At 47.1% G+C, this 144,179-nt stretch overlaps 1 protein-coding gene across 1 annotated transcript; it reads left to right on the top strand.

The window, feature by feature from the left end:
• Positions 1-30,151: 30,151 nt before the first annotated feature.
• On the top strand, positions 30,152-107,392 carry LOC144107151 (sodium- and chloride-dependent glycine transporter 2-like). Its single transcript, XM_077640145.1, has 14 exons — positions 30,152-30,287; positions 39,928-40,059; positions 47,815-47,984; positions 49,808-49,989; positions 51,016-51,148; positions 55,591-55,725; positions 66,949-67,052; positions 67,554-67,678; positions 74,236-74,348; positions 77,486-77,614; positions 80,727-80,826; positions 96,202-96,302; positions 104,174-104,329; positions 107,030-107,392. Exons 1-14 carry the CDS (start codon positions 30,152-30,154, stop codon positions 107,336-107,338), a joined length of 2,025 nt encoding a protein of 674 aa, XP_077496271.1. The 3' UTR covers positions 107,339-107,392.
• Positions 107,393-144,179: the final 36,787 nt, after the last annotated feature.

The raw sequence follows: 144,179 nt of genomic DNA, 5'->3' as shown, positions 1-144,179 counted from the left end.
CGTGCTCTACACTGGCCGAGGTTGAGCACTTTCGCGTGGCTCCTGGAGAGCCGTGCTGCGCATGCGCGAGGAGTAGTGACGTCTTACGGCGCACAACTGGCGTGCCGGAGCCGCCACCGCGCGCGCTCGCCTCGCCTTTCATTAAAGAGTGCGTCATAGCCGCGGCAGACGCACTGGCTGGCGCCGGCGCGTGCCCAGCTGCGTGCCTCCGTTGCACAGTTGCCAAGTCTGATGCTGCATCGGAGCCGCTTGATAGCGCCTCTAATTTTGTGCGCATGCGCAGAGGTATCAGTGGTTGTATACATATAGCGGGGCGTTTTCCAGTGTGGTATAGCCATGGAGAAGGAGAACGAAATTGCTGCTCTGCTCACGCTACGTTTATCCTCGTATAGCCGAGTAAAGCCACTGCACATCCTTCTTCCACGACCAGTAGAAGGCAAAAACAAAAACATAACATGAGCCTGATATCTTTCGGAAGTATTTGCGAACGTAAGCAGGACACAAATTTTGTTGTGCATAGAGCTATTGCTGTGTGAGACATGGTGACAGCCGTACTGGCGGAAACACATGCGGACGGCCCCAATGAACTAGAAGTGAACTTGATCACAGTAGCTGCTCCGGCGAGTTGGTGTAATGACAAAAGCTTTATCGCTTGCAAACGAGGACGAATATGAAGACAACAGGTTCGCTAACTTTTAACTGGCGTTTATACAATGCACGAAGGGCTTTTTATACACGGTGGGTGCTATAAAAACACAAATATACCACACCGGTTATCGATCCGCAAGTCATAACCAAAACATGAACTTAACGTTGATTATCGCCCTCAAGAAAAGCGAGCTCTTCCCCCAAGAGCGATATAGAAGGAACACTAACACAATACCATTTTTTGGCCGAGTTGGTGTTCACGATGATCCATAACAGCGCGCCAGACACAACACAGAGATAAGAGAGGACACAACACAGCGGTCTGTGTTGTGTCCTCTCTTCTCTGTCCTGTCTGCCACGCTGTTAAGGATTATCGACTAACACAATTTTCTTATGTTTTTTGCTTCGACAGTTTCAGGTGTAAGTTGCTCTTTGTTGCGGCTTATGACCTCGCATTTCTTAAACACGGGTTGACACCCATCCGGCTCCCACTGGCGTGATCGGCAAGGTTTCCTTTACGGTTTTACAGGTTTTTCTCATGTTCGCTGAGTCTCTCATTTACACACCAGCCGGTTTGGCCTGCATAGCATTTACCGCATGACGGATGTACGGAATACATGACCCCTTCAGCGCAGTCCACATTTTTTCGTTGGTGCTTTCTCGTGCAGGTTTCTTTTTTTTCAGCATAGTGATTATTCATCTTGCACATCTTGGCGAGTTGGTCGGGCGCTGAAAAAAGTACTTTAAAACCGGCTTGCTGCATAATTTTTTTTCTGGTTATGCGAAATGTTATGAAGATATAGAACCACTGCTACTCGTTTGCACTTCTTGGTTGGGCTTTGACTGGCAGATCATTTTTTGCTGGTCAACTTTTGCCTACCGCTACTAATGCATTGCGATAGCCTGTTTCTCGTAATCTTTAAACCTGTTCTTTAAAACTGCTTTTCGTCTTTTGGTCGCATGGCTTATCTAGCGCCTTATTAAGGCAGCTTTTAACAACGCTTCTTTTGACTACTTCATAATTTGCTTATTTAAAAGGAAGTAATTGTTTTTTAGTCTTAGGCTAAGCTTAGCTCCAGCATGTGTGGCCTTCTCTGAAGCTCAGACAGATGTCTAGAAGCCGAATTTCCTTGTCAGCTGGCATTTCATGTTACCTGTAGTGGATTTGGGCACTCTTTAAAATGTTCTATAGTTTCGGAACACACTTTCTCAAGGTCTTCCGCGGCTCTGTTACAAACAATAAATAAAAGTTATCCACATACCCAAAAACTCTTTTCGCTTTTTTACCTACTAGGCACTTGTTGAGTGTCCTGTCAAGGTGAGACAGGTACAAATTGCATTGTATTCGTCCTTAACACCCACCGACACGTACGCCCTCTTTCTGAAGGCAGGGTTTTGTCATCACCATCGTCATCATCATTAGCCTGACTACACCCACTGCACGGTAAATGCCTCTCCATGTTTATGTAGGTGGAGTCGACATAATGGAATAAATCTAGAAAGCCTTGCACAGACACACCTTTAGAGTTCTGCAATTCCACAACAAAGAAATCGTCAATGCTCTCCTCAATGCACTTTACTAAGCCTGTCTGGGGTGGTGGGCAGCACAGATATCTGATGTCTACTGAGAACGCTTGGACGCTCTTGTGAAGTTGCGACTTGAAAAAAATAAAAAAATTCTTCCGAGTTCATTTAAAGGAAAGGGTTCTTGAGTGTTGAAAGATTGTTTTTTTCTTTAACAATGAACCGACTGACTCCTGCCATGTGAAATTTTATGATATAATTACCCTGAGAAGGACGTCTGGTTTTTGCGTTTTATTGCTGAGAAAACAGTCAAAATGATTCCTTTCGCTACTTTCCGTGCGTTTCACAACACCATCAAGGTTTAGCTGCCTACGCAATTTATATGCTCGAGTTTTTTGTCTCGACATTGATTCTTTAGCGTTACACTTGAAGATCGTCAGAGCATTTCAGAAAAAACTTTTCGGAAGGAGTTTGCGGAAACTGGCTTTATAGCAAACCAGAAGTTTTTCTAAAGTGTTAAATAACTCAAGCATAGGGAATTGACGTCACAAATATGATATATTTTTTCGCGAATGACTCCTGCAACCACACCACTCAAATAAAAATATCATGCCATGTGTCCATAGAACTAATGCTGTTTCATCTATCAAAGGACTGCTAAAAGCTTCTTCACCAAGCATTATAGTCAAGCCGTTACTTCGCTGTTGTCCTTCAAGAGAGAGTGATTGGCCCATTTCAGTGATCAGCGGTGCAAATTAACAGTCCACAGGGCATCAGTTCTCAGATCATGAGCCAAACTGTGGAGTACTTTGAGAGTTAATACGCCGATGTCACTGGTTGCTTCATTCTTACGCACCTAACAACTTCTACAAAAGATAAAGCGATGGACGAAGGCAATCCATGGACCGTACCCACCACTCGAAATCTTGAGTGGTCTCATGACCACACCGGCGCTTCTTCCCGAGTGCATGACACAAGCCATGGACTTCGTTGGCGGGGGGTACCTTTGAGCAGTAACGGTTCCAAGAAAAGTAGCTCCTATTGAATCCTGAATATTCAAGCAGTGTCCTGAGGAAAACCGACAGTTGATCTGCATCGCTTAGCCTTGCCAGGTATTCACGAGCACTTCCGGCACCTTAAGAGAGAGAGACATTGATTGACGACGCAAATGGCAATACGTGTAATACTGGGAAGCCCCTTAAATGAGCTCCCAGGTGCTTTGGAAGAACTGAGTTGTCGGGGGCGACGATGAACTGGAACCGCGCAAGGTGTACATGACAGTCCCAAAAACGTGGCGCACTGCTTTTCACCGGAGGATCGAAGAAGGCGGGCTTGAATAACAGAAGTAATCCTGTTGAACATACCGCACTGAAGTCTTCAATGAAGTCTCCGAGCCGAGACTTCACGCAGTCGAACACAAGAAGCGGAGGTGCTGCAGGTCGAGGATGTGTTGGAGGTGCATTACGAGCTCCAACCCGGTGGGAGGTTATCGGCGTCGCTGCTCTAGGCCGTTGTCTAGTTCAAACGTCTCTATGTCCCGGCGCACAGACGGGCAAAGGGTGAACTCACAGAGCCCCCAGAGCTGGACGACCGTCTGGCGCCGTAGCAGGTCCGTATCATTCCCGTCGTTGCCGAAGAAAACAGCTGCTGAAATCTCTCCGGGGCAAATCCTGCGTTCGGCGACTGTGAAGACCAGGACGAGCGTCATGTCGGCATCATAACAGTCGTTTCTGCGTCCGCACTTACGCCATAGAAGAGCGTTCCGCCTGCGACGCAAAGGTATTTGAACAAGGCCACCGAGATTAAGGAAACCGCCAGGACCACGACGTAAGTTTCGAGGAGGCGTCGGACCCCGATACGGCACCTACGACGGAAGTTCTCGCATTAGACTGCATTGTGGTTTAGCTCAAACGGGAGTGGACCGAGGAGGTACATTGGAGTGACTACGGGTAGCCGGAGTCGGAACGCTGGTAGCATGGTTGCAGTACCTGTTGACTGGACGCAAGACGTGACCGCAACGATAGCTCAAATACGCAAAACGCCAGTGTCAACGCTTTTAAACGCACTATCTTCTCGTCAAAAAGCCACCATGAGTGTGGTCGCCTGCCGGTGACCGAAAACCAAATCTAACCCACAATATAAGCGTCTAAGGGGTTGACATTCTATCGAAGGGCATGCGCAGTTATATGATAAAGGAAATGCAAACTGCCGCGTGAAAAATTGGAGGGGAGGACAGAAAAACAGCGCACAAGCATCATACCACTCTTTCTATTGCTGTGCCTCAAAACATCAAATTTTTCTTCATTTCGCGAGTGCTCTTATCATGCAAATTGGCTGGGAAGGAAAGTAGGACAACAACATGAAGCATCAAAATCGCCACACCTTTGCTTGAGTATCTGATATGCGTGATTCACCATGCAGCAAGACGACATACAAACGGCACGAGTAGGCAGTATACCAATGGGTTGCGTCTTTCTTTCTAGCCCGTTTTGTTGATAAAGAATGCGACCAAACTTGCTACGCAGCGCCGTGTCATTCAAGCAGCAAATTCGCGATGAATTCTGATCGTTTTGCGGACCTAATAATTTCTACAAATGAACCTTAGAGATAACAAAGATCCTATTTTTGATTTCCTTCCAGGAACTGTGCAAGTTTTTTTAGGAAAATGGAAGTCCAAACCAAAAGGATACTAGCAATGATGACTAGATTTGCCACGCTACTCTCTAGAGAACAAGCTGCATCGAAATCCGATCCCGAGGAAAGCGATTTCTCAGTTTTTATGTGCTATAACAAATGTGTCTAGTGTATTTCTTGAACTTTAGTGGTCGAAAGAATGACCGCCAGTGCGGTTTCTCATGTAAAATATCTGATCGGTGGGCAGGGGCTGTTAGGCGAACTTTATAGGCTTGTCAACACTTCGTCCTTCTTCGTCTTGTTCTGCATATGCAAATGCGCTGCAGATATCTATCGGGAGTGGACAGCAACCATAGTTCTCTTCACGGAAAATCATAAAATCTCAGTAGGGAAGAGTGTCTAGTAGGGAGGCACAATGTGTGAACTACTAATCAAAGCGTGTCTACAGAAGGAATTCAAGAGAACATGATTGGGAATGAATGAATGAATGAATGAATGTAAAACCTTTATTGAGTATGGAGAAATTTCAGTAATATTAATTGTAGTGAATACATTTGTAGTGCCATATTAGGTATCGCATTCTCCTCTTTGTCACAAAGGAAAAAAATACAATATGATTTGGGGCCTAAACAAAGATGAAAGGTGGATCCAAAGGAATAAATCTGCTCAACATATTCAGAAGGGAACAACAGTGTACAGCTGACGTCGAAGCATTGCAAAGGCCACGAGCAAACATATAAGTGGGGCCGATATTGACTACATATACGGATGACAGGCGCGAAATAGCTAGAAAAATAAGAGTATGGTGATGTGAATTTGACATTTTGGGAGTGTATAGTACGGCATGTAAGGTTTAACATGCGAAATAACATATGGACTAAGGCGCCGCAATGGACGACTCAAGATTATTTTGAACACTTGCAGCTCTTTAACGTGCGATCTTATAGTAGAGCTCAAATTTGAATTTCTTCTGCAGCGGTTGGGTTTTGATGTCGCGATCTCGGGATCAGTAGTCGAATCCTGAAGCGTCGGAACTACGACGGTGGACCGTAAATTTAAGAAACAAAAAGAGAGCAGAGTATGTAAGAGAACAAATGCAAGCTCCAGGTATTCTAGATAAAACCAAGAATATGGGTTCGATTTTGTGAGATGGTTCTGATTGGTTTAAAGGGATTATGCATTGAATAAAAAGTCGCTTGTAAATGTTTTCAATGCATTTAAATGACGCTAAGAAGCATTCACACCAAGTATGAGGGTTCGGAACTTAGCAGTTAATTTATTATGAATTTTTAAAAAGCGTGCTTTTTAAAATTCTCTGGCGGATTGGTGTGCTCGTAGTGACTCATTATGAAACTAAAATCGTGAAAAAAAGACGTCACTGTACCCATGACGTCACCAGGCCACCACACGCTGTCATTCGCTGGAGCGACGGCAGCCACGACGTCACGGACACACTTCTTGTAGCCGTGAAATTCGTCTGCTCGTGCCGCCGCGCGACCCTCTTGGGCAAGCGCTAGCCAGGGCATTGCCTTCGCGTATATGGTTTCAATTTTCCTCTGCCACCTCCTTCTGTCGCGAGTTCCGGAGCCACTCACAGTGGCTCGCCGAGTCGCTACTGTCGTAGCTGGCGTTCAGCCGGTACGGCGTCAACGCATAGGGCTCGATGCCCATCGCGGCCGTAAGAGCGAGCAGTCGCGCCTCGAGGTCCAGTTCCATTACTGCTAACTACAACAGACGACAAGCCAAGAAACCGGACGCGCGCCGCAATCAGGCCGCCGATGCGGCTGCTGGGGTGCTAGGAGCGACAACCGAAAGTTGCAAAAGGAACGTCAGCGAATGACGTTTTCATGGGCGGGGCCCAGTCCCCGAGCTGTTTTCTTTATTTTTGTCTGGTGCCCCCCCCCCCCCCCCCCCCCGCGTACGAGTTGAGGTGGGAGAGGAAGAACTTTACTTTAAATCTTCTATATCTTCGTTGTTATTGATGCTAGCTTAAAAATTCTTGCGTTGGGGTGACGACTTATAGAATGCCTATCTCACGTCTGCGTGACACAATCTCAATTATATTATTGCATAGTCCCTTTAATATCGTGGACTGACTGGTAAACGCAGAAAGTAGAGAACAAAGCGGTTTTTTAAGTGCGAAAGTCCTGCCACACTCCTCGGGTTTCAGCAGTGTGTGTTTTGTGCCTGTGAGTGAATCCTCTGAAAAGAAAGTGCAAATCACTCGCGCCATGACTGAATCCTAATCACAGCATGAATAACTCGATCATGATGAACTAAACCTCAATCGCGCAGTGAGTAGGTGGTGGCTTCCACCTACGAATTGCGGCAGTTATGAGGCTGTAGTGATCGCCCAGGAAGACGACCGCGGACACATTTATTGAGGTCTGCCGGAGAGGAGTATTAGGAATTGCCGCCAGCTGGTAGTAGGATTGGCGCCAGCATGTCTAGAGGATTGCCACCAAGACAGAATGTCTCGCCAGGTGTCTGCGGGGTGCATTTACCGCGCTCGCCCGGTCGTTGCTGCGTGAGACAAGTCGGCAGCAGTTTCTGCGAAATTCCCTTTAAGGAGTCGCTGTCACCGGCCGCGAAGTGATTCCGGCTGTCTTCCGATTTTCCCCGACGTCTCCACCGACCCGACTACCCCTGGCCTCACGGGCACAGCACCAGCGTGGGAACGGATCGCCACAGTGTCTTGTGTGCAGGCTTTGCCGGCCATAGCTAATGGCAGAACCACTGGGGATTATTTCCCGACGGGGCTGCGCCTCGGTTCCTTCGAAGTTCACCGACCGGCGGAGAGCGGGCCGACCACCTGACGTCTCCTGCCAGCCCGACGGGGTCCTGGCCGCATACCCATTTCCTTCGGGCTCAACTTATGCCAGGGGCGTGTCCACGTGTGCGGAGGTGTCTGTTTGTGTGTGATAGTGAAAGTTTTGGCCACACCCACCGCGGCGGGGGCGTCCCCTACCTGGGAAAGTTAGGGAAGACGCAGTGCATAAAACAGGACTGCAGATGCAGTTGAAGAGCTCACTTCTGAACTCAAAAGCTTGTAAATATGTAAAATAAACCAAGTCTTCTTTCTCCACTAACGAACCCTTCACTCAGCGGCACTCCTGTCCGGGACGGAGTGGGCGTCATCTTGACCGAGGTTGTGTCGAGAAGCGACACCGATCCCCACCTTTTAACAACTGGTTGGCAGCGCTTGGGATGGACCAGGTGACATGGTTCTGCATATACGGGTGAGCGCTTTGTCTTTGTTCTATGATTCACCAGGCTTTAAACTCTGGGTAAAAAGTTTGAACTGCTGGTAATCGGCTGTCTGTAGCACAGTGTAGTTTGCTCAGAACCATAGAACATTAGCGAGTGGGCAAAGCCACCATTTGGGGCAGTGTCGTGCGCGGCTGGCTTGAGCACATCTGGAGCCCCAAGTAAACACGTACGGAACGCCGCCTGTGTGTGTACAAGAGTGCGTACGCTGTGATTCATTTTCTTTTTTTGACTCCACATGGAAATAATGAGTCAAGCGGATGGCGCCGGAGGGGAGTGCGGGGTGCGGTGGCGACCCAGCTTGGCCGGGCCCCATTGTTCGCAGCCCCGCTCCCAGAAGCAGCAACGAAGACGCGCGACGCCTTTCATCACTACCGCGGCGACGCTGCCCAAGGCCATGACCCGGGCGAGGGTCGTTCAGTGTGTAACCAGGAGGCAATCCGCCTATCTCATTTTCCTGTGCTGCCACCTCGCGTACAACGCTGGAGGCTCACTGGTAGGGTACTGCGCGCCCAACCCGGCCGGACTGAGTGCCGCTGCGGAGCACGTTTTGTTGGAATCTGTCAACGATGGCGTGTCCTAGGCAGCACCTGGTACCTGGAGGATTTCTAGGGTTGACTGATGGCTGGGTGCGAAGTCCGAGGCAGGCTGTAGTGCCCACCGAAGAGTAAATTCTTCAGTTTTTCCGATCATCCGGCATGCGATGCGAACACCAGCTAGTAAGGGCCGCCGCTTCAGAGATGAAGGCTACATTCGGAACATAATGTTCAATAAAATATCCCCGATCAGTGAGGTTGGCGTTTTCCGCTCTATATGTCTGCCATCCATGAAAGGTGGATTCTACATCGTGCACGCCGTAGTACAGAAAACGACTGGGGACAACGGTTTTCACAAGCAATCTTTGTGCTCAGGCGCTGCAGAATAGCGACACGAGCTATAAAAGCACAAGCGTACTTGCAACAAAGCAGCTCTGCTAGCATTTCACTGTATTTTCCCACAACACACCGCTGCATAGGTTAAACAAGAATGCGCGTCAATAAAGACGAGCGCGAGAGGCGCACATTAATCCATTCCGGCGATACCACGCAGAGCCCTTCATCATGGATAGGTTTCGAACAAACGCATAACGCGCCTTCTTCTTCTTCTGCCTCTTAATACATGGCACATACCCACACGGGGGGATTGGCCAGGGTGTAGTGGCATAAACAAGGACATTTCCATAGGAGATTATGACAAAATTTCAGCACCATGCGTAAATGCTCTCGTAGCTTCTTTTTCGTTGCCAGCTCCATCGCGCGTTGAAAGCGGCTCACAGCACTTGCCCATTTGGCCTTCTTGCATGAGAAAGCATAAAGCGTCAGAACGAAGTCTGGGTGCCGCGGTGACATTCGAGGCCTTCATGCCCATGAATAAAACACTTCGTGATAGACTGCACACGCATTTAAACACAGTACCTCGTCCGTACCTGTCACAAAGTGATTCCCGCACAGTCTTGACGTGCTTGACGGTGCCCAAGGGCGGCACGATCGTCGAGCCGGCGAACTGCTTTTATCCACGCTTCGCGTCAAGGCTGTCCCAGGAAGCGCTCGGAAAGCGAAAAAATCCGAGTTTACTTCCCTTTACATATTGGGTATTGCTGCCGTATGCAACACAATTCGTAGGTATCGCCAAATGCATCGCGCTGAACGCCCGACGGCTGCAGCAACGCACCCCGCGTAGGAAGCCGGTTTGTTTACACTTCCACGACCGGTCTCGAGTGGAGCGAGCGATCCTTCCAATATGATTCGTGACACCGCCGCCAGGGGATGGGCGCATGCGCAGTCGCGTCGTGAAAAAAGCCGGATTTTGGAGACGCGTTCCTCATGCTCACTATGAGCGCTTATCAGCTCCATATGACTGCCAGGCACTTCCTGTGCACGTGGGGGCGTCAAGAAGAATTGGGGAGCGGTGTCGCCTTAAGTGGCCCCTCGGGGACGGCTTTCAACAATCTGTGAAGTCTTCGCATGCTCTTTAAGCGAGTAAACATGCCACCCCGCGGGGGAGGATGGAGTGATCCGACAGGAGAATTACTGTTAGTATTCGTGACAATGACCGGTACCCTCTCGATTGGGCGTGTTTTACTCTCCTCTGTCTCCTTTTCAAGGTGTTTTCTTTGCCTTCCTATGTGTTGTATTGGATGTGTTTTCCTTTCCCCGGTCCTTGATTGGATGAGTGCTTGTGCTTTGACCTAATTGGTTGGTGTCCCCACTGAGGGCGGGGACATAGGAATTAAAAGAAGACGTTTTGGTGGGACCGGGGGTTGATTTCGTCTGGTCACTCTGCGGATCAATCAGTATGTACATTTGTTCTCCTTGTTGTGCCTTCCTTTGTGTCTTAACTATTTTATATATGATTAAACAGTTTACTTCCTGAAGTTCCTCGAGTAATGTGACTGAAAAAGTTTAGAACCTCAAGACGTCGGCATGCAACACCTTCTTCTACCTTTCCCCTTCGGGCTGACATCAAAGAAGAGAAAGGGGTAAAAGGAACGAAACTGGCAGCGATCATGGACTTCAGGAAGGTTGATAAGGAAGAGCTGTTGCTGATGTGTGAGGAGTTGCATGTGGAAGTGGAGGAAGGAATGAGGAAAGGGGCAATCCAATCATAAAAGCAATCATTAATAGCGATGCGGACGAAGAAGAGATGCAAATTGCGTGGAAAATGGCAAAAAAGAGAGCTAGAACGGCCAAAAAGGAAAGCAGGGGATGAAAAAAAGAAAGCAGAAGATTAAAGAAAAGAAGAACAAGCCGCAGAACAGATACAACTGAAAATGATGGAGCTCCAACTCGAAAGCCAGCGACTGGCAGCCCAAAACGGGGGAGCAAGCATAAGTGATAGATTGAACAGGGTAGAGTCTCACCGTACAGACAATTGAATGTATCCCTACAAGATGGGCGAAGACATCGGTCTGTATCTGTTTAACTATGAAAGGGCGTGCCAAAGGAGCAAAATTGCAGAAAATTTGTGGTCACAACGCCTGCTAGGTCTTTTACCGTGCGAAGCTGATAATGTGATCGCCAGGCTTGGCGAACAGGATGCGGAAAATTATGAAAAGTTGAAATCTGCTCTACTGAAGAAATACCGCCTTTCAGATGAGGCATTTAGGCATCGTTTTAGGGAGGCAAGAAAAAAAAGCAGTGAGGATTATGCGGAGTTTGCGTACACATTGAAAAGCAACCTTGTAGAGTGGCTTAAGGGGACAGGCGTGTGCGAAAGCAAGGACAAGGTACTTGAGTGCGTCTGTCTGGAGCAGTTTTTCCACAGCATTCCACCGTCCGTAAAACTCTGGGTGCAGGACAAAGAAAGGGTAGAGACAGTCGAGCGAGAAGCTCAACTCGCAGACGAATTCTCGACGCGGAGAAAGGCGAATGCGGAGGAAGGCTAGTCAGAAAGAGGAACTACCTCAAGAAAGTTTTTTCTACTGGTATTTATCTAAGCATTTATAAAGTATTTATCTACCGGAAGACGTCAAGCAGCATTTTTCGCCTAGGTCCCATGTACGCTGTCGACCCAAATTGAGATGCAGCGGGGCCTGCGTCCGGAAGGTGGCCAGGCGAGCACCGGCGAAAGAAAAGTACGCGCGTGTGTTGCAGGCAGTAAGCATGCTTGAGCGGTGTAGACTGGAAAGCCTCAAAGTTCGTTTTCAGCGCTTGGTGACTATTCTTCAGGAACACTCCCCTTAATTTTGTGCTCCCTGCAGATAAGGACGGGGAGGGGGGGGAGGGTTGCTGTGCTTGGGCATGATTTCTTTCGTTTAAAGGCATCTGAAGCCGTCCAATCCGTGTTTAAGCTGTGGACAAGTGTTTCGCTAGCGAAATCCATGTCGCGGCCGAGATCGTTATGTGAACAGCTTAACCGAAATGAAAGTCAAGAGTAGCAACAAGGATTCTTTGGAGATGTTTTTTTGTTCTGCTAAAACACACAGAACTGAATGCCCGTTTCGTGTCATCATCTCTGAGTCTAGCTCGTGGCAAAATTGTGTGGCGCACTATCTGCAGACGAACTTCAAACTGCTGGTTTGTTGATCCTTCCCTAACGAAAGAGTCCGCAGCCAATATTGATTTCTTGAAATCCAACGATAGCAGAAAAATTACTGCTTTTACATTGGATATTGGAGACTTGTTCTAATCTTTTCCCAATAAGGGCTTGCTGTCTTGGATTGAGGCTGCCATCGAACAAAGCGAGGCCGTCCACTTGACATCCAATTACTTTACTGTTGACAATAAAATTTTTGTGCAAAAGCAGGGTGTTTACATCTACTCCTACATCGCGCCCATATTAAGTGATTTGTTTTGGCTCATTGTGACAAGGCTCTACATGCGCGGCTAGCTGATCTGGAAATTTTAAGCATTCTTCGCTAGTGGATGGTCTTTTATTCTAATTGACAGGTTTGTTTTTACCGACCCTTTTGTCGGAGGGGGTAACTCCCTTCATTCTAATGACCCCTATGGCACGCGAATTTTAAACTCTCTTGGTGTTCGTCACGGTTCACGTGTGAAATCCCTCAAACGACAGTATAAGCTTTTTTAGGTTTGCGGCTGCGATTTATGTGTGATCATACTTGTTGGCTCCACGAACACAGAGCCAATCAGCCTCCACTGCCGTATTGTTCAGCACATTAAAAGTTTTATAAAATAAATGTTTACCGTCTTTTCTGTCCAAGGCTCTTGTCAAGTCATGCCGGCATGTACAGATGAAAGTATTGTCATGGAAGTGGCACGGTTTGAGGCGGCGGGTTTCCTAGACGAGCGATAGATTTAGTAGCTGAAAGCTTGGCATAGAAAAATAGGAAGAAAGCGCCACGTTTAATTCACGAAGACAGAGCAGTGACAGGAAAATGAAAAAACGAAAGAAGGATAAATAAAAGTTAGCTATGACACCTTACATACATAAAGGTTCTCACAATCTAAAGAAGGTAAGTCTGCGGTCACATGCGTCGGTAGTGCTTACGGCCCTGGATAGATTTCGGAGCTTGTGCAAGATGATTTGCATTGTTAAGAAGCGTAAAATCCCAGCTGGACTATCAGGCACAGGAAAACCTTTTTCTCTTGTCGGCAGGGGGTGGTTGCATTGGCTTGCATTTTTCTAGCAGGTTTCAGACCGAAAATTTTAAGCTTGGCTCATCGGAGTGATGCGCACGCCGCGGCTTTATTGCCGTCATTACCAATTTCACGGCTGCTTGAAAAAGAAGAATTTTATTTTCTAGTTTTTCCTTAACTTTATCAACTACTGCAGAAGCGAGTCTGGCCAAGGGTTCGGCTTAAAATTTTGGGGTGATTGCTGGTGCCAACAGATTTTATTAAGTGGCGGAAAGATATGGTATTCTCTTGATGACTCATCTCCACTAATCCCTCGAATGTATTCAAGCAATGCTTCAGATGCCCGTGCTGAATCAATATTCAGCACTGTAAAGAGCGATGAGAAATAATGTATTCATTCCATGGCTAAGTGAGTCTCACGGAAACGATTTATGCTATTATGAACTATGGAGCTACAAAATCTTATAATATTTTGAAAACACCTATCAGTGTAGTTAACATAACAATTTCGTATGCGACAATTCAAAGCTCGCTCTAAAAAGCAACTTTTCTGTGACTCGCTCCTCAGGTGACATAAGATCTCGGAATCGCGGTAGAATTGCGTGCAGCCGCGACTGTGGAATGAGCGCCTTAATCTCTCTAACGATTTTACCCTATAATCCCTCAGACAGACGATGGTATAACACGATTAAAGCTACCATGCTAGAGCTCTGGGGCGCACGGGAGAGAGACTGCCATACACATTACGAAAATCAATATGTTTTCTATTTCGCACAATGTCAGGAGCACGCATACTGACTATGAACATCGACGATGCAAACGTTTTTCGCGGAAATCCATGCTTAAATTCTGAAATTAAAGTGGCTATAATAGGTGTAACCCTCACGCCAACAGACGCGAATAGAACACACAGAGCCATGCCATCAAGTAGAAAGATTAGCATGTGAAACGACGCACAATGATCAGCGAATTAAGCAAGCTTATCAGCTTCCTGATGATCTCGCAAGGACTTTTAAGGATGCGCACTAGTTTAGGTACCAGGAAATGCACGTACTACGCGGAGAACGGTGTGCGTTGTCAGAACTAATTCTTTATGGGCGATGTTGTGGATCCACTTTTTCTTCGGATGATGTCATTTTCTCCTCGAGAAATCGCGAAAACCGCGACGCCAGTTTCACTGCGGCTAGTGCACTGAAATTCACCGCAATCGGACATAACGCGGCACTAAATGTCGAGTTCGAATTGTCAGCGCGTAAGTCAACGGAGGTGGACCCGCAGCAGAGGCAGACGGCCTGCACATGGCGCCGACGAAAGGAGAAAACACAAGAAAACGATCCTTTCCCGCGCTTTGCCTGGGCGACGGCCGGAGGGGCCAATCATCGTTCCTAAAAGCGCCGAGCAGAGAGTCGGGCGAGGAGGATGTGCGAGAGTGCGCGGCGCGGCGGCAAAGTTCACCGCTACTTTCAATATCATGGGGATTAAGTAATGCGCAAAAGAAATGTTGCGGAAACGTACTTCGCTACTCGTTTAACTGCGACTTCTGTTTTTTAAATGCTCATAATTAACGATATACAACGCAGTATAACTTTCTACGGCACGTTTCTGAGACAACACCGCATTCACTAGAGACGCTTTTGTTCACTCCAAACCAACGTCTTCCCTGTGCCATTATATCGATCTGTGTATTGTGGACGCCAAGGAGGAAATGTTTTTAAAGGGTGGTGGCAACGGGTGTGAAGACGTTTTTCTTCAAGTTGTACACTGGTATGTTGCCGGTTAAAACATAGATGGAGGAGAGTGGATTGTTTTTACCATGGGGTGCTGAATGCTTGCTATGTCCCAAACCAGAGTCAACAGAGCACGTCTTTATTGATTGGTGGGGTGCGCTGCTCTTTTCTGACGTGCTGCAGCGTACAATAAAGAAAGACTTACCCTTGACGCCGTATGGGACACGATTCCTGGACGTTGAGCTGGATCTTTATAAATACGATCTAATTTTCCTTCTTGCCCTGCACAGCATTTGGTGAAGCAGGATGGCGCTGTACGACAGTGCTATGAAGATGCGCGGCCTGTCTGAGATTACTTCAAAGAAAACATATTTAAGTTGTGTGAAGTGTACACGGAGCTACGTTTTGGATATGAAGTTATCGAGGTGATGGGAGAGTTGCGTTATTTGAAACAGTATTTATTTTCTCACGTGAGTAAAACGCATGTCTTCTATTGATGTTTGAGAGTGTAGCGCAGAACATGTCTGTGATCTGATGTAAACTGTCGAAACAGGCAATAAAGACAAAACGAGCTGGCGCGGCCGATTGGTTAGCGCGCTCGTCTCGCACTCCGGAGGCCCTAGCTCGATTCCCCAGCGATCAATTTCCTACTCGGTTTTATTTAGTAATGCTTCTGGGATTTCTTGCTCACGCCTGTGCTTCTTGGATTTTTCGCTCACGGCCGACGCCGACAACACCGGGTTTTCTGCGATACGGGGCCCTTGACGCTATCGCGTTAAAACCGGACTTATACCCCTGTCGCAAGGCTTTCCTCTGAGGCCTTTCCAGAAAAGGCGCCATCTTTTGCTAAAGGAGCGGAAGCTTAAAGGAGCAGCGACGCAGCTACACTGTGCAGCCCAAAGGTAAAACTGTCGTTCCGGCTTAGCACCCGCTGCTATGCTCGAGGCGGCTGAAGTGAATGTTTTAAATTTAAAGTAATGTGTTATGTTCATTCGTTGAGCTCAGAGAGAGAGAGAGAAAAAAACTTTATTTGGTCCATTAAGGGTTTAGCGTCCGGTATTCGTCTTCATCGCTGCAGACTCTTGACCTTCAAAGTAGGGTTGGGCCCCTAGTCCAGGGCTCCACTGAGTCGCGCTGCTTCGCTTGCGTGCTTCACCATTGCCCTTTGGGCGGCGATCTCGCAGCTGGTTGGTTGAGCTCAGACAATTTTCTTCTTCTTCTTCTTCTCCTCAAGTAATATGGCACATACCCACGTGGGGGGGATTAAATTTTGTCATTCTAACTTCTTCCTTAACAGAACTGCAGCAGCTACTCTCATCACCAGCAGCAGGTTTTGTGTATTGCCTTGGCCACCAGGGGCAGTCTGTGTTGCTGCAACACTTTTACTGTCTTGAAATCTTGGCATAAAATATAAACACCCGTACAAAAAGCAAAGCCAGAAAAACCTTTGGTATTTAAAAAAAAAGATGTTTTCAAACATTGTTGCGTCTTTATTTTTTGTTTACGGTGGAAAAACACTAAAGCCCCAACTCGATGGACGCATCCTACGCGTACCGGCTGAGCGCCTACGCGCACGGGCGTACGCTGGATCCTGTCTACGCATGCGCAAAGCGAGACGCGCGCGCAGGCGCGCGCGTTGCTAGATATCTGTTCATACCAGACATTTTCGGCCCTGGCGGCGCGCTGGCGCACGCGCCGGAAGTGGCTCGCTGGTTTGTGGCCAATGAGAGGGCACAGTTCCCGCTATATCCGGAATGAGCCTCCGTGGCGCGCCGACTGATTTTTTTTTTGTCAACGAGCTGCGACAGCCCCCTGCGCAAACATGTCGTACCTAATAAGCAATGAAAAATTAATCGCTGCTGTTGAGAGGCGCCGCTCGCTGTGGCTTGCCAGCCACAAACACCACAAAAATAAGCTCGATGATGCTGTTGGTTAAAATAAAGACCTGAGAAAACTGCACTGAAATACGTGCCAGTTTGAATGAAAAGCTACTATTAAAACTGCAGTTCAGTTTATATATTACATAACTTGCCTTGCTACTTTCAAAATCTAAAGATTTGAAGTGGCAGTCTAACTGTTTTGGCCAGTTCCAATCTATGAGGTCTAGCAACAACGTGCTAGTGCGCGCACGAGCGCGAGTCAGCGACAGGCTATGGAGGTGCACACCACTTGCGACGCCCGTCGCGACGCGGCGCTGGGCGCACAGGCGCTCTGCGCGTACGCGTAGGATGTGCCCATCGAGTTGGGGCTTAAGGCGCCCGTGTGCTGTGTGATGTCAGTGCATGTTAAGGATCCCCAGGTGGTCGAAATTATTCCGGAGCCCTCCACTACGGCGCCTGTTTCTTCCTTTTTTTTCACTCCCTCCTTTATCCCTTTCCTTACGGCGCGGTTCACGCGACCGCAGATACTTCGGCATTTCATTTCCCCAAAAACCGATTACTATTACAGTTTTATTGCTTTTACTTTTTGACGTTGGGTGGTACTGCGAGAACCTGAAGGCAGCACCTTTGGGCTCCAAAGGTGTCTGACCGGCGCCTTCGCCTCCAAGGCCCTTAGCGGCAAAGGCGCAACATTTGTGCCGTGTAGCTGCACTCCTTACACCTTTGGATATAACGACCTGATTCTCAAAGGCCTTTGCGGTGCCCGCATGACAGAGGTATTAAAGGCTCCGGGGCCGGAAGTGTGGGCAGCTACTCCCGCGGGAACGAGTCCCGTTCCGGACAGGGGTTGTTTGGATCAGTAATTGTGTCAGCCCTCAGAAGGAACGAGACAGCTGACGCGGATCTAGGTCAGAATAGAACCGCGAGCCGTGGCTTCACGTGCCACAGCATGGCGCAGTCTTTATTTTCTTCCTTGCGCGGGTGCGCGTTCGCCGAGTTCTATGCGCTACCAAAGGAAGGCGCCGGAGATTTATTGGCAAGCATGAAGGAGGATAGGCGAAAATGATGGAATTCTCCCCCCTGGCAGTGAATACTTTAGAAGACGATGTAGTTATCCTCAAATGCACAAAATAATAAACATAGGTAAGCCAAAGGGTCCAGCGAGACACCAACTACGATGATAATGTCCTCGGGCTTAACAAATTTGGATTTCATCGATGTCACCTTCCTTCTCTTCTTTACAATTATGACGGAGGTCAACTGTCAGCGAAAGCATAGGGCATAGGGGATGCCTTTTGAATTTCTGGTTTTCATCAATGGGAGAATAACAGAAGCAGAAGAAAAAAAAGTTCCACTCGACTGTTCTATGCGTTTGGCTTCGCTGGCTGTTGGCTTTGTCTTGTACATGACATAACGAGCACTACTTTCCATTGCTTTTTCTGCTGAATAATTTAACGATGGCTTTAAATCTGGCTGTCTTGATGCCATCCCACAAGAGGGTTCTAGCACAGCTTCCACCTTCATGGTTCGATCACTTTCCTACATGGCACTCGTGCTGGGTTAAAAATTAACATTCAGAAAACCAAAGTAATGTTCAACAGTCTAGCAATGGAATAGAAGCTTACAATTGGCAGTGAGGGCGTGCAAATGGTAAAAGAATACGTCTACTTAGGGCAGGTAGTGACAGCTGATCCGGATCATGAGAGGGAAATAACTAGAAGGATAAGAATGGGGTGGAGCGCATATGGCAGGTTCTCTCAGATCATGAATGACAGTTTACCAATTTCCCTCAAGAAAAAAGTGTACAAGTGCTGTACCTTACCGGTACTCACCTACGTGGCAGTAACGTGGAGGCTAACGAAAAGAATTCAGCTTAGGGTAAGGACAACGCCGCGAGCCATGGAAAGAAAAATTGATAGGTGTAACGTTAAGAGACCGGAAGCGGGCAGAGTGGGTGAGGGAACAAACGCGGGTTAATGATATCCTAGTCGAAATCAAGAAAAAGAAATGGGCTTGGGCAGGGCATGTAATGCGAAGGCAAGATAACCCCTGGTCCTTAAGGGCAACGGAGTGGATTTTAAGAGAAGGCAAGAGTAGCAGGGGGCGGCAGAAAGTTAGGTGGGCGGATGAGATTAAGTAGTTTGCAGGCAAAGGGTGGATGATGCTGGCAAAGGACAGGGTTTATTGGAGAGACATGGGAGAGGCCTTTGCACTGCAGTGGGCGTAGTAAGGCTGGTGATGACGATGATGAAGATGATGACTCGGGGAAATACAGGACGTACTATGTAATCCGCTATGAATAAGGGTGGTGCTGGTGAACAGTCGCTTGGTTCGCTTACGCTGTACATAATACCCACGAATATAGAAGAATGGATAGCCGTCACCTTATCTCATTTGGTAGCGTACCGGGCGCTAAATTTATAGGATGAGTGTTCGGATCCTGCCGGCGGCATGTGGTTGTTATTTCTCCTGCTTTTATTAGTGTGCCATAGATTAAAACCACAAATTAAAAATAAAAGGCGTCCCCTATGCTGATTGGTTTCGCTGACTTTTGCCATCGGTCATCTATGTCATAAAGAGCAGCTTTCTTCATTACATTGTATTCACAGTTACCCAGCTTGAATGTGGCAGTCTACCGCATGTAACTACAAAATTTATACTTTACACCCCTGTTCGAGAAAGTTAGGAGAGTCGACAATAACTTGATGTTATTTTCAGAAATCAGGGCGCTCTGCTTAGCATGAAACATGAAATGGCACAGCAATTTGCGGCGAGGGAACAAGGGAAAGGCCAAATAAAAAAGAAAGGCAAGAACTGCTATAAATCTCCCACGAGAGCTTGCGCCACCTTCAATAGAGAAAGAAGAAGCAAGAACGCCCAACAAGCCGCATCTTCCAGAGTGTGGTAAGCACTTTTTATCCCTTAGTAGACGGAGAGCTGTAAGGTTGAAATGAAATTGTGGCCTCTGGTTTTCTCCCTTATTCATGCAGCATGCTTGTGGAGGCACAGAAATGCGGGAAACGTTGCCATTCAATCGAAAACTGTCTTCGGTAGGCACAGCGTAGTCGACGTGGTTATCCATTGGGAAGGCAACTGTGAAGACAATAACCTAGTCCACAGAACAACTTGCAATGTTTACACTGCCAACGTTTCATGTTCCTCTTAGTTCTTGCCTTTTTTTTTCGCGCTGGCCCTTTTATCGGTTCTTTCAAGAAAAATATAACCACAAACCCGCGGCCGCTGTTCTAGCGTGTGCTTCGAGAGCGCCCCAGTGGGAAAACCTGCATACAGCAGGCCGTATTTGGCGTGTTGTTCAACAACATAATTACCAATGGTAGGCAGGCTTCTAGTTGTCGTTAGTGCCCGACTTCTGCCAGCGGAAGCTGGCCCGCCCCGATCCTCTGGTATCCCTCCGGAATCCGATTGCTCAGTCGGGCCTTATCACTTGGGAAGTTCGGTCTCGGGACCGTATCTGCGCATGCTACTAGCCTTCGTCGAGGAATCTGGAGGTGACGCTTACATTTTATATTTACATATGACGTAAGACAGGCTATCGCAATTACAGAGAAAGAAAACTGTCCGGTAACCTTCTGCACAAAGATACGCGGTCCGGAGACGCTTGAGCCGCACGGGAGATGGGTACCGTGAACTGCGTGCGGCCTGAACTGCTTTACTTATGATCATCTGCAGGTGATCGGGATTCACGAAAAACATGATTCGGAAACGAAAGAACTATTTTCACTTCGTCGGCGAAGCAGGGCTAAAAGCATGCGAGGTTTTCCTTGCTCGGCTATAGAGGCTGTATTGGCGCTCGATGCTCAGTCAGGGAATCAGTACCGCTATGGGCAAAATAGACCAGGCTAATTAGTGTGGAAGTGAAGCTAAGCGTATTAATTGGTGACTTTCATATTCGCCAGGCTGCCAGCCAGCGAGCACGCTAAATAAATACATGCCAGAAATAAATGAAAGGCGCATGCGAGTTTTTCTTGGTAGCGCTCAATGCAGTATTAATCTCCGTTACTCTTGCTTTAAGGGCGTGTTACGTTTCGCCTACGACGCGCGGTATAGCCGGCGCGGATGCAACGGACGCCGGGGCTTCGTTCAAAGTGGCGGTCATTTTGGGCCCGTTCAGTGCTGCCGTAACGCCTCCCGCCAAGCGCGTCCAGGCAGGTTTCAATGCCACGTGTCGCCGTGTGTGCGTGTGTGTGTGTGTGTGCATGTTGGTGCCCACGCTTGTCAAAGCGCGGCAGCCAGGGAGAGGAGCTCCCCAACTGGGAGGCGAGGAGGTCTGACCGGCGCCAGCCCGGCGGACGCGTCACTTCACGTCTCAACATGTCCGTGCGTCGCCGTCTCGTGCGACTCATCCCGAGCCGTTCCTTCTTGCCCTCGACTCCGAGGGTATAAAAGCCGCTGCCCCGGACGCCAAAGAGAGACTTCGATTTCTTCCTTCGAGTAACGTGGTCGCCCTGACCGGCTGCTCTTTTGCGATGCCAGAATAAACAAGTTGTTCTGTTGCCAGTCGACTCATCCTTTGCCAGGACCTTCGGATGTTTCCAGCTGTGCCCCAGGCCGCCAGGCCAACACTACTCTTGGGGCTTGCAACCCATTTGCAACATCTGGTTGCCAGCGGTAAGATCGCGACAACGGAGGCCAGCAGCGAAGATATGCAGTCAACTGTATGCTGAGCAGCACAACGACCATCCGGGAGCAGTGCAATGAGCCCTGTGTGATGACTGGTTGCCTGCAGCGGAACGACTGCGCTGAATTCTTGGCTGCGAGGTTTGGTGAGTGCGGGACTTTCTTCTTCTGAGTTTTGCCAGGCTTTTGTTAGTGTCAGAAACAGAGCTGGTAATTGTGTGGTCGTTGCTGCCGGGTTAGTTTGCGTCAAGACAATAGTAGGTAGTAGAGAAAGCAGCATTCGGAGCAGCCATGAATTTGAAGTCGTTGCGCAAACTGAAATTGCTGGAGCTTGCAAGAGAGTTGGGTCTGGATGTCTCAGACAAACTCAGAAAACCAGAACTGCTAAGGGCTATTCTTGAGTTGGAGGCTGAGGATGACGAGCTGTCGGAATGCCTTGAGACCATTGAGGAGAGGGAGCAAAAAGAGAAAGACGAGCGTGAACGTAAAGAGCAAAAAGAGAAAGACGAGCGCGAACGTAAAGAAGAGCGCGACCGTCAACACGCTTTGGAAATGAAGCGTCTCGAGGTAGAGATGGAACGCGTTCGTAATGGAAGTCAGGCACACGGTGCAGGAGAACGAGTATCGTTCAAAATGACAGACCTGACGCGGCCGTTTAAGCTTGGAGAGGACATTGGTTTGTTCCTGGTTAACTTTGAGCGAACGTGCGAGAAGCAGGGGTTCTCTCGGGAAACGTGGCCACAGCGCTTGCTCACTTTGTTACCCGGCGAGGCGGCCGACGTAGTCGCTCGCTTGAAGAGAGAGGAGGCAGAGGATTTCGACCAAGTGAAATCGAGTCTGCTAAAAAAGTACAGGCTGTCAGCGGAGGCGTTCCGTCGGAAGTTCCAGGAAAATGAAAAAGGCAGTAGTGAGTCATATACAGAGTTTGCCTACAGGCTTATGTCAAACATGCAGGAGTGGCTCAAAGAAGAGAAAGCGTTTGGTGACCACGAGAAAATTCTGAAGTGTTTCGGGCTGGAACAGTTTTATAGTCGGTTACCTGAGAATGTGCGGCACTGGGTCTTGGATAGGCCAGACGTTAGTACAGTGGCTAAAGCCGCTGAGCTAGCCGAGGAGTTTGTGACGCGTCGGGCTCGCGGAGCTAAGGACGGTCAAAAGGGTGAATTGGGCTCCAAGTCTGAGAGGCCGAAGTTCACACCCATGAGAGCAAGGGGGGACACACGTAGTGCGGATGCGAGTGAAAGCAGTCCGACCGAACCTAAGGAGACGGCGGCAGCCGAAGCCGAACGCAGAAAGCGGTTCGAGACGAGGCAAGCGCGCGTGTGTTATACGTGCCAGAAGCCGGGTCACTTTTTGGCGAAGTGTCCAGAAACAAAAAGAAAAGTCGTGTGTTTGTCATTATGTAGCACTGACGAGAACATGAAGCTTCTCGAGCCTTACATGCGAGACTTCCTCGTGAACGGGAAAGAGTGCCGAGTGCTTCGTGATTCCGCAGCTACAATAGATGTAGTTCACCCCTCTTACGTAGAACCCGATATGTTCACGGGCGAGTGCGCACGGATCAAGCAAGCCGTGGAAGCCCATAGCGTGTGTCTGCCCGTAGCAAAAGTGCTTATTGAAGGACCTTTCGGAGCACTTGAGACGGAGGCCGTAGTGTCATCTATGCTGCCCCCCCCCCCCCCCCCCCAGTACCCGTACCTATTTTCGAACAGGTCCGATCACCTCCTGCGCGAGAAGGGGCTTTTGTTTGGTGAGGTTAGCGTTCAGGCCTTAACCAGATCGAGAGTTCGGGAGCTCGCTTCAAAGGCGGTAGTTGCGGGGCCGACGTTGTCGAACAATGAGAACGGGTCGGAGGCGCAGCAAGCTGATATTCAGAGCACGTCCGAACTGAATAAAATTGAGCCTGTAGCGTTGAAGGCACCAGGTACTGGAGAGGAAATGCCTGACACGGGAAAGTTAGAAGAGCTTCCGGTCGAGCTTCCGGGACTAAGCTCAGTGACGAACAGGGAAGACACCGATCAGGTCATTAGTGACTTACTCAGTAAAGCACCGCTGTCGCCTGAGCAGAAAACCGAACTACACCAACTCTTACAAGAGTTTCAAGGTCAGTTCTCTGAGAGGCCTGGTAGGACTTCTGTCCTTACTCATGATATAGAACTTACCTCCCCGGAGCCAGTACGATCCAAGGCGTACCGGGTGTCAACCCCGCCAGCGCGATATTATGGAGGCTGAGGTAAAGAAAATGCTACAGCTCGGTGTTATTGAGGCGGGTGAGAGTGATTATACCTCCCCTTTGATTTTAGTTGAGGTACCGGGCAAGGAACCTCGTCCTTGCGTCGACTACCGCAGGCTTAATTCCATCACCAAGGATAAAATTTATCCGATCCCTAACATCGAGGAGCGCATTGAGAAAGTTAGTAGCGCTCAGTTTTATTTCCACCCTAGATCTTGTCAGGGGTTATTGGCAGGTTCCACTTACAGAAGAGGCTAGTAGGTATGCGGCGTTCATTTCACCAATGGGAACATTCCGTCCTAAAGTTTTGAGTTTTGGTTTGAAGAACGCGCCATACTGCTTTTCAAGCCTCATGGACAAAGTGTTGCGGGGACAGGAAGAATTCGCTTTACCGTATTTAGACGACGTAGCGATATTCTCCGCATCCTGGTCTGAGCATATGGCACACTTGCGGGCAGTGCTAACCCGCCTGCGCGAAGCGGGCTTGACAGTCAAGGCTCCCAAGTGCCAATTAGCACAGGCCGAGGTTGTCTACCTCGGTCACGTGATTGGACAGGGTCGTCGCCGCCCCTCTGAAATAAAGGTGGCCGCTGTGCGAGACTTCCCGCAACCGCGCATGAAGACCGATATTCGGTCGTTCTTAGGTGTCGCCGGCTACTATCAGAGGTACATCCCCAGGTACTCCGATATCGCGGCTCCCCTGACGGATGCTCTAAGAAAAACAGAGCCCCAAACAGTCGTCTGGGGAGAGACAATGGAAAGAGCTTTTAGCGCCCTAAAGAGCGCCCTAACAAGCCAGCCTGTGCTACGATCGCCAGACTACGCAAAAGGGTTCGTTGTTCAGTGCGATGCTAGTGAGCGAGGCATGGGCATTGTACTGTGCCAAAGGGACAATGGAGAAGTGGAACACCCCGTCCTGTATGCTAGTCGTAAGCTGACCTGTCGTGAGCAGGCGTACAGCGCCACGGAGAAAGAGTGTGCGTGTCTCGTGTGGGCCGTTCAGAAATTGTCATGCTACCTAGCCGGCTCGAGGTTTATCATTGAGACGGATCACTGCCCTCTCCAATGGCTGCAGACCATCTCTCCCAAAAATGGCCGCCTCCTGCGCTGGAGCCTCGCTTTGCAACAATATTCCTTTGAGGTGCGTTACAAAAAGGGGAGTCTCAACGGTAACGTCGATGGCTTAAGTCGAGGCCCCTAACGTGGGAATCCGCCTCAAAGTTGTTTGTTACTGATGTTTTCTTCCTGAGGCAGGATTTTTAACATATTGCTTTTGTTTAGTGTTTCAAAGTGATGACGTGCTTTCTTGTGCAATTTTCCCATTTGTGGACGCGTTCTGAGTGCTGCTTGACTACTGTAAGGAACTAGGCAGTAGTATAAAGGGGGAAAGAGCCTGGCAGAGCTTAGTGAGGGTTGTCTCGTGCTTGCTGACTGAGCAGTTGCGTTTCGGCGTAGTTCTAACGCTTGCTGGGAACGAGAAGAAAAATGGCAACTCTCCCGAAGTCACTTTGCAGTGTCCTGTGTGAACCTGAACCTGAGAACGAGGCCTTCTCTGTGCGCTGCGCTCATGCAACGCCGAGGGACGACCGATTTCGATTACGAGCGTCATCGAGCAACATCCCTCTGGACAGCGGATGCAGTCCCCTGACCATCGGGATCTCCTTCTCCCGGCGGGGCGGTCTGTTACGTTTCGCCTACGACGCGCGGTATAGCCGGCGCGGATGCAACGGACGCCGGGGCTTCGTTCAAAGTGGCGGTCATTTTGGGCCCGTTCAGTGCTGCCGTAACGCCTCCCGCCAAGCGCGTCCAGGCAGGTTTCAATGCCACGTGTCGTCGTGTGTGCGTGTGTGTGTGTGTGCATGTTGGTGCCCACGCTTGTCAAAGCGCGGCAGCCGGGGAGAGGAGCTCCCCAACTGGGAGGCGAGGAGGTCTGACCGGCGCCGGCCCGGCGGACGCGTCACTTCACGTCTCAACATGTCCGTGCGTCGCCATCTCGTGCGACTCATCCCGAGCCGTTCCTTCTTGCCTTCGACTCCGAGGTTATAAAAGCCGCTGCCCCGGACGCCAGAGTGACTTCGATTTCTTCCTTCGAGTAACGTGGTCGCCCTGAGCGGCTGCTCTTTTGCGATGCCAGAATAAACAAGTTGTTCTGTTGCCAGTCGACTCATCCTTTGCCAGGACCTTCGGATGTTTCCAGCTCTGCCCCAGGCCGCCAGGCCAACGCTACCCTTGGGGCTTGCAACCCATTTGCAACAGGCGTGAAAAATTCTTTCCACAAAGTGGTTTCACGCCTTTACCCTGAGTACTACGTTAGGATTTGTTTCGTTGTACTCTGAAGCGAGCAGCCGGGGTTGGAAGCGCATATTATATGACCGCTATGACATTCGTGTTTTGTCGATATGACGTTAAATGACAAGTTTATTGCAGAACTTTGCGTTGTTTTCAGCGGCGGCGGTGCCTTGAGGAAAAAGGTAACACACAAGCAACTTATGTGGTAGGTGGGCCAGCCAACTCCGTCGCGTGACCTTGTGACGTCATCACAGCATGCCCTCCGGATTTTGTGACACCTGTCCACCGTGGTGTGGTAGATGACAGTTATGATTTGTCGCGAGAGTCTCAAATGTCCCACCCGTGCTTTTGCTTCAAACAGCCACCTGCCGGGGCAGTGGCGCATCGCTTAGCCGCTGCACCACTGTGCTAGGAGGGGTAGAAAGAATATCTAGTAATGTAATGTAGAGAACGACCAATTGTGCATATTTGTGCATTAACCCATCGGCTCTATGGAACAATACATACCTTAAGGTGGAGTTTAAGGACCCCTCAAGTTTTTCAAAGCATCTCGCTTGCAGTAAGCACGCTCCATCAGCAGGAACCAGTGGCGTAATGGAGAATACTTCCTGATATTGCAAAACTCTAGCAGTGTAAACACTGTCAGATAAATGCTGATACTAAATGAACAGAAAATTATCACTAACATCACAAATCGCTTCAGCGACAACACCGGTAGCGTGTCGCCCGTTTCCGGAAGCTCCGACAAGGCTAATGTGGGTTCATTCTTGCGACTTAGATGAAATTCTTCGATAGTGGTACGTGCTAGAGGATCTTTAGAAGTCAATTGTTGGACGAAATCACTATAGTGCTCAAGCTAATGGCCTCGGGCCATTGTGTCTTAAGTGCGTACGCTGGCTCCTCTAAGATACATCTATCATTTCATCTCATCTACGCTACCTTTCACTTAAGTGAGACACAACGGTACATACTGGACCCTCTTTTAGCAAAAATGGTTTTCTGCATTAAGATTTTTCTGCTGGACATTTCTCTCTCGCCACACACACACACACACACACACACACACACACACACACACACACACACACACACACACACACACACACACACACACACACACACACACACACACACACACACACACACACACACACACACACACACACACACACACACACACACACACACACACACACGCGCAGGTTTTGCGTCTGCAGATTGCAAAAACTCGCAACCGGTGCACCCGCCAATGGATTACTGGTTGCTTGTCGGCACTGGGCAGAGTAACGAGCTTTTAACGATACAAAGGTGCATCGAATAGACGGTGCCCTCCTTGAATGCCAACTTACTAAGGCTTGTCATTTTCGTTAAACCCGCAACTGGCTCCCTCTAAATGACGGGCTATTTCCCACTTTTCTTGCTCAGGTAGGAACTGAGTGGCCCAGGTAATCCTAAGTGCGGCAGTGATGACATTACTGCGTATATCATGGCGACAGCATTGTACTTCCCATCATGCGACTTCGCTTTCTCTGTTAGTCTCAAAAGTCCCTGATTAATCAAAAGGTCGTGCGTTAAAGTGATTTGAGAATGGTAAGGTGTCTACGGCATCAAAATTTGGAACTGTAAAACAAAAGGGGGAGAGCGCAACTCTAAAGCGGCCAGACAAGCTGCTTATGTAGTGCCGGGCTCCCAAATGCAGCCTGTGAGCATTATATATCATGCGACGTCGTCTCCAGGCGTAGCTACGGCGTCGACCGCGACTCCAAGTCTTCTCTGGAAGCAGCCAGCCCACCTTTGCCAGTGCACGATATCTACTTGTGGACGTTTGCTCCCAAGGCTTGCCGTAATAGACCTCCCGCAGAGTGGCCGGATGTCATCTGGGTCTATTTAAGATGTTTCGCCACGTCACACTGCAGCCGTCTGCATCTCCTAGGAACGTCCCGGCAAACGTTGAACACAAAAGATCTCGTTTTTGGTGTCTTATTTGCGTGCCGTTCATGGCAGTAACGAGCGGGCGTGCCTCATCCCTCATCCGTCGCGACCGTGTCTGCAGACAAAGTAGGAATTTCCGGTGGTTCACCTCCCGCGTGCTTGCCTTGGCATTTCGGGTGTTATGAAGAACACGTGTCGGCCACACGTGTGAACCGCCAGTCGACGCTTCTTCTGCAGCATCCTCTTCTGTTCCAGCCCCAACACGTGATTGGTGGTGTCCAGAAGCTCGGGGGTGCGAGGTTTTGCGCAAAACATGAACGTCACAGGCCGCTTCTTCCTCGGCTGGCCCGGGCTCCATCTAGGAATTTCAGGGAATGACTCTGATAAAACTCTGAAATGAGTGTGGCCGAGAAAATGTTATCTGTTCTTTAGGTAATACAAAATATACATAAACTTGTACAGTTTTCTTCGGTTACCCTCCGGCTTCCGCTACTCCTGTGGCCGCGTCGTTCCTGTCCCGAAGCCGTGTACAGACATGAGGTGAAACAATTGGAACCGGTTCTCGGCGGCTGCGGCAGCCGTCGTGTCAGCGTGCCGCTGCTCTTCGTTGAATTCGGACGCGCATCGGACAGCTCCAGTCGGCATGTATCCACCACCACGGCCGGTCTCGAGGGAAGCGCGCGCGCTCTTTCATACTGCCTGCGCATTCGCCGCGGAAGCAGTACGGTTTCTCTCCGGGAGTTACGCTGCCGCCGCCTCTAGAGGCGCGACGACCCTACCGCTGGCTCCGCGCCTGCATCTACGGCAGCGGGAGGCTTTTGCCTTGTTTCGCGCTGTAGCCCGCTTGCTCACGGTGAGCGAGCACCGAAATCAAAGAAAACAAAATGCGGGTACTTAAGCTGCGTATCTCCAACATGGTCCACTTGTGCGCATATTCTTCGCCACAAAATTTACTCAATGAAAACTTTTGAAATGAGGAGTAAGTCGCACATTCTTGAGTGCTATGACGAGAATTTGTTTTTTAAATCCAGAAGGAAATACTCTGATCAGTTCTTCGCTTATGTCTCATGGCCTGTGATTAAATGACTAGTTAACCTGAGCGGAAAAGAATGAAATCTTGCAGAATGAAAGTGTTGCGCTCGTCCCATAAAAATGTACTATATCGAGGAAAATATTTTCTACCACGCTGGAGCCGTAAATCCGATAGCACCGTAGCGGGGGCTTGAAACGATACTTGTAACGTTGTAAGTCAGACTCATGTACACCAACGTTGAAGAGTCAAACAAACTTATTGCTGGGAGGTGTATATAGTACTTAATTATGCCAATATCGCTTTTCGAACTTCCTGAATATACTTATTTTCACCATCATATACATCACAAATTCATTAAACGCGAGACATGATGCGTTTTCCAGTGCAGTACCATGAATTCTTGCTAACTCAGCTGTTGTGCAAAATTAAAGCAGCTGCGCTGGAAATTTCAGGAGCTGTATGTACGCTGCCAAGTATTTTACTCTTTGAAACTTGCCATCCAAAGGTTACATGCCCCATACCATTCTACACACTCACAAAGAACCTTTCGGAAGACGAAGTATGTAAGCTGATAAGCAAGCCATATTTAAGGGTAGACCGTGTTTACGTCTGGGCTCGAAGCAATACGTTCGACCATACACAGTCGGGCTAAAGGAGAGAGCGTGCAATCGTCAATCCATCGTTTCAGATTTCTCCCATTGCAAAGGGGCTGTCTAGGCGGTCTTTGCGTAAATCTTAAGAGGTAACATATAAAGGCTTGATGGTTACCACTGACGCGGGCCGAACTGGGAGCGAGCGCGCATTCTCCTTCTGCGTGGACGGCGGTCGCAGGGGCGGAGCGGTTGGAGCGGTGGGGCAGTGGCGACCCCACCGAGGTTCGGCGGGAGGTCGTTGCGAAGGCCGTAAGAAGAGAAGCGCGCTCTCCCGTCGAGACCGGCCATTCCTGAACTCACTAAGTTTCTTGACAGCCGCAGGGAGCATAGTACTTTACGGCACCTTATTTTTACGGTTCCGATGCAGTCTCATTCTAGTCTTAGCCTCTTAAGCCTCTCGATAATTCTTTTATGTCCCTACTACCAGCCACGGACGGATCATTACAAAAAGTGAACAGCGCGCTGGGCAACGGCACCCGCTGAGGTGCACTTTACATAGGTACGCTTAGTGAGGCGAGTACAGGGCGAGTGATGATCAGGCCATGCATTACATGGCCGCCTGTCGATTTCTGCGAATGTGTGTAGAGAGCGCGTCTTTGTTTGTTCGCAGGAAGCATGGAGAACTCTGAGCAGCGACCTGAGCGTGATAAGTGGGCCAACAAGGTCGAGTTCGTCCTCTCGTGCATCGGTCTGTCCATAGGACTCGGGAACATCTGGAGGTTCCCGTACCTCACCTACGAAAATGGAGGCGGTATACGCAGCCAGTCCATTTGCGTTCTTCTGCACTTAATACCGAGAATTCGGGACAAGTGCTTTTATTTCGGTTGGCTGCTGCCACGTGGCGTATGAGTTAACTAACAAGAATGCCGCTTCGGTATTATCCCTGACGTCAGACACTAAGAGAATGACCGAGTAGCTTTAGAACAGAACGCGATAGGCTTATCGGCTCTGGCTAGAAGAGGTCTCGAATTCCTGGTGATGGCACGGAGTGGTCACTCACACGCTTGTGCTGGGGCTTAAGACATGTGCTGTATTCCTTACTGAAGTAACCGATATGGAAGCCATTTACCCTTTAAAGGGACTATGCAACGAATAGCAAGTCTCTTGAAAATGTTTTAAATGCTTAGAAATGGCGCTAAGAAGCATTCACACCAAGTATAATTCTTCAACACTGAGCCGGAAATTTATTATGAATTTTTAAAAACCGCGTTTCTTAAAAATCGCGGGCCGATTGGAGTGCTCGTAGTGACCGATTTCGAAACTAAAATTCGTGAAAATAGACGTCACTAGTTCCGTGACGTCTGCAGGCCACCACACGCTGTCATTCGCTGGAGCCACGGCAGCCACGACGCCACGGGCACACCTCCGGTAGCCGTGAAAATCGTCTGTTCGCGCCGCCACGCGACATTCTCGGGCAAGCGCGAGCCTGGGCATTCATTGCCTTCGCGCATATGGTTTCAAATTTCCTCAGGACGGCCGCACATCGGCCTTTTCTTACGCAGGCAGGGAAAACTCGGAGTTGGACAAGCCTTTCCAGCTTCACGATCTGCGGGCCAGTCTGGCCATAATGAAGAGGGGCACCGCGCCGGGCCGGGACAAGGTTACCGTCAAACTTTTGGCGAACCTTCCTGATTCAGCGTACCAGTGCCTTCTAGAATACATTAATGCGATCTGGACGGGGGAAACCCCACTCCCCATTGACTGGAAGACGGCCCTTGTCACCTTCATCCCGAAGTCCGGGAAACCAATCGACACGGACAACCTCCGCCCCATCTCTCTCACCTCGTGTGTGGGCAAATTGATGGAGACGATGGTACGGGATCGGCTGTCCGAATACCTCGAACAACACAACACCTTCGCGGACACCATGTTTGGATTTCGCCCACACAGATCCGCACAGGATGTCCTGCTTCAACTCGACCGCGAAATCTTGAACCCCATCACATACCCCCAAAACGACAAAATTGTCCTCGCGCTCGACCTGAAAGGAGATTTCGACAATGTAACTCACGAGGTCATACTCACACACTTGAGTCAAACTCACTGCGGCATCAATACCTTCAATTACGTGAAGCAATTTCTCACGGACAGACTATCATACATCAAAGTACAGGACCAAGAGCGTGGACCTTTCCTGCTCGGCACGAGGGGGACTCCACAAGGCGCGGTGCTGTCCCCTCTGCTATTCAACATAGCCATGATGCGCCTACCTGCCCTGCTGGGTGCCGTCAAAGGGGTCCAGCACGCGCTGTACGCCGACGACATCACCCTCTGGGCTATGCAAGGATCCCTAGGGGACATGGAGACCAGCCTGCAAACGGCCGCCAGCATAGTGGACCGCTATGCCCGGGACTGTGGTCTGCAATGCTCCCCGCAGAAATCGGAATTCGTGCATCTGCGCCTCTCGCGCACAGGCTCGACACAAATCAATCTCTCCCTGCAAAGCGGCCCCATTAACGAATCCAAGGAAATCAGAGTCCTCGGACTCTTCATACTGAACCAGCGACGTTGCGACACAACACTCGCCAAGCTCCGGCAGGTGGGGGACCAGGTGGGCCGCATGGTCCGCCGGGTTTCCAACAAGCGCGGTGGGTTACGATGCAAAGACGCCTTAGGGCTGGCGAAGGCATTCGTGACCAGTCGAATCTTGTATTCGACTCCCTACCTCCACCTGCGGAAACAGGAAGAGGATGCTCTCGAGGTCATCCTCCGTAAAATCATGAAACGCGCGCTGGACATCCCGGGCTCTACCTCTACCAGCCACCTCATGGGACTGGGGATGGTGAACACTTTTAGGGAGCTTCGGGAGGCCCAGCTCACCAACCAATACACTCGTCTCACAAAGACAGGGTCGGGTCGCCGCCTTCTAGCCCGACTTCACATCCAGCACACCCAATTCACAGAGGAGAGATGCCGCCTTCCCGTACACTGGAGACGCGCCCTCCACGTGCGGCCTCTCCCCAACAACATGTCCAAAGTGGACCATAATGGCAGGCGCCAGGCGCGGGCGGAAGCCTTGGACCGCCATTTTGGGAATAAACCAAAAGTCTTCTACGTGGACGCCTCCGGCCCGGACCCCAAGGGATGGTACACGGCCGCGGTCGTCCACGAGGGCAAAGCAGTAGACGCCCTTACTTTCAAGGCCCAGTCAGCAATTCACGCAGAAGAGGTCGCCATCGCCCTGGCAGCCTCCGACTCCTCCTCCAAATACATAATCACCGACTCGCGAGGGGCTTGTCGAAACGTCGAGCAAGGGTGGGCTACTCCCCTGGCTTGTCGCATCTATCAAAATTGTAGCCGAGACTCCGATCCTGCGCACCGATCTATTATTTGGGCTCCAGGTCACCAAGGCCTCCACGGAAACGAAGCAGCCGACGCCGCCGCCCGCGCGCTCTCTCTCCGGGCGTTTCCCTCGGGACCCGACGATGACCAGGACTCCGATTTCAATCCGGTTTATACTTTTAGGGAAATATGCGATTACTACAAATCCACCCACCAAACTCTTCCCACTCCTTGCAATGGGCTGGGGAAGGCCAACGAGCGGGTACTCCTGCGCCTGCTCACTAACACGATGCTGTGCCCGGCAACTCTAAAGCATTTCAATCCTCAATTCGACGGGCGGTGCTCTCACTGTGGGGAGGTGCCGGACACCTACCACATGGTGTGGGCCTGCCAGCAGAACCCATCCCTACCCCCTATCCCAAACCCCACCCGAGAGGACTGGGAGGCGACCCTGTCCGGCTGCGGCACCCTCCAGGCCCAAAGGGCCTTAACGCAGCGTGCCCGGGCTGCGGCAACCGCCAATGGGGTGCCTGACTAGGCATCCCCACCTAGTGGTTGTAAGGGCGTGACCCTTCAGGTCACGGACCCCAACACCTCTCTCTATAATTAATAAATGTTTTTACCACCACCACCACCACCCCCTTCTCTCGGCAGTTCCAGAGCCACTCGCACGGCTCTTCGTGCGCACGCATAGGGCTCGATGCCCATTGCGGCCGTAAAAGCGAGCAGTCGCACCTCGAGGTCCGGGTTCATTACTGCTAACTACAACAGACGACAAGCAAAGAAACCCGACGCGCGCCGCAATCCAGGAAGGCGAAGATAGACCGGAGAGATGCCGGCACGCCACCGACGCTGCTGCTGGGGTGCTAGGAGCGACAATTGGAAGTTGCAAAAGGAACGTCAGCGGTTGACGTATTCATGGGAGGGTGTTACCACTTATTTATTTATTTATTCAAGGTACCTACAGCGCCTTGAGAGGCATTATTGTAGGGGGGGGTAAGTACATTAACAGTAAAATTCAATACAGCACAAGAGAACAAAACAGAAATAAAAGTTACAGAAAAATGATAAGAACTTCCAAAAAGATAAAAGCATTCTGATTGCACCCGAGACACAGAACCAACACTGACAGCAGCATAATCAGAATATTGCAAGGTCAATTGCTGCCTGCAAATTCTCGCTCTCAAACACTTCATTAGGCAGCAGCTTCCAGTCACTTATTGTGTTGGGAAAAAATGAATATTTAAATGTATTGATCCGGCAGTTATACCCTCTAATTTTCATGGTATTGTCCCTTCTACTCGAAACGTAGTGAGGTTGCCTTAAATAGAGGCTTTTATTAATTCCTGTTTTATTATTGTAAATGTCGTACAAAAACTTTATTCTTCTGCTTTATACTTCTGTGTGCGCTCCCAGACACCCTTAGAGCGTGTGGGGGTGGCAAGCGTGGCAAGCTCAGCCAGAGACCAGCTACCATGTGACAAGGGGGTTGGTCATTTGGTGCCCAGCTTTCGCCGGTCGCAAGCCAGAGAATGGGTCGGAGCCAAAGGTTCAAAAAACAAAACAAAGTTTGTACAGCTGAGACAAAATACAAAGGTTTTCACAATCACTCGTACGAGCACATACAAAGAGATTCACAAATACAATGCAACTCATGCAAAGTCACAATAGAGAGAGATACAATTCAACTAAATCTTTGCACATAAAGTGCACTAACACAGAGAGAGATAAATAATGAAAACACAATTTGATCAGCGGGCACTGCGACAGTCCGATGACTTGAGGAGCACGATGGGGCTGATCCACAGGCTGGCGCACGTTGCCTCGCTGGTCCTTGGCTGGTCGAGTGTTGACCTCCCGGGAGTCGAGCGGGCGCGCTTCTCGGAAGCTTGACCGGCGGCACGGTCTAACAGACAGCCGTTGCAGCCCCTCATTTATAGGCGCAGACCACGTCTGTTTGTTCTTCGCGCCAAGGCTGGCGCGCACATACACGCAGCTTCAACCGCACAAACTCCTCCTCCTTGCGCCGGGCGCGCGACCTCATTGGTCGAGCGCGGAAACCACCTTCTAGAACAATCTAGGTCATTCTCGGCACGCTGAGTGATCGGCGCCGGAGCGAAAGGGGGAGGGTATCACTTTGGTGCGCACAAAGTTACCCCCTTTCCGTCGACACAAGCGAGCTGAGTGGAAAGTCAGGCAACCACCGGGGTTCCTTCCCCGCTGTTTTTTTTTTCTTTTATTTCACCGCGCGCGGGCGCGGTTGCTTACGCGCAGCGCCGGTTTTTCGAAGATGCGCCGAATTTTCTGACAGAGGGGTGGAGTCCCAGAGCTGTTTTCTTAATTTTTGTCTGGGGCCCGCGTGTATGCGTTGAGGGGGAAAGGAGGAGCGTAATTTTTAATCTTCTATATCTCGTTGTTATTGATGCTAGCTCAAAAATTCTTGCGTTGTGATGACGAGTGGAAAAATGCCTATCTCTCGTCTGCTTTACGTAATCTCAATTAATTTCTTGCATAGTCCCTTTAACTGGACCTCTATCCGTATCGTGGCTATATTACAAACACATCTTGAGTGGTGTCCGAATTAAGGCAAGAAAATTATTTGCGCGTAATGTATAGCTAGAGTGAAGGTTTTAGGACGGAATGAATATGATTATTTCACAGTTTACCGTACTACAGTGGAGAATGCCCTGACAGGAGTATCATTTCTGAAAAAAAAAATTCTCTCTGCATTGAGGTGCGACTGTCGTTGTCTTGCATCTTGTAACCAACGCCAACTTACTGAATTTGTTAGACAAAACTTAGAAATGCAGTGTTTAAAACAGCGGTGCAAGCTGCTGTTACTTTTTTGCTATCTGCACCTCAATCAGCCTAAAACCTTGCTAGGCTTTTTTCGTCGATGAAACAGCGATGCATGCTATACTGAAAACTTTTCTTACTAAAAGGTGTAGTGCGCGGAACGATCCAGTACTGCGTTTGTATTGGATCATAGACACTTGTTCAGTATGCCTCGGGTGCTATTTCCATCATGCGAAAGTAGTGTATACACATGAAAGGAAACGTGTGTTCCACATATAAAATCGCAGTTCTATATGTTGAAGCTTTCAGTTGTTATTAGAATTGTGCTCACTTTCGCGGTAATCAGTAACAGGGTACCCGAAGAAAAATAAAACTCTTTTATTGTCTTTGTCTCTATAGTTTATCTAGGCATTGCGTACGTCGTTTTTCTGGGTTTAAGATGCGAGGGATTGAAATGATACAGTTGACGCGTAAATAATTCTCCTAAGCACTCCTTGCTCCTAAACATGCGATGCAAGAGGTCCCCTTAAAAACGACCGCCGGCTATGAATTTTCGTTGTGTGTACTCTCCATGCACGTAATGATGCTCTAGACAGAAGTAAATATCAGCCGCCACAACAAACTCGCCATCGGCCTATAAAAAACTTACTACTGAATTTCATGCCTTGCTTTCTTTCAGCTTCGGTATCAAGAGCCAAACGAACTGTGGCAGTTCCAATGACAAGTGCTGAGGTCCCATGAGGCTTACAATTACTCTCGTACAATCGTTTCTTCGTAATTTTGACTCAGTCTAATTCTTCATCTATCCGGTCCCAAGAAATGTAGTGCCAACAAATGTACAGGCAGCTTTTATATCGCAGTGTTTGTGCTGCCCAGGTGACAGGACTTATCTTGTACGTCATAGCTACTGTTCAAGTGCTGCGGCCGAAACAACGTAATAAAAACGTCAAATATTTACCGCTAGTAGATGAGTGCTACGTTGCGATCCATCCATAATCAACTACGTACAACAGAGAAAGAAAAAAATTGTGGCTCCAATCCACGCTGTGAAGGTGGTTCGACAGCGAAACTATGCTGTTTGCATTCAAAATTTAGCCTGTCGTTTTTTGCTTATGACGACCCGAAAACGCTACCGTAATTTTTATCGGGAAACACACGCGGAAAGAAGGAACGAGCTTCCCATTGTTTGCAGGCGCCGTTATCATATATATGCGGTTTGCACTTCACACGAGGGCTTCGAATGAAGTCCACCCCCTTTCGAAGCAGCTGGAAACCTAATGCTTACCGGAACACGTAGTTGTAATTGTCGGCACCATGCGTGGGAAATATTCATTCCCTTACAGCGCGGTTCGGGTGTCCACCAAGATATGTGAGACAGGATTGAGTTCCTTTCCTTAAAATCAATTTTCATTTCATTTTTTTTGCCTTACGGCGCGGTTGGAGTGTCGAACAAGACATGTGCGCCAGGCGTCATTTACATTGCTTAAATTGTCCAACGCGCAAGGCGTCGCGCCAAACGGATGATGGCGTACTGTCGACCCCTTGGAAACGCAGCGCACGCGGTCGCGTCCCGCTGTTAACGACGAAGCTGCAGCGTTGCTTTTCTTTTTAATAATTAGTTTTTTTTAATTTTGTAGTTTTTCTTTCCATTTTTAAGACTGCTTTATGATCAGTACGATGTAAGATTTCTATGCTGTAGTAATTTTTTATTCTTTTCTAGTTTTTCCTTAATTGTTTATATTACGACTGCGTTATGATCCTAATGATGTACGTTTTTGTGCAGTATTTTTATTCTTTGCTTTTTATTTATTTTTACATACTTGTGCTCATATTTTATACTACGCCTCCTTTATGATCAGTTTTATTTGCGATTTCTATGCTCTTGGGCACTTTTCCACTCCTGGGGTTTTTTCCTGAAGACACCGACGACACGAAAATTTCCTCGGATGGTAGAGGTATACAGCTTCGCTCTAAATGGAACCCGCATAAAATTTGTTGTCCCTGCCGATTTATTCATCTGCGCTATGAAAAGGCACTTCGTTCAAGCGGCGGCTGCTTTTTTCCCTTTCTTAATGCACGCTTTGTAATTATTGGCTGTTGTTTCGTAAACTTCAAAGACCCACTCTATCTTACACTTTCCATATGCAAGTTCTCGCGAACTTTCGCGCTATATTCGTGAAGCAGCAATCACTTTTTTCGCACTTCTGTAATATAAAGCTAAATTGCCTCCTGAGTTGGTAGAGAGATTGCGAACATGTTCAGCCGCCCTCTCATTGAAACATTGCCCAGTTTGGCCGATGGGCATGTTCCCACGCACATCGGCCAAACTGGACATCGGCGAAACTGGCATCTTCCCACACTATTCGCGGCGGTGGCTCAGTGGTTAGGGCACTCGGCTACTGATCCGGAGTTCCCGGGTTCGAACCCGACCATGGCGGCTGGGTTATAATAAAACGGCCGTGGCTTAGCTTGGTTAAGCCTGGTGATTGCGAAGCAATCTCGAGCCGCTGCTGCCGCTGTTCCGGGGTTTCTTGGACACGCCTCTGCCGTTTAGTCGCGTTCCAGCTTTCTGAACTAGTAAAAGGAGACTCACTATCGGGCAAACTCAATAATTTCTTCCTTTGCTTCAGCTGTTTCCACAGAGGAGGTTGCACGTTGTCGCCGAGCTGCATACTGGGCACGCTGCTTAGAAAGTCGTTCTTCTCGTTCTTCCGTCTCCGTAGCTCGCTGATCCTTCCTCTTTGCCGAGCTGCCTTGTTCGTAGGCACCATCGTAACATCTGGCTGTATGACTGCCTTGGCGAGAGGAGCGGAGCTGTTTTATACAGCTGGTGTGACGTCACTCTGACCGTAGCGCCTCTGGTGAGAGGAGCGGGAGTTAGGCCGCCGTTGGCGGCTATCACCTCGCCTCGCGACGGCGTGAGATGGGGCCCCGTTTTTACACAGCTGGTGTGACGTCACACCGACCGTAGCGCCCCTGGTGAGAGGAGCGAGAATTAGGCCGCCGTTGGTGGCTACCGCCTCGCCTCGCGATGGCGTGAGATGGGGCCCCGTTTTTACACAGCTGGTGTGACGTCACTCTAGGTCACGTGGTGTGACGTCACGCAGCGAGGTCACGCTAAAGGTCAATGGTGCCTACCACCGCCTCGCCACGGAACGGGCTGAAGTGCGACCTAAAGTAGTATTGCTTGGCAATAATAATAATAATTGGTTTTTTGGGGAAAGGAAATGGCGCAGTATCTGTCTCATATATCTTTGGACACCTGAACCGCGCCTTAAGGGAAGGAATAAAGGAGGGAGTGAAAGAAGAAAGGAAGAATAGGTGCCGTAGTGGAGGGCTCCGGAATAATTTCGACCACCTGGGGATCTTTAACGTGCACTGACATCGCACAGCACACGGGCGCCTTAGCGTTTTTCCTCCGTAAAAACGCAGCCGCCGCGGTTGGGTTCGAACCCGGGAATTCCGGATCAGTAGTCGAGCTCCCTAACCACAGAGCCACCGCGGCAGGGCGCGGCTGGGTTTCGATGGCGGCGAAACGATGGCGGCGAAACGCGAAGGCACCCGTGTGCTGTGCGATGGCAGTGAACGTTAAAGATCCCCAGGTGGTCGATATTATTCCGGAGCCCTCCAATACGGCATCTTTCTTCCTTCTTTCACTCCCTCCTTTATCCCTTTCCTTACGGCGCGGTTCAGGTGTCCGCCGATATGTAAGGCAGATACTGCGCCATTTTCTTTCCTTAAAAACCAAGTTTCATTTTATTTTTCAATCCTAATGAAGCTTTAAATATTACAATTTTATATTTCCGGAAGTTTTTTGCATGGCTCATTTATAAGGCATATGACGAATACGGAATCCATTCACTCTATGTGAGCATACGGTAAAGAGGACGTTCATACTGTGGACACTGTGGACACTGTGTAGGAATCATGTAGAAATCATTGAGAAACTGAATGGAAACCATAAGGAAACTATAAGCGAAGCATATTGACTTGCACATGAAGTGGCATACATTTTCTCATTTCATACGAACTTCGTTTCACAATTTCATATTCGCCAATAATAATCACCTCATCAATAAGACAGGTTGCCCTAGTGCTTTCACTGTCACTTGGTCTCGCAGGGACTTGTATTGTGTCAGCCTCCCTTCAACGAATGTAAACGTAACTAAGATGTCCACTGCGCAGAGATGATAAATATTTTAACATAACTTCAAGGGGCACCTAAACAGTTCTTATGACACGTTTTAGTTATGCTGCAACCAATAAATCCCCATTGTGTGAAAACTTCATTCTTTGCGTTTTGGGCTTCGCAGCTGCATTCCTGGTGCCATACATCTTCCTCATTGCGGTGCTTGGGCGGCCAATCTACTTGATGGAGCTCATTCTTGGGCAGTTCTGCAGCTTCGCCAGCGTCAAGTCCTTCGCCTGCGTTCCCTTCGCCCAGGGTAGGCCACTGCGGATTTCTGCAGAAACGGTTGGGAGTGGGATGCGGATAAGTTGTAGCCTGGCGCAAATGCACCAAACCAACGAGAGTGAAGATGCCATTGCGTTTTGTTTTTCCATAAATGCAGTGACCAGCGCAGCTGCTCGTGCTTGTGCTATTTGCTGTCAATTGAATACTCCACCAGCATTTGTGGGTAGCGCGCTCGAAGGAATCCTCAATGCCGGTGACATCACCGACCATGTGATGACATGTGAGCGGTCACGCACCGGTGACGCTACGGTCACGGGGCGTTTGATGATAAAGATGTTTTTACGTTATGTGTTACGCCACCTACGACATCACTGACGTCACAAGAGAGCCACTAACATATATCGCTGGGAGACGGCGATGGACGCGGCACTGCTCGGACGTGCGTCCGTTTGCTCCGTAGAAATCCGCTGCGTATGAAAACTAGGAGCACCAGCGATAGAAAATATCGCTGGATTTGGCTCCGGATGCACAAGCGCTGCCTACGGATACCATTATTTCGAAGGTAGGCCGAATTTTTGAGGTTTTACGACCATTTTAAGTTCGACCACGTGTTGAGGCAGAAGGGCAGCCTTTGCTGCCTAGCCATGCACGCCGGGTCTTCGCCGGCCCCGGCAGCGGAAGTGGTCGCTACGAGCTTCAACATGGTTGCCGTAGATGGACGAACAGCTACGGAAGAATTACGGGAAGGAAATTGGTTCGAGAGGAAGAAAAAGCGGGATGTGCCAGTGCTGGCCAGCGTCGGCGGTGGAGAGGAGCCCGCGAGGATGAAGGGATACCGGCCGCTACGCGGCAGAAGACTAGCGGAGAGGTCGGTTGAAAAACTACCGATCAGACTGCCAAGCGAAGCTTTGAAGATAGTGCTGAGACCAAGCGGAGGAGTGGGAAGCATCCTCCATAAGATTGGAAGCCTGAACTTAGCCTGCGTGATCGCCCAGGCAGCTGGAGTCGACCTGGTAGAAGCGGCGAAGGACACGGTTATCCCGAACCTAAAGCAGCAGTCCATCTTGATCGCTACCACGAATGAAGATAGGGCACGTAAATACTTGAGGATCAAGGGCCTGGCCACGAGCATGGACTCCGTCGTAGACGTCACGGCCTACGAGGTCGCCCCAGAAAACTGCGGGAAAGGCGTTATCCATGGGATAGACACCGCACGCACCAGTGAACAGCTGAAAGAAATCATCAGAATGGATGAACGCAACCCGCCCATCCTGGGGGTGAGAAGATTCGGCTAGGGACAGACCATCATTGTCCTTTTTGAGGACTGGCGAGTTCCCATGCGGATTTTTATGTTGGGAATGAGTATGAGGTGCTACTTGTACCGAAAGAAATATGAGGTCTGTTACGAGTGTGGCAAACTGGGACACAGGGCAGATGTATGCCCAAACCAAAATGAGAGGACCTGCCGTGGATGCGGCCAAGAAAACCCAGAGAAAGAGCCCGATTGTTATCCTGAGTGCCAACTTTGCAGAAAACCACATCTGTTGGGAGACAACAGGTGCAAGAACATCTATAGGATCCCTTACCTCACGAAGAAAAGGATATGGGAGAAAACAGAAATACAACAACAACAGCACCAAAAAGAAGAGGAAGCAACTGGCAGCTTCGACAGGAGCTGCCCCAAGTCTAGAACAAAACCAGGCCACAGGGAGAGATCCAACTCGGAGTCCAGGTCGAGTTCGAGGCCAGGATCCAGGACCGCATCATGATCCCGGTCCAAATCTGCAACCAGGGACAACGCTGCGGCGGATGCAGAGGTGACCACCACAGGAAGTGGGCAGAGCCTGGCGGCGACACGGAAAGGTCCTGGGCTGCCGTCCAGGGACCCGACAAACCCCTGGGGCCAGCAGAATGGAGCAGAAGCCAAACGGGTGAGCTTTGCTAGCAGCGCCTCCTAGGCTATTAATCAAGAACTAGAGGAGCTAAAGAAAGCAAATGCAACACAGAGGGAGCTCATAACATCCTTAACTCAGGAAATTAAGGTGCTTAAAGCTCAGATCTCAAACGGCCAGGCTCTCCAGGATGCCGCGGCGACAGCTAAGAGACCAGCAGTGGAGGAAAACACTACGACAGGCCTGGTACAAACAGAGTCAGCTGATTGCATGGAACAAGACGAGGCCAGACCCCCATCGCCAAAAAGGAAAAGTGGAGACTTGGACCCATTAGAAAAACAAGTCAGAGATCAGGAAAACAAAAATAAGGAATACGAGGGATATTTTAAGATTTTTCAGGAACAGATAAAAGGCATAACCGAAACAATGCAAGCATTCTCGGCTGCGCTCAACAGTATCGGGACAAGCCTCGGGGCCAAAATTGTCCCAATAGAGGAATTTTTAAACGAACAAAATGGCAGGGAAACCCAATCACAGTAATCCCGAGGAAAGCCCGGAGCTTAAAGCTCTGTGGCAGTGGAACTGCAGAGGCTTTTCCAGAAAACGAGCGCTACTGCAACAGTACATAACGATGTGCGGTGTCGAACCCATAGTCGTGGCCCTGCAGGAAACATCGAAAACAGGGGCGACAATAGCCGGCTATAAGTTTTACGGGAACGGGAAGACGGACTCCAGGGTGGCAACTTTGGTTAAAAAGAATCTGGCCGTCATAAATCATGACATAGAGTCCGAAGGACCAGACTCCGTCTTTGTTGAAATAATCACCGGAAGGAGGGAATCTAACAGTATTTTTCTTCTTAACGTTTACAGCAACCCAAGGCAGAAATTCAACTTAGAAGCCACCTTTAAGGAGGCAATCAAAATCGCAGGCAGATGTCCCTTAGTTATTATGGGTGATTTCAACGCGGCCTATCCGGAATGGGGCTACAAGCAGGCAAATTCCAAGGGTCGGCAATTGCTAGAATGCATTCAAGACCTAGGAATCACACTGCATAACGATCCCTGCACGCCAACGAGAGAAGGATCAAGAGGAAAGGTGGATACGTCTCCGGACCTCACCCTCAGCAGAAGCATTACTAAGGCAACCTGGGCCACCACAGGGCAGAACCTAGGTAGCGACCACATCATCATATCTCTCACTTTAGGAAAGGGCATCGCGGTGAGAAAATATAAGAAGCCAACCATCACGGAGTGGGATAAATTTAGGGCCATAAGAGAAGCAGAACACATAGGCAGCTTAACCGACATATGCGAGTGGACCACCCTGCTGAAAAAACACGTAGAGGACACTACAGTTGAGGTAGAGGACAAGGACGCCCCACAAAACGTGGACAGCAGGCTTCTCAGTCTTTTTCGGCAGAAAACGACCCTCGTGGAAAGGAAAAAGAAAAATAAGAACGGCAGGCGGATAACGAGGGACCTAAGCAAACTCAACAGGGAAATAGAAAAGCATGCCTCTCAGGTATGCGAGCAATATTGGCTAAGCGCTTGCGACCAGATGGAAAAGGGAATCAGTCTGACAAAGACGTGGAATATAATCAGACACTTATTGGACCCAGATAAAACCAAATCAGAGGCAAGAGTTAGACAAACGAAAGTCAGGCACAGTTTCAACGGCACAGATGAACAACTATGCGAGCGTCTGGCAGAAGTATATATCAACCAGGAACTGGCTGGGCCTCTACCAGAATATGGTGGTGAGGACAACCCGGAGCTGGATGCATCAATCACGGAAGCGGAGGTGCGCGCTGCGTTATGCAATCTAAAAACTAAGTCGGCACCCGGCTCAGATGGCATTGGCAACAAGGTACTTAAAAACCTTGATGATGTATCCGTCACCAACCTCACAGCCTACGTTGGGAAAGTATGGGAAACCGGAGAGATTCCCAAAGCCTGGAAACAGGCAGAAGTAGTATTTATACCAAAACCGGGGAAACCCGAGGAACTCAATAGTTTGCGGCCAATCTCACTTACATCCTGTGTAGGAAAGGTAACGGAGCATGTAGTGCTCAACAGACTTTCCAGGCATATGGAGGACAATAACAAATGGCCGCACGAGATGATTGGCTTCAGACCAGGGTTAAGCACTCAGGATATAATGCTCAGACTAGAGCAGGATATAATCAGGAACCGTTCACATGAGTTAAAAGTCATATTAGGCCTAGACCTAACTAAGGCATTTGATAATGTTAGGCATGAAGCTATACATAGAGGCATACAGGAAGCAAACCTGGGCCTAAGAACATACAACTACATAAAGGACTTTCTCGCAAACAGAGAAGCGATACTGAGGTTTCAGGATGCAAAGTCGGAGCCAATTAAGATAGGGGGGTCCGGCACGCCACAAGGGGCAGTACTATCCTCATTTCTTTTCAATATAGCAATGAGAGGACTCCCACCTCTGCTCAACAGAATTAGAAACCTCAAATTCAGCTTGTACGCCGATGATATAAATTTTTGTATCAGCGAACCTGGTACGTTCGAAGCCAGGGATAGGCTACAACAGGCTGCGGACATCGTTGTTAAATATGCCGAAGAGAGAGGGCTGGCCTGCTCTCCTCAAAAATCAGAGGTTCTAGTGTACGCCAAAGGAATATACGGACCTAAGCCAGACATCAACATCATAGTTGAGGGCCGCAAGGTTCCCAGAGTTGAGGAAATCAGAATCCTTGGTTTCTTCATCAATTCCAAAGGCAAGAACGCTAGCACAATAAAGAAACTAGAACAGTATACAGATAAGATAGCAGGGTTAATTAGAAGAATAGCTACCAAAGGAAGGGGGTTGAAGGAGCGGAACCTGCTCAGGCTCACGCAGGCTTTCATCACAAGCAGGATCTGCTACGCCACCCCCTTCATGGAACTTAACAAAGGGGAGGTAGACAGACTGAATATAATCATTAGGAAAAGTGTAAAAAGAGCCCTAAGTTTACCTCTAAATACATCCAATGAAGAACTAGAAAAAATGGGGGTTCATAACACATGGACGGAGCTTAAGGAAGCAGTTAGAATTTCACAGCTTGAACGACTTAGCAATACCCGGACAGGCAGGAAAATTATGGAATGGGTGGGGGTACAGCTGGACAGCAAAATAAAAGGCAAGGTAGATATACCTCTCGACATCAGGTCCAAAATGAAAATTCCTCCCATACCGAAAAACATGCACCCTCAGTTCAACAAAGATAGACGAATACATAGGGCCAAGGCTATGGCAAAAAAGTTCAGAGAGCTGCCTGCTGAGGAGGTAGCATACGTAGACGCTGCTGGGGGTCTGGAGGGGGCTGCGGTTTCGGCCGTTGTAGACGGTCAGGGAAAACCCCTGATCACAGCCTCAGTCAGAACCCAGAACACGGAAACTGCTAAGAAGTGGCGGTGGCACTCGCCCTGGCAGGATCTAATGCAGGGAACATTCTTTGCGACAGTAAATCCACTGTCAGAAATTTTAGTAAGGGCTTGGTCTCTTGGGAAGCCAAACGCATTCTGGAAAGCATGCCAAAACATAGGTCTGCTGCACTATTCTGGATACCAGCACATGAAGAAATAGCTGGTAACGAGGCCGCTCGCCTGCTAGCCCGAGTAACCTACATCCGGGCAGCAGCGGAGCAACCGGTCTGCACAAATCTTAAGGATGCCCCAATCACGTACAAGGAAATTATGGATGGTTACAAATTAGGAAGAAGAATATACCCTCCTCCAGACGTATCCCTTACTCACAAAGAGGCATATATCTGGAGGAGGATCCAAGCAGGGGTATACATATCGCCAGTCAAAATTGCTCAGAACCCAGGTGACGAAAAATGTATCGACTGTGGGGAAAGGGGTACACTAAACCACATTACTTGGGAATGTCTTAGCTCACCAGGGGCTAAGGAAGAAATAAATAGTTTTGAAGCCTGGGAGGCGCTGCTGCGGAGCGAGAACCCCAACGCGCAGCGCAAAGCCACCCGCGTGGCGGCTGAGGCCACGAAGCATCAGCTACACCGTCCTCAGCCGACGGCCTCTTCTCCTAATCGGGCTTAGGCTTCGGCCGAGCCTGAGAGGGGGTAGGGAGACCACCATATGCCGGAAATAGTTTTTCTGAACTGAACTGAACAGAACATATATCGCTGTAGAATGGAAACAGACAAAACGCCAAAGAAAAAAAAATTATTCCAGGCTTATACTGAAGACAATTCACTGACCCCTGACTTGATAATTAACAGTCCAGTCATTGTTCCTGCCGCCTTCAGTACCGACATCGAAGTCTTCAGCGTAATTCTCCAGACGTTTGCCGACTACGATAATTTCTTTTTGCTTCCAGCACCATATTGTAATGCGATTAAAATCTTGGCAAACGTAGGATCATTGTTTTGGTCTGTGCTTGCTTGGTTTGCTTTGGTTTACAGGGTTTTAACGTCCCAAAGCGACTCAGGCTATGAGAGATGCCGTAGTAAAAGTCTCCGGAAATTTCTGCCACCTGGGGTTCTTTAACGTGCACTGACATCGCACAGCACACGGGCCTCTAGAAGTTCGCCTCCATCGAAATTCGACCACCGCGGCCGGGATCAAACCCGCTTCTTTCGGGCCAGCAGCCGAGCGTCATAACCATTCAGCCATCCCGCTGGTCTGTGCTTGCGGCTGTACCACGTGCACTGCAATTGCTACATGCCAGTCTTTCGCACTTATCTTGGTGAATATGCATGCATTGAAATGGCATCAAGGTAGTCCTCTCCTTTACGCCACACGTCAATATGGCGTAGGACTGGCTCTGCAGCCTTAGGCATTCATTCTCCTCTTTGCAAAGTCAGCCTTTCTCACCAACATTTTTTCACGCGGTCAGGGGCTGTCTGCCGAGCAGAAAATCTTTTCCCTGGCCAGTGAGCCCTGCATCAATCCAAATTTACATTCCGAGGCTTCCTTCTTTAACCCAAGCGCAGTTTTTTTTACATGATTCTTCCGCTTGGTTCCTGGTGCGGTAGAGTTATCGTTCACGCGCTTCTTTGCTGCCAGCTGAACAACAGGGCGTCGAACGTCTTCATCACAGTTTGTGGAAAAACCCTGCTCTTGCCTCGGTCGAAATTAAAAAGGTTTAACACTTGAAATCCGTCGACCCCAGAAAAGCTCAGGGTGCGAAGCATCGCTTTTGGGTTGGCCTTTCACTTCTTATGCTAGCAGGAACAGCACAAAATATTTCCTTGAAACACTCCGGCTCCTTCGATGCGTTCCCCGTCAGACACAGTGGTTCTGGCCCCCTAAGCCCTTTCATGGTTTATACCACGCCGTCTAAGCTGTTAAGGCTAGGATTCGTGGTTCTTTGTGGCGCCATGTCACGTATGTCGTCATTGCAAAACACCCTACTGAGTAGCCCAACCACGACCCTGGTGACATTACGGCAGACTGTAAAATAGCGTCACAAGCGCTCTCCTGAAACAGCTGTCACCTGATCTCACGCTGCATAGTGGTAACCGTCGCGTGTTTTTTTTTATTATAAAGAGCTGCACCCTACTGACATATCCATGTGAGAAAATATCAAGCGAGGAATCCATGAAAGCACGCTTTGACCGTCCTGCCCAGTGTGCAGTGGCGCATGCAAATAAATCCTGATATTAAGAACGAATCGGCCCCGAAACTTTGGGTCGCTTCTACTGTACTGCTAGGTTACTCTCCGTCATGTTTCCCTCGACTACATTGCATAGCAGCCGGCTTCAACACAAATACAGCACAAAAGACGGCGCACCATACTGCGAGCCTATATATTGAGTGTTTTTATTCAGTGTGCATTACCAAATCGACTAGTTCGCTTTGTTGCAGTGGTCTGGCCCCCGGCCGTGCAAGAAAAGGGCGGTGAATCTGCGCAGGAGTTCCGCTGGTCATGATGTACGCCGTGTTCTTCCTCGGCATCTACTACAACGTGATCCTTGGCTACTCTCTCACCTACCTCTACTACTCCTTTTGGAAAATACTACCGTGGACGGAATGCAACCCGGATTGGACCAACGAGTACTGTTTCGTGCAGGGCTCGGAATTTGTAAGCGATACGACCGAACCTTGAGAGCCAGCCTTCCACGAAAGCCGCATTCACTCAGTGACGTAAAGTACCGGCCGTAGAAGTCCTTCACGCAACTTTGGAAGCTTGTGCAACATGATTCCAATAGCGTCGAAAACGTAAACCTGCTTGATGAGGTATTCTCGTACTTATAGCCGAGAGTAGAGAAGGGCGAAGTTGAAACAACGAACGCATGTGCTACCCGATGTTTCTCTCAGCTTTGGCAATCATCTTGGTAGCATGTTATCCGTTCTCCTACTGTTAGCATTGCCTTCTTTGGTCTATAAACGTGATTATATTACAAGGATTAACTCTTTCTTTCGTACGGTTGGCAGGAATCTGTCACGCAGTGGGTTGGGCTTATGTTTCGGTTAAGGCAATTTAGGTGCCTTTAAAGTAGGAGAGTGCGAATATTCGGTCGAATGGTATTTGACTTTCGATTTAATGTATTTGAGATTCAATTTGATTCGAATGTTTGCTCCCCAAAATCCCGAAATATTCGTCTAGAGCGAATAACAATGCCCAAACGCTTTCCTCGCGTTGTTTTGGTTTAGCCCAAACCCCTAATTCCATGGATACTTCTTACTGTACGCGCCTCGTGCCTGCGCGTCCCCGAGTATGCCGGAGTCGGTCTTCGCATGCGCGCGGCTGCAGATGCGAGCAGGAGCAAACATGGCGCCAAGATCTCTACTTGGCTGATTTCTGTGCCCGTGCTACGGCGAGACGAATCTGAACTGACTGCAGCTAGCGGAGCCGCTCCGAGGGACATTCGCTAATCAAGCGCGACGGCGCAAATACGAAGGGGCGCATGCAGTAGACAGGTGTAGATGGGTGCCCCTTACCGGCGCCTGACGCGGTGCGGCACTGGTCGCTGGGTGTAAGTGTGCCGGACACGAGGACGGAGAAAGAAAAAAAACCTAAATGTAAGGCTGAAAACGCGGAAGCTGAAAGTTGGATAAATTTAATAGGAAAGAACCATTGTGTAGAACTATATCGGTACTGGAAAGAGCAGACCAGGAGGGAAGTGTTCTATATTATCTCAAGAAGCAGTGCCCTACACATTGGAGCTAGGTCAAGGTGTCTTAGAAAGTGCAGCTACGAAAAGAAATTTAACGAAGAAGGTGACACATATGCTGCGCGTGGTAAATCTGTAGAAGCAATTTTACACCTCATACTCAAATGTGGTGGTATGCATCCGGATGTCGGTGCAGGCACTGTTCCTGAGGCCGTGGGTTTAGAAATAACAATGGTCATGTAAATAAACCTGCGGTGGAAATTAGCAAATCAACTGGAGGATTGGTGGCTCAAAAAAAAAGAGGTGACATAAGATTAGAGGTGTAGGAGCACGTGTTTAAATAAAATGGCAAATATTAATAACAATTTACAGCACTGTAAAAAAAAGCCGAGCATTGTATATATATATATGAAATGAGGGGATCGTTTGACAAACATATTTAGGAAGCCAACAGTCACCGAAACCATGGTGCCTAGGGGAATTTTTCTAATTTTTTGAATTTGTAGTGCCAATCAATTAGTTTAAAGAAAAGTACTTATAAAGCAGCAGAAAAAACAACCATGCCGCCGGTGAGTTCCGAACCCACCACCTCTGAATATTGCGTCCAGTGTATATTCCCCCCCCCCCCCCCCAAAAAAAAAAATGTCATTTTTACACAGGCAAATAAAACGCTCATGGAGCCATATAGCCAATAAGACTATTATCAATTTCCTTTTCTAATCGCAGGTGTTGTATGTTTGTTGCTCGCGGTGGGGTATGTCTCACCATAAACAAATGCCTGAAAATGCAGGTGACCTGCAAAGAAGCCAACCACTCGCTCCTGGTGCTTTTCCGGCACCAAAACTCCACCGATAGGGATGCGGTCGCCATGTACGACGGCCCGACAGTCATCATGGTGCCGCACAAGGAGTTCTTGCGACTACACGAAGGATGCAAGAACGTAAACCAGACTTCGACTGAACAGTTCTTCTAGTGAGTGTGTTTGATGCGTAAAACAAGTGCATCTCAAAAAACGATTCCATTTCGGCAATAGCCTTGATTTTGGATTCAATTCCGTGCCTTCGTGAAACTTTCGGTTAGTGATACGCATAATTATTTGTTTTCCGCAAAGCTCATTGTAAAACGAGTTACTATGCAGTCTATATGTACTTTGCGCACAGAGCATGCGAAAAGTCGAAATTCATACCACCTCAATGTGATGCTATCGATATCAAGCGGATATCACGTGGGAATTTTAATTATATGGTATGAACATGGAAACCACGCACAGAACATGGCAAGCAAAATGAGGTAACGGTTGGCAGCATCAACTAAGCCACCTCTGATGACCTACTCACGCGGTGCTGTTTAGGTGGTAATCCTGTGAGGAGTGTTTGATGATGCCAAACATAAAGCATGAATCTAAAATCGAGTTAACGTTGTGCAAGATAAACGCAACTCACTGTTTTTCGGTGCGTCTGCTGCCACCGAAACTGTTTTAGTGAAGTCTCCGAATGCAACGGTTGTAAGCGGATATAACCTAAACGAGTTCTTTTAGAATATGTGAACTTACCATAATGATCGAAAACATTGACAAAGAGAGGAAAATCAACCACGACGAAATGAGCAGGGAGCAAATTATTTTTTTTCTTTTATTCTTCACATTAGTGCCACGCGTAGCAACCTACTAAAAATCACGGAATCGTAAAACACAGAGCAGTTTACTAGGCTTCTGCTCGTACCATGAGTTTAAGATGTGGTGATTTGGAATACTAAAATGAGCTGTTGGTCAGCGCCAGCCTCATCGTTTCTTTGTGGGTTTGCGTGCTTTTTCTCGCACTGCTATTCTTATTATTAAAGAACATATTCTGTTTTTTTTTGCATTTCAAGAATGCTTGATTCTTTCACATGTCTTCAATATGGATGACAGCCTCAAGGAAGGGAACACCTGTGTTAGAGCTCTGCCGAGAAATATTAGCCAATCATCCGCGCTGCTTTTTTTTTATTTTGTCCTTGCAGCAAGAGATTCCTTGCCTTGACATCTGGTGTCGAGGAGATGGGTGCCATACAACCCGAAATATTCGTCTCCCTGATCGTAGCGTGGGTCATCGTGTTCCTTACTATCTGCAAAGGAATACAGTCCTCCGGAAAGGTGCGTAAGTTCTTAGACTTTTTGCCACACCTGCTAGGTGTTAGGCATCGCTTACGGGAGCAATGCACGCTGAGTGCTAAGAGAGAAAGGAAAAAAATGAAAGTTATGCACCAGCAACTGCAAAGAAAAGTGCCTTTACTCTTTCTCAGAAAAAGCCTCTGCATTAGGTTAACGAAATATTTAGGGACATAAATCTCGTAAACTGCAAGAAACCTTTGTTTCTGAACTTTTAAAAAAGAAAGTAAGACACCAGGAAGACTGAGAGGGAAGTAAAGATATAATGAAATAAAAATGAAGAAAACTTGTGAAAAATAATAGAAATATTAAATGCTAGCTGCAAAGGTTCCAAAATGGCATGAAACGCTGCTGTTGGGAAGAAAGGACCTAGAAAAACATGTGTGTAAATTTTTCCGGAATCTGTCCGCAAACAGAGCTGCAATCGCTTCTTAAAAATCCGCCGCCGGCACGCCCTCGTCGCTTCCGGAAGCGCCGGGTCGGGGGCGGCCGAGACAGAGAATTGGCGGAAGTAACGCCATTCACGGAGAGTCGGCCGGCCGTCATGCTGCGCTTGCTCGCTGCGGCGCGCGCTTTGGCGAACCACAGATCAACGTAATCTTCAGCCAGTGCCGTTTACTTTCTCTCGTTCGGGCGTTCCGTGTAATGCTTGAAGCCTGTACATAAACCAGTTTTGGCATGGTACTTCTTTCCAACAGCGCTCAGCACATGCTTGGTAGAATCCGTCGGTTGTTCTCCCCCAGCCTCTTTTACGTTAACCAGAAAATCTGGTGGTGCGAAGCATGCCGCAACTGCCTGCATAAAATATGTGCATCAATATTTCTCTTTTAGTTGTATCATTTTCGTACCTCTTTTTAAACTCTGCCTTTTCCAGCTGGTTCACATCCATGCTGAGCTAAGGCCACTTCCAGCACTGCCTTACTGAGGCACACAGCCTTGGACTCTTTTGAGCTCGTTACGAACTGTGTGCCTTTGTGCTTTTTCCTGATTTCTTGCACCTCAAGGCAGCACAAGCAATTCTCCTAATCGTTCACCAGCGCGCAGCAAACGCAGCTGCACCTAACTGAACAAAAACGTGATTATATTAGCCTAGTACACTTAAGCAAAAGAAACATTTGCATTCATGAGCGCTTGGTCATGGCTGACGATCGACAATGGCGCCAGAATTCATGCTAATTTGTCCTTGAGTCAGAACGGCAAACTTGTCGAGCCGCGTTACTCATACATGTATGTCATCCACAAGTAATTCTGCTGGTTATCTCGATACACAACAGCAGCAACTATACCTCGCAGCACACTCGTTTTGATGAGCAGCACTGTGAGCTCTGAAACGCAGCCATAATTATTCTTCAAAAGCTTGTTCAGCATGCAAAAAAAAACAACGCACGGGGGTAAGTGCAGAATTTTCATTGTTGAACAGTAGCCCGAACATGCGAAAGAAGGACAGGGCACACGGGAGCTTCCTCCCGGTCACCTCGTCTCTTCGCGCTGCAGTACAGGAGGGAACCCACTCCAAATCATTCAGTTTGGCATTCTTTTGTAGTTCTAAAAAGCCTTGGTTAGTAATTAGGCAAGTAATTATAAGTAATTGAAGAAACAAATGTTTTACGTCGCGCGACTCGTGTGCCGGTGATCTGATTTAGATCATATTTACAGTCGTTATAAGAAGTTTTTCAAGAGAAAAAAACCAGCGCAAAAAGACGCAAAGCCACGAGTAGACACACTGACTGTCGTAGGAAAGAAGTTGGCGGCCAGGCTTTTATGCAGCAGTGGTACACAACAACGCTTCGGCGCTATATTCTTTTTTTTTTCATTGCCACTTGCACATGCACCTATACAAAAGATATGCAAGCGCTTGCACCTACGCAAAACATACGTATAAATCGAGATTTGGTTTTCGTTTTACCCTGGTATGACGTGAAACGCCCATACTGGGCTAAAGAAATTCCTGGCTTGCAGGCGCCACCATGCGGTTGCTTTTCTATTACTTAGCTTCTTATTCAGCGGTGGCACCAGTTTTATATTTAGTCTGCAGTTCTCAACGATTTCGGAATAGGTTTGAGCGCGCTCGTCCAGGTTCCGACAGTCCGGCGGTTTCACGGTTATCCCGAAGCAGTGAAAATGAGAATGGGCTCACTACCCCGGAGTCAACGAAGATATTGTTAGCAGAGAAAGCTGACAACCTCTGCTGCGCAGCTAAGAACTCGCTCGGCCCAAACAAGCAAATCCGCCTGGCGGCTAAGGCCGCGGAGAGATAAAATCTATTTGTTAGCCTTTAGTCAGGGAGGCTCCGGACTCCGCCTTCCAGGCCTGCGTGCCGGGGGTGGTGAGTAGTAAGGCATCTCCATTTCCGGTGGAAATAAAAGCTGCCATCCATCCATCCATCCATCCATCCATCCATCCATCCATCCATCCATCCATCCATCCATCCATCCATCCATCCATCCATCCATCCATCCATCCATCCATCCATCCATCCATCCATCCATCCATCCATCCATCCATCCATCCATCCATCCATCCATCCATCCATCCATCCATCCATCCATCCATCCATCCATCCATCCATCCATCCATCCATCCATCCATCCATCCATCCATCCATCCATCCATCCATCCATCCATCCTTCCTTCCTTCCTTCCTTCCTTCCTTCCTTCCTTCCTTCCTTCCTTCCTTCCTTCCTTCCTGTCTCGTGTCTTCCTTTACTGTGTGCTCTGGTGTTGTGCGCTTCATCTACTCAAGCACGTGAAAATGTCGCGACTTGGCTTGCGCTGCCGGCGCACTCCGCGACGTCGTTGGTTCCGCCGTTTTCTGAAGCTGCTGATGGCTCGAACATGCGTGGTGAAATTGAAAACTCTTCAACACTGCTTGAATTATTCATAATTTCAAAAACGTAGTCCTTAAAAGCCAGCTGAAGCAACGCGCTACACTGCAAAGCCGCCGGTGCCTGCCGGAGATCCCCGTGGATGACGTCACGACAGTCCCGGCCAATCTCTTGTAAGAGCGGCGTTCGCTGGACGTCCTGAGGCAATGGGGCGCGTTTGCTTCTATAAAACAACTTTTTGCGTTTATTTTCGCTTTTTAATGAGATATTCTTTTTCAGCGGACTAAAAGCTATAAACTGACGTAGTGAACTCATTTTTTTCCGAAAAGCGCTTCAGCTTCCCTTTTAGTATAGGTTTTTTCAACACTAAGTAGAAAAAAAACTTTGCTGCCGTCTGTGCGAGATTCTTAAAAAGTACTTCGTCCACTGCGAAAATACTGGTAAACAAGCTTTCTGTGTTTGGCTTGCGCAGTGTTTGTGTAAGACATGGATTCTCCTTTTAAAATGGTAGCGCATTCGCAATGCTCTCCTCTGGGCGCAGATTAAATTATTTCAGTAGTGCGCTTATCATTTCTTCAGTAAATCAGACGAAAATGAAAGTTCGGTGCCAGGCTGGTATGGAAACTTTCAGAGCACTTCTTGGAGATGTCCGTTGAGAACATCCGCAATTCTACGGCTGGATGCATATCGTATGCCCCACTATAGCTGAGCCAATTATGAAACCAGCTTTCATGTTGAGAAACTCCGTGATACGAGATGCCCTGAATTCAACAACCTACATGTACCTTCCACATATTAATCGGTTCCGGACGTTAAGGCTGTGCTACACGATGAAAGCTTTGCAGTTTTGTCTCAATCAACGAAAAATTGGTCTTGGTCTGGGACCACGGCCTCTCTGGGGCGTTCTCTATCCTAATTGAGCTGACCTTGACTGCTAGTAAATAGTAGGGCGGGGTTGAATCGATCAACAATTCCGATGGTGGGAACGTTGTTAGTCTGTTGTATTGAGGGAAAACCCCGAAGGTGAAGATTTCTGCAAAAGGAGTAATTCTAATTATCATCCAATTGGCAGCATGCTTTAAAGCTACAAAGCTAACAACTTACGTATTTCTTATAAAATTGTAGAGCTGTAAATAAAAGGAGTTTTACTGCTTTTTTTTCGTAGTCTATATGACGCACTTAATCAAATGATAAAAACTATGTACCCCCTTGAATGAGACGCAGTCCATCATAACGGATTCCTTAAGCCACATCAGACTGCTTGACACAGTGCATCTGAGTGCCCCAGAACAATTTCGAGCACTTGTGTGGATGGGTACTCATTACATACGTGTGCCGACATTTTAGGACGGGGCCGTTCCGCCTCTTTCGAAATGCGGTAGTTTCTTCTTCAGTATGCACCTACACAACGGACATGAATAGCCCGCGCTTAGTTTAAAAGCCTAACTGTGTTTTGGTCGAAAGGACTGTTGCCAGTGCTGCTTTCAACGCAAAAGACTAGTGACGCTCCATGCTGCGCATGCCGCTGTTTTCTTCGCGCATGCGTTCAGTATGCAGTAGAAATAGTGGTGCACAACAGGCTCTACTCTTTCCCGGACGCAGGTGGCGTTCTTCACAGCCGTGGTGCCCATCCTCATACTGGGCGTCCTTCTCACCCGTGGTGTCACCCTCCAGGGTGCCAACTGGGGCCTTGCCTACTACCTGCTTCCCGACTGGAAGAAAATACTCGACTACGCTGTGAGTGTCAGCCTGAAAGTTCATTTGAATAGTTGCAGGACATGTTCCTCATCATGCCATGAACGTTTCATAAATAAGATGTCAAAGGTACGGTCACATGGATTTGGCGCAATGCGCATACGCAGTCATATACCGCAGACAAGCACACCGGTGCCAAGCACAAACTCTGTCCGGTGAACTTGTCTCCTCATCAGAAACCATCCGCATAGCGTAGACTACCGATCTAGCTTGCAGGTTATCGTGTATTTTTTCCCGTTTCGAAGTGATTATTTATTGGTGACTGGGAGGTTTCCCGATGAGGTGCGTCAAACACCGAGTACTATCACGAGCACCGTAGTGGCTGCCAGCTGTGGTCATTATCATTCCAGATCATATGACCGCGTCTCGTGTAGGAATCAATGTTACAGTCTCGGCTGTGATAAACTTCATTGTAGATACTGGAAACGTAAATTTCATCGCACAATATGGCATATAGCGCCACTTTCAGTTTGATCAGTTGCTTTCGGATGGAGGAATAGGCATTGGAGAAACGCGCAGTAGGTTGACAAGCTCCCGAGTCTCAATATTGGTAATTGTAAGAGAAGACAAAACAAAATTAGCCGGAACAAATTTCACCAAAAAGTATGTGTTTTAGAAAACACGTTTGAAAAAATACATACATGCATGTTTTATTTCCCACAAAAAAGTGGAAGGAGGCGGAGGGAAAAGCCGTACATTTGCGGCTTGAGAAATCCTCTGCCCCCTTACAGTCTACAAAGCAGGAGAGTGGGGCAATAGACAGAGATACGATGCCATTTTTTTTTTGCAAAAGATGAAATAAGGGCACTATATCATATCGAACCGTAAAATAAGCATTAATAGTAGTTTAAATAGAGCACCGTTTTTAGACTCCCGTAAAACGTTTTTCAATATTAAAACAATGTAATGTAATTGAGCATGAAGATAGACCTTAGTGTTCATTCCCAAAAGCATTCAATAATCGAGGAAGATTATACCGGAGTGTTTGTTGTCCATAAACAGTGTGACATTTTAATACTTTCCATAGTTCTCAAGTTAGGGTGCTGTAGGTGGGATAATTAGGTTTTAGTTCTGCCATTTCCGTATAAACTGGAGTCTCTCGTTGGAGACTTAAACGGCACGGCCTGCGTAATTTGTATTCGTATATTGCCACCTGGTGTTCTCAGGTGGCGCTGAAGTGTCTTCGAAGACGTTGAAGTGTCTCACGCTGGCTGGCTGGCTGCTTGCTGTTTTCTGCTGGTTAGCGACCTGTCTCCCTGTTTTCCGTTACATATTTTGGTGTAGGCGCTGGGTAAAGATCCCTGTATATGTCTCATACTCCTCCGGATACCCTGGGCTCCAGTCCTTCGCTAGTGGACACCCCCGTGCACCGTGCTAGCCGGAGAAATCAAGGCCTACCTCCCGAACACGGGCTTTTGGAGTCTGCCAGAGCACCCACCCATCGACCTGTCATGCCAGCTGCTGCCTACTACACCTTGCAGAATCCGCGACTGCCCAAACCATTCCACGGCAGTCAGCTCGAAGACGTAGAGGACTGGCTTCTCGAGTTTGAACGCGTGGCCTCATTCAACCAGTGGGACGACGCCGCTAAACTTCGAAACGTCTTCTTTAGTCTCGAGGATGGTGCACGTACCTGGTACGAAAACCGAGAAGACGCCCTAACATCATGGCACGAGTTCCGCCGACGCCTGCTGGAGACCTACACCAGCACGGATCGTCGAGAACGGGCTGAACGGGCTTTGCAGTCTCGCATTCAGATGCCGAATGAGACTGTAAGCATGTACGTGGAGGATATGACTCGGCTCTTCCGGCGAGCTGACCCGGCCATGCCCGAAGATAAAAAGGTGCGCCATCTCATGCGCGGCGTTAAAGAGCAACTTTTCGCTGGCCTCGTGCGCAGTCCACCTGGGACTGTTGCTGAGTTTCTCTCGGAGGCGGTCACGATGGAGAAGATGCTCTTGCGGCGGTCTACCACCTACGACCGGCCGGTACTCGCCGCTTCACTTACAGAGCCGCTTCCTGCCTTCGGGGCTAACCCTGGTCTTCTCCGCGACCTGATCCGCTCCGTTGTGCGCGAAGAGCTCCAGGCGCTTTTCGGTGCTCCCCTGCCGACGGCCGGCTCTCTCGCTAGCCTGGTCCGCGAAGAGGTTCAAGCCTTGAGACCTTCGTTCCCGTCCGTTGACCCGCCGCCTTTACCAACGGAGTGCCGTCGTCCAACGTACGCTGAAGCCTTGCAACGTCCTGCGCCCTCTTCGGCGCAGTTTCCTCCGTCCAATCAAGGCTCGCTGTTTTCCGCACACCCCGACACGTACTACATCGACAATCGACGATCACCCCAGCGGAAGACGGACCTGTGGCGTGCTCCGGATCGGCGGCGTCTCTGCTTTCACTGCGGGGAACCCGGTCATCTGTATCGCCAGTGCCCGTATCGACAGCTTGGGCTGCAGGGGTTCCCTATCGACATGCCCCGTCCACCAAGAGGTCAACGACCCCGGGAGATCGAGGACTACGTAGCCCAGCAGCGCATGGCGACAATTCCCCAGCGGCAGTCTCGGTCTCCATCACCACGCCGACCTTCGCCACAGCCCCAAAGCTCCTCCTGGATGGCGCAGAGACGGTCGCCAAGTCCCCGCCGGGAAAACTAAAGAGAGCGACCTCAGGGGGCGAGGCCGCTGGCAATCGATACGAACAAGACCCCCCGACAACGCGAACAGCGACCGACCGCGATTTAAAGGCAACGACTGCAGTACCTGAACTCGGAGATCGATTCTCGTTGGATATACCCGTGCTTCTCGATGGCTATAAGGTTAGTGCTTTGGTGGACACTGGCGCTGATTTCTCGATTTTAAGCGGAAAGCTAGCGGCGCTCCTTAAAAAAGTTTTGACACCATGGTCCGGCACGCAGATTCGCACGGCTGGCGGACATGTCGTAACTCCGCTTGGCCTATGCACAGCAAGAGTCCAAATTCGCAGCTCCACATTTGTTGTCAGCTGCCTAGTTCTACCGAACTGCTCCCGTGACTGTATCCTTGGCGTTGATTTTCTCCGAGAGTATGGAGCTATTATTGTCCTCCGAAAGCGCACTGTCACATTTTCTACCGAGAAAGCTGATGTTTACTCCGAGGACTGTCCACGCCGCGCCGCCCTTAGAATATCCGCCGAGAGCGTTTGGATTCCGCCACGCGCCAGCGTTTTTGTGAGTGTTCACTGCGACGGACTACGTGAAGGGACAGCGGTCGCAGAAGGCAACCTGTCCCTTTTGCTCACCCACGGCATCTGCTCAGCGCGAGGTCTCATCCATCTCCGCGACGGCTGCTCTGAGCTCCTGGTGACTAACTTCTCTAACGAGCCCCGGCACCTTTTTCGTGCTACTGCCATCGCATTCGCCGACCCCTTAGCGGAGGTTTCTGAATGTTTCGCGTTCGAAGCTGTTAGACCTGTGCGCCCATCCCTTGACATCAGCCCGGACCTTTCGGTGACTCAACAGCGAGAACTACGTGCCCTCCTACTTGAATACTCCTCCTGTTTCGCTTCTTCGTCGAAAGTCCGGCAAACGGCTCTTCTCAAGCACCGCATCATTACGCCCGACGATGCCCGCCCCATCCATCAGCAGCCGTACCGTATCTCACCGAAGGAGCGTGAGGCGATCCAAACGCAGGTGAAGGAGATGCTTTCAGATGGAATCATTCAACCTTCCAGCAGCCCCTGGTCTTCACCTGTCGTGCTGGTGAAGAAAAAGGATGGGACACTCCGCTTCTGCGTGGATTATCGGAAACTGAACAACATCACCAAAAAAGACGTCTACCCGCTGCCTCGTATCGACGACTCGCTCGACAGACTTCGTCGCGCCCAGTACTTCTCCTCCATTGATTTAAAGAGTGGGTACTGGCAGATAGAGGTCGACGAGCGGGACCGCGAAAAAACGGCGTTCGTGACACCCGACGGACTGTACGAATTTAAAGTGCTACCTTTTGGGCTATGTTCAGCGCCGGCAACTTTCCAGCGGATGATGGATACCGTTCTCGCTGGACTAAAATGGCAAACTTGTTTGGTTTATCTCGATGATGTCGTCGTATTTTCCGAAACCTTTGCCGAACACCTTGAACGCCTGAGGACAGTATTAGATGCCCTCCGATCGGCCGACTTAACGCTAAAGCCCGAGAAGTGCCACTTTGGGTACAAAGAGTTGAAGTTTCTCGGTCACCTCGTGAGTGCCGATGGCGTTAAGCCCGACCCCGAGAAAACTGCTGCCGTCGCCAACTTTCCTGTTCCTGCAACAAAGAAAAGTGTGCAACGTTTTTTGGGTCTGTGCGCATATTACCGCCGCTTCATCGCCGACTTTTCAAAGATCGCCGCACCCCTGTACCACCTCACGCGCAATGATACACAGTTCGTGTGGGCTGCCGAGCAGCAGGAGGCTTTTGCCGAGCTGCGCAGACGACTGCTAACATCCCCTGTTCTTGCGCACTTTGATGAAGAGGCTGAAACCGAAGTCCACACCGACGCGAGCAACGTCGGCCTCGGCGCCGTACTCGTCCAACACCAAGGTGGCGTGGAAAGGGTCATCGCGTATGCAAGCCGCACGCTTTCTCGCGCTGAAACAAACTATTCGACCACAGAAAAAGAATGCCTTGCGGTTATGTGGGCAACCATGAAATTTCGTCCGTACCTCTACGGCCGCCCGTTCAAAGTAGTTACCGACCACCATTCGTTGTGCTGGCTTGCAAATCTTCGCGACCCATCGGGGCGCCTAGCCCGATGGAGCCTCCGCCTCCAAGAATTCGATTACACCATTGTGCACAAATCTGGCCAGACGCACGAAGACGCTGACGCACTCTCTCGCGCGCCCGTCGGGTTAGCGGATGATAGCATAGAGGACGAGAGTGGTTTTATTGGAGTTGTCAGCGCCTTAGACCTAATGACCCGCCAGCGAGCTGACCCAGACCTGCGACCTATCATTGATTATCTGGAGGGCCGAGCTTCTGTCGTACCCCGACAATTTTCTAGAAACCTGCCGGCCTTCTGTCTCCGGAACGGCATTTTGTTTAAGAAAAACTCCAGCACTGTTGACCGAGCGCACCTCCTCGTCGTTCCGGCAGATCTCCGCGCCGATATCCTTCTTGCTTGTCACGATGAGCCGACCTCCGGCCACTTGGGCTTTGCCCGCACACTTGCACGCGTGCGCCAGGCGTATTATTGGCCCAAACTTTCTCACGCCGTCCAGCGTTACGTCAGAGGCTGCCGCGATTGCCAACGTCGTAAGGCGCCTCCTCTCAAGCCAGCGGGCTTGCTCCAACCTATTGAACCCCCTCGGACGCCTTTTGATCAAGTCGGCATCGATCTTCTGGGCCCATTCCCTGTGTCATCGGCCGGTCATAAATGGATCATAGTCGCGACCGACTATTTAACAAGGTATGCGGAAACTAAAGCGGTGCAGCGCGGTACGTCATCTGAGATCGCCCAGCTTTTTATGCAACAAATCGTGCTGCGTCATGGCGCACCGTCCCACGTAATCACTGATCGAGGTACGGCGTTTACGGCACAGCTCATGCGCGACGTGTTCGAGCTCAGTCACACGAACCATCGCAAAACTACTGCCTATCACCCACAGACGAACGGGCTCACAGAGAGACTCAACAGAACGATCGCCGACATGATCGCAATGTACATAGACACGCAGCACAAAACCTGGGACGAGATTCTCCCGTACGTCACATACGCTTACAACACGGCCACCCAGGAGACGACCCGATTTACACCATTTCGTCTGGTCTACGGACGTGACGTTCAGACGATGCTGGATGCAATGCTTCCATGCAGCACTGATGACCACCCGCTCACGCCAGACGCCGAGCAGTTCGCTCAGCGCGCCGAGGAAGCACGTCAACTTGCCCGTCTTCACATTCAGCGGCAGCAGGGCACGGATGCACGCCGCTACAACCTCCGTCATCGGCACGTCGAATACCATCCGGGAGACCAAGTTTGGGTGTGGACCCCGGTACGCCGCCCAGGCTTGTCTGAAAAACTGATGTGCGGTTACTTTGGACCGTACCGAGTTTTGCGCCGCGTCACCGAAGTGACCTACGAAGTTCTTCCTGACGGGACTGTGCAGCCTCAGCGTCGTCCACCCCGCTCTGAGGTTGTGCACGTTGTCCGCATGAAACCCTACTTCACGCGGTAATGGATAGTACGCTCAGTGTTCTGCTAGTTTTCGCGTGGGACACCTTCGCCCACCTCCCTTGTACATTTTTGTGTGCTTGTGCTGTTTTTTTTTCTCTTTCCACTGCCCATACTGCAACCCCGCTTTTGTTTTTCTTTTTTTTTGGAGGGGGAGTAATGCCACCTGGTGTTCTCAGGTGGCGCTGAAGTGTCTTCGAAGACGTTGAAGTGTCTCGCGCTGGCTGGCTGGCTGCTTGCTGTTTTCTGCTGGTTAGCGACCTGTCTCCCTGTTTTCCGTTACAATATATTTCTTACTTTCAATAAATTAAGCGAAGCAAAAATATGCGAAGACGGTGCTGTGTACTCAACATTTTCAATAATTCGTACTATTTTTTTCTGTAGCCTTTCAAGCTTCAACAGATTTGTTTCTATTGTTGTTCTCCAGACTATATGATAGTTTAGGTAGGAGGCAAAGAGAGAGTTGTAGACCATTAGTTTAACTTTTTTTGGAAGAGCATAGTGGTTGCGATTTAAAATTCCAGTTATGCAACTCAGTTTGCTTATTAGGCTGTTTACATGATCGTTCCATTGTAATGTTGAAGTAAAATATACCCTTAACACCTTCACACCATCTGCCACAACATCAATGGCTGCGCATATAAACATTACGGTTCCTTGTAAAGGAATTTGTTTACCTTTTCGTGGAAAAGCTACTACCTTTGTATTGTTTGAGTAAATTTTTAATTGACTGCTGGAAGCCCACGAGTTTAATTTGCGCAGAAAAATATTTGGTTTAGTAACTCCCTCAGCTTCAGGATGTGATGACACCAAAGCACTCGTGCCGTCGGCATATATATAATGATCTTGGTATCTGAGCAGATGTGTACAATATCGTTAATGCACAAATGAAAGAGAACAGGGCCTAAAATGCTACACTGTGGACTCTTGACGTTATTTGTTTTTGTGAGAACTGACACCATTTATGTCGACATATTGAAATCTTTTTGATAGGTAACTTTTGCGCAGAGCCAAAACATGTCCCCGTATACTATAATGATGCCGTTTTTCAAGAGGAATAGTATGACTGATATAATAAAAAGCCTGACTAAAATAAACAAAAATACCTATAACAATACGTTTTTCTTCAAAATGTTTTAGAATATATTCTTTATGGTCCAACAGCGCCAGCTCTGTAGACCTGTCCCTTCTGAAGCCATACTGCGAAGTAGTTATTATATTAGGCTTGCTGCAGAAGCGCGATATTCGATCAAGGATGATTTTCTCGAGACCTTTGGAAAAGGCAGGAAGAACTGACACCGGTCTGTAGTTAGATACATCATTTTTATCACCTTTTTATATAAGGCTATCACACGGGTGACTTGCATTTCTGTACAAAAACAGTTGTAGAAATGCAAAGATTAAAAATATGTGCTCGAATGGGGCTAGTTATACCTATCACATACTTCACGGGTCTTATTTGTGTGCCATCAGCATCAACGCTATGGGAATTATTTAAACTAAAAAAAGAGAACACACTTCATTTGCATCTGTTGGTTCAAAAAATATTGTGCTAGATTTTTCCTGGAATGAAGTTTTATATTATGTTCGGTTTTTAGTGAAATCTCTGTTAACAAAGTAGCCATAAAAAATATTTACCATTTCTTCTCTTTTTAATTTCTGTCCTTGGTGCAAAATTTCTTCAATTGTTTTTTCTCGCTCTGACCCATCAGTGCATTTAAGTTATTCTACATTTAATAGGTGCGCTTTGCGTTGGAACCGAACATATTCCGATAGTACAGTTCTCTTGATTCTCCTATGTGCTTAGCCATGTCATTATAAACTTTTTTAACGTAGCTAGATCAGATGCTGTATGAGTTCGCATAAATATTTTAAACAAACGTTCTTTCTTTTCAAGCTTCTTCAATAGGTACTTTGTCACCCACGGTTTTCGACATCTCTTGTTGCCAGTATGGCGATCGAAAACGGAGCGACGTTGGTATGCCGAAAGAAACAAACTCGAGGAGGCATCATAAGCTACGTTCGCATTTTTTGTCTGAAGAACACATTGCCAAAAAACTGCGTCCAACTCCTGATAAAAAGCTTCTAAGAGGGCAGTTGTAACAGTTTGATAAAAATGAAACACTTTATGGTGGAGGTTTGGCCGAGTAATAAATTTTATGCAACAAAATACAGGCAAGTGATCACTAATAGGATAAGTGAGAACACCGGTGCTGACAAGGTTAGCATCATAATTCGTTAATATTAAATCTAGAATTGTTTGCGTTGACGTAGTTAGTCGTGTGGGAGAAAAAATATGGTTTATACAGCCATTAGATAGCAATACATTTTCAAAATCTGTTTTCTTCTTACTATTGCTACTCATATTAACATTAAAATCACCGGCAAGTAACAAATTGTACCTATTTTGGTTAAAGAATGACAATAAATCATCTAATAACGCAAAAAAAATCAAGGAGAACCACCCGGAGCGCGATAGCAAGTTACAAATAGAGCGTCTTTCATTTGCAGACAAATAATCTCAAAATTTTCTGTGACAAGAAAATTCTGAAAGCAAGGCAGGCTGCAGGAGAGAGCTTACTAGCACAGAAACACCACCACCGTGGAGAGTGGTTCTGTTAACAGAAAGAGTTGTCATATTAGGAAGCTGAAACGTGTCACAACTGCTTGATTGCCATGTTTCTGTTATCATCAGGACATTAAAAGAATTCTGAAGCTTTTTTTAACAAAGATTCTACTTCAGCAAAGTTGTTGAAAACAGACTTTGCATTTAAGTGAAAACAGCGAAGATAGCTGTGCGTCTCACCACCAAGCTCTCTTAAGAGTTCTTCTAAGGTGACGTGCCCTAGGTGCGTCATTTCAACATAAGGGTCACCGGTTCCCGACTACACCACAAGGCATTTAGCTACCAAGTGTGGAGAGGTCACTCACTCTCTTGATAACCTTAGCACCTCACCACTCTTTCTATGCACCAAAATTTTCCCATCGACATGAAACACATACGCAAAGCCAGCCTGTTTAGCCCACTCTTTGGGGCTTGCAACAACCCTCTAGAATAGATAGTAATATTTGCTGTGATGTACACTGATTCGCCTCTTTCCTTAAGAACCATCCTTTTCTGCAGCCAAGCGTCTTGTAGATCCCGCCTTACAAAACGCCGCAATCACACGTTTGTCTTTCCTGGTTTCGGCGAGATCATATGAAGTACGAGGGTGTCCGCCTCACTGAGATGGTTCATGCCAATCTTGTCCGCCACTTCGTTGACTTTTGACAAGAGGTCCTCTCCTTCCGCCTCAGGAATATTATACCATAAATCTCAGCGTTAAAATGCCTGCTGCGCCATTACAAGTCATGGACACTGAGTTTACACTGAGTTATATCTTTAGAGTTTGCATCTCTTTCAAGCTTGTCGATTCTGCTTTTAATTCCTTTGATTTCCTTATCCTGCGTATCAAGGCGCTCTTTTATAGTGGCAAACTCTTCGTGCAGCTTCTGAATTGAGCTCTCTGCTGCATCTAGCTTTTCAGTAAGAGGCAGGAGGGAAGTCAATTTCGTGTTCATTTCCACAATAAGGACTTTCAGGTCGGCATCCGCATTCCAGTCGCCGTTTGAGGCGTCACCCTAGCCTCCACTCGAACGTCTACACGCTTCACACTTCCAAGCCTTCTTAGTCGACCCTCGTTTTGAAGCAAACGTCGTTTCACTCATGCCTGAACATATCGCGCCATGAAAACAAAATTCACACTCACTGCATGGGACGACGTTATTGTCATTCTTTAGTTTTTCGCGGCATTTGCATCACCGAGTCATGGTGACCGATATCAACTAGCAGGTTGGCAGCAGCGGCAGATAGCTAAGCACCATGCACGAACTTAATATGAAAAGGTTTGACCAACCTGTAAAACACGGCGAAGAACGGATTATTCGACGTCCGCCCCGCACCGCCGCTGCTGCCAAAGTGTCTGACGAAGTACGCCCGCCCGTTGCAAAAGTTTCCGCAGCTTTCGTCACGGCCGTCGCCTACCGTTGATTGGCTCTGTCTTGCTGATATAGAAACGATGCTTGAAAACCATGTTTGAGTACTCAGTCTTCCGAAGGAAAACAGGCCACGGTGAGGATTCATGCCCGAAGCACCGCGGAACACTGCAGCATCTGCGGCTGTAAAACCAAGCGAGGAACGGATTATTCGACGTCCGGCCCGCCGCTGCTGCCAAAAGTGCAGCCAATAATTATTAAAGACCGTTTTGCTCTAGGAAATGAGAACCATAAGCTCAGGCTTTGAAGTAATCGCACAGCACAGCGTTACTGTGATTAAATTTGCTGACTCTTGAATTCGTTTAGTTATTTTACATGCCTTCAGTTTCGCTAAGCCCGCGAATTCTTCGAAATCCGGGTCATGATTTATTTTGCTTTCTTCAGGCTTTCTTGTGCCTGTGTCTCTAAGTTCTCCAACTATAAATTGTGTTATTGTGACGTAAGATTAAGTGTGGTGTTGATACGCATAGCCTTTTATGTATTTGATATTAACATTTAGTCGAAAAAGTTGCGGACAGCTCTATGCCCAAAAGAGTTCTTATTTGCTGTCTGTAACTTTTTTTCACTGCCTAGGAACAAACATAACGACGCAAACATTCAAAAGCGGCACGTTTGTGCTTTCGAATGGGAAATTTAGCGTCACTTGATGTAGTTGTTCTCAAAAGCTGAACATTTTCCAATTTTCGGTCGTCACAGCCTAGATAATATGTCATAGTGTGCCGACCTGTATACTGGCCTAGGTATAGGTGTCGTGAGCAACAGGAAGCCGAAGCGCATAATCTTCCGCCCGAGAAAACTGCTGCAGCAAATCTAGTGTTGTTGCGGAAGGACACGGCACATAATCCTGATAAGCATTTTTATGGAACACCAGGCGGCTCTATAAACAATTTCCATGTTTGCACTGGAGACTACGATTATTATGCGATCACTTTTTATTGGTCTGTTGGAGATGCGACACTACATGCGATTATGCGATCTCAAATTATGCCGCAGGTGTGGCAGAAGGCGGCGGAGCAGGTCTTCTTCTCCCTCGGAGTGGCACAAGGAATGACCATCACGATGGGCAGCTACAACGATTTCAGTAACAACCTGTACAAGTGAGCCGGAACTAAAGGACGATAATTTATCTATACGCTCCCACTCTAAGCACAAACGCGCCAATATGGGAGTACAATGGCTGTCCTCCAGCGCACTGCCTTTTATGAAACAGAGTGGCTAGAGGACAACTTAGCACATTTTTGCACCATTCTTTTTAGATTGCATATTTTACCTTAGGGCCTGGAGGCGCACACTACTTTAAGGAAAGGGGTTCACTCGGACTACGCCAAATATTTAATGCGCATCGACGTCTCAGTACAAAGGCACTTTCGCATTACGGCTCAACCGAAGAGCAGCAGCAGGTTGGAATCAGGCGCGATCAAATTTCGGAAACTTTCGGTAAGCAGGCGTTGTCAGCAACAAAGAAAATGTTGAGCATTCCCACTTGCCTATGGTCGAACCTAGTTCTTTTTCGAAGTCCGTGGATGGACCGCTTATTCGCATGTACCGCCAAGTTGAGGCAGAAGCTCTTTTAACCCACTGCCGCGCATTGATCGCAGGGACGTGTACATCATCGTGTTTGCCGACTTGCTGGTTAGCTTCGTCGGCGGCATCGTAGTGTTCTCGGTGCTGGGCAACATGGCCTACAATCTGCGCCTTGCCGTGCCAGACGTCGTTAACTCAGGTGCGCCTCTCTTGCAAAATTTCTTAAACTATACGACCTCATGCCACTCGTGAAAAGCGGCATGAATTGATAACGTCATGCTTCTCTGCGGGGCTGTTAATTGTCTTCGCTTAGGTGTCTACGTTCTAAAATAGATAAAGGTGTTCTAAACTGTCCTGGATAACGAAGACGATAAAATACTATTTCCTGTTCTCCGCGGGAGAAAGAGCACTATACCTGTTGAAGTCTTCCCTTATCCGACCCCCCTCCCTTTTACTTTGAGCCCACATACACGGTCGTTGTCATCATCATAATTATCGTCACGTTTATTCACTTCTTCACACTCAAAAAAGCAGAAAAGTCTTTCCGGAGCAAAAGCCAAAAACTAGTGACAGGTCCGACCAAAGAATTGATTATACACAAAATTTCAACATGAGCAAAATTGAAAGAAAACGATTGGTGTGGTTTTTACACCACCAAAAGAAAGGCTAAAAAATGCGTACCAGCAAGAATAGACGTCTGTTTCGCTAAAACTAATATGAAACAGCAATATGACAATAAATTCTCTTTCACGTAGAAGCAAAAATTCTGCAGGCAAGGTGCATCCAATTGCAGGACGGCTCGCAGGTGTTGGTAGCTGCACTCGAGTCTTGGGAAATTTCGCTCATCTGGCGGTTTTACATTCCGTAGCTTTGGTTCTCAAGTGACTGCATGCTTCGCTTTCTTTGCGGCTTTTAATATATGGCGATTTGATGGCCACTAATCGCCACGCGCCGAAATAATGAGGATGATGCCAGTGCGTGCTACACAGAACTCGGGAATTTCGCCTTTTCATTCCGGCCGGATGCTGCCGTCGCTGCCGCCTCCGTTCCGTCGCTCACCACTAAAGATAACAAATTAGAGCTGCCTGCAGTCTGTGCTGTTGGACGGCGGCATGTCGCATGTGCTGTAGGCGCTGTAAATACGGCCACTCACGTCGCACTTGCGCCTTGCTCAATAGTTTAACATTGGGTATATTTAGCATACCGTGTAGCGTGTTACCGATACCGTCACCGTTCCCGGAGTAACGAAAGCCCGCAGGCCGGCACTGCGCATTCACAGATGGCCTTGAGGCCGCCAGAATGCTTCTATATACAAACGTTAGCGCAAAATACGAGACATTCACAAGACAGGTCTTGTATTTTGAGCTAACGTTTGTACATAGAACTATGCTCCGACTAGCCCAGAAACAAGTGTTACTTGAGTACCGCCAGATTGCGCCAGGTACCGGGCAGCCGCGCGCAAGCCTGCTGCATCAGGACCAATCAGCGCACGCGCATTGGCGGTCGGTGGGCTCCAAATTCTCCGGTAACGGTAACACGGTATGATAGAGGTTCTTTCAGCTCAACAGGTGCTCCAGGACTGCTCATGCACCTCTCGGGTTGCAGGACAGAACTTGGGCTCCTTCGCGCAGTGCGCTGGCTTCGCCCATCACTGGACTACGAAGACGCTGTTGCTGACGAATGCGCTGCTCCGGTGGCGGTGCTGCACGTAGGCTCTTCGGGGTGAAGGAAATTGTCGCCAATGTGCGGCTAGGTCCGCGTCTGTGTTCCCCTTTCTGGCTCCAAGGTCACCTACATGCCTGACAACGGGATCTAAAAGCATTTCATGCTTAAAACATTTAATGCGATGTCATGATGCAGCCCGGCGTTGTGGCTCAGTGGTTAGGCGCTCGACTACTGATCCGGAGTTCCCGGGTTCGAACCCGACCGCGGCGGCTGCGTTTTTATGGAGGAAAAACGCTAAGGCGCCCGTGTGCTGTGCGATGTCAGTGCACGTTAAAGATCCCCAGGTGGTCGAAATTATTACCGGAGCCCTCCACTACGGCACCTCTTCTTCCTTTCTTCTTTCACTCCCTTCTTTATACCTTCCCTTACGGCGCGGTTCAGGTGTCCATTGATATATGAGACAGATACTGCGCCATTTCCTTTCCCCCAAAAAACCCATTAATATTATTATGCCATGATGCACCCAAAGAAACGATAGAAGTGTAAAAGCCGTCTTGATTCAAAAGGGAATAAAACAGCAAAACAAAATTCTGCATTGCGTTGAAAGCAAATTGTCGAAGAGTGGCAATTCGGGCTGTTTCGTTCATTAGTCTGTCTGTCTGTCTGTCTGTCTGTCTGTCTGTCTGTCTGTCTGTCTGTCTGTCTGTCTGTCTGTCTGTCTGTCTGTCTGTCTGTCTGTCTGTCTGTCTGTCTGTCTGTCTGTCTGTCTGTCTGTCTGTCTGTCTGTCTGTCTGTCTGTCTGTCTGTCTGTCTGTCTGTCTGTTGTTACCAGGAAGAAAGAAAAGGAAAGTGCACAGGCCTGCTCACTGGCTCTAGCCGAGCCACAATCGCTACCACGTGCAGATAGTAGGAGAGTTGTAAGATGGGATAGTAAGACAGGATAGTAAAGACGTGCTAAAGACAAGGCCGATCCCGGAAGTGGTGCAATACCGGGCCAACCAATGGCGGGAGTGAAGCATCCCTCAAACTCTCTCCCACATTTCCAAAAATAAGTCCAATTGGACCCGTAACAGATACTCTACGGGGTCCGTACATTCGCCTCGTTCATTAGGAAGAAGCACTGCAACGCAAAGTACACGGACGGCTGAAGAAAGACAACGAAAGGAAATAAAGTATACGAAATTTATCTGTAACGCGTGAATGTCATATGAGGGGAGTAGCTTCGAATAACGTCCCTCATCTTCCTAAGAAAATTTTCAACCGCTTTTTGTCGATAGCATTTTGTCCTGTACATTTAAAGCAGCAAATCCTAATACCCGTCGACCGTACGTATTAACGTGACAGCGTAAGCGAGCTCTTGTCGCAGAAAAGCCGGCGTCATCGGCGCCGGCCGTGAGCGAGAAATCCTGGCCGTGAGCGAAAAAATCCTCTTCCTCCTCCTCCTCCTCCTCCTCCTCCTCCTCCTCCTCCTCCTCCTCCTCCTCCTCGCAAAGTGTTTTCCTTCCTTTACGGCCAGGTTCGGGTGTCCACCGAGATATGTGAGACAGGCGTACTTTCCCTAAATTATCCAACGGACCACACGTCGCACCTAATGAGCGATGGCGTTCCGTGGACTCCCTGGCAGTGCTGCAACACGCTGCCGCGTTCCACTCTTAAAGGCGATGCTTAAGCGGCCTCCGAATTTAGCTACCCGGAGGAAGATTAAAATTATATAATGTAGCATTTGTAGCGATGCGAAATAAGGCATAAAACATAGCAGAGGGAGAGCGACTTCTAAGCATGACTGCATTGTGCACACACTGTGCCATACTTAGGTCACGTAACAATATGAAATGATGAAGTTTTGAGCGTGGAAAATACGTATGAGTAGAATCAGTTCTTTCCTAACCACGCGTTTCTGTAAAGCTCGGATAAATTCAATATATGTTTATGTTTTCTGTGCACATCTCTATGCTTTAAACGAAAACATCTTCGACGGAAATCCGCCTGGTTTCTTGAGATAGGTGAGAGAAAGCTGACGCTATCCAATAGTTTTAACTTTACCCAACGTTTCAGGACCAACTCGGTCTCTTTTTCAGGTGTGACTACAGTGTGGCAGCAGCAGCAACAGCAGCAGCGGATTGCTACCTTCGCTCTCCCTTTGTTAGCACGTGGCGCAGTCCACTAACGTACGCAGAGGGGAACGTTCCTGGAGTCCTATTCATCGCCGCCTTTGTGAGCCGGATGCGCCATGACTCTATATGTCGCCTTTTGAACAGGTTTGGTTCCACGGCCAAGACACTCACCTCCTCGAAGGCTATCCGGTGGTCGGCGCGCTCGCAGTGTTCGGTGAATGGGTTGGATTCTGAATTCATTAGCCGCATGTCACTTTTGTGTTGCTTTATTCTTTGGTGGAGGTTTTTGTTTCGCCGATATATGAAGCCGGGCACTTTAAGCACTAGATTTTGTAGACGACACCCGGTTGTTTTCCGTCGTGGTAAGAAGCGGCTTAATGTCAAAACAGGTTTGTGAGCCACGTGGATTCCATGTTTTCCGAGAATGCCTGCGAGTGGCTAACTGGTTCCCCTCACATATAAAAGCACAGCGCGTGCGCGTTTCTTTGTGCCATTGTTGGCTGGTCCCTCTGTCCTCCGAGTTTGACGGCGACCAACGTGTAGAATAAAGCCACGTGTGGAACCATTCTTCTGAAGATCGGCGAGAACGGCGGCTTTTTCTGCTTTTTTCTCCGCATGAGAGGGGCAGATTGACTTCTTCTTATAAAGAAAAGGGCCAGATCTAAAGTTCGGTGTCTATAGGGAGCCAACCCATACCGGCCGCTACCTAAATTTTAATTCCAACCATCGTACTAGCCACAAGAGACCGTCGTCTCCTCTCTCTTGAGAAGAGCAAAGTTAATCTGTTCCTCCGAAGCGGAAAAAAAAAGCAGAAGCAGCCGCCGTTCTCGCCGACTTTCAGAAGAATGGTTACACAAGTGGCGTTATTCTATGCGTTGGTCGCCGTCAAGCTCGGAGAACAGGGGGACCAGCCAACAATGAAACAAAGTAACGTGCCCATTGTGCTTCCACATGTGAGGGGAACCAGTGAGGCACCCGCACGCATTCTCGGAAAACATGGAATTCACGTGGATCACAAACCTGTTTTCACAATAAGCCGCTTCTTAACACGACCGAAAGTCCACGTCCCTAGACAAAAACAACCGGGAGTCGTCCACAAAATCTTGTGCTCAAAGTGCCCGGCTTCATACATCGGCCAAACAGAAAATATCCACCAAAGAATAAGGCAGCACACAAATAACATCCGGCTAATGAATTCAGAATCCAACCCCCTCGCCGACCACTGCGAGCGCGCCGCCCACCTGATAGCCTTCGAGAAGGTGAGCGTCTTGGCCGTGGAACGAAACCTGTTCAAGAGTCGACATGTGGAGTTATGGCACATCCGGCTCACAAATGAGGTGATGAATATGACTCCAGGGATGCTCCCCTCCACATACGTTAGTGGACTGCGCCACGTGCTAACGAAGGGAGAGCGAAGGCAGCGACCCGCTGCTGCTGCTGACAAACTTTATTCACCCCTGAAGAAGGGAAAGACTTAGGCCCGAAACATTGAGTAAAGTTAAAAATATTGGTTGGCGTCAGATTTCTCTCAACATCTCTAGGCTTTACAACAATACGACAAACGAGTGTGAATTTATACAAAATAAAAATTCCGCAGAGCATAATTTCAACATCTATTTTTGTAGCAAGGCGCAGGAACCGGATGCTAGTTTGGCACTAAAATGCTGACTCCCTTATGCATATTTTCATCAAATTGTACTCCAATGTATACAAATGAATTTTTGCTCCATGAAGTAGGCTTGTTGTGACCAGTATATTTGTTGATGGGTACAGATGTTTTCTGACGGAGAAGTGGATACAACATATTGTTTTTCTACCACTGACAATGAGTCTATGCGCTGAAAACCAGCCAGCAATCTTATCGTGCTCTGTGATAGCTTCTGCTTCATATTCTGTCCAGATTTCGGCGGTCGCTATAATGCACGTATCATCAGCATGCGTGATAACATGTGCAGATTTCAAGATTATTCACATATTATGAAAAAATAATGTACCTAATACACATCCTTGCAGCACTCCTGCTATTAATGTCATTTTCGAAAACAAGAACTTCCAATCAGTACCATCTGCTCGCGTGCCTACATGTACTCTGAAAATACCTTAAAGCCTTACCACTAACGCAATATGGCCGCCGCGGTGATTCAATGGTTTTGGTGCTTGGCTGCTGATCCGAAAGACGCCGGTTCGATCCTGGCCGCGGCTGTCCAATTTCGATGGAGGGAAAATTCCAGAGGTTCGTGTACTGTGCGATGTTAGCACACGTTAAACAACCCCTGGTGGTGGAAATTTCCGGAGCCCTTTACAACGGCGTCCCCACAGCCTGAGTCGCTTCAGGACGTTAAACCCCCATGAACCAGAAACAATAAGCTAACGCAATATGTCCAATTTAGTCCTCAGTATGATATGCTCAACGATATCGAAGAATTTGTAAGTGTACAAACATACAAATACAAGGATATTATTGTGTAATGCGCGGTTAATTATCTTAGAAAACGATTAAACTATCTTTGAAACGGAATTTTTCTTTCTTAATCCTTATTGCTGTGGGCGTAACAAGTTTTGACTGCCTACGTAAGTGTACATCATTTAACATCTAATTCTCAAATATTTTATTTATTGCACTTAGCACAGAGAAATGTCAATATACAGATGAATGCGTACGTAGCAATCGCCCGCGAACTGGATGAGAGAAAGGGCAGATGCTCTAGCTCTTCGTCCCACCCAATTAACATTCTCACAGGTCGGCAGCTGAAGGCTGTAGTTTCTTGTTACAGCGTCGTTCAGCGCATTCAACGCAAAAGCAAGCCTTCTTAACAGTGATCGCTTATATTACTACAATGCACATTGAACAATCAACACACGCGAAACCTGAAATCAGCGACAGGCTTGTCCACAAGGCGCTTTTTTACCAGGATGCCCACTTTGGGGCGCCGTGGCTGGCGCATAGAAAATCACTGCTATGGGTTTTGCATCTCAGGTTTCGGGCTGGCGTTCATCACCTACCCGCAAGCAGTGTCGGCGCTAATGTTCCCCAACCTGTGGGCGGCCGCCTTTTTCACCATGCTCTTCTTCCTGGCGCTGGGATCAGAGGCGAGTGCCGCAGCTCATTTTTATTCCCTCTCAGTTAGGTCCAAATGGGCATTAGAGCATTAAACAACGATTTTTTTTATTCATTCGCGTTATCTTATTGCAAACATAACAATAAAGGATGCGTGACGTAAGACTGTTTTCTGGTTGAGTTGGCTGTTTTAGATAGGCTGTTCGAGCGATCTCATCGAAATAGCTTTTTTAATTTATCGTGTATATGGGAATATACTAACACGTCTTAACGACCGGGCTGTTTGAGTAGTATCTAATAGTTACCTTTTCAAATGTTAAGTTAGATTTCTCATACATGACACATTCGTAGCCCATCTTAATATCCATATAGGCTTCTAGATCCAATGCAATAAATTTTGGGGCCTCACTCTGGCGAAGCCGAAACCGCACGGCTTTAGAGCGCTCCAGTCAGCCTACCACCCCGTGCCATACAGCGGCACCCGGGTGTTTGCATCGAGCGAGTAGAGAGCACGCTATTAAGCGACGCTGTATAAAACACGTTACTAGGAATGGTTTGCGCTATCTCCGGCCGCGCGGTTTGGACTTTGCCCGTGTGTGGCCCTCAAATTCCTTGTTTTGCACGGCGACAGCGATGCCATGTTCTAAAATCTTGAAGCCGATAGAGATAATACACACAGTTTAAATCAGATACTTCATAAAGGATGAGTCTAACTGAGGCAGTTAAAATGTTATTAAATATTATTTAACCAGCCAGACAGTTAACACGTGTTATTTGTGTTGCCACGAACCATGAAGAGGATAGCCGCAGTAGTAGACGGGACCTAAGAGGGGCCGAGTTTGATCTCAAAACCCTACCCCAACTCGAGCGCTCCTCAGGCGAATGTGTCCGCTTCGTCTTACTCGCGTCTCGGCGCAGAGGTAGCGCGGGTCAGGCGTGCAGCATTGGTCTCCCCGTGAAAAGAAAAACATCATCCCCATGTAGAAAACTGTCTGTACGAAAGAAGAAGAAAGGTAAAAAAGAGAGAGGAAAAGTAGACAAGAAACTTAGGAAAGCTGGTACACACAGCCGATAAGGACGGGAATTCGTCCTCTGTCGTCCTCAGGCTCAGCGCGGAAGTGGCGCTGGTCAGGAAAGTGGCAGTACTCTGATTCCCACCACTACTGAACCTGCTATGCCAAAAAGGCGCTCTTGTAACACATATTTTTAAATATTGCTAACAGCCTGCCGTGAAACGCCCTGTATTACGTATATTATATTACGTGGTTCAACGAAATACTGAGAAGAATTAGTCATTATTGCACCGCAAGCCGAGGCTTTGAGCAGCTCGTCTGCTAGAGACCCAAAGGATAGCTAGTGCCGAGGCTGGTCTGAAGTTAGGCGTGCCTACTCCGTAAGTTACAAGGCTAGCGGTAATGTGTATATTCAACAGCGACGGGGAAAGAGAACAGAAAACACTCCAGATGAGCGCTGTACTGAAGGCCGCAATAATTATATTATAATGAGTCATTTTTCCGCACAATTTCAATGCAAATGCTACCAAACGAAAAACATTGTGCGTGTGAGTTGGCGGTAGACCAGTGTAGATGGAATGTGCAGAACAATTAATCTCAAGTAAAGAAAGGAAAAAGTCGAAATAATGAAACTCGCACACGAAAATAGTACACAAAAAATACATAAGTCAATGAGTTTTTTTTCCAGGTTCAACTGGAGGGTTTGCTGGTTAAAAGCTGCCTGAGCAGATTGACTGGATTGACAAGCAACAGCACACGAGCGGTACAGGAAATTTTCAAAACCAGTCACACATACAGTAGTAGAATAAATAAAGCAAACACTCGACACATATATAGGCTGACTTGAATAATGTTAAAAAAATTAAAACACTGATATTGTCATGCATATGTTGAAAAAAAGATACATTAACGCTCAAGCAAACTTTGAAGAATACACAAGTGAACACATAGAATAACAGTTGAAGAAAATAATTCCGCAGATCAGGTTTTGTATATCCCATTGTATGTTAATTTGTGTTTAAAACATGCGGCAGATTAAAAGACAACATATGTAATTTATAATCGGTGCGAAAACGGGGGTAGGTTTCATTAGTAAGAAAGCTTATTTTATGCAGTGGTTGAATACGTATTTCTAGCACGTTACTAAAGACGAAAAATACTGTCAATAACATCTTGTTGGACGAGATTCAAATTTCCTTAACACTAGATAAAATATTGTCAGCATGCATTCACGTCAATGTCTCCCGTTTACTAGTATCTCCTCAAGTGTGCTCGAGACACTCGGCGTGAGTTCCGCGTGGCGCTCCCAAAGTACAGGAAAAGGGCTTTGAATTTAATTGCTTTCACGCTCTCACCAACGGACATGATAAGGATTGGTATCGGCCCGAAGTCTGTAAAAACATTTCCCCGTGTTACATAAAATCTTCAGTAAATATTGCGCACACTCCACGGAATGTGGTGTTCATAGCGCAATTTTTTACAGAGAAACTATGAGTAAGCTTTCGTTTTATTCTTCCTCTTATCATATCTCCGTGCTTAAAAATGCCCAGTTGTGGGCTCATCTTTCTTTAACTTTTAAAAAGTATGTATCTTTCTTTATAATATGTCCGCCTCATGTAATGTATGTACCCCTCATGTAATGTCCCGAAAGGGACCTTTGAGGAAAAAATAAATAAATAAATAAATAACATCCTCTGCCTGATATCAAGAAATCGGATTTAGCGAGATTCCTTATGTTACGAACGCAATATAAAAATTTCAGCCGTCGAATGTAATGTTATCCTGCCATATCACCAATGCATGTGGCCTTCAGGATATCATCTTTGGTTTTTAGGCCTGCAGTTAGGTGGCTGAGGCACGGCCGATTTGCAAAATATCTGTAAGCGAAACCAAAAACTTCTCTCTCCTCCATGTATGATACAAAAGTTTTACAGGTGCCTAACTTCCAGAATATACGAATCGCAAGTGAACGTGATGTGTTTAAGAGTTTCAATGAATCGTGTGCTTGCAAATTCTTCTGGCCAGATGAGAAGGCTTTGAAGTAGTTAATTGACATAGATAGGAGCACTACGTAGTTCTGAAATGAGAACTGTCGCTGTCTTTTCATTGCTGCGATTCGGATGCCTATAGTTGATTGGAGCGTATTCTCCTCTCAGATCGCCTTCGTAGAGAGCCTGCTGACTCCGCTCAAGGACAGTTTCGACTACCTCCAGCAGCATCGCACAATGCTGGCAGCCGCGGCCTGCTTCTTAGGGTTCGTGCTTGGCATTCCGCTCACAACGCAGGTATGCACACTTTGTACTAAAAAGAATTATACTAGCAGCGTAATGGAGACGCACGAGGGTAGATATGTGCCGGTGTAGGCGGGCATCTGCTACAAGTGCGCAGTGGCATAGTGTGCGTCCCCTCTGGACCACTGCACATGCACAGCACGAGCCCGACTGCTTCGGTAGATGTTTAAGCTGTGCTGAAGCCTGTGGGGACTTGCCCTGCAGCCCCCTGTTTGCTTTTTCGCGAGGCACCGCGCAGCGGCAGTCTCACCTCGAGGATGAACGCATTCCCTTGTCAGTTACATTAACTGGCAAGAGAGGGCGCCAGCATCGCTGCGCGGGAGACTGCCAAAGCCAGCGCGCGGGAGAAGGGGCATGGGGGCTTCGGCTGGGATCGTCGGCGCGTGCGGACGTGTCGCTCGCGGCTCCGCTCTTCGCCGGCGGGGCGAGGAAGCGACGGGGAGACAGGCTCCCGTACTCGTCCCGTCCGGCCTTCGGAGTATTCCTTGCCCTAGCGTGGGCGAACATTCGCTCGGAACCTTGCTGGTGAGTCGGACGACTTCGATTCATTAGCGTACCTTGTTGCTAGCTGGCGTTATTGTTGCTGTAGCAATAAATGCCTGCTTGTGTCAGCCAATGTGTCGTTCCTTTGTTCCCTCACAGCAAGGCCCGCCGTGGTTGGCGTGCGCTCGGTACCGTACGCGATCACGGGGTGGGGTCCGGGCGGCTTTGAACCGTGTCAGCCGCGATTGAGTGGGGAGAACGTATTTATATCTCTCCAATTCAACCCCACAAGCCACGTATTAATATCATACAGCCTACCTTGAACTATAATTGGTATTACGAAGGAAGCTACCTATTTGCAACCTGCAATGAAGCGTAGGACCTGGGCAGGGCATGTAAGAGGAAAGGAGGTGACTGCAGTTGCCCCAGGCTAAAAGAGTGGGAACCAAAGGACAGGAAGCGCACCAGATCGATGGGATCAGAAAGCTTTGTGGCAAGGATACAGGGCAAATTGGAGCTTTGTGGCAGGAACTTTAATCCTGCAATGATGTTTACCTGCCCGTTGATGGAAATGAAGAAGGCACAGAATTCAGAAACACTCGTTCAAACAACTCAAGGTGTTCTGTTAGCCCCTAGAATTTACTGTGTATAGCTGGATAAAATAACAATTACCAGTACACTATTCCTGCGTGACGTATAGCGGGCATCTTATGCGTTCATCGTCATAATCATCGTAAGCCTGACTACACTCAGAGCAGGGAAAAGGCAGCTCCCATGTCTCTCCAATTAACCGTGTCCTTTGCCAGCGTTGGAGCCTTGAATATTAGGTTCCTGATCTCGAGGTTCCAGCAGCCGCCGCAGCGACTGAGTGGTCATGGCGCTCGGCTGCTAGCCCGAAATACGCGGGTTCGATCCCGGCCGCGGCGGCCGAATTTCGATGCCGGTGGTCGAAATTTCCGGAGCCCTTCACTTCGGCGTCTCTCATAACCTGATTTGCTCTGAGACGTTAAACCCTCATAAACCATAAACGAAGGTTCCAGCTTCAGCCTGTGTAAAACAGCTCTCTGTTCGGCAAAGGGCAGGTGCAGAGGAATAATGTCACAAATTCAGAAAATGTATTTTGTAGGATCACCTCTGGAAACATATTCCAGGGCGAAGTGCTTGGAGCGATAGTAGAGGTGCATATAATACGATTGATCAAGAAGATTCATTCATTTCTTGGTGCGATTGAATGAAATAAACAAAATCCTCTTCGACATTTTTAACTGCGCTGATAGTGGGTGTGAGACTTCACTGTCTCGCAGTACGAGACTCACTGCTATAAACCGTGCTCCGGGTTTCTTGGACTGTGATATTTTGGCACAGATTCTGCAAAGGCAGAAAAGCAACAATCAATATCTGTTTCCTTCGTCCGGCGCCATCCGCTCTTAATATTCCTTAAAACTGTCAAAGAATTGAGTTGGGTCAGCGGGAGTGTGTCGTAATGCGCAGTGTGACGGCTTTAGAGGGAATATGTGCCACGAATCTGTTTTACAACACAGAGTAAAGGTTCGTTAAGTTAGGCATAATAAAGCGGAGTTACCGCATATCTATGTGGGGGGTAGGACATTATATTATGTTATATCCAAACGCAGTATTATACGCTACATAACTCACAGTAATACTGGCCAACGCGTTATGTTCAAATATGCACCGCTATGTACAACAGTAGCCCAACGTTATGTGCTATGTACTTGATGTTGATACATACATACATGCTTTATTTCCAACAAAGAAGTGGAAGGAGGCGGAGGGAAAAGCCGTGCATTTGCGGCTTGAGAAGTCCTCCGCCCCCTTACAGTCTACACAGCAGCATAGTGGGGCAATAGACGTCGTCACATTTTTTTTGTGGTAAAGCGTAAAGAAAGAGAGCAGTATTTCGCATCAGACAATAAAATAAGCATAAATAAAAGTTTCAATAGAGCTAATGATGCATAATGGCTGCAACAATGCTATTTCTATAATGAATTCTATGTATTATAGGTTCGAGCGCTGTTTAATACATAATGTTTGCGAGCGTTGTGCTCAGCGTTCGACCTTAGTTAGCACTTGACCTAGAATGACACTTGAGCGCTTTATGATGTTGGCCTATCTGTCTACTCTGTGGCCTCCGCACCATCGCCCAAATAAACGGGTCGAACGCTGCTGGAAGTTCTCCATTTTCAACCATCCAATTGCCATGACAATGCGTAAATATTTAAATCAGTACTGCCTGTTGCCAATACTTCAATGGCGGCTGCAGTAAAGCTACTACAAAGCCTGCCTTGAGGTTACCCGTAGAGTAAAACGTCGAAATAGAGTGCCACGTTTTTTGCGTGGCCACTTTTACTGCCAGTGTAGAGTATTCAGAATGCTGCGCATTTAGTACAACATATACTATAAATTGACAAGGAGACCTCAGAAGTCCTGGGTCAAAAAGCAATTTGACGCCAAGAAACTGAAGCGTCCTCTTTGATGTTGAGAGTATAAATATCAGCCCATAAGATTGATAAGGAAATAAAGTAGCAAACATGTGAATTCTTTATTTCTGAAAAAAAGGGAAAAGGCTCACAAAATAATGAACTTTCATTCTCAAAACGTGCAGGGAGGCCTTTACTTACTCAACGTCATTGACACCGAGGTGGGAGGAGAGCTGCTTCGATGGATCGCAGTCTTCGAGACTGTCTACATAGCCATCGGATACGGTACGATTGGAATTGTATTGGCAAAATATTAATCCAAAGCTTTGCATTATTGGGCTTGACTCATTTCTAAGTATTTATATTTGCGCGGCGCGATAAACACGTCGCACAGTTAAACTGCGCGAGTTGAGGTTTTTTAAGGAACTGAAACCGCAGAACGCAAATCATCTTCAAAGAGCTGAACTCTTTATTCAGAATGCTTTTAAAGGCTGATCTTTAGGGTTTTGTCTCCACAGAAATTTCGCGAAATTTTAAAATGTATTTGAAACTTCTCTCAAAACAAGTAGTGAAAATGACGGACAAAACGCAAGAACGCAGCTGTAAATGACGTTCCTCTCAAAGAAGGCACCCAAGTCAATGGAGCGGACCACTTCTCAGGTTGTCGCGGTTTCACCGTCATCACCATGCTCTTAGCTCAGGGTTCGATGAAAACCGGTCTAGCGAGCGAAATTCTGCGTCTGAAGTATAAATCACTCGCCAACGTCAATTATGAAGAAAAACGTAATAAGACTAACGTTTCGATACAGCTACGGGTGCCTTGTTCACAATGAGAGAGAAACATGAACCATTGCTTATGACGGAAGAACGTGGCGTACAGAGCGTATGTATATTTTGGTTGCATTGCCCCACATCCTGTTTTTTTCTTTTGCTTGTAATTTAAATGTGAAGATATTCCTTGAGCAAGCGCGCAAGTAGCGATAATTGTGTTTTAAGCGTGCAAGCGGAATTCCTTTCAAACCAGTTGCTAGTGCTTTGGTGTTCTGCGAAGGCGCTGGAAGCCACTTTTCCGTCCTCAACGTGAAGCTGATATTCACTGAACCGGCTTCTGAAATCCTTGTCTTGCGTTCACAAAAACCGTTTGTGAAGTGTTCAACAGGCGTGATTTATGCCATACCCCTCACGTGTGGAGTGCTTTATGTAGGTAAAACCGGCTCTTGCATCAACGAACGATTGGGGGAACATGCCCGAAATTCAAGCCGCTTAAAAGATAAATATGCACATTTGGTTGCGCCCGTAAGTGCAGAGGATGCGTAGCTCGTTTGGGTGAGACTACAATTCCAGGTAAGAGTGCCGAAAAGACTGCGCGTGTTAGTCTGGAAGCTAGCTATATTAAGAGATACGGCGACACTTTCATCCGCACTCTCTCATTATCATTCTTTGCAGCAGTGGTCAACTTTTTAGAAGCTAACGTTCGAGCTCTTATGTAGTCGAGGGTTTGACGGCATACCGTCTGGTCAGGAATCATGTTGATGAGGAGTACTGGTCATTGGCCAAAGTCAATAAAGACGGAAAGACGTTTCGGGAGCACTACGGCTCCCTTGTTCACTATCCGTTGTTCACTATCTTTTCGCTCTTCTCATCTTCAGCTCAGTTCCTTGCTTTTTTAAGGTGTGCCTTCCTTCAAGAAAATTCAGTTGATAGTGAAAAGAGAGCCGTAGTGCTCCCGAAACATCTTTCCATATTTATTGACTGAATTTTTAAGAGTTATTCTTTGCTTGTGCTTGCTGTCATCGTTCACGATTGTTTGCGCTCCTCCTATTGACCTCTATTTCTCGCCTTATTTAAGGTGTGCCTTCATTAAATAAAATTCAGTTGATAGTCAGCGCTTGTGTCTTGTCCTTTCTTCGTATGTGGTTACATGCTTTGGCGCTGCTCCTTTTCTTAGGTTCAGAATGCACCCACTAGCGCAAAAAGAAGTTTTATTGTTTTACCGCCTAAATAGGTTGCGTTCTATTCTTTGCGAGGAATTTTCTAGTCACCACCAGAGTAGCCTATCTTCCCTAGCGAGTCCCGCAACATACATGATGCTTTTTGACAATGCTCGAATAAATAGTGAAACCAACAAGAACAAAAACAAACAAATGTCATGAACACCACAAGTTACCCCGTGAATCCCAATGATTTGGTTAGGAACAGATACTCCCTATCAGAGAAGCGAACGAAAGTCTGACTAATGCACTTATCGCCACTGATGCGCATATGATAGGCTTCCATGAGCTCACGCGTGAGTTGCTCCCTGTGCCTGAATAGGATGGTCGTTTTTTCAAAAAGCGGTTTACACTGGATTTTCTTTTAATTGTCGTTTGTAATGCACGTGCGGCAGTGTTTAGGGAGGTTATCAAGAGAATCTTCCCCGAGCAATCTTCGGTGTTCTCCTAATCTCTCGTTGACGCATCGTCCAGTTTGGCCGATGTATAGTGCGCCACACGACAACGGCAATCTGTACACAACCCCCCTGGCACAGATAATGAACGGGCTTTGTGTTTGATGCTGCATTCATTTCTTGTTTTTCTTGTTTTTCGTACCGTTCTGTCGCCTCCTTCTTCCATCCGGTTGTGCATCTGTGAACAGATTGCTCCCAACTTCCGAGGGGCGGAAAACACAATCGGAATTTTATAACGCCCGGCAACATTTTTCAGTCCATGCGCCAATCTGTGCACATATGGTATGACTGCAAAATTTTGACGCTCTGTTTCCCGGAGCTTAGGTCGCGCCCCATCCTTGACAAACCTTACCAATCTTCCACAAGCTTCCACAATTATATGCTGAGGGTACCCGCTTTCTTTCAGCCTCTTCACCTGAGACTCGACGCTTTCCTTGATAGCATGAGAGCAAGACTTGGTGATGGCCGCTTTTAGACAGGAAGTGACTATCCCGTTCTTTATGATATTGGAGTGACCGGATGAATAATCAAGCAACGCTTTTTTGGCCCTAGGGTGGTATGCCCAACAAACATGTTTGGGGCAAAAATGCAAAGACACATCTAGGAACTGGAGCCTTCCATCTCTTGATACTTCTACTATGAAATTGAGACCAGGGCCGCACTCCTTAAAAGTTTTAACACATTGACGACGGTGCGTTGCAGGTTGGGTTCAGAAGACAACACTAAGTAGTCATCAACATATCTACATGCCTTCCAAATTATCCCTCCTGATGTTTTTGAGTTTGCTAGAAGAAATGAGGGCCGCTTGCCACGTTGTAGTCACCTAATTTCCTAGGTAGATAGATAGATAAAGAGGAGGAGGGAAAGGCTGGGATGTTAACCAGAAAGGGGTTCCGGTTGGCTACCCTGCACTGGGGAAGAGGGATTAGGGGACTAAAAGGAGGAAGACAGAAGGGAAGAAGGTATAACACACACACGCACAACGCTCTCACAATTTGTCACTCGATCCAGTCGCTCTCAAGTAGGCAAAGAGTGCCTTGTATGCCTTGAGGGCAGTCGACTGCTGTGGCCACGGACCGAGGATCTTTTGCTCTGTTAATGGGCGAGGATCGAGGCGGTCCAAGGCACAACACAGTGTATGTCTTGCACTCGCAAAGGCAGGGCACTCACAGAGAAGATAAGCGATGGTCTCCTTACAACCACAGCTTTCACAGGCAGGGCTGTCGGCCATCCCCATCCGGAAAGCATAGTAATTGGTAAATGCAACACCGATTCATAAACGGCATAACAGTGTTGCGTCGCGACGTTCTAAGTTACGTAGAAGACGAAGGCACAGTTCAGGGTCCAGTGCCTTGAGGCGGAGGTTGCAAAACTCTCTCGTGTTCCACGCTGAAAGTGTGAGCTCCAGCGCCAAAGGGCGAAGCCCACACGCTGCGTCAGGTCTCGATATTGGGATCCTGACTGGAAGTCCGTCGTTGTGAGCAGAACGCGCAGCCGTATCGGCCTAGTGATTACCGTTAATACCATAGTGTCCTGGCAGCCATTGAAAAATGATGTCATGACCTTTGAAAACGGTGCGGTGGTACAGTAGACGGATCTCAGCAACAAGTTGCTCGTGCGACCCACGGCGTAGCGCAGCTTGCAGGGCTTGAAGGGCTGCTTTAGAGTCAGTGAAAACCGTCCAGTCATGTGGAGGTTCTTGACTGATGCACTCTACCGCAGCCCGTAAGGCTGCGAGTTCCGCACCAGTTGAAGATGATGGATGGGTGGTCTTCACTTTCATTAAGATGGATCTGGCCGGTATCACCACCGACCCCGCAGAACTGGTCGCGTGAACTGATCCATCTGTGATATGTATGCGGGCGGTGAATGTGGTAAGAAGGCAGGTGATTCAATGTCAGTTGTTTGAGAGCGGGCAGTGAAACACCAGCTTTCTTTGTAATGCCAGGAATATAGAGGTGAACCCGAGGTTCATGAAGACTCCATAAGGGTGAGCTCGGTCTTGGCGCAGGGGTGAACTGCGATGGAAGATATGCGCGATGGGCTTCAATGGCTTTGTCGAATGCAGTACGCGGCCTAATTATTGGGAGCGTTCCGAGGTGAAGACAGGGAACCCGTGTGAGGTGCCGAATATGTGTTCTCATGGTGTCAACAGCAATGTATGTAGTAACAGGATGTTCCCGGGCAACAAGAACAGTTGCTGCTGTTGACGCACATTTAGGCAGTCCAAGACAGATACGAAGAGTTTGCGCTTGCACACTTTGAAGAGCCTTGATATTTATTTTTCTAATGGAACTGAATATCAGAAGACTGTACTGCATGTAGCCCAGAAATTGGGAACGGTACAGTTGTAGCATCTAGCGCACTGATGCGCCCCAGGACTTTCCACCGAGCAAGGAGAGGACGTGGACAATCGAAATTAGTCGCTTTCTCATGTCGTAGATATGTGGACTTCACGAGAGGTTCCTGTCGATGACAACACCAAGGAATCTGTGGCTTCTCTCATAGTCAATGGCTTCGCCATTGATGTGAATGGTGTAACGTGACATTAATTTGCGTGTGAACGCCACAAGTGAACACTTTTCGGTCGAAATGTTCAGGCCCTGCAAGCGAAGATAAGATGTCAATATCGATGCCGCTTTTTGAATTCTTGCACGAACTTGAGGACGGGTCACCCCTGATGCCCAAATACAGATGTCGTCTGCTTATACTGAGATCTGAGCAGATTGTGGCAATACGTCGACCAGGCCGATAAGAGCAAGGTTGAAGAGAACTGGGCTCAGCACTCCACCCTGAGGGACTCCGCTCGAACTTCGGTGTAAGGACGTTGGTCCGTCCGCAGTCAGGAGAAAAAACGACCTCTCTGATAAATAGCTGCGTATCCAGCTGAACGTGCGGCCTCCAATCTCAGCAGCTTCCATTGCGTCCAAAATGGCCTGATGCGTTACGTTGTCGTACGCGCCCATGATATCCAAAAACAATGCCACGGTCAATCTTTTCAAACTTTTGCTGTGGTGCACCGACGTTACAAGGTCAACCACGTTGTCGATACAAGAGCGGTCCCGTCGGAACCCAGACATGAAGGTTAGATAAATCTGATATCGCTCCAAGTACCATTCCATGCGTGCGAGCAGCATTCTTTCCATGACTTTGCCGACGCAGCTGGCGAGTGCAATTGGACGGTATGATGAAAGGTCGAGCGGTGATTTCCCCGGCTTAAGAAGTGGAACCAGACGACTGGTCTTTCAATCATGAGAAACTATGCCAACAGTCCATGACTTGTTATAATTGTCCAAAGAGCCCTTGCGCAGAAGTCTTCAGCTATCTCAACCACACTGCGCCTTTGGTGAAGCGCTACGGATTTGAACGGGTAGCGCTGTGGAGGGTACGTGCGAAGACCCCGAATTACAACACTCCAAACGCGTCGCAAAGGCTTCCGTGGATCAAGTGTTTGGCAAAATGTCCTCCACCGTTGTGTTTGCAGTGCCTGAATTCTGCGCTGAATCTTCTTCTGCAAGCGCCTAGCATCTCTTAGGTCTAGGCGCGACTTCGTGCGTCGGTATCTGCGCTCTGCCCGGTGCCGTTGTGATCGCAGTCGCTGCAATTCTAAGTCAAAATGGATGTAGTTAGCGACGGGGTTAAAGGGGCAGGTGGCGTGTTCCATGGCATCCTTAATTTTTGTTCAAGACTGGTAGAGAAGCCGTCTGCGCAAGCAGCCTCCATAAGTAATTTAAAAACTGTCCAGTAAATGCGCTGCCTACACGTGCCTGGGGAAAATGTGGAATGGCCGGTAATAATCAGATAGACAAAGTATTTACTAAGGTAATCGCTAATAGAGTCAGGGCAACGTTAGACTTTAATCAACCAAATGATCAGGCAGGCTTTCGTAAAGGATATTCTACAATAGATCATATTCACACCATCAATCAGGTGATAGAGAAATGCGCTGAATATAACCAACCTCTATATATAGCTTTCATTGATTACGAGAAAGCATTCGACTCAGTGGAAACATCAGCAGTCATACAGGCATTGCGTAATCAGGGGGTAGAAGAGCTTTATGTCAAAGTACTGGAAGATATATATAGCAACTGCACCACTACTATAGTCCTCCATAAAGTCAGCAATAAAATTCCAATAAGGAAGGGCGTCAGGCAAGGAGACACGATCTCGCCAATGCTGTTCACCGCATGTTTGCAGGAGGTACTTCGAGGCCTGAATTGGGAACAGTTGGGAATAAGAATAAATGGAGAATACCTAAATAATCTGAGATTTGCTGATGACATTGCCTTGCTGAGTCACTCAGGAGGTGAACTGCAAATCATGATCAACGAGTTAGACAGGCAGAGCAGATCGATGGGTATAAAAATTAACATGCAGAAAACCAAGGTAATGTTCAACAGCCTAGCAAGGGAACAACAGTTCACAATTGGCAGCGAGAGCCTAGAAATTGTGCCGGAATACGTCTACTTAGGGCAGGTAGTGACAGCTGATCCGGATCATGAGAGGGAGGTAACTAGAAGGATAAGAATGGGGTGGAGCGCATATGGCAAATTCTCGCAGATCATGAGTGGCAGTTTACCAATTTCCCTCAAGAGGAAAGTGTACAACAGCATAATATTACCGGTACTCACCTATGGGGCAGAAACGTGGAGGCTAACGAAAAGAGTTCAGCTTAAGTTAAGGACAACGCAGCGAGCCATGGAAAGAAAAATGATAGGTGTAACGTTAAGAGATCGGAAGCGGGCAGAGTGGGTGAGGGAACAAACACGGGTTAAGACATCCTAGTCGAAATCAAGAGAAAGAAATGGGCTTGGGCAGGGCATGTAATGCGAAGGCAAGATAACCGCTGGTCTTTAAGGGTAACGGAGTGGGTTCCAAGAGAAAGTAAGCGTAGCAGGGGGCGGCAGAAGGTTAGATGGGCGGATGAGATTAAGAAGTTTGCAGGCAAAGGGTGGATGCAGCTGGCAAAGGATAGGGTTAATTGGAGAGACATGGGAGAGGCCTTTGCCCTGCAGTGGGTGTAGTAGGGCTGATGATGATGATGATGATGAATCAGATAGGTTGGGATATGGCCGCTGCCATGGGTTTATACATCCGAAAACCACCGGACGCTGTTGTTAATGCACTTTGAAACGAAAGTCAAGTCGAAGCAGCTGCTATAAGTCACCCATCGTATATAGGTCGGGCTTCCGTCATTCAGGCACTGGAGGTCATGGTCAGAGGCGAAGGACACAAGCTATCTTCCCTTAACGTCCATCCTAACGCCTCCCCACATAGTGTGCTGAGCATTGAAGTCACCCATAACAATCCACGGAGGAGGTGTAGCTGCCATCAAACCGCTCAACCTTCGGGCGTCGAAACGACTTGATGGCGCCAAGTACACCGCCAGTAGCGTAAACGTCAGGTTACGGCTCTTCACTCTCAGGCAAACGTACTGATTGTCTTCGTTCGGGGGAACTGAATGTTGCACATATATAAGTTCACGTCGAATGTAGACGATGACTTTGCTGGATCTGTTGCACGTGGGTGATGAAAATGCCTCGTAACCGGATATTCGCAAAATTGCCGGGGTCTTCGGTTCACAAATCACAAGAATGGGGAAGTGATTCTCGTAGACGTAGTGCCGTAAATCAGAAATCTGGGACTGGAGCCCACGAGCATTCTATTGGAAAATGAAAGCTTGCTTCACTTTCTTTTGAAAATACAGGTTCGAAGGAGCCTTGATGCCATCTACTGTAGAGCCGCAAGAACTGGATGTTGCGCGTCCAGCACTTGAAGTGCGCTATGTGCTGCTGGCGCGTGTAGGCTGGAAAGCAGAGCACGCATGGCATTCATTAGTGTCGTGAGCATTGCAATCACTTGCATATCTGGGCCATGGCCTTGATCGTGCTTGTTGGCTGGATCAGTCGTAGGCGCTGCACACTGCCCTGAGTGCGCCAACATCCCTGACGCAGTAGGCGTAGAAGGCTTTGGCAGTGGTGGCCAAGTTGCATCTGAGGCAGCAGGTCCAGCCTCACCAAGCGCCGGGCTCCCTTGATTTGGTACGGTTTTTGGTGGAGGCGGACAAGCTGCCATTGGGTTTGGGGCATTATTGTTAAATGTGACTGCTTTCTTTGACGACCTTCGGCGGCGCGAACGACGTCTTCGCACCTTTGCGGCGGCTTGTTTGTGCGTAGAATGGTCTCGCACCATTTGCTTCAGTACCGAGCGCTCGGTCTTTAGACGGGTGCAGTCTTTCGATGAAGAGTCATGAGGGCCGTGGCAGTTGCGCACTTTAAGGTAGTCGCGCGGCACACATCACCGCTGTGTGACTCGGAACATCGCGGACACACGATGGAGGTGATGCAGACGCCGCTCACGTGGCCGATCCTCATGCACTTCCTGTATTGAAGTGGCTTAGGCACAAAAGGTCGAACTGGATGACGAAAATGCCCAACCTTCACGTACGATGGTATGCAGTCGCCCTTGAAGGTCAGCTTGATGCATGGAGATCTGCCTAACCGCTGAACTTGAATGATGGGAATGCCGTCGGTTGCCGGCTTGATCAACATGGGTAAATCTGCATCACAGATGGCGATATCGACGTTGTAGATTACGCCAGCCGTAGTGCCGCTGTCCTGGAGAATAAAGGGGGCGTACACTGATGTGGCCGAGTTTTGTGATTGCTGTTAAATTCTCTAGTGAACTGCGCTCCACCACATCAATGGCAATGACGTTTTTGAACGGGTTTATTCTGACAACTTTTATGCCTCCCGGTACAAGGCTCTCCAGATAAACAGAGATGGCTTGTCTGTTCAGAAGGTTCAAGTTGTCCGTTGAGTTCAACGGCGCAAACAAGGCTGTATGCGCTGAGGAACTTCGCGCCGTGATGATCGTTTGGCGTTCTTAATGAGGACACCGTTGACGTGCTCGATGAGGACGATTCGGCTTGTCTACGCAGTCTGCCCTTGGCCTTCTTGCCAAAAACCGGTATGAAACCGTCTTCGGCCGAGGACGAGGAGCCTTCACTTGGTACCGAGTACACAACAGTGCCCTGGCTGCTCGAGTCACTCTGGCGGTGCAGGCGCTTCGTCTGGGCGGCTGCTGCCGACCCACCGGGTTCCAATAGAGGCACAGCAGCCTCCACTTCCATCGCCGTGGCAGAAAGGGAGTGGCGCCTCCCTGATTATAGCACAAATTACCAAAAAAACTGCACAGACGTGAAGGCAGCGTTCTGATACAGAACAACTCCTAGGTAACGTTTGGTGGAACCCTGGGGCATAGAGAATCGCGGCTCGCTTCTTCTTTTGCGTACTTATAGATCTGCCTTTAAGGGCTGCAGCACGGCGTTCTAGTTAACAGAGCACTTGACGTGGGTAACCGTTTTCTGGAGATCTTCTTCTTCTTCTTCTTCACCCCAGGTATATGGCACATACCCACGCGGGGGGATTGGCCAAGGTGTAGTTGAATAAACAAAGAAGTTTCCATGGAAGAGGATGACAAAAATGTAGCACCAATCGTGAATTTTGAAAAATCAATGAATAAAAACAAGAGAACAATACTGACAGTTAAATAACAGACAGCATTTTGATGAAAAAGAAGAGCTCGTAGAACTTTAAAAGAATTAGCACATCAACCTACCAGTTGAAATTATGTAATTGTGGAGAAACCCACAAATAGAACCCAATGCAAATCCCTTGGCGTACGCACCAAACGATAATAATAGTGGCAAAGATAAAGGGAGCCCTAACCTGGAGAGAGGGACCTCCAGGTGAATATTTCTCTGAAGTGTAAACTTTGGACTGTAGAGGAGAAAATGGTCTAAAGATTCAACTTTCCCACATGCGTCACATAGGTTCGTCGGTGTCAACGCACACCTGCATAGATATAAATTCAAACTTGGAATCCTGCACCGCAACCGCGTCATTGTTACCTCACACAGCCTGGATTTACACGAACGGACGTTCCAATTATATGCTAAGTGCTGATAGTCAGTGGTATTTAGTAAGGGATCTCGTAACCTGGCTGATATATGTAGCAACCGCTGAAAACTGGAAATCGCCAGCCGGCTGAAATTCGGGACGGGATGTGACACTGACCCGTCAAGAGCCGACCTTGCTAAGTAATCAGCCACCTCATTTGAATGAATACCTGCATGGCCAGGGACCCAGACAAAACGGACTACCTTCAAAGTGCATGGGACAAAAAATCGCAGGATACGACTCAAAAAATCTTCTTGTGAAGTGTCAAGGGAGACTAACACTGACAAGCAATCAGCGAGAATAATAACATGAGACACATGGCATGGAATTTTGTGAAGGGCCATTCCAAGAGCCAAAAATTCCGCAAAGAATATAGGAATATATTCTGGGATGCAGACGGAATAGCTCCATGCCAAATCCTGCGAAAAGATGCCAACTGCAGCTTTTTGGCAGTTGACGGAGGCATCGGTAGCAAGCACCGTATGATGGGGGTATTTCTCTATGTGATCCGAGAGAATACCGTTTAAAATGTTTGCTGGCTTGTGTTTCGCATGAGATGGGAAGATGTGGTCGAAATGGAATTCCACTGCTGCCGGCGTGTCATCAACCCACTGCAAAGAACTGAGATCAACACCAATCGGTGTTAAAAGGTTCTGCGTTAACTTAATTTGTGGCATTTGATACCGTGGCCAATGTGAGAAAAGAATAAGGCCGGCTGAGACACAAAAATAGAAGTACTGACATCAGTCACTGGGTCCATCGACCTGAGGAAAGTTCGCACCGTGAGTATTTGAAAGCGGGAAGTTAGATCAGGGATACGGGCTTCCAGATAAAGCAGGGCGTTTGAAACTGATTTTGGAAGACCAAGGCAGAGGCGGAAAGCGCACCTTTCCAGTAAGATTAAGGGTTGAATCTTGTAGCTTGCGCTACCAGAGAACAGAATGCAACCAAATTCAAGTATAGGTCTTACGTAGGCTTTGTATAGTAACAATAACGTGTCGCGGCGCATCCCAAACTTTTTATTGGCGATTCTTGTCAGCCGGCCTAGAGCGTGTTCTCCTTTAAACGCATTGTTCTTTATATGAAGGCTCCAATCTAATGCTGGGTGATAAGTAACACCCAGATATTTTACGGATTCCACTTGTGGAATCTGCAGAGAGCGATGGACTAATGAAATGTGCACAGGCCTGTCTGGAGGAAATACTAAAACTCCGCATTTGTCTGCATTCAGGGATAAATTAATACCCCGCTACCATACTCCAAGAGCATCCAAATATCCCTGAAGAATGTGGTAAAGGGAGTGGATAGCCCTGGCCGAGGCGAAAAAAGCTATGTCATCTGCATACACAAAAAATGTTATAACAGGACGAATGGGGATGCCACTGACCAAAATATTAAAAAGCAGAGGGGATAGCACCGATCCTTGCGGCACACCTCTTGATTGATAATATGTATTTGAATATAGGGTTCCCTCGGCGCAGTAAAAGAATCTGTCCTTCAGAAATTCAGATATCCACGCATAAATGCAGGTTGGAGGATGTAACTGAGCAAGTCTGTTAAGTAAAATACTATGCTCTACACTGTCATAGGCCTTTGCTACATCAAGAGTGACCAAAGCTGAAACTTCTCTTCTGCGTAGCGAGAGCCGAATTCTGCTCTCTAGATCCACATGCGCGGACCATATAGAGCATCCACGACGAAAGCCAATCTGGGCTGAGCTGAGACCTTTCTCTAAGGAGATCTTTCTCTATGCAGCCGATTTACTGAGTATTTTTTCAGGGCTTGAGCAAAGCCAAAGGCCCAATTGAAAAGCGATGAGGCAACGGACCGCTTTTGCGTTATTAGGTACGCTGAAAGAAAATTTAGGTACTTACCCTTGTGGACGAGATTCGTATATATACTCGTCGCGATAACGTTTGTTGTTCTTTTGATGAGGACGTCGAGGAAGGGGAGGCGCCCGTGGATTTATTGTCGTGAACTGTACGTTTCGCGGAAGCGAGTGCACGTGCAACAGAAATGTTACGGTGCACAGTCGCGAAGTGAAGACGTTTTTTTGTCGCCGTGTAGTTGACGACGACGAGGACGCGGCAGCCAGTGTTTGGCTGGCTTGCTTTTTGGTGTGTCTTCTCTCTGCAGCCTGTCGCGCATGGTGCTGAACTAGCCCCCGTGATATTTGGTGGAGGTTTTGCTGAGTACTACACCAGGACCACGCCCTAGACCCCCACTCTGGGCGTGAGCTTGGATTCGTCACTATGCCGTCCGACGCACCTCTGGCCGCAGCGTCCTTCCCAGCGCCGACCGTTGTCGTGGCGGAGCCTCGCGACACGGAGACCTTTTGTGGCATCGATGACGTCGATATGGAAGACTGGCTCGCGGTGTATGAGTGTGTCACTAAGAACAACCGCTGGGACACGACCCTCATGCTTGCTAACGTGATCTTCTACTTGGCGGACATTGCACACTTCAGGTTCGAGATGCATCATGAAGACCTTACCTCTTGGGAAACCTGTAAACAGAAGCTCAGGTACTTAGTTTTTGAGCCAATTGGAAGCGAGCTCGGCGCTAAAAAAGACCTTCCTTCTCGAACTCAGTCGTCCGCCGAGCCTTACCTCTCGTACGTCCAGGATGTCGTCGCTCTTTGCCGTCAAGTATACAGCGCCATGTCAGAGACCGAGGAAGCAGGCCACGTCCTACAGGGGATCGCTGATGACAGTTTTAGTCGGCTCCTCTGCAAAGACTGCGCAAGGTCGGCTCCAACCTCCCTGTTTGCCGAGAGTTTGTGCAAGTCAAACACCGGCATTTTGCTCCCCGTTTCAACCGCCTTCCGATCACGGCGGCGACGTCTTCCTGCGAAGACCTGCCAACGCTACATCAACCATCCCATCCTGCCCATTTAACCCGCATTGAACTCTGAGAACAGGAGACTATGATTCCCGCCGCCATCGCTTTTCTGCCGACCGACGCTACGATTGCCCTGATAGAGGCCGTCGTTTGCGAGGAGTTCGCGAACGTGGCCTCAGTTGTGGCCTGCCCTCTGCGTCGCCCTCTTTGTCCCTCACCGCTCTATTGATTGCTGCTGCTTCACCGACTGCGACCATTCCACCGCTTTGCCACTACCGGAATCCCGCGGGTTGGCGCACCTTGGACAACCGGTCAACCTGCTTCACCTGTTCGCTTGTCGGCCACATTTCCCGCCAGAGCCGCAGCCGTAGTTTTTCGCCACCTCAACCTAGCTCTAATTCCAGTCGTCGTCATGACTACGGTCATAGCTCTAATTAAGACAGTCGTACCGACTACGGACCCCGTCAGATGTCTTCCTGTGCTGAGGTCTCATACGCCTAGACACTCCGACTCCGCGAAAGTCCAGCGGCTCGTCTTCACCTAAGGTGCACCTCTCCCGTTCACCGCAGCGTCAACGCCCGTCCACTCCATCCCTACTTGGCTCTCATTTGGAAAGCTAACCAATGCAGAAGCCGGCCTTAAAATCCTCCCCTGACCCTTGCTATTCGCCACAATTTTCTCGATATCTGCGTGGATGGTGCACAAGCTACCGCTCTGATTGACACTCGCGCCCAAATTTCTGTCTTCAGTTCCTCCTTTTACCGTCTTCTCAAGAAGGTTGTGACACCCGCCATTTCCTCAGCCGTTCGTGCCAACCACGGCAGTGCTGCTGCAGCTAGTGCTGGGTGATTTGGTTATTGGTGTTCCTTCTGTCTGCGGCTTGTCGGACCTGCTGCTGAGCTATACCACGTAATAATATTTCGGTGTCCTGTCGTCGGATGACACAATACCCAACGTACCGCAGAAACAACTACGATGGCGGTTCGAATGATGTAAGTGCACGGTTCTCGATCGTTACGAGGGCCGGGTTGGCACAGACCATGGAGATTGATGCACCCATTTGACACCGAGGGTCCACTTACAGAATGTCCCGTTGAACACACAATATGCATTCGATAGGCAGAACTACACCAGCCGGCAGATGTCCTCCAGAAGAGGGAAGTCGTTGCTCGAAGCTTGTCTGCAACATTTGAATGCGATGCCCACCTGCGCGCGAAACGGAATTTCAGAATTCGGTGCAAAGAACGCCAGCGTGATCTCAGGAACAGAAACGTGTCTTCGAACGCCCTAGTAGAACACCGTCAAAATACGAGCCACTTGATTATTTGCAATTCAGCCCGGGAAAGCGAAAAAGAAAAATCATTCCGTACGCTACTGCTCAGCGAGTTTCGTTGCATTCAAATGACAAAGTTCACATTCAAATCACAGGACACGGCGCAATCTACCAGATATACGGCATGTACACCATATTTTTCGTTCTTAAGTAACGGGCCCTTCTTTTTCGGTCTCAAAGTGAACAAGGCACCCGTAGCAGTGCATAAATGTCAATTATTTTTACATTTTTCTTCATTATTAACCTTGGCAGGCGTGTGTATCTATAAACTTCTGGCTTTAGAAAAACGAGCCCACTGTTCAAGCCGCGACGTTTTGAAATACCTAGTTGCTTCAGCTATAGCGTAGTTTCAATTCTAGGTGTCGCAGTTTAATCTCTAGCACTGGATTTTTGATCAGGACGCTTTTTTACAGAAATGCGTATGATGTGTTTCCTTTAACTGAGTGTCCTGCTGGGTACCGAGAACATTCTGCAGTGGGCAGTAATGCGAAAGCGTTAACGCTGGCTTCCGAATGAAGTGTCGTCGTGCGTATTGTCACACTACTTTAGGATTCGCCGGAAGCGGTGGTGAAGTCACATTACAATCAGCAGTTGAAAGAAAGGTGTGATGTCTGACGAGGAGAATGGAGCGGTTGTTGTAGTGCCAGCTGCGCAGCAGTCAGTACGTGTGGACACTTTCCAGTGCTCTGTGGTTGGCGCGTCGATTCATGTGTGAGTACGCATGACGTGGCTAAAGGATAGAGCAGCGGCGAGGGATGGCTTTCCGAAAAGAAGACGTGCGTGTGCGTATCGTAATGATGCTTGTTGAGTAGCGACGAAGGGCTACGTCACATCTAACGTTATGACGTTCAGCTTCCCAAGGGTCATAAATGTTAGCAATTCTTTCAGTCGCCACTGCCTTGGTGGAATTTACAACTCAAGGTCTCCGCCGAGTAGCCGGACATGCCTTGTTGGCAGCCACCCTAAGAAATGAAAACAATGGAGGGTACATAATAATTCTGATTGCTAAATATTATTAAGTGTTTCATAATTCTGGGTAAACAATGAACGTCACAAGCCTTCTTTTTTCCGTTCAGGCATAAGAAGACTGAGCCTGGATGCCGAGTTCATGATGGGCGGCCCAACAGGCTGGCCTGTGCAGTTCTGCTGGACGTATGTCTGCCCCTTGCTACTAGCGGTGAGTTGGTGTAAATATATCTTAAAGAGACACTGAGGGAAAATTGAAGTTGGCTTCTATCGACACAATACCAGCTCCTGATCACAAAAACGCCACCCTTACTGAAAACAAAGCTCTTGTATGGTAGAAAATCGCAAGAAACAAAATACAGGTATCGCCGCCACAGGCCAATCTCGCAAGTTCGAGCGTGATGACGTCATAGGACAAGAGACACCACCGTGGAGGAATTTTTCTTCCTACATGTCTGCCATGAATCTTTGAGGCTTATTGATAAAGGAAGGTTGCGCGGTTCAATAATATTGAAGGAAGTTTTATTTTGAAACCGATAGTGCGCTTTCTCACTCAAGGAAGACATACAAAAGACAACGTGAATTTTGGAAGCAAAGAAAACAGATCCTTGGCGGCGCCACAGGCGGCCAGGAGAGTTTCAATCTGTTATGGCGCTTCGGGTCTATGAGCTTTGCGTGCCCCTTGGTTTTGTTTTTGACGCGCCTCGATTTACAAGCGCAGAACAGCAGAGGAGCTCGTAATGCCGCTTCAAGTGCTATTTAACCTTTGAAGGAGCCTGTTACGGCTGGTCGGATGATTACTACGGTCGATGAAAAACTATGATGGCAAGATGGTCGGCGATCGTACAGGGCAGTTAGCTAGCAGTATAAAGAGCACTTGTGTCTTCGTACACTCGCCCGGCGAAGCATTCCCGGCTGTGACAGTCAACATCAAACAACTTAACGGAAATAGTTTATTAGGGAGAATGGACGAGATACAAGGCAGTTAAGAAAAAGATTTGGAACCTGCAAAGCCCGTTACTCGGCTCTCCTCCAAGCCCTTTGTTTGCGGCTCCATTCTATAGCTTCGGCAGATGGGCGGAGCTGTTCTGTTCTAGCTCTCAGCTAATTTAATTCATTCAGAGTACACATCTGAAGGTACATGCAAGTTGGCGAAGGAGCCCGATCCAGTGGACTCCGTAAATGCGCGGAACCCGTTGAAGCGTCGTGCGTCGGCTTTACTTTCAAGCCGACAACTTTAAACGCGAGCGCCCTTGAGCACCCTTCCGTTTTTTGTGGCAAAAAAAAACAAGTAAATTACCTGGTCCTTGCAACGGCGGGAATCTTCCTCGACGCCACCTGCTGAACACTGCAACAGCGCCTTTCGAGGAATCACAATCCATTGGCTTCAAAACCACGGCTAGCCTCCGATGGGCGCGACGCGCCGACCTTGTCCTCGCCCCTCGCGACTCTCCGCACTGGGTTTACAATGTTTATTTAGCAACGGCTGCTCACGGCGGAAGAGGGAAACGACCCGCCGGCGCCTAACCTTAACCGTGCTCCCTCAAAGGCCATCACTCTCTGTGGGGCGGAGGTCGCTGAAATGCAGGCCGGAGTTCTTGCGAGAACTTCGTCGTCGGGTTCGGAAACGGGATTCATTGTAACGCTGCCAAGACGCCGGTGCAAACGTAAACAAAGGGATGGTAGCGACCTTCGATAGATTCGTTCAACGTGCCGCGGCGGTAGCTTTCATTTCGGCTCCTGCTAGACCGCACCGCTAGCCACCGGAAATCACGGAGTCTGTGTTTACATCATGTTGCACGTTACTCCGTCCTATGACGTAATAATAGGACGCAGTTACGTCATAAAAGTGCCCCAAGTTTGTTTCGGAGCGGCGTGAAAAACGTTTTCAACTTCGAATCCAAATTTCTTTAAAAAAAGTGCATCTTTCCATCCCGGACAAGCGGAAACGAAGCCACAAAACGCCGAACTATCAGATTTTGCTAGTAAAAGAAAATTTGATAGCGTTCTCCTCACAGGCCCTTTAATAACGCGAATAGAGGCGCATCACTGCAAAGTTGTAGGGGGACCTCTAAGTACGAAAGGGTGCGCAGGATCAAAGGGAGTTTATGTTCAGCGTTTTTCCCCCGAAATCGTATCGTTAAACGATGGCAACGGTTGAAATCAGTTCCTTAAGCTCGTACTAGCAAATTCTGATAGGTTGTTTTGACTTCCTTAAAAATCTGTTTAAGCGTCGAATACGGAGTGCAAATACAAACCGAGAAGGTAGGTACAAACCCTCCTAGTTGGCACGGCTGCCAGCATGTGTGGCATGGCGGTGAACACTCAAAATCATTGAAAGAATTTTAGGTGCTCGGTGCATCCCATACGGCCGTCGCAAATGGTTGCTGTGAACGCAGGAAGCCATTCATAGGTTTTATTTTACAGCTGTAAGGAAGAGTCGACCACGATAACGACCAAGTTGCCGCAGAATCTCTCGTGATTATTAAAATATTCCTATTGAGTTACGCGGACTTCGCCAATGGTTGCCAACATTAGCTGCTAGCAGCTATTTTTTTTATTTCTGCTCATTCTCTATGTCCTGTCTTTTGTGTGAGCAGTTGGTTCCAAAAGTAGGAAGTACCAACTCGCTCAAAATGCAACGCTTCTGGACTAGTTGCTGTGTCCGCGAAAGCTCAGGGAATGAGTCATGAGTAGAAATGATCCTCTGAATGTTGGCAGCCAGCGAAATGAGGACACGATACTGGCTTTCGAAAAGCTTGCTTCCAAGGTGGACACGGGAAGAAAAAAGAGGGGCTTGTTATGAATTACATGACAGAAGCCAACAGTCACAGAAAAAAGGGAGCATAGGGGATTGCATTTTTTATTTTGAGTTTTAATCAATGGGAGATTAATAAAAGCAGTTAAATAACAACCGTATGCCGCTGGTGGGATCCGAACCCACGACCTTCAAATTTCGCGCCCAGTGCTCTGCCAACTGAGCTACGGTGACGGCAGTCTACTCTTCTCCTTTGGGTATATTTATGTGTAGTGTAATAGAACTTTGAAACTGTTCACTAGTGCCACTATCATCCATAGCGATAGACGTATTATGTGTTGTATTACCGCGAATGCCACGTACGCACGTGATCGACCGGTGTGGGCGGAAGCGGTGTGAGAATTTTTGTGTGCTATCTGTAGCATCAAGACTGCCAGAATCGAGGCCATCGTTAGCTAATAAAAGACAAGGGAGGGAAAAGTGAAGCTCGTTATGACATACATGGCGGAAGCCAACAGTCAACGAAACCAAGGGGCATTGGGGATATTTTCTCGTTTTTATTTTCATCAATGGGAGAATAATAAAAGCAGAAGAAAAGCAATCACATGCCGCAAGTGGGATCCGAACCCACAAACCCACGGTAAAACAGGACGTACTACATGCGCCGCTATTGAAGAGGGCGGCGCTGGTGAACACTCTCAACGTTCTGTTACACTGCACATAAATACCCACTGAAAGCAGTAGATTGGACAGCCATCGTCGAAGTGCTGTTTGTCGAGCACCGGATGCGAAATTCGGAGGTTGGAGGTTCGGATCCTACCGGCCGCATATGGTAATTTTTCTTCTACTTTTATTAATCTCCCATTGATCAAAATTAAAACGAAAAAATCTGCTATGCTCCTAGGTTTCGGTGATTCTTGGCTTCCATTATGTATGTCAAAAAGAGCCCCTCTTTTCCCTTGTCTTGTCTCGTCAATAGCTACGAGCTACCTAGGGCTTCGATTCTGGTAGTCGTGATGCCATATGTAGCTTAAAAGAGTTCTCACACCACTTCCGTGCTGAGCGGTTTAGCACGTTCCTGCCATTCATGAAAACCACTAATTAAAAAACTGCATCCCCCATGCTCTTTTGTTTTCGGTGACCGTTCGCTTCCGTCATGTTTTTTCCAAGGTTAGCCGTTTTCCTTTCGCACAAAAGCTCGAAACGTCTAAATATCTAGGTTTCCTGGACGTTAAGAATCTAGCGTCTTCTCTTGGCCGTTAGTGGAACGCACTCCGTGAATTAATGGGGATATATTAAACTGAGAAAACTAGATTCCCGAGAGATTCGGCGTCAACGAGGTAATTACCATTGCCAACTCTTCCTCATCGTCGCAACACCTTACCTAAAAAATGCTTCCTGCGCTCACAGCAATCATGCTCGAAGGTCATAGGAGATCCATCGGGTGAACTGAACACCGTATATTTCAGCGCTGATATTGAGTGTTCATGCCGCGTGACACGTATCGGCAGCCATGATAACTTCAAAGTTAAAGTCAACTTTATTTTCAGCATCCAACGTCCACTGGACAGGAGTGATGTTGAGAGGGAGGGAGGGCAGGCAAAAAGCCTTAAAAAAGGCTTTACAAGGCCCCGCCCCGTGCAGATGACAGCAACGCAGGGCTGGCAAAAAATAGGTGTATGCAAGTTAAAAGAGAGAACAAAAAGAAAATGATTCAAAAATACACATGTCAGCAAAAAATAAACTCACGGTGAGTCCATTTTCTGTTCATGAACGAAAAAGAAACAATATATGGAGACTAGGGTTTTCCCAACAAAACTTTACGATAAATTCGTGCGCATTTTTTCCACACTGTAATAACAAGCAAAGAAAAATGTCAAGGCAATAGCAGTGCAAGGAGCAAAAAACAAAAGCAAAAAACAGGCGCGGAAAAATGTAGCTAACATGTAAGTTTACTTATGCAAACTACAAGGCTAAACGCTCGAGAAAAAGCAATATTACACATGAAAAAGACAGAACATTGCACAAGGGACGTTAGGAATGTTCAAGGAAATCAGAATTTAACACAGTCGGCAAGATGTACCGTAGCATCTGGCGACCATAATTTGTACGTGTATCATAGCTGCCTTGCGTCATATACAGTGTGAGGTAACTTCAGAGCCGCAAGTTCCTTGAGATAAGGGTCATTTTCCTTCATCGAGGTTTGATAGCATGAGGTAAGCAGTGAATTGTGAAGAATAGGAAGTGGGACTAGACCTAGGTTCTCAAAAAGTGGCCCGGTGTGTGCGTCGTAAGGAGCAAAAGAAATGATGCACGCAACTCCCTTTTGCAATTTATGTATTTTGGTGATGTCCGTAGCAGTGGCAGTGCCCCACGCTAAGTAGCAATATCTTAGAGTGGAGAAAACAGGCAATAATAAAGGAGTAACTTGATCTCTGGCGGCAAAAGAAAACGTAAGCGCGATATTATTGCGACGCCATCAGATATTTTGGAGCAAGTCGCTTGAACGTGAGCGTCCCAAAAAATGTTTTCTTGAAAATGAACTCCGAGACTTCTAACAATGGACACCATTTCAACGTTGGATGCAGCAAGGCTAACATAGAAGGTTACGTTCGCCGGTTTGTTTTTCGGGCGGAATAAAACTGCTTTAGTTTTCGAGACATTTATAATTAGCTTCTCACGCTCCAGTTTGGTAAAAGCGCAAGTACATTGCTTTATATGTGAGTTCGGTAAAGCTATGTCCAGGAAAAAAAAGACTCATGTCATCGGCACATACGATAAATCTAGTATGATCACTAATTTTACTAGTTCATTTACGTAAACATTAAATTATAATGGGCCGAGAATGCTGCCTTTGGGAACACCACTCCGGAGACGTGTAAAATTTGAAGTGTAACTATTCACTTGTACTTGCTTTTGTCGATTACTCAAGTAACTTTGCAGAAGAATCAGAAGTATGCCCCGAAAACCGTATATAAGCTATAAGAGTGGTATGGTTAATTCGATCGAAGGCCCTCGAGAAGTCCACGAAAATACCCAGCACATAGCGTTCTCCCTAAAAAGAGTCTAAAATGATTTCATTTTGTGTTGGTAACGCGGTCTCTGCTGAACGGTGCTTTGTAAACTCAAATTTCAGAGGTGGTATTAAGTTGTGCTTCGCGAGAAAACTGTTTATTCTTGTTTTGCATAAATTTTTCAATGCCGCTTGAGAAGACTGGTAGGATTGATATTGGTGTGTAACTGGACATGTTTTTTTTCCCCCTTTAAAAATGACAGACACTTTTGCCATTTGTAAGCGACATGAAAAATGCCCTGTCGAAAAATAAACGTTGATACCATGTTCAAACAGGGGCGCTAGAATATCAATGGCATGCTTAAACGGTTGAATCTTGAAATCATCAACTTCGACACACCTACTTGTTTTCAGGGACAAGAACACTTCTTTTATTTCAGGTACAGTCACCGGTAACAAAAATGCACTTTCTGGTATTCTGTTCTTCAGATAACTCATGCAATTGGGGTCAAGCTTACTGCGCGCCACAGACACAAAAGTTAATAAATGCTTCTGCGAGTTCGTGACCGATAAGGGTTTTGTCATTGCCAGTCAACTGAGTTGGACAGGCACTATGGTCTGAATGCATGGCGATTTAAAACAGAGTTTAAACGCTTCCACATGATGTCATATCGCTTGCTTGTATCATTGTTGAACAAGTTTTCAAAGTAATGCGTCTTACTTCTGCGCAAAATCTTTGTTTTATTTCGTTGTTTTTTAAACGATTTAAGGTTTTCTGAATTCCTAGTCTTAAGGAAGGGCTCAAAGAGAGCATTTTTTTTTAACGAATAGCCCTGAGACGTTCGAGTGTAACCGAAGGCTTGCGTGCTAATCGCGGAAGCGTTTTCGTCACATATGGAAAGCAACTCTTGTAGCACGCTTTCAGTTTTTTATCCTCAGTGAATATGTCACCTCAGCATCTTTAAAACGAAGGACCTCATGCCAATAAATTTTAGACAGGCAGTTACAAAATAGTTCAATCGTTCTGTTTTTTGTATTTATAAATCTGGTTACACGGGTATCCGAGGTTTTTGGCGGGAGCGAACCGCATCTGAGAACAAAACAAATCGTGAAGTGATCACTCACGTGTACAGCTAAAGTACCGGAACAAAGCGGTGTGTTTTTAGAGTGTGCGATAAAAACGTCAATCAACGTCGTCGTTTTCAGCTTAGTGCGGGTTGGCGCATGCGTGAGCTGTTAATAAGTTAGAAGCATGTGTGAGCTCCTAATAAGTTAATAAACTGAAGCGTTTGCCCGGATTTCCCGGGCTTTTTTTGCCCGAAATAACAATACAACTAGCTAACGTTTTTACAAACCTGAATGACGTCGAGTACGTAATGAGTGCCGCGGCATAGCAGCGTGTCCAATAAAAATGTCTCAGAAAAAAGGTTTTTCCACTTATAACCAGATGACCATTTTTCGCGATATAGCACAAATGTGGTTCTATTGGATCTTTATCGCTCAAATGTCAACTGCTATCTGTTTGTGGCGCTAATTAGAACGTCTGGGTTTAATTTTTTTAAAACAGCATGCTAAATTAAGAGGTTGACACCTCGGAACTTACTAGCCACGGGATACCCATGAGGTGAGCCGGGTTTCTTCCTTCAGAAGTTCCAGAAATATTATTGTGCTTGGAAAATTCTAGAGTTTATGGTTTATGAGATTTAGCGTCTCAAAGCTGCTCAGGCTTTTAAGGATGGCGTAATGGAGGGTTCCCGATATTCTCGACCCCCTTGGGTTCATTAACGTGCACTGACATCGCACAGTACATAGGTCTCCAGAATTTAGCTGTCATCTAATTGCGACTGCTGCGGTCACGATCAGAACCGCATTTCTGGGCTGATGTCTGTCTGTTTGGTAAACCTGCACTGTGTTTGCTGCATGCACATTACGCGCTTTTAACGTATGTTCTTCCAGCCATCAGTTGATGTGCGAGCTATGACAGGCGTCAATCAATACACGGTCTATGCGTCGACTTAAGAGTTGGCCGTTACAGCCTGAAGGGATTTCCTCTTTATAGAACACCATGTGGAAGTCACGACTCTTCACTGTCTAATCCTAGCGTGACGCAGTGTGCTTTTATGGATCTTGAAGGCAAAATACTAGTAATACCTGGTTTCATTGGTGCGCTTGAAAAGGGTCACTCTAAATATCTTAAGTTCAACTTAGGATAGTTACCTTTGCTTTATTTATTCCAGTGTCACAGCGATGTTCTTGTTTAACCACCGGTTACTCACATGGCTTAAATATCTTCGTGCTCTTTTATCCGTAGATGATCTGCATCAGCAGCCTCATTGCAAGCGAGCCGCTGACTCTGGGAAACTATATGTACCCGAAATGGTTGCAAATCTTCGGCAAACTGCTGGTGGTCTTCCCAATCTTGGCCATGCTTGGTGGGGCGTTTGTGCACTTGGCCAGATGCAAATGGGTGAGTCAGGGTTCGGGAAGATCCAATATTGAGCACATACCCGGCAGTCTGCGAGGGGGCAGCAGACGGTAAAAGTGAACTCTTCGACGGAACTACATTTCCGTCAACCTGCCTGTGCTACACTCAGAGTGCCCTATTTCTATTTAACATTTTCGTGTATTTTAGATCTTGACTCGGAGACTAAGAAAGGGTTAATTGGAGAGGTGGTTGCGGCCCTTGACCTATAGTGGGCGTGGTCGGGCTCGCAATGATTAAGATGATGATGAGGTAACATCAAGAACATTTATTTGTGTTGATCCCAGGGGTCAGCGATTTTTTAAAATCTTAAATATAGAGCCCTACTCCCAAGCTCCGAAAGATCTCATTCGATATGTTGTTTCGTTGTACGTGGTATAGTTCTTACTATAGTGCGTACTTCTGTTTTAAAAATAAACTATCGGTCCTTTAAGTGGAGGAGGGAAAGCTGATAACAGTACCTCTCTTTATTCCCTCTCACTTCAGCCTGTATTTAACAGGCCATGCACCGTACGGGCTACGTTAATATTATAACAGCATCGACTAATGCATCCAGCACACAAACAGCGGATGCTTGGCGCAAATATGCTGTCAGAGAAAACAATCTTATCTCCGTACGAATTAATTTTGTGGCTCGTCTCTATGTAGATGTTTTTCCAGGAACAAAAAAAATAATTAACTAATGAGAAAAATTAATTTAAAAATGGCACATTTTTTCTTCGCTACTCTACTCAAATTTATGACCTCAGTAACTAAGCGGTCCGGCTACAAGCGAACGGCGGTGCAGCCAAGCCTCAGAGGTCCGCGAACAGAATTGATCTTTAGGTTATCATAGAGTTTTGCTTGTGAAAATGCCACTTGGCGGTTATATCCGTACTCCGTTCTTTGCCCTTTTCTACCTTATTGAAACTTAGTTTTCAGAGAAAGCACCCTCATCGTCATCAAAACCTAATAATCGGAAACAGGCTAGCTTGAATTCTGTTAAGTGTATCCTAGTGCACAGCTTACATAACACAAAAACAGTGATATACGCTTCCCAGTACAAGGGCCATTGCCATGTGAAGATTCTTCCTCTAATGTGGGTCACTTTTTTCTACAGCGTAACTTTTATGCGTCCATGCTTGGGTTCAGTGAAGCATGGCGATGACTGTGTAACCATAAGAGCGCCAGGAGGGAAGGGGTGGAAAAGAGTAAAGGGGCGACAGCGCTCTAGCGGGATTGTGTGGCTGTGTCCCCAGAGGCAGCAGTATAAAAGGGCTCTCTATGTCTCCCTCAGCTGCGACTGATAAACGCACCACCAGAGCAGCACAGCACCGGCGGCCACAACATGTTCACGCCGTTCGTGCCACTGAAGCCAAAGCGCGGCGACGCCGGAGCTTTGACCCCAGTGCGCGGGCGGACGCAGCCGAGGGTATGCTGCGCCTCGTGGGGATCCCGGACTGCGTACTGCTGAGTTGGAGGCGGCGAGGTGGAACCCTCGTGCTTGAAAATGAAAACTGTATTGTGTTTCAGACACATGCCACCCTAAAGCGTAACGGCCCCCAGTCACAGAAAAGCCAGTGTTGCTGCTGCCGTCGCTGTGACGGAAAATCCAAACTGGTGGAAAAGGTCGCTGTTACAAGGGGCACTATCCATATAAGCTACGCATCAGAAACCCCCTGATCCTAGGATGGCGAGGGAGGAAAGCTACCGCTACGCCTTGCAGGCATGCTCGTACGGGTTGGTTAAAGAAGCACTTTTTATGCATGACATGGGGTCTTTCACATAATGATTGTGATTGTCAAAAAAGAAACTGTGTCCGTATTAGTGTGGCCAACAAAGACATATGTCGCCTCATACCCTTGAAGGTGGAGCATAGGTGTGTACCTAATTTTTGCATGCCTTCGCCTACCACAAGGCCTCATTTATCGCTTTCAGCAACTGCGGGGGAAAGTTATGGTCCCCGAATGAAGGTGGGATGAGAGCTGAATGACATGTGCATAAAAATTTTACTGTCTCATGTTTGCCTAGAATGTAGTAGATTGAGCTAATCAAAAAACAGCTCTCCACAGCAGCAATGAATTTCGCGTTGTCGGGTATAGAATTGGCCTGCAACCTTTTTTTAAATCTTTGACAATCGCTGAATTGACGCCATGGTTCAGTCGTCTCTGGGCTTGAGCTTATGATAAGAAACGCGGAGCACTGTGCATTGAGCCAACCACAACAAACTAAGAATGAAAGAAAAAGTTGAGGGACAACTGAAATCCATCGTTGTATTGAACTGGCCGCAGTAAGCAACAAGTTTATAAGCGGTGATTTCCTGAACTTACACTTTCCGCTGCCTTGTGGGCCATTAAATTCATAATACAATGCTCAGCCCTCCTCACTGAACTCCGTAGCCACGTTAAAAATATGGTTGGAAAGACATCAGTTTTGATAGCTAAAAGAGAAGAAAGATTGGGGGGCAAGCTAACTCCCCTGGACAACGTATCGACCTGAGGAGATGTTTTCATCTGGGCGCACTCGAAAACAACTCTTCGTTTGTAAACCTTGTTCTCTAAGTATTTTGCTTTCTCCCCGCCCCGATAACTAGGACAAATTCTCTAGAGAGTCGGAAATCCAGGCGAACGAACTTGGAATTGGTCCGCTCCCTTCACTTTATTGCCCGTAACCACGTGTAATACGCAGCTCTGCGACTGCATGCAGAACTACTCCGAGGCCACGAAACCTCGACCCGAGTGGGGTCCCAAGAACCCAGATACTCTTAAGCGGTACCGACTGTTCCTGTTCGAGAGGGGCGTCGTCCCGCCCGGAATGACCAAGGCCGACCACGAGCCGCTCAAGAACGCGATGGCTGTTGATGCCGCCGCTGTGGCCGCTGCCGTCGGTACTGAAGAGCCCGGACCGGACGCGAGTGGTGCCCCACCTACCCCCCCTGCACCGTCCGTGGTTGGCGCGGCTGCGCCCGCTGGCAATGCTGATGATGACGAGCCGGCTGATTTCTTAAATGCGTAGGATTCAGCATTCGTTTGCAGAATTCCTAAATAAATATCCGCATTTTCCTTGTTATTGTGTCAAGCCTATGTGTGGGACTTTTCAAGGAAAACGGCGCAAAACATACTCCATATTGGAAATTAAAAGCACAGGTTTCTACAAGTGTAGTGCACCGATAGCACTACACATGCGCCTAATAGTTCCTCGGATCGAATACGTTTCCTTTCAGTACAGTTGCAAGTTTGCGTTCGTCTGTGTTTTTCCTCCAATACGTTCTGTATATTTTGCGCAGTTTTCCTTGAAATGCTTGTTCATCAAATAGCCCAAAGTCTGCGCTACCAATCACTATGTGAAGGATTTTCTTTGCATAAACGGGGTTGATTTTTGCGCAGTAGCTTCCGCCCATAGTCAATTTTGGTTTGGTGGGCATCAGTCCTGTCTTTGGGGCAGGAAAACGGGATAGCGGGCGCTGCCAGATTGGCGCTCCGCACTCCTGAGGTCACGTGGCGTGATTGCGGCTGGTGTTACTTGCGTAAGGTGACATATGTTATAGGGATTTCTCCGTTTTTTCGGCGGCAGAGTCTAACGCTGAATGGTGGGTGGGAAGATGGAAGTTCGGAGAGTCCCATTTGAAGCGGGTTTGTGGCAGTTTTCACCATGCTTGGCTTTTTTAGCGATAGGTACATTTTGGTAGCATTTCGAGCCTTCAGCATCGTAGTGCCGCACTCCTGTGGCTGCGTCGCCACACTGTCACGCAGTTGCTCACGTGGTGCGGAGCAGCTGCCGGCGGCGAGGCGCCGTGGCTGCTCACGTGCTTGGTCATGCGACCAAGTTCTACTTGCCCAGCTGTAGCTATTGCGTCACTCCAGTTTTAAACAGAGCTAAACCAATCTTTTTTAAATCAAGCCGTAAGACTTAACGGCATAACCTATAATGCCACCAAATTACTTTAAATACTATTCTTAACCCTGAAATACTCACCTGACGTCACTGCCCAGCTTATGAGCCGCCAACCTTCCAAATCGCTTTCTGCTAACTTCAGCGGAGGTTCATTCTCTCGACGTTCGTTATTTCTGAATTCTAGATCTAAGGAAGAATGTCCTAGCCTGCATCGGGATCCGGATGGTTACTAATACACGGCGACCTAGCGGCCAAAATTAGAGCACTGCCTTTTGAGTTATCATAGAATGAGTGCTTTCCGATTTGCTTTTTTCTTTTTTCTCGACAGTTCTACACTCCGTTTCTTTACGTTTAAATAATCCAGTTTTTACCTTCTGCGTTTTTATCTCTCGCTTCACGTTGTTTATTTCCCTGTATTTGTTTTCTGCATGCTTAGTGGTTAATCTAATAGTCCTTTTGTGTGAAGCTCTGCCACCTGGCGGCAAGTTAGGTAAATACGAGTGCGTAGAAGAGGGCGGTTAAAAGCGTCCACTCAAATTCGAAAATTGAGCAATAGATATGCGCTGTGTTTATTGAAGGCGTATGATAGTTTGGTTTTCCTGGATCAAAATAATATTGCTTGTCTTCCTTTTGTATAGCCTGAAATAAAACACGGAAATCACTCACCACCTCCTATTCAAGCCGGCTGCCTGCAGACAGAACACATGTTTTTGAACTAAAATCTTCCTCTAAGAGGATACAAGATTAGGCAGGAGGCGAATTCGCAAGTCGAGTCCCCATACCATTGACGGAGCACAGCTTATCGGGGCCCTCGTTAAGCTTTGAGCTGACAGGAAAGGTTAAATGAACGGCTCGTTATAATATGTTTATATAAGACTAACTGTTCAATTTCGTCGTATAAACGTCATTCAGTGTCCGAGCCAACCAAGAAATAAATTATGAGTACATGAGGTAGCCAGAGTGGTATAGTAGCATATGTCACCGCATGTTTTCGTGAAGGCAAAGTAACGATTTCAACAACGAAGTTTTCTAAATAATTGCGGGGCAAAACAGACACGAACGATAAAAAAAATTATGCACAAAGGTGTTTGATACAAAAGAAATGACGAAACTCCACAAGCGTGGAAATGAGCGCAGTATGCAAATCCTGAAGTTTTTCAGCCATCCACGTCGATTTTATAAACCGAGAGTTATAAAAAAACACACAAATTTTTTGTGTTTTCCCGACAGTAGAACATATATTGTAGCATATTGCGCCTCCCTCAAGGATTTTTGATCGACTTCCCTACGCAATGATCATGACTCGGCTCTTCCTCAGAAACTGACATGGAGCTTTATTTTTGAGCCTTGTTTGGTACCACTCCTTCCCCTGCTCCAACCCTCGCTTAAGCCCTGACTGCACAGTCCTCTGATGAAGTATTCGCAACCTCCATTCTCCTCTCCCCCCTTATAGCTTGCATACGCAGGCTGTGAAATCAGCGACCTCGACGGCCTGTTTGCAGTCCGTGATCTCGAGGCTGCACTCCTCGCTAACGCCACTCGACCTGCTGTGGTGAAGACGGTATCACTTATTCCATCCTCCGCGACCTTCCTGACAATGCCAAAGAGCACCTAATCTCCCTCTATAACATCGTTTGGGAAGAAGGCTCCCTACCCTCATCCTGGACTTCCTTACTCATAATGCCATCATCGCCAAACCCGGCACGCAGCCCGTCCGTACCAACCCTTGCCCCATTTCTCTGATTTCCTGTGTCGGCAAGACAATGGAGCGTATGGCACTCACCAGACTTGGCCGGCACTTGTAGCCTTTTAACTTGCTTCCTCGCACCCTCATCGGTTTTTGTCCGCACGTGTATGCCCAGGATCTCTTTCTCAGCCTTCAGCAAAATTTCTTCTTCTGTTGCAGCTCTCAGCCCTCACAGTCGATGTCCGCAAGGTATTAGACTGTGTCTCGCACGAGGAAATTCTTTCCTGTCTCTCTAACACTACCTGTCCTTCTTGCATGCATAACTACGTTAGTGCTTTCCTTTAGAATCGCAAGGCACGTTTCCTCACTTCTACGCCTCATCGTCTCAGCCATGTTACACATCAAGGTGGCGTTCTTTCATCTATCTTTTTTTAATACTGCCATGTCTCCTCTCGCAGTTGAATTGTCAGTTATTCGCTACATTAACCACGTCTTTTATCCCGACGACGTCACGCTGTGGGGCTCGCGCGGCTCTCCTGGTCATGTGCAACGCACACTTCACCAGCGCCTGGATCTCATCGCCTCATTCCTAGACCAAGCAGGCCTTTCTCCCACGACCGACAAGTCCCAACTACTTATTTTTAGCATTCTGCGTATCAACGAGCTCGCCACTCACTGATCTCCCTAACCCTGGCCGGTTCCACTCTCGCGACCTATTATTTTACTCTGGGCAGGTAATTCGCGCAGGCCTTCGCGCGTGCTTCCTATAATCAGTACTTTCAATGTACTTAGTACTTCGGGGATACAGCAGGTGTGCTTTAATTCGTCATAAGATTGCGTGTCACAGCAAAAAATTCGGACCAGTTTTTGGGGTGCCTATATAGTCTGGAAATTATTCGGAAAGATTACGGCATCCGGAAAGGCCGCCGTTGGAATCTGAACCTGGCAACGTTTAACGCTAGAACTTTAGCTAGTGAGGCTAGCCTAGCAGTGCTGTTCGAGGAACTAGCGGGAATTAAATGGGATGTGATAGGGCTTAGCGAAGTTAGGAGGACAGGTGAGGCGTATACAGTACTAAAGGACGGACACATACTGTGCTATCGCGGGTTAGAGGATAGACGAGAACTAGGTGTGGGTTTCCTCATTAATAAGGATATAGCTGGCAACGTAGAGGAGCTCTACAGTATTAACGAGAGGGTAGCAGCTATAGTAATTAGGCTGAATAGGAGGTACAAGCTGAAAGTGGTGCAGGCCTACGCACCCACATCCAGCCATGATGACCAGGCCGTTGAAAGGTTCTATGAGGACGTAGAATCAGCAATGAATAAAGTAAAACCGCAGTACACTGTACTGATGGGTGACTTCAATGCGAAGGTGGGCAAGAAGCAGGCTGACGACCACGCGGTAGGTGACTATGGGATAGGCTCTAGAAATAGCAGGGGAGAGTTATTAGTCGAATTCGCGGATAGAAATAATCTACGGATCATGAATACCTTCTTCCGCAAACGAGAAAACAGGAAGTGGACCTGGAAGAGCCCCAATGGTGAGATTAAAAATGAAATCGACTTCATACTATGCGCTAAACCTGGCATCATTAAGGATGTGGCCGTCCTCGGAAGGGTGCGTTGCAGCGACCATAGAATGGTAAGGTCTAGAATTAGCTTAGACTTGAAGAGGGAACGGAAGAAGCTAGCGAAGAAGAAGACCATTAACGAGTTAGCCCTAAGAGGGAAAGCACAGGAGTTTAGGATAGCGCTGCAAAACAGATACTCGGCTTTAACTGAGGAAGATGATCGTGATGTTCATTCAATGCACGATAACCTGACATCAATAATTACGGAATGCGCAGTAGAAGTAGGCGGTAGGACAGTTCGAAAAGATACCGGGAAGCTATCTCAGGTGACGAAAGATCTGATTAAGAAGCGCCAAAACATGAAGGCATCTAACACTACCGATAGAATAGAACTAACGGAGCTATCAAAGTTAATAAATAAGCGCAAGGTAGCCGACATAAGGAAGTTTAATATGGAGAGAATCGAGCATGCTATAAAGAACGGAGGTAGCCTAAAAACAGTGAAGAGGAAACTAGGCATAGGTAAAAACCAGATGTATGCATTAAGAGACAAGCAGGGCAATGTCATTAGCAATATGGATAAGATAGTTAACGTAGCCGAAGAGTTCTACACAGACCTGTACAGTAGCCAATGTAATCAGAGCGCTAATGAGAAAGACAGCAGTGCACAGCAATGCGTCATCCCGCCAGTAACGAAAGATGAAGTAAAGAAAGCCTTAGAAGCAATGAAAAGGGGAAAAACAGCTGGGGAGGATCAGGTAACAGCAGATCTGTTGAAGGATGGAGGGGACATCGTGCTAGAGAAACTAGCCACCCTGTATACGCAATGCCTTATGACCTCGACTGTACCAGAAGCTTGGAAGAATGCAAACATTATCTTAATTCATAAGAAGGGAGACGCCAAGGACTTGAAAAATTACAGGCCGATCAGCTTACTATCCGTTGCCTACAAAGTATTTACTAAGGTAATCGCTAATAGAGTCAGGGCAACGTTAGACTTTAATCAACCAAATGATCAGGCAGGCTTTCGTAAAGGATATTCTACAATAGATCATATTCACACTATCAATCAGGTGATAGAGAAATGCGCAGAATATAACCAACCTCTATATATAGCTTTCATTGATTACGAGAAAGCATTCGACTCAGTGGAAACCTCAGCAGTCATACAGGCATTGCGTAATCAGGGGGTAGAAGAGCCTTATGTCAAAATACTGGCAGATATATATAGCAACTGCACAGCTACTATAGTCCTCCATAAAGTCAGCAATAAAATTCCAATAAGGAAGGGCGTCAGGCAAGGAGACACGATCTCGCCAATGCTGTTCACCGCATGTTTGCAGAAGGTATTTCGAGGCCTGAATTGGGAAGAGATGGGAATAAGAATAAATGGAGAATACCTAAATAATCTGAGATTTGCTGATGACATTGCCTTGCGAGTCACTCAGGAGGTGAACTGCAAATCATGATCAACGAGTTAGACAGGCAGAGCAGATCGATGGGTCTAAAAATTAACATGCAGAAAACCAAGGTAATGTTCAACAGCCTAGCAAGGGAACAACAGTTCTCAATTGGCAGCGAGAGCCTAGAAATGGTGCCGGAATACGTCTACTTAGGGCAGGTAGTGACAGCTGATCCGGATCATGAGAGGGAGATAACTAGAAGGATAAGAATGGGGTGGAGCGCATATGGCAAATTCTCGCAGATCATGAGTGGCAGTTTACCAATTTCCCTCAAGAGGAAAGTGTATAACAGCATAATCTTACCGGTACTCACCTACGGGGCAGAAACGTGGAGGCTAACGAAAAGAGTTCAGCTTAAGTTAAGGACAACGCAGCGAGCCATGGAAAGAAAAATGATAGGTGTAACGTTAAGAGATCGGAAGCGGGCAGAGTGGGTGAGGGAACAAACACGGGTTAATGACATCCTAGTCGAAATCAAGAGTAAGAAATTGGCTTGGGCAGGGCATGTAATGCGAAGGCAAGATAACCGCTGGTCTTTAAGGGTAACGGAGTGGGTTCCAAGAGAAAGTAAGCGTAGAAGGGGGCGGCAGAAGGTTAGATGGGCGGATGAGATTAAGAAGTTTGCAGGCAAAGGGTGGATGCAGCTGGCAAAAGATAGGGTTAATTGGAGAGACATCGGAGAGGCCTTTGCCCTGCAGTGGGTGTAGTAGGGCTGATGATGATGATGATGATGAAGAACCGCACCCCGTCAAAGCCACGCAAAAAAGGTGCTGGTCTTTTACGACCATATGCGATATAACATGACTACTTAAAGAGAAAGTACTGAAGAATACGCGACTGAGGAATTCCGCAGTTAAAATATCAAGCAAACGACAAGGTATGATGAAACTAATGTACTAGTAGTACGGGTTTAATGACCAAGAACTCAATTGATCTAAGCAGCACACAAGTACTATCCGAGATACAGAAACCTCGATACATGAAATAAAGGAGTTAGAGAAAGCGGAGGAAAGGAATGGCGTATATGTGAGGTAGCTAGGTCCGTTCGCAAGGAGAGCACCTGGGCTGCAGATGCAGCGATCCCGGTCTGTGCCATCCGCGAGCTGAACCTCTTAAGATCTGCTGACTCGGCTTCCCTAGGAGGTGGACGATTGCAGAAGTCACAGGACTTGATCGAGCGGGAAACGACCTGATCGGCATCCCACCCGCCCAATGAGTCGCCGTTGCATGCGACTTCCTGTCTGCACTCCAAATTGTCATACGGCAGGACACCACGAGCAGACCCACGAATACTTAAGATGTAGGCAATCATCACTGAGCAGCACGCGTAAATACACGCGCAAAGACAGCAAATGTTAGAGCAAGAGGTCCAAATTGCAGCCTTACAAGCTTAGGTAAAACAACTCATCAAGAGCACAGAAACCGTAACAGAGCCTCTCGCGGCCACATCGGCGTTGTCAGCACAATCCACGGTCGCAAACAAAAACACCGATCAAAGTGCCCTGTAACCCAAAATTATACAACTCCAGCAAATTATTGCCCGTGCGATTTAACAGGCAGTATTGCAAACACATCAAAAAATGAAAGCCGCGGTCCAGCACCTCGAAGCACGAAACATCAAAGAGATGGGAAAAATGCACATAGATCTCAACGAGCAAATCAGCACCTTACAATAATATTTACATAAACGAGGGCAGCTCTCCGAACTAGGCGCCCCTGCTACCCGAAAACAGCAAGAGCTCGATAGAAAATAAGCCGATCCTACCGAACTACTCTTTTCCTCGGACACCACCCACCGTAGAAGACTTCGTCTTTATTTTGAATTGTCGATAAATATTTCTACTACAACTCGGCCACCCTTCGAGGCAAGCGCCAGCCCCAGCCAGACCGCGGTCGCAGGATCTCCCTCCATTCGCTGCAAGCCCGAATTGGCGCCCATGGCAACGAGGAAGCCCATGAACTTGCCAAAATAGGTCATGGCCATGACAACTCCCCCTCACCTTCAAAGCAGCGATGGCTTTCTGCTACTCTAGGGCTGTCATGAAGACAGCCATCATCATTTCAGCATTCATGCCACTGATTGCCCCTGGCGCCCGCTTCAAACTACTACGTCAATAAGCTTACCCGAAGGAAAAGCTTTCAGGCGTCACATACACGGATAGCCACGTCACCGAGAGCGCAGAGCCTAGTCTGCCACTGCCCAGACCCCAACTCCCACCGGGGGCTCAGAGTGCAAGGCCACCTGGGCCTGGGCCTGCATACCGGCACTGGACAACACCTGTTCACCCACAACCGCCTCCCAAAACTTACACTCCGTGAAATACTTGGACTACTGGGCGGGCTTTGATTTTGTGAGCCGGCCCACGGTCAACAAATCGGCAGGTCCAAAAATTTTATGCCAACCCTCAATTCCCCTCGCCCTCTGGCACTGAGCCGTGCTCACCAGAGCAAGGGAAGCAGGAGATAGTGTCTACAAAAAAGAAAGAAAATTCTCCCCAACACTGCCTCAGTGTTCGTCATGAATGCGTCAGCTACGGGAGCTTGAAGTGTTTACATCGGTGTGCTCAGAAAATGCGAAAAACAACTAAATATAAACATCCGCGGATGTTTCTTTTCCGGAAACTTCCCTTGGATGGATGGAAGAACGGAAGGAAGGCAGGAGCGTCCTCTTTGAAACGGGGTGATGGCAGTTGCCACCATGCTCAGCTTTTTTCCCCTTTATTTTTGTTTAACTGTGTTGTAAGTTGTTAACTCGCCATTTTCTTTATATACGTGTCGCTGCACTTACTTCTAACATTATGTCTCCTCTCTGCTTTTGAACCACGAACCTTCCAAGTGCTTTTTGTTAATTTTCACCGCAGATTTATTTACATGACTATTGCTATATCTAAACCCTCAGGCCTCAGGAAGAGTCACTGTGCCTGCATCGAAATCGAGATGGATACCATCCTATTTGAATCTGAGGTATTCTAATGTTTCTGGCAATTATCCACACACAGCTCAGGTGTGTGTGGTAAATCTTCGCTGAATTTCTTTTTGTAGCTGCCCGTTCTAAGACACCCTGACCTAGATTCAATTAGTAGGGCATGAATCTTGAGTTATCATGAAACGCTTTTGTCCGTATCTGCCTTTGCCACTACCGATATACTTTTACACTATGATTCTTTTCCAATTAATTTATCCAGTTTTTACCTTCCTTTTTTAACCTATCGTTTTACGCTCTTTCTTTCTCCGCCCTCGTGCTTGGCATACTTGCTGGTTAGCTTCCTAGTTCTTTTTTGCCACTGTGAGTCAAACATCTTGCCGTATAGGTAATTAAATACCTTAGCCGCCCACTTGTTATCGTCCAATTTCCTACGACGTTCTTAATATAGTATTTTACTCTGAGCTTCCCGCGCTTCGAACGATTCCTAGCCCATATCCCACTGTACTGCCTCGTTTGTGGTTTCCCCGCGGGCACCAAGCGCTAATCTTCCAACAGCCCTCTAATTTGCTTCTAATCTCGGCTGTACTTCTGCCCTTAGGCACAGAACCGCATTCCCGATAGTAAGCCCCGAGAGCATTATTCCTTTCCAAATACCTCTCAGCACTTCACATTTGTAGTGCCCCCATAGTAACATATGTTTCATTATCCCGCCATCCCTTCGCCCTTTTGCTATAAGAGACCGTTCATCTTTTTCCGGTACACCTGCCCTTTGTTTACCCATACCCCGAGATATTTGTATTCGGCCACTCGGAATATTTCATAGCCTTGTATTGTAAACACTTGATCACTTGCATCGTTGAAAATTATCATGCCTGACATAGTTGCGCTAAAACTGAAGCCTAGAGTGTCTGCTTCATCTCCACAGCAATTGACCAGTTTGCAGATTTTCCTGGCTATCTGCTAACAGTACAATATCGTCCGCATACATTAAACCCCGTAGTCGTTGCTTAACAACTTCTCCGCATTATCTGTACGACAGACTACAACCGAAATTGATTCCTCGTAGTCATCTTTCCATATTAATCCTATGAAACATGAAAAGTAGCGGGGATAGAGGACAACCTTGCCTTAATACTTCGTGTACTTCGACACTTGTCGTACCCTTAATTCATTCCTGTTATTTAAACTTTATTCTCTCGATATATTTCTTGTATAAAATCAATTACCTCGTAACCGATACCTACATCTTTTATTATGCTCCACAGGATTTCTCAGTGAACGTTTTCGTATGCACCGCTTATGTCCAGGTAGGCTACATACACAGGTCTCTATTCTGCGTTAGCTACTTCTATACATTAGGTATGCACGAAAAGGCTATCATCTAAGCGCCTACCTCTTCTTAACCCGTTCCGAAGTTCTCCTAGTATTCTTTTACTTTCTACCCATGACTGCATTCTTAATTTCACTGCAAACATCGCCAGCTTGTATATAATAGATGTTATCGTAATCGATCGAAAGAATTTTATGTTCATATTAGCGCCTTCCGCTTTATAAATCGATTTCATTTGTTACTGTTTCGAGCTGTGCGGAATTTGATTATTTTTAGCTGCGTTTAATTCTTTAACCAACGTTTACTTGCCTCTTGGGACAAGTTCATTAATCCGCTTGATTGAAATTAAGTCTATCCCGGCGGATCTACATTTTCGAATATTTGCTTCAACCTTTTTCTAGTAAAGGCTGGTCAATCCTAACCTGTTTTTATTGTGCTGTCCTGTGTTGCTCCCTCATTTAGAGAGATTACCCTATCGTCATTCCTAAATGACTCAGCTATAACTAATGCGATGTAGTTTACAGCGACGTCTCCCTCTAAACATTTTCGCTCGGCATCGTGAATCTGATCCTGCTTCCTTTTATTCGTTTTGCCAGGCCAGCTTTTATGGTCATAAAACTTTCTTAGTCCCCGTTTAGTAGCACCGCGCGCTACAGCCAGCCAACGATCAGAGGTCGGCTTTATTTGAGCCTGGACGAAGACCTGCACTTGCTGTTCCTTTTGTCGATAAGATTCCGATGTTTGGCCTACTTCCTCTTCAGATAACTGCGCCCTGTTTGCTTCTCTGTGTTTCCTTGAAGCCAACAGTCATTGCTCGATGGCCTCCCTAATTCAGTTGTTCCACCAACTTCGCGGCTTCTTCTTTCCTCTCCAGCGGTTTACTCCTTTCGCTTATTTTATTTTTGTACTAATGAATAATCAAAACTGATGATAATCCCACCTTTCAATGGGGCGTTTCTCTATTTCTTCTTCAATGCCATACGCTATTAGCGCTATTTGTTCGTCATCTAATTTTGCCTTATTTTTTTTACTCTGCGTTTTTCGTTTGAACAGGGCTCCCCCCTCTACACTAATACGCTTAGGATCACTTCCCAGGCTGTGATGCCCTACTTCGAGTATTTCTATAATGGCGAGCTTACTATGCATCCCCTGCGACATTAAGCAGTAGTCAATAGTCGTTTGCCTGTTACGGGATTCCCACGTGATTTATAACTCACGACTAGTTCCTCTAGTTACAATAACTAGGTTGTGTCGCTCGCATTACCTTCCCGCTACAATCTGTGTATCTATCCAGGTACTCGATGTGGCTATTAATGTCACTCAACAGAATAATATCGGCTCCGTCTACAAACTGCTTTATGTCGTAATTGAGACACTTAACTAGATCCTTGTTTTCTTGCCTGCCTTTTTCGCCTGTCCAGCATAGACTGCCCCTAGCCATGTCCTTTTACCGGCAATTGTACCTGATACACAGACATGTTTTTTGCATTTTGACTTTATTCTTTGCAAGTTTGTTTTTTGATGTATCAGCACAACTACCTGTTCTCTCGTCCTCTCCTCCCCTCCTTTCTCTCCTCTCCTTCGATAGATAGATCGATGGATGGATGGATGGATTGATGATGGATGGATGGATGCATCGATGCATGGATGCATGGATGGAACGATGGATGGATGGATGGATATATGGATGGATGGATAAGGCTGAACCCTTTAAAACGGGCGAGGGCTCAAGCCATCTAGCCATGACTTGTGAAAATTTACTCTTGTCTTAATTTTAGCCGCCACTCAGATAACCTTGGCTTGTTTACTTCTACCCGCTTAAAATCTACTTTTCCATCACTGTCCTTAATCCCCAACTCTTTGGATAAATCAGCCCCGCTGCTTTCTACTGTAGGGTGAAGCCCTTTACAGAAAAATATCAAGAGTTCAGCCGTTTCCTCCTCCTCTCCGCACGCAACGCACAACGTGTCTATCTCGTGGTAACCTGACTCTGTATGTCTTAGTCCACAAAACTCCCGTCCTGGCCGCAAACAAAAAAGAGCTTCCCCTACAATTATCATAGATATTTTCTTTGGCAATTTCCTGCTTAAAAGTTTTGTATGTTCCCAGTGCTGATTTCGTCACCAACCCTGTTTTCCACAGATCTCTCCCTGTTTCTTTAACCTATTTCTTAACCGATAATTGCTGATTTGCCCCCTACTGCTGTCCAGTAATCCGCTTGTAAATTTTGTAGTTAACTTTCTCTATTTCATGTCAACATTCGTTATGTACAGGTATCTGAAAACTTTCTTAGCCCACTGCTTCCCCCCCCCCTTTTCTCAATCGCTTCTCAAATGCTGTCATACTGCTAGCTTCTCTGCTCTCGACCGACGCCCTTCCTTTATCAGGCTGTACTCCCTGATTTGATGTATTGCCATGTGCTCCCAAAGCTAGCCTCCCTACGCAGTGTTTGATTTCTAACCTTGAATGAACATTTGGTCTCATGCACAGGACTGCATTTCCGAAAGTCAGGCTAGGAACCATCACCCCTTTCCAGATCCGTCTGACCGCTTCATACCTATCTTAATTCCATGGTGCGCTATTTTTTGTGACAGCTGCATTTCTACTAGCTTTATTCATTACATATTTTTGATGCTCTCTCAGATACTCAGAGCAGTTATTTATACTCTTCTACCCATAGATACTTGCACTCATCCACTACTTCTAGCCCCAGTTCCTGTATTCTAAGTTCCCCGTCCTCATCATTAAATATCATGACTGCAGATTTTTCTTTTCTAAACCTGAAACGTAATCTACCTCCCTCTGTACCACAAATGTCTATCAACTTCGGCAAATCTTCCTTGTTGTCAGCCATTGGCACTATATCATCCGTCTACATTAGTCCCGGTAATAAGTGTTTAATCCATTCTCCTTGCTTGAAAAAGAAAGGTTGAAGCCTAGTCCGCTCCTCTCTAGTTTGGTCTCTAAACTTTGACGGTACAACATGAACAACAAAGGAGACAGAGGACACCCTTGCCTAAGCCCCTGCTGTATCTCTATAGGCCCTGATACATTTTTTCCATCTTATAACCACCCTGCAACATTTACATACATCTTCCACATCCAATGTGCCCTATAAGTCCCACAAATCCTCTTGAATAACGTTGTTGTAGATTCCCCTGATATCCAGAAATGCTATCCATAGGGGCCTGTGTTCCTTTTCAGCAATCTCTATACACTTCGTCAATGAAAAAAGATTGTCCTGCATCCTTCTTTGTTTCCTGAACCCATTTTTTTAGCTCCCCTAGCACCCCCTTGTTCTGCACCCAAGCCTGTAGTCTGTCCTTTATAATCTGCATCACCACATGCACCCTGTAAACCACCTATGTCACTGTTATGAGACGGTAGTTACTAATGTCTGCTTCGTCGCCCTTTTCCTTATATATCATGTTCATTCCACTTAATCGCCATTCATCGGGGCTTTGCCATCTACTATGATTTTGCTCACTACCAGTATTAATGTTTGCTTGGATGTTGGTCCTACCTTTTTATTACCATAATCGGAATACCATCCGGTCCTGCCTGCGTGCCGCTAGGAAACTTCTCTGCCCTTGCCCACTCGCTCTGCTCAAGTGGAGCAATTGCAGTCCGCGCTCTATTCTCCTTCGATATGTTATGTGCAACATTTGTTCCTTTAAATTTTGCTTAATCCTTGTCCCTATCTGTTTGATTGATTCATCCCGTTCTAGTCGAATGTTCTGATCTGTAACAATGAACCTTTGCTCTAGCCTAGCCTTATTACTCATTAATTGTATTTATGTGTTTCCAAAATTTTTGAGGTGCTTTTATATCATGTTTATTTACTTTTGACATCCATTGGTCACACTTTATTCTAATTTTCGCATTAATGAAACAGCATGCTTTCCTTCTGCACTTCATGAAAGTATCCCATTTTCTGTCTACTTAAGCTTCTGGTTGCCCCTCTTGAAATATCTGTGTCCTCTGGATGCTTCCTGACGTTTGTCGATCGCCATCTTGACCTTCCGCATCTACCAACTCATGGGTTTGTGTCTCTTCCCTTTTGGCTTGACTCGCACCTTAGCTAGCTCTAGCTCAAGTAATCGAGGTAATTTGGTATAAGCCGATTCCGTTTAATTTTCCTCAAACAATACTTCCTCAGTCTGTCTGCTGCTTCTAATTACTTTTCTGAGTAAAAACTCCCCTCCGATTGTTCACCTTGCTTCAGTCCTACATTAATTTCTCTTCTGAAACTCAACTTGATACGTTTCTGGTCACTACCTAGACTTCTGGAACCATGTTCATCTATGCTTGTTACACCTAATCTATCATACATCCTATGCGACATAAGTGCATAATCTATCGTCAAGTGCAGACTCACTGCCTCCCATGTTATGAGCCCTTTACACTTCTCGGTACGGTTGCATACAACTAAATCATGCCTGGAACACCTGTCCAGCACCATGCTTCCTGTCGAATCTGCGTACCTGTCCAGGTCTTCTATGTGTGCATTTATGTCGTCTAATATAATTATCTCGCCCTGTCCTCCTAGCTCATAAATGTCGCTTGCAATACATTCTACCATTTTTTTGCTTTCCTTTTTAGCATTAACTCGTGTCCACAGGTATACAAAGCCAAGGAGTGTTTGCTGCCTGCTACTTGTCCTTTTAGACATAAATGTTCCCTGCGTCCCAGTTTAAGCCTTTGAAAATCCATACATTTATGAAGGAATGCGCCAATTTCACAACCCTTTTTGCTGCCCTCGGTTCTCTTAAAATATTCTCATGCGTAGTCTGGGTTACAGGGTGGCTCCTCCATGCCTCTAAGATGTGCTTCCAGTTAACCATATACCTTTGATTCCTCCTGCCTTAACTGTTCCTCTATTTCCTCTCGTTTCAACCTATTCGTGACAGCTTGCATGGTAATATAACCTCTATCTGAACTAACTTGGCCCTGGCGCTTGTGTCTATTTCTTCTATGTTTGCATCGTCTCTATCACCTTGCTTCATCCTTATCTACACTGGTTCTCTTAGAGCGCTGGGTTCCTCCAAAAAAGCTGTTGCCTGGCTACCTATCCTACTACCTACCCTCTTGCCAGTGACACCACTTTAGTGGATGCCATCCTGTGCAAAAGGGTGGGAGCTGACCTCGTACACGTCCTTGTTATTTTCCCTTACCTCGTATCCTACTCGTCGACTCATTAACCTTATTGCGCGCTTAGCCCCAACGACCCTCCTTTACGTTCTGCTCGACTGCCTCTGGACCTCTGGGATTGTGCATATGGTCACACGCACACTCTCAGAGGCCTCTATAAGCCTACACAACCCCACTTCTAACTGCTTTTCGAGGTTCTGGCTCCTCGCCTTCAATACATCGTTGAGACCAGCATGAATAATGACAAGGTGTTCGCTATCCATGTTGTGCCCTAACACCCTCTGGGCTTTGCCCATTGCATCTACCATGCACTTCCCTGACTGGGCCTCCACTCGCGCCCGCCTGTCCGCCTTCACTGTCGTCAAAACGCCTTCTTCAAACATCTCTACGTTCGAGTCACCGACTACCAGAACCCTTCTGCGCTTTAAACATTCGCTTCCTGACTGCGACTGTTGCCCTCCAGATCGCGCTTGCTGTCTCTCCCGCTGCCGTACGCTGCTGTCGCGCGTCACCGTGCCCGTTTTTACCTCTCTGTCTTCCCCACCCAATGCCTCAATGCCTGCTGCACTATAGCGCTGTAGGATCGACGAGCCTCGTCCATCACCTGACATTACTCCGAACCTGGGTGACCTGCCGGCCTCGACTTGAACTCTTCTGCCTGTTCTTCTAGCTGGGGCAGCTTTTCCCGCTCTTCTTTCAGCTCGCCCACAATTCGCTCCAACAGGTCGGCCTTAGACCCCTCCCTCTTAAGCGACTCGGCCATTAGGGTTTCTAGCTTAACCCTTTCCTCTCGTTCCACCTTCAGGCCCCCTTTGAGTTCCTTAATCCTGGATGCCCATTCCCTTTCAACGTCCGAACGGCCTCCCCACAACACATACATAGCCTGCACGCGAAGCTAGCCCCATCTGCCTCGACTAAGCTCCCGAACTCGGTCTCGTTTAAATAGCACCAACGCTCGCACTCCTGGCTCTTCAGTAGCTCCCCGTCCACCTTTAAGCCTGGACTCCATGTACGCGAAAACTCACGCGAACGCGAAGGTGACCGCGGCAAGCGACGAGCGACGCCGTCGCGCGAAGCAAAATGCATGTGCTGCTTGCTGTGTCGCTGGTCGCCGGGAAGTCCCCCACGCGACTGGCCAATCAAAGTCCCCTATAGCCGTTTCCGGTTTGTCCACGGTTTCTCACGGGTACATCTCACGAAACCAGCCCGTCGTCTTGGTCATCACCACCTTCGAGAAAATATTTGGTTTTGTAGCTGAGAGGCAGACCCGCATAATTTAAATAATTAAAACAATCTACTTGTTGGGTGCGGAGGGCTAACAGCATTTGGAGCGGGCTACGCGAGCGGGTGTACTGCAGGGAGAGATGCGTGTCGAGCCGCGGTTACCGGCGCTCGATTCACCGTGCTGCTGCGCTCCAACTGTGCAGAAACACTCGCGGCGGGCATTCTCACTGGTAAATTATAGTTTGCTCACTTACAATAAGATTGCGGTGACAGTTTATGCGTGTGTTTTTACTAAGGCGGAGTGCACAGACACCGAACGAAAGCACACCTCCCCCGTGAACCCGTGATGTTACTTCGTCTCCGCAAGCACGCCGTTGGTTATCTCCACTGCCGCTCCACCGTTGCCGTAGAGGAAATATTCCTTTGGCCCTGACTATGAGGCACACTCACAAACATTTAAGAGAGAACAGGTTACGGGCGTGTTTCTAAGCTTGAGTGCGCAAAGCACGGAGTGCGCTGCGCACGTCGCGGGTTCGCGTCGCCTGCCGCCTTCGCTTGCATGGACGTTGCCCACAAGCGACGGAGCGAGCGTCGCCGTGCCGCCTTGTCGCGTCGCTCGCTCTTTCGCGCGCATGGAGTCCAGGCTTTACATCCCTAGCTTGCCGGCCCATCGTCCGGCCGACTAGGTAACGCAAAAGCCCGCTAAAATTCCTGCACAAAACCTACGGCACACACACCTCCGCTAAGTTCCTACCCTAACACGGTTTAAAACTACCGCCCCTACAGCATATACAAGAGCAAATACCAAAAAGCACTTAGCTTCGGACGAAAGTTGTAGAAGCTCTGAAAAAAGGGTCCTCCTCCGACGCCGTCATGAGCATAAAGCCCAAGACGCAAGCAGCGCCGTCTAACTAATGGATTTTGAACTACGGTTGCGATTTAAAGCCACCATCTCTATATCAGCTTTATTTCCTTGTTATATAAAGTTAATAAATTTTATATACGTGTGCATCACAACACAGCGAATCGTTTGCCACCATTCGGGACCTTGTGCGACAAACGGTTCGGCCGTGATGGCCGTCTGAAGGTGCTCGTAATGCACGGTATGGGGGCGGAAAGGTCGTCGGTGCGAATCCCACGCATATTTTGGGCTTTATTTGAATTAGTAATTTCAACCTCAGGAACATGCCAAGTTATTTTAAAGGGACACTGAGGAGAACCCTATCAAAATTTTTTTGTTAGCAATATCTGATAGTTCGGCATATCATGGCTTTGTTGACGCTTGTCCGAGAGCGAAAGATGCATTTATTTCAAAGAAATTTGGATTCGAAGTTGAAAAATTTCCCGCCGCTCCGATTCAAACTCGTGAACTGTTATGACGACACGGAGAACTCTTATGACGACACAGAACGGAGTGACGTGAAACGTGACGTAAACGGAGACTCCGTGATTTCTGGCGGGTAGCGGTGCGGTCTAGCAGCTGCCGAAATGAAAGCTACCGCCGCTGCACGTTGAAGGCATCTTTCGGGGGTCGCTGCCGTCGCTTCGTTTACGTTTGCACCGGCGTCTTGCCAGCGTTACGATGGATCCCGTCCCCGAACCCGACGACGTAGTTCTCGCAAAAACTCTGGCCTGCATTTCAGCGACCTCAGCCCCACAGAGAGTGCGATGTTTTTGAGGGAGCACGGCTAGGTTAGGCGCCGACGGGTGGTTTTTCCCTTCCTCAGAGAGCAGCCGTTGCAAACTAAATATCTTAACTCCAGTGCGGGGAGTCGCAAGGGGCCAGGACAAGGTTGGCGCCTTACGTCCATCGGAGGCTGGCCGGGGTTTGGGGCCAACGGATTGTGATTCCTTGAACGGCGCGGTTGCACGGCGCAGCAGGCGGCGTCGAGGTCTCCCACGGTTGCAAGGGCGTAGTTATTTATTTATTTTTTGCCACAAAAAACAAACAAAAGGGTGCTCCAGGGAGGTCGTGTATAAAGTCGGCGGCTTGAAACCAAAGCCGGCGCACGACGCTTCAACGGCTTCCGCTAGATCCAATGGGTCCACTGGATCTGGCTCTCTCGCCAACTTGCATGTACCTTCAGATATGTACTGTGAATGGATTAAAATAGCCGAGCTCGAAAAGAACAGCTCCGCCGAACTGCCGCAGCTATTGAATATAACGCGCACCTCGCCACGGAGCCAAATCAGTCTGGTCTAACCGGCGGTGGCTGGCGCACTCGGCGCGAAATAGATACATGCATCAATCTCCCCGCCAGTGCGGTCAGAGTGCGCCGCAGCCGCCGAACGCGTCGGCGCACGGGGCACGCAATGCTTACAGACGCGAAGCGCCATAACAAATCCAAACTCTCCTGGCCGCCTGTGGCGTCACCAAGCATCCGTTTTCTTTGCTTCTAACATTCAGGTTGTGTTTTGCCTGCCTTCCTTGTGCGATAAAAGTCCACTATTGGTTTTAAAACAAAACTTACTTCAATAATGATCTGCGCAACCTACCTTTACAGCCTCAGAGATCCGCGAAACCAAGTAGGATGGAAAATTCCTCCAATGTGGCGTCTCTTGTCCTATGGCGTCACCACGCTTGTATTTGCGAGATTGGCCTGTGGTGGCGATACCTGTATTTTGGTTCATGCTATTTTCCACCTTACAAGAACATAGTTTTCACTAAGAGCGGCGTTTTTGTGATCAGGAGCTGGTATTCCACCGATACAAGCCAACTTCAATTTCTCCTCAGTGTCCCTTTAAACCCCTAAAAACATTCTCCGTTAGACGGGGGGCTCCCATATTTTGTGCAATTGACGGTCCCAGGGGGGGGGGGGGGGGGGCACGTCGATGCCCGCTATACTGCCAAATATACAGGGTGTGTCACGTAAATTGATTCAGTATTTAGAAAAAGCGGTAAGCCGCAGCCCACAGAAACCAACGACACATTGTTTGCCCTCATGTGGCGCTCTTCAGAATATTTTTTTTTAATCCTAAGTTGTTAATTTACTAAGAATAATTGTGCATATTATCAAATATTCATTTTCGTGCCAAAAACGATTCGTTAGTTTGTAGAGCAGGTTTAGAAACAACCGATCTAGTTTATAGTCGCCTCGTATTTCCTATGCTTCCTTTTTTTCGGGCACCTAAAGAAAGGCCGCGAATTATGAAAAAAAAAGATCACGTGGCTGCGCTCGTATTCTACCATATTGCAGCGCTCTCAACGGCGTATCGAGCAAACGGAGCGTGTTCGCTGGCCATGGCGAAGTGAATGGCCGCCGCTCTTAGCAGCGGCTTGACAGACCGCCAGCACTTTCCGCAGCGGCGCCTGGAAACGTCGCGCCGCAGTCTCTGATAAGCGACAGACAGGCCACTGACAGCCGGTTGAATCGAATGTTCTATTCCCAGATTGGAAGGAAAAGCTGCGATGATTCGTTACTATAAATTCCCCAGAACTTCCGGACTCTCGCAGAAACGCACTGCCCTCTAGTTCATATTGTGTTCGAACAATCTGCCATTTACAGCAATGCCGTTATGGATTGGTTTGGTTTCAGGAGATTTAACGTCCCAAAGCGACTCAGGCTATGAGGGACGCCGTAGTGAAGGTCTCCGGAAATTTCGGCCACCTGGCGTTCTTTAACGTGCACTGACATCGCACACTACACGGGCCTCTAGAATTTCGCCTTCATCGAAATTCGACCGCCGCGACCGGGATCGAGCCTGCGTCTTTAGGGCCAGCAGCCGAGCGCCGTAATCACTTAGCCACCGCGGCGGCTAGCAATGCAGTTCTGAAACCTCGTTATCACACTTGCGGATGCAGCCTTCAGCATGCTTTGAGGAATATGACGATACACTGAGTTATCTTCATCTTTAGCGGTTCAGGCGTTGTCGTGTTTGTGTCGTACGCCCGGTTCTTGATGTATCCTCATTAAAAAATCTTTAGGTGTGAGGTCTGGAGATCGAGTACGCCACGCCACAGTACCGTGGCGACAAATCCAACGGTTGGAATAGGAGCTAAAAATCCACGCTCTGGCTTGGCTGCAGCTCTGCGGAGGAGCACCGTCATGTTGGTAGCACACGTCAAGGAGTCATGCTAGGGGCAGGCCGCCGGATAGTTTGTCCCCTACTCCTTCGTGGATCCCAGAAACATATCGCATCCTGTAAGCGACCCATCAAAGAATACAGGGCCGATCAGGGTTCCATCACAAACCCCACGCCACACGTTGAAACACCACTGGTAGTGGTTGTGGGACCCATTCAGCCAAAGGGGATTTGATTGATTCCAGTAGTGCGCGTTATGAAGGTTTACGTGCTCATTCCTCGAGGAATCTGCTTCATCAGTTCAAATACCCTTGACAAAATCTGCGTCTTCGTCCACCTTGATGACCAACCAGTTTGAAAAGCCCAGACGAATTTGCAAGTTTGGATCTTCAAGCTGCTCATGCAGCTGGATGTGGTGTGGCCGGTTGATCGCTTTGGTGCTGTTGCTTTTCAGAATGAATCAGGTGTGTCTCTTGACGGGTTCTTGAGTTTATTGTCTCTGTATCTGAAGTCGACCTTTGTTGGCTGGAATCAGGAGGCATTTCTGCCAAAGGATGATGTGTCGGCTCGTGCATTGCTTCTGCGCTCAGTGACCTTTACCTCGCCAGTCTAGACAGGCGACTGCAAAATAAGCTTGATGTTGCTATTGGCATTCGGATGTTTAGGTTTGTTGATGACTACCAAGTGGTCCTTCGTAAGGGCCATAGAGATGTTTCTGCAACAGCCGCAACCGCTATTTCTACCTTCTCTGAGTGTCTGCACCCTCTGAGATCGCCCATGAGGTTCCTGTTGAGGGCAGTATTCGGTTTCTTGACCTAAAGCTGGTTACCTGACGGTAGGTTTGTTGGATGTATGAGCCCAGAGCTGAGAAGCCCCTATTACCCTTGTCTGCGCATACAAGGCTGGTCAAGCGACGGGTCGTCAAGTCGTGCTTTTCAAATGTAGTTAGCAAGTCTTGCGCATGCTTGATGAAAAGTAGTTTTTATAAGCAGGTGGACCGCCTCAGAGCAGCACGGTTCCCGAGTCCCAAAAGTCGTGTTGGATGAAAAAGAAGTTGCCGGACGAATGAGGGAAAGTACTGCTTAAAGCGTTGGTCCCACGAGGTTCACCAAGGAAATATTAGAAGGACAGCAAAAAGATGATGAGTCATTGAAGGCGTTTTGGATGAAAGTAGGGAAAGTGTTTCATGGCAAGCCCGGCAGTTCGCACTCGTATTCTGTTGAAAACGATAGCCCATTGGCCGGACACCAGGGCATTAAGAAGACTACAGATCGAGCTCTGGAAGAATTCTACTGGACGGGACAGCAGGAGCAAATTAAGAGGTATGTCAGTTCGTGACACTCCTGTCAAAGAATGTGCTTGAAAGGCAAAGGAGGGAAAGCTCCGTTAGGACGCATGCCTCTTATAGACACTCCATTTTATCGTTTCGCTGTCGATATAGTCGGTCCGCTGTCGCCCACATAGGTGAAAGGGAATAGATATATTCTCGCTGTCGTCGATTTTTCCACGTGGTATCCCGTGTCCCTGGCTCTGTCAAAGATAGATTCAGCAACCGTGGCTGAAGGTGTGGTGATGTTCTCACGTGTAGTTTTTCCGAGAGATATCTTTTGTGACCATGGCTCTTGTTTCACTTCCGAAATGATATGAGAGCTCAATGAGCTCGTGGCTGTGAAACAGCTCAGCACGGCCCCTTACCATTCAACGTGCAATAGGATGGTGGAGAAATTTAACGGCACACTCAAGCAGATGCTACGGAAGCTCAGACAGGAGCAGCCCAAAACATGGGGTCATTATACCGCTCTGCTTCTGTTCGCATACAGAGAGGTGCCGCAGGCGAGTCTGGGGTTTCCTCCTTTTCAGTGGATATTTGGACGACATCTGCGAGAACCGCTCGAAGTCCTGAGAGAACTCTGGACAATGGAAGAGCTGGGAGAAGACACGAAGGCGACACATGGTTACGTTCTGGATCTAAGAGAACATCTCGAGCAAATTGTGAGAGCGGCACATCAAAATCTGTTGCGTGCCGAACAGTCTCAGAAGAGATACTATGAGAGCAACAGCAAGAAGTGGCACTTAAGGGTTGGAGATCGTGTCCTCATTCTTTTGCCGACTTGCCACAACAAACTGCTAGTGCAGTAGAAAGGTTTGTTTGTGGTTTGTGCAAAAAAGAACCATGTGGATTACTGGACAGACTTGCGCCACACTAGGAAGCCATTCCATATAATATGCTCAAACGGTACGAAGAGTGTGCCTCCCAAGAGACCATGCAGGCGTCTTCTTTTGTCGTTATCTAAGAAGTTGTCAGGATCATAAAACGTAGGCGCTGATTGCATGAGTGGTTTATAAATTACCGGAGGGTAATGCTCAAAGTACAGTGCTGCTATCCGGTGTGTTTGCAGTGGTTACCTGTGCAATTGTAGTCTAGGAGTGTCTAAAAGTGTCTTCATTTTCCGGTTACGTGTTGTTCAGTGCGAAAATTTTCACTTTTATGATGCAGACGTGTTTAAAGTGTATTCCCGATGTTTTGTACGGTTTTTATTTTCCACATTTTTAAACATAATGTTTGCCCACATATTTCCTCTGCGCGTTTCCGTGTGCCTTCATGCGTCACTGTGTAAAATGCCTTCGTTGACTTCGTCACCGTTTAACTTGTCTCTTTACCACATGCGTAAATCTCGCTAATTTCGATCTAAAACGATGTATCCCATTGTTTTGAGCCGGAATACAAGTTTTCGCGCAGATCTGAGAGAAAAAGTTTACACCTTTTTCTCGTCTACTCTTCGACGACTTGTAAAATCGATGTTCGTGAATCTCGCTAGTTTCGATCTAAAACGATGTATCCCGTTGTTTTGAGCCGGAATACAAGTTTTCGCGCAGTTCTGAGAGAAAAAGTTTACACCTTTCTCTCGTCTACTCTTCGACGACTTGTAAAATCGGTGTTCGTGAAGTTTGCTAGTTTCGATCTAAAGATGTATCTCGTTGTTTTGAGCCGGAATACAAGTTTTCACGCAGTTCTGAGAGAAAAAATTTACACCTTTCTCTCGTCTACTCTTCGACGACTTGTAAAATCGATGTTCGTGAATCTCGCTAGTTTCGATTTAAAACTATGTATCCCGTTGTTTTGAGCCGGAATACAAGTTTCCGCGCAGTTCTGAGAGAAAACTTTACAGTTTTCTCTCGTCTACTCTCGACGGCTTGAAAAATCGAAGTGCGTAAATTTCGCTAGTTTCGATCTAAAACGATGTATCCCGTTGTTTTGAGCCGGAATACAAGTTTTATCGCAGTTCTGAGAGAAAAATTTAACAGCGCTCTCTCGTCTACTCTTCGACGATTTGTAAAATCAAAGTGCGTAAATATCGCTTGTTTCGAGCTAAAACAATGTATCCCGTTGTTTTGAGCCGGAATACAAGTTTTCGCGCACTTCTGAGAGGAAAAATTTACAGCTCTCTCTCGTCTACTCTTCAACGACTTTTAAAATCAAAGTGCGTAAATCTCGCTTGTTTCGAGCTAAAACCATGTATCCCGTTGCTTTGAGCCAGAATACAAGTTTTCGCGCAGTTCTGAGAGAAAAAGTTTGCAGCTCTCTCTCGTCTACTCTTCGACGACTTGTAAAATTTAAGTGCTTAAATTTCGCTAGTTTCGATCAAAAACGATATAACCCGTTGTTTTGAGCCGGAATACAAGTTTCCGCGCAGATCTGAGAGACAAACTTTACAGCTTTCTCTCGTCTACTCTCGACGACTTGTGAAATCGAAGCGCGTAAATCTCGCTAGTTTCGATCTAAAACGATGTATCCCTTTGCTTTGAGCCGGAATAAAAGTTTTCGCACAGTTCTGAGAGAAAAACTTCACAGCTCCCTCTCGTCTACTCTTCGACGACTTGTAAAATGAAAGTGCGTAAATCTGGATAGTTTCGATCAAAAAAGATGGATCCCGTTGTTTTGAGCCGGAATACAAGTTTTCACACAGTTCAGGGAGAAAAACTTTACAGCTTCCTCTCGTCTACTCTTCGACGACTTGTAAAATGAAAGTGCGTAAATCTCGATAGTTTCGATCAAAAACGATGCATCCCGTTGTTTTGAGCCGAAATACAAGTTTTCGCGCAGTTCTGAGAGAAAAAGTTTACAGCTCTCTCTCGTCTACTGTTCGACGACTTGTAAAATCAAAGTGCGTAAATCTCGCTAGTTTCGATCTAAAACGATTTATCCCATTGTTTTGAGCCGGAATACAAGTTTTCGCGCAGTTCTGAAAGAAAAAGTTTGCAGCTCTTTCTCGTCTACTCTTCGACAACTTGTAAAATCGATGTTCGTGAATCAGGCTAGTTTCGATCTAAAACGATGTATCCCGTTGTTTTGAGCCGGAATACAAGTTTTCGCGCAGTTCTGAGAGAAAAAGTTTACAGCTCTCTCTCGTCTTCTCTTCGACGACTTGTAAAATCAAAGTTCGTAAATCTCGCTAGTTTCGATCTAAAACGGTTTATTTTGTTATTTTGAGCCGGAATACAAGTTTTCTCGCAGTTATGAGTGAAAAAGTTTACAGCTCTCTCTCGTCTACTCTTCGACGACTTGTAAAATCGATGTTCGTGAATCTCGCTAGTTTGGATCAAAAACGATGCATCCCGTTGTTTTGAGCCGAAATACAAGTTTTCGCGAAGTTCTGAGAGAAAACGTTTACAGCTCTCTCTCGTCTACTCTTCGACGACTTGTAAAATCAAAGTGCGTAAATCTCGCTAGTTTCGATCTAAAAAATGTATCGCGTTGTTTAGAGCCGGAATACAAGTTTTCGCGCAGCTCTGAGAGAAAAAGGTTGCAGCTCTCTCTCGTCTACTCTTCGACGACTTGTAAAATCGATGTTCGTGAATCTCGCTAGTTTGGATCAAAAACGATGCATCCCGTTGTTTTGAGCCGAAATACATATTTTCGCGCAGTTCAGAGAGAAAACCTTTACAGCTTTCTCTCGTTTATTCTCTACGACATGTAAAATCAAAGTGCGTAAATCCCGCTAGTTTCGATCTAAAACGATGTATCCTGTTGTTTTGAGCCGGAATAGAAGTTTTCGCGCAGTTCTCAGAGAAAAAGTTTACACCTTTCTCTCGTCTACTCTTCGATGACCTGTAGAATCGATGTTCGTGAATCTGGCTAGTTCCGATCTAAAACGACGTTTCCCGTTGTTTTGAGCCGGAAAAAAGTTTTCGCGCAGTTCTGAGAGAAAAAGTTTACAGCTCTCTCTCGTCTACTCTTCGACGACTTGTAAAATCAAAGTGCGTAAATCTCCCCAGTTTCGAGCTAAAAATGTATCGCGTTGTTTAGAGCCGGAATACAAGTTCTCGCGGAGTTCTGAGAGAAAAAGGTTGCAGCTCTCTGTCGTCTACTCTTCGACGACTTGTAAAATCGATGTTCGTGAATCTCGCTAGTTTCGATCTAATACGATGTATCTCGTTGTTTTGAGCAGGAATACATATTTTCACGCAGTTAGGAGAGAAAAAGATTACACCTTTCTCTCGTCTGCTCTTCGACGACTTGTAAAATCGATGCTCGTGAATTTTGCTAGTTTCGATCTAAAACGATGTATCCCGTTGTTTGGAGCCGGAATACAAGTTTTTGCGCAGTTCTGAGAGAAAAAGTTTACACCTTACTCTCGTCTACTCTTCGACGACTTGTAAAATCGAAGTGCGTAAATCCCGCTAGTTTCGATGTAAAACGATGTATCCCGTTGTTTTGAGCCGGAAGAGAAGTTTTCGCGCAGTTCTCAGAGAAAAAGTTTACACCTTTCTCTCGTCTACTCTTCGACGATCTGTAGAATCGATGTTCGTGAATCTCGCTAGATTCGATCTAAAACGATGTATCCTGTTGTTCTGAGCCGGAATACAAGTTTTCGCGCAGTTCTGAGAGAAAAACTTTACAGCTTTCTCTCGTGTACTCTCGACGACTTGTAAAATCGAAGTGCGTAAATTTAGCTAGTTTTGATTTAAAACGATGTATCCCGTTGTTTTGAGCCGGAATGCAGGTTTTCGCGCAGTTCTCAGAGAAAAAGTTTACACCTTTCTCTCGTGTACTCTTTGACGACTTGTAAAATCGATGTTTGTGAATCTCGCTAGTTTCGATATAAAACGATGTATCCCGTTGTTTTGAGCCGGAATACAAGTTTTCGAGCAGTTCTGTGAGAAAAAGTTTAGAGCTCTCTCTCGTTTATTCTCTACGACTTGTAAAATCAAAGTGCGTAAATCTCGGTAGTTTCGATCAAAAACGATGTATCCCGTTGTTTTAAGCCGGAATACAAGTTTGCGTGCAGTTCTGAGAGAAACAATTTACACCTTTCTCTCGTCTACTCTCGACGACTTGTAAAATCGAACTGCGTAAATTTCGCTAGTTTCGATCTAAAACGATGTATCCCGTTGTTTTGAGCCGGAATACAAGTTTTCGCGCAGTTCTGAGAGAAAAAGTTTAGAGCTCTCTGTTGTCTACTCTTCGACGACTTGTAAAATTGAAGTGCGTAAATCTCGCTAGTTTCGATCTAAAACGATGTATCCCGCTGTTTTGAGCCGGAATTCAAGTTTTCGCGCAGTTCTCAGAGAAAAAATTTACACCTTACTCTCGTCTACTCTTCGGCGATTTGTAGAATTGATGTTCATGAATCTCGCTAGTTTCGATCTAAAACGATGTATCTCATTGTTTTTAGCCGGAATACAAGTTTTCGCGCAGTTCTCAGAGAAAAAGTTTACACCTTTCTCTTTATTTATTTATTTCCGCAAGGGTCCAAAAAGGACATTACATGAGGGGTGGGCGAACAAAAGGGATTTAAATGGATGAATACAGATGGTATCGATGGCGGATTTGAAGCGAAGGGGATTGATGATGGTTGCCACTTTGGACGGAAGGTCTTTCCAGTCTTTGGCTGTTCTAAGGAAAAAAGATTGATGATATGTTTCGGTGCGGGCTTGTTCAGGGTAGACGGCATTAGGATGACTGACGGGAAATCCGGTAGGCGCGTGCGACAGGGGGAGGTTCGTGGTGGAAAGTGTGATAAAATTTATGATATAAAGAAAGACGGGTGATTTTACGGCGACGTCTACTCTTCGACGACTTGTAAAATTGATGTTCGTGAATCTCTCTAGTTTCTATCTGAAACGATGTATCCTGTTGTTTTTAGCCGGAATACAAGTTTTGGCGCAGTTCTGAGAGAAAAAGTTTAGAGCTCTCTCTTGTCTACTCTTCGACGACTTGTAAAATCGATGTGCGTAAATCTCGATAGTTTCGATCAAAATCGATGTATCCCGTTGTTTTGAGCCGGAATACAAGTTTTCGCGCAGTTCTGAGAGAAAAAGTTTAGAGCTCTCTCTTGTCTACTCTTCGACGACTTGCAAAATCGAAGTGCGTAAATCTCGCTAGTTTCGATCTAAAACGATGTTTCCCGTTGTTTTGAGCCGGAAAAAAAGTGTTCGCACAGTTCTGAGAGAAAAAGTTTAGAGCTCTCTGTTGTCTACTCTTCGACGACTTGTAAAATTGAAGTGCGTAAATCTCGCTAGTTTCGATCTAAAACGATGTATCCCGTTGTTTTGAGCCGGAATTCAAGTTTTCGCGCAGTTCTCAGAGAAAAAGTTTACACCTTACTCTCGTCTATTCTTCGGCGACTTGTAGAATCGATGTTCATGAATCTCGCTAGTTTCGATTTAAAACGATATATCTCGTTGTTTTGAGCCGGAATACAAGTTTTCGCGCAGTTCTCAGAGAAAAAGATTACACCTTTCTCTTTATTTATTTATTTCCTCAAGGGTCCAAAAAGGACATTACATGAGGGGTGGGCGGACAAAAGGGTTTTAAATGGATGAATACAGATGGAATCGATGGCGGATTTGAAGCGAACGGGATTGATGATGGTTGCCACTTTGGACGGAAGGTCATTCCAGTCTTTGGCTGTTCTAAGGAAAAAAGATTGATGATATGTTTCAGTGCGGGCTTGTTCAGGGTAGACGGCATTAGGATGACTGTGACGGGAAATCCGATAGGCGCGCGCGACAGGGGGAGGTTCGTGGTGGAAAGTGTGACAAAATTTATGATATAAAGAAAGACGGGCGACTTTACGGCGACGTCTACTCTTCGACGACTTGTAAAATCGTGTTCGTGAATCTCGCTAGTTTCGATCTGAAACGATGTATACCGTTGTTTTGAGCCGAAATACAAGTTTTGGCGCAGTTCCGAGAGAAAAAGTTTAGAGCTCTTTCTTTTCTACTCTTCGACGACTTGTTAAATCGAAGTGCGTAAATCTCGCTAGTTTCGATCTAAAACGATGTATCCCGTTGTTTTGAGCCGGAATAGAAGTTTTCGCGCAGTTCTGAGAGAAAAAGTTTACAGCGCTCTCTCGTCTACCCTTCGACGATTTGTAAAATCAAAGTGCGTAAATCTCGCGAGTTTCGATCTAAAACAATGTATCCCATTGTTCCGAGCAGGAATACAAGTTTTCGCGCAGTTCTGAGAGAAAACCTTTACAGCTTTCTCTCGTTTACTCTCTACAACTTGTAAAATCAAAGTGCGTAAATCTCGATAGTTTCGATCAATAACGATGTATCCCGTTGTTTTGAGCCGGAATACAAGTTTTCGCGCAGTTCTGAGAGAAAAAGTTTACACCTTTGTCTCGTCCACTCGTCGACGACTTGTAAAATCGATGTTCGTGAATCTCGCTAGTTTCGATCTAAAACGATGTATCCCGTTGTTTTGAGCCGGAATAAAAGTTTTCGCGCAGTTCTGAGAGAAAAAAGTTTAGAGCTCTCTCTTGTCTACTCTTCGACGACTTGTAAAATCGAAGTGCGTACATCTCGCTAGTTTCGATCTAAAACGATGTTTCCCGTTGTTTTGAGCCGGAAAAAAAGTGTTCGCACAGTTCTGAGAGAAAAAGTTTACACCTTTCTCTCGTCTTCTCTTCGACGACTTGTAGATCGATGTTCGTGAATCTCGCTAGTTTCGATCTAGAACGATGTATCCCGTTGTTTTGAGCCGGAATACAAGTTTTCGCGCAATTCTGAGAGAAAAAGTTTGCAGCTTTCTCTCGTCTACTCTCGACGACTTGTAAAATCGATGTTCGTGAATCTCGCTAGTTTCGATCCAAAACGACGTATCCGGTTGTTTCGAGCAGGAATACATGTTTTCGTGCAGTTCAGAGAGAAAACCTTTACAGCTTTCTCTCGTTTATTCTCTACGACTTGTAAAATCAAAGTGCGTAAATCTCGGTAGTTTCGATCAAAAACGATGTATCCCGCTGTTTTGAGCCAGAATACAAGTTTTCGCGCAGTTCTGAGAGAAACAATTTACACCTTTCTCTCGTCTACTCTCGACTACTTGTAAAATCGAAGTGCGTAAATTTCGCTAGTTTCGATCTAAAACGATGTATCCGGTTGTTTTGAGCCGGAATACAAGTTTTCGCGCAGTTCTGAGAGAAAAAGTTTACACCTTACTCTCCTCTACTCTTCGACGACTTGTAAAATCGAAGTGCGAAAATATCTCTAGTTTCGATCTAAAACGATGTATCTCGTTGTTTTGAGCCGGAATACAAGTTTTCGCGCAGTTCTCAGAGAAAAAGTTTACACCTTTCTCTTTATTTATTTATTTCCTCAAGGGTCCAAAAAGGACATTACATGAGGGGTGGGCGAACAAAAGGGTTTTAAATGGATGAATACAGATGGTATCGATGGCGGATTTGAAGCGAAGGGGATTAATGATGGTTGCCACTTTGGACGGAAGGTCATTCCAGTCTTTGGCTGTTCTAAGGAAAAAAAGATTGATGATATGTTTCGGTGCGGGCTTGTTCAGGGTAGACGGCATTAGGATGACTAACGGGAAATCCGATAGGCGCGTGCGACAGGGGGAGGTTCGTGGTGGAAAGTGTGATAAAATTTATGATATAAAGAAAGACGGGTGATTTTACGGCGACGTCTACTCTTCGACGACTTGTAAAATCGATGTTCGTGAATCTCTCTAGTTTCTATCTGAAACGATGTATCCTGTTGTTTTTAGCCGGAATACATGTTTTGGCGCAGTTCTGAGAGAAAAAGTTTAGAGCTCTCTCTTGTCTACTCTTCGACGACTTGCAAAATCGAAGTGCGTAAATCTCGCTAGTTTCGATCTAAAACGATGTTTCACGTTGTTTTGAGCCGAAAAAAAAGTGTTCGCACAGTTCTGAGAGAAAAAGTTTACAGCGCTCTCTCGTCTACCCTTCGACGATTTGTAAAATCAAAGTGCGTAAATCTCGCGAGTTTCGATCTAAAACAATGTATCCCATTGTTCCGAGCAGGAATACAAGTTTTCGCGCAGTTCTGAGAGAAAACCTTTACAGCTTTCTCTCGTTTACTCTCTACGACTTGTAAAATCAAAGTGCGTAAATCTCGATAGTTTCGATCAAAAACGATGTATCCCGTTGTTTTGAGCCGGAATACAAGTGTTCGCGCAGTTCTGAGAGAAAAAGTTTACACCTTTCTCTCGTCCACTCGTCGACGACTTGTAAAATCGATGTTTGTGAATCTCGCTAGTTTCAATCTAAAACGATGTATCCCGTTGTTTTGAGCCGGAATAAAAGTTTTCGCGCAGTTCTGAGAGAAAAAAGTTTAGAGCTCTCTCTTCTCTACTCTTCGACGACTTGTAACATCGAAGTGCGTAAATCTCGCTAGTTTCGATCTAAAACGATGTATCCGGTTGTTTAGAGCCGGAATACAAGTTTTCGCGCAGTTCTGAGAGAAAAAGGTTGCAGCTCTCTCTCGTCTACTCTTCGACGACTTGTAAAATCGATGTTCGTGAATCTCGCTAGTTTCGATCTAATACGGTGTATCCCGTTGTTTCGAGCAGGAATACATATTTTCACGCAGTTCAGAGAGAAAACCTTTACAGCTTTCTCTCGTTTATCTCTACGACTTGTAAAATCAAAGTGCGTAAATCTCGATAGTTTCGTTCAAAAACGATGTATCCCGTTGTTTTGAGCCGGAATACAAGTTTTCGCGCAGTTCTGAGAGAAAAAGTTTAGAGCTCTCTCTTGTCTACTCTTCGACGACTTGCAAAATCGAAGTGCGTAAATCTCGCTAGTTTCGATCTAAAACGATGTTTGCCGTTGTTTTGAGCCGGAAAAAAATTGTTCGCACAGTTCTGAGAGAAAAAGTTTACAGCGCTCTCTCGTCTACCCTTCGACGATTTGTAAAATCAAAGTGCGTAAATCTCGCGAATTTCGATCTAAAACAATGTAACCCATTGTTCCGAATAGGAATACAAGTTTTCGCGCAGTTCAGAGAGAAAACCTTTAGAGTTTTTTCTCGTTTATTCTCTACGACTTGTAAAATCAAAGTGCGTAAATCTCGATAGTTTCGATCAAAAACGATGTATCCCGTTGCTTTGAGCCGGAATACAAGTTTTCGCGCAGTTCTGAGAGAAAATTTTACACCTTACTCTCGTCTAGTCTTCGACGACTTGTAAAATTCAAGTGCGTAAATCCCGCTAGTTTCGATCTAAAACGATGTATCCCGTTGTTTTGAGCCGGAATAGAAGTTTTCGCGCAGTTCTCAGAGAAAAAGTTTACACCTTTCTCTCGTCTACTCTTCGATGACCTGTAGAATCGATGTTCGTGAATCTGGCTAGTTTCGATCTAAAACGACGTTTCCCGTTGTTTTGAGCCGGAAAAAAAGTTTTCGCGCAGTTCTGAGAGAAACAGTTTACAGCTCTCTCTCGTCTACTCTTCGACGACTTGTAAAATCAAAGTGCGTAAATCTCGCTAGTTTCGAGCTAAAAATGTATCGCGTTGTTTAGAGCCGGAATACAAGTTTTCGCGCAGTTCTGAGAGAAAAAGGTTGCAGCTCTCTCTCGTCTACTCTTCGACGACTTGTAAAATCGATGTTCGTGAATCTCGCTAGTTTCGATCTAATACGGTGTATCCCGTAGTTTCGAGCAGGAATACATATTTTCACGCAGTTCAGAGAGAAAACCTTTACAGCTTTCTCTCGCTTATCTCTACGACTTGTAAAATCAAAGTGCGTAAATCTCGCTAGTTTCGATCTAAAACGATGTTTCCCGTTGTTTTGAGCCGGAAAAAAAGTGTTCGCACAGTTCTGAGAGAAAAAGTTTACAGCGCTCTCTCGTCTACCCTTCGACGATTTGTAAAATCAAAGTGCGTAAATCTCGCGAGTTTCGATCTAAAACAATGTATCCCATTGTTCCGAGCAGGAATACAAGTTTTCGCGCAGTTCTGAGAGAAAACCTTTACAGCTTTCTCTCGTTTACTCTCTACAACTTGTAAAATCAAAGTGCGTAAATCTCGATAGTTTCGATCAATAACGATGTATCCCGTTGTTTTGAGCCGGAATACAAGTTTTCGCGCAGTTCTGAGAGAAAAAGTTTACACCTTTGTCTCGTCCACTCGTCGACGACTTGTAAAATCGATGTTCGTGAATCTCGCTAGTTTCGATCTAAAACGATGTATCCCGTTGTTTTGAGCCGGAATAAAAGTTTTCGCGCAGTTCTGAGAGAAAAAAGTTTAGAGCTCTCTCTTGTCTACTCTTCGACGACTTGTAAAATCGAAGTGCGTACATCTCGCTAGTTTCGATCTAAAACGATGTTTCCCGTTGTTTTGAGCCGGAAAAAAAGTGTTCGCACAGTTCTGAGAGAAAAAGTTTACACCTTTCTCTCGTCTTCTCTTCGACGACTTGTAGATCGATGTTCGTGAATCTCGCTAGTTTCGATCTAAAACGATGTATCCCGTTGTTTTGAGCCGGAATACAAGTTTTCGCGCAATTCTGAGAGAAAAAGTTTGCAGGTTTCTCTCGTCTACTCTCGACGACTTGTAAAATCGATGTGCGTAAATTTTGCTAGTTTCGATCTAAAACGATGTATCCCGTTGTTTAGAGCTGGAATACAAGTTTTCGCGCAGTTCTGAGAGAAAAAGTTTGCAGCTCACTCTCGTCTACTCTTCCACGACTTGTAAAATCGATGTTCGTGAATCTCGCTAGTTTCGATCCAAAACGACGTATCCGGTTGTTTCGAGCAGGAATACATGTTTTCGTGCAGTTCAGAGAGAAAACCTTTACAGCTTTCTCTCGTTTATTCTCTACGACTTGTAAAATCAAAGTGCGTAAATCTCGGTAGTTTCGATCAAAAACGATGTATCCGGTTGTTTTGAGCCGGAATACAAGTTTTCGCGCAGTTCTGAGAGAAAAAGTTTACACCTTACTCTCCTCTACTCTTCGACGACTTGTAAAATCGAAGTGCGAAAATATCTCTAGTTTCGATCTAAAACGATGTATCTCGTTGTTTTGAGCCGGAATACAAGTTTTCGCGCAGTTCTCAGAGAAAAAGTTTACACCTTTCTCTTTATTTATTTATTTCCTCAAGGGTCCAAAAAGGACATTACATGAGGGGTGGGCGAACAAAAGGGTTTTAAATGGATGAATACAGATGGTATCGATGGCGGATTTGAAGCGAAGGGATTAATGATGGTTGCCACTTTGGACGGAAGGTCATTCCAGTCTTTGGCTGTTCTAAGGAAAAAAAGATTGATGGTATGTTTCGGTGCGGGCTTGTTCAGGGTAGACGGCATTAGGATGACTGACGGGAAATCCGATAGGCGCGTGCGACAGGGGGAGGTTCGTGGTGGAAAGTGTGATAAAATTTATGATATAAAGAAAGACGGGTGATTTTACGGCGACGTCTACTCTTCGACGACTTGTAAAATCGATGTTCGTGAATCTCTCTAGTTTCTATCTGAAACGATGTATCCTGTTGTTTTTAGCCGGAATACATGTTTTGGCGCAGTTCTGAGAGAAAAAAGTTTAGAGCTCTCTCTTGTCTACTCTTCGACGACTTGCAAAATCGAAGTGCGTAAATCTCGCTAGTTTCGATCTAAAACGATGTTTCAAGTTGTTTTGAGCCGAAAAAAAAGTGTTCGCACAGTTCTGAGAGAAAAGTTTACAGCGCTCTCTCGTCTACCCTTCGACGATTTGTAAAATCAAAGTGCGTAAATCTCGCGAGTTTCGATCTAAAACAATGTATCCCATTGTTCCGAGCAGGAATACAAGTTTTCGCGCAGTTCTGAGAGAAAACCTTTACAGGTTTCTCTCGTTTACTCTCTAACGACTTGTAAAATCAAAGTGCGTAAATCTCGATAGTTTCGATCAAAAACGATGTATCCCGTTGTTTTGAGCCGGAATACAAGTGTTCGCGCAGTTCTGAGAGAAAAAGTTTACACCTTTCTCTCGTCCACTTCGTCGACGACTTGTAAAATCGATGTTTGTGAATCTCGCTAGTTTCAATCTAAAACGATGTATCCCGTTGTTTTGAGCCGGAATAAAAGTTTTCGCGCAGTTCTGAGAGAAAAAAAGTTTAGAGCTCTCTCTTCTCTACTCTTCGACGACTTGTAACATCGAAGTGCGTAAATCTCGCTAGTTTCGATCTAAAACGATGTATCCGGTTGTTTAGAGCCGGAATACAAGTTTTCGCGCAGTTCTGAGAGAAAAAGGTTGCAGCTCTCTCTCGTCTACTCTTCGACGACTTGTAAAATCGATGTTCGTGAATCTCGCTAGTTTCGATCTAATACGGTGTATCCCGTTGTTTCGAGCAGGAATACATATTTTCACGCAGTTCAGAGAGAAAACCTTTACAGCTTTCTCTCGTTTATCTCTACGACTTGTAAAATCAAAGTGCGTAAATCTCGATAGTTTCGTTCAAAAACGATGTATCCCGTTGTTTTGAGCCGGAATACAAGTTTTCGCGCAGTTCTGAGAGAAAAAGTTTAGAGCTCTCTCTTGTCTACTCTTCGACGACTTGCAAAATCGAAGTGTGTAAATCTCCGCTAGTTTCGATCTAAAACGATGTTTCCCGTTGTTTTGAGCCGGAAAAAAATTGTTCGCACAGTTCTGAGAGAAAAAGTTTACAGCGCTCTCTCGTCTACCCTTCGACGATTTGTAAAATCAAAGTGCGTAAATCTCGCGAATTTCGATCTAAAACAATGTAACCCATTGTTCCGAGCAGGAATACAAGTTTTCGCGCAGTTCAGAGAGAAAACCTTTAGAGTTTTTTCTCGTTTATTCTCTACGACTTGTAAAATCAAAGTGCGTAAATCTCGATAGTTTCGATCAAAAACGATGTATCCCGTTGCTTTGAGCCGGAATACAAGTTTTCGCGCAGTTCTGAGAGAAAATTTTACACCTTACTCTCGTCTAGTCTTCGACGACTTGTAAAATTCAAGTGCGTAAATCCCGCTAGTTTCGATCTAGAACGATGTATCCCGTTGTTTTGAGCCGGAATAGAAGTTTTCGCGCAGTTCTCAGAGAAAAAGTTTACACCTTTCTCTCGTCTACTCTTCGATGACCTGTAGAATCGATGTTCGTGAATCTGGCTAGTTTCGATCTAAAACGACGTTTCCCGTTGTTTTGAGCCGGAAAAAAAGTTTTCGCGCAGTTCTGAGAGAAACAGTTTACAGCTCTCTCTCGTCTACTCTTCGACGACTTGTAAAATCAAAGTGCGTAAATCTCGCTAGTTTCGAGCTAAAAATGTATCGCGTTGTTTAGAGCCGGAATACAAGTTTTCGCGCAGTTCTGAGAGAAAAAGGTTGCAGCTCTCTCTCGTCTACTCTTCGACGACTTGTAAAATCGATGTTCGTGAATCTCGCTAGTTTCGATCTAATACGGTGTATCCCGTTGTTTCGAGCAGGAATACATATTTTCACGCAGTTCAGAGAGAAAACCTTTACAGCTTTCTCTCGCTTATCTCTACGACTTGTAAAATCAAAGTGCGCAAATCTCGATAGTTTCGTTCAAAAACGATGTATCCCGTTGTATTGAGCCGGAATACAAGTTTTCGCGCAGTTCTGAGAGAAAAAGTTTAGAGCTCTCTCTTGTCTACTCTTCGACGACTTGCAAAATCGAAGTGCGTAAATCTCGCTAGTTTCGATCTAAAACGATGTTTCCCGTTGTTTTGAGCCGGAAAAAAATTGTTCGCACAGTTCTGAGAGAAAAAGTTTACAGCGCTCTCTCGTCTACCCTTCGACGATTTGTAAAATCAAAGTGCGTAAATTTCGCGAATTTCGATCTAAAACAATGTAACCCATTGTTCCGAGCAGGAATACAAGTTTTAGCGCAGTTCTGAGAGAAAACTTTTACAGCTTTCTCTCGTTTACTCTCTACGACTTGTAAAATCAAAGTGCTTAAATCCGATAGTTTCGATCAAAAACGATGTATCCCGTTGTTTTGAGCCGGAATAAAAGTTTTCGCGCAGTTCTGAGAGAAAAAGTTTAGAGCTCTCTCTTGTCTACTCTTCGACGACTTGCAAAATCGAAGTGCGTAAATCTCGCTAGTTTCGATCTAAAACGATGTTTCCCGTTGTTTTGAGCCGGAAAAAAATTGTTCGCAAAGTTCTGAGAGAAAAAGTTTACAGCGCTCTCTCGTCTACCCTTCGACGATTTGTAAAATCAAAGTGCGTAAATCTCGCGAATTTCGATCTAAAACAATGTAACCCATTGTTCCGAGCAGGAATACAAGTTTTAGTGGAGTTCTGAGAGAAAACTTTTACAGCTTTCTCTCGTTTACTCTCTACGACTTGTAAAATCAAAGTGCGTAAATCTCG

The sequence above is a fragment of the Amblyomma americanum genome, chromosome 10, assembly GCF_052857255.1.
Source record: "Amblyomma americanum isolate KBUSLIRL-KWMA chromosome 10, ASM5285725v1, whole genome shotgun sequence".
In the NCBI taxonomy this organism is placed as follows: domain Eukaryota; kingdom Metazoa; phylum Arthropoda; class Arachnida; order Ixodida; family Ixodidae; genus Amblyomma; species Amblyomma americanum.
Note: the sequence above shows the minus strand (reverse complement) of the source record. Positions and strands in the feature narration are given on the sequence as shown.

Excerpts from the sequence above, each read along its gene's own strand:
- LOC144107151 (XM_077640145.1), top strand. The coding sequence starts at position 30,152 with ATGGAGAACTCTGAGCAGCGACCTGAGCGTGATAAGTGGGCCAACAAG. Across the intron at positions 47,985-49,807 it reads TCGTGCAGGGCTCGGAATTT|GTGACCTGCAAAGAAGCCAA; the intron begins GTAAGCGATACG and ends CTGAAAATGCAG. Across the intron at positions 77,615-80,726 it reads GCATTCCGCTCACAACGCAG|GGAGGCCTTTACTTACTCAA; the intron begins GTATGCACACTT and ends CAAAACGTGCAG.